Source organism: Dermacentor andersoni, chromosome 3 (assembly GCF_023375885.2).
Source record: "Dermacentor andersoni chromosome 3, qqDerAnde1_hic_scaffold, whole genome shotgun sequence".
Taxonomy (NCBI): Eukaryota; Metazoa; Arthropoda; class Arachnida; order Ixodida; family Ixodidae; genus Dermacentor; species Dermacentor andersoni.
The window spans coordinates 16965604-17098856 of record NC_092816.1 but is presented as its reverse complement, the minus strand read 5'-3'; the positions used below and the strand labels follow the sequence as shown (position 1 = coordinate 17098856).

Genomic DNA, 133253 nt, shown 5'->3' with positions numbered 1-133253 from the left:
ACAGCTTGATGTCAGTTATCGGCCAATAGTGGCCATCTAAGGGCATGACGAAATAGTACGTCTGGAAGAGAATGAAGACAGGGCCTTCTGTTGAAAAGAGAGCATTTGAGAGAAAGGTGACTTCGTGATCAGCTTGTGAGCTCCACACACAGTCTATGACACTAAAATTTGGCTGAGATGTTCACAGCAGCGTATGCTTCCCGCAGATTATCTTATTTCACCAAGCCCGAGGGGTGGTTCAGGGTCCCTTTAATGTCAATTAGAATATTGTCTATCTCCGTTTGCTCTGTGATCCATGCCGCTCTCATCCTGTCTCTTATTGTTACGTCTATCATTCTTTGTTCCGTGACTCTTTGCGCAGTCCTTAACTTGTTCTCGAGCTTCTTTGTCAATCTCCAAGTTTCCGCCCCATACTTTAGCATAGGTAGAATGCATTGAATGTACACTTTTCTTTTCAATGATAGTGGCAAGCTCCCAGCCAGGATCTGACAATGTCTGCCGTATGCACTCCAACCCATTTTTATTCTTCTGTAAATTTCCTTCTCATGATCAGGGCCACCTGTGAGTAATTGACCTAGGTAAACATACTCCTTCACAGACTCTAGAGGCTGACTGGTGATCCTGAACTCTTGTTCCTTTGCCCGGCTGCTCATCGTTATCTTTGTCTTTTGCATATTAATCTTCAACCCCCCTCTTACACTCTCTCTGTTAAGGTCCTCAATCATTTGTCGTATTTCGTCTGCATTGTTGCTGAATAGAACAATGTCATCGGCAAACCGAAGGTTGCCGAGGTATTCACCGTCGATCTTTACTCCTAAGCCTTCTCAGTTTAATTACTTGAATACTTCTTCCAAGCACGCAGTGAATAGCATTGGAGAGATTGTGTCTCCCTGTCTGACCCCTTTCTTTATAGGTATCTTCCTGCTTTTCTTGTGTAGAGTTAAGGTAGCTGTAGAACCTCTGTAGATATTTTCCAAGGTGCTTACGTAAGCATTCTGTACTCCTTGATTGCATAATGCCTTTATGACTGCTGGTATCTCTACTGAGTCAAATGCCTCTTCGTAATCTATGAAAGCCATATAGAGAGGGTTATTATACTCTGCGGATTTCTCGATAACCTGATTAATGGCATGGATGTGATCCATTGTAGAGTATCCCTTCCTGAAGCCAGCCTGTTCCCTTGGTTGACTAAAGTCCAGTGTTGCCCTTATTCTATTCGAGATTATTTTGGTAAATATTTTGTGTGATACTGGGAGTAAGCTAACGGGCCTATAATATTTCCATTCTTTTAACGTCTCCCTTTTTGTGGATTAGTATAATGTCTGCATTCTTCCAGTTTTCTGGGACCCTTGCAGTCAATAGACATTTCATATAAAGAGACGCCAGTTTTCCAAGCATTATGCCTCCTCCATCTTCTCCTGCCGCTCTTTCTCGTTTCATGTTTTGCAAGGCCCTTCTGACCTCATCGCTAGTTATAGGAGTTTCTGTATCTTGTTCATTACTATTTCTAATTGAATTATCCCGACTCCTCTCGGTACTGTACAGGTCAGTATATAATTCTTTCGCTGCTTTTACTGTATCTTCGAGATTGCTGATGATATTACCCTGCTTATCTTTTAGTGCATACATCTTGGTTTGTCCTATGCCAAGCTTCTTTCTCAATGATTTCAGGCTGCGTCTATTTTTTACGGCTCCTTCAGTCTTTCTCATGTTATAGTTTCAAATATTACTTATTTTCGCCTTGTTGATAAGTTTTGACAGTTCTGCGAATTCTATCTTATCTCTTGAGTTGGACATTTTCAATCTTTGTCGTTTTTTATTAGGTCCTTAGTCACTTAGGAGAGCTTGCCTACTGGTTGCCTTGGTGCCTTGCCTCCCACTTCAATTGCTGCCTCTGAAGCCAGCCTAGTTACGGTTTCATTCATTACCTCTATGTCATCTTCACCTCTCTGTTCTGAGGCTGCACATTTGTTTGCAAGTACCAGCCTGAATTTGTCTGCTTTTACCCTTATGTTGACCTGTTTCTTCTCGACTAATTTTATTCTTTCTCTCTTCAAATTGAGGTGGAGCCTAGCCCTCACTAACCTATGATCACTGCACTTTACCCTACCTGTCACATTTACATCCTGCACTATGCTGGGATCAGCAGAAAGTATGAAGTCAACTTCATTTCTTGTTTCACCTTCAGGGCTTTTCCAAGTCGACTTTCTGTTGCTATGCTTCCTGAAAAAGGTGTTCATTATTCGAAGCTTATTTCTTTCTGCAAGCACCTCTCCTCTAGCGTTTCTAGAATTGACGCTGTAGTTGCCCATTGCTTGTTCATCAGCCTGCTTTTCCCCCACTTTTGTATTGGAAGTCGCCCATTACTACAGTATACTGAGCTTGCACTTTTCGCATCGCTAATTCAACATCTTCATAAAACTGATCTAGTTCCTCATCATCGTGACTGGATGTTGGAGCTTAGGCTTCTACTACCTTTAATCTATACCTCTTAAGTTTGATTACGACTACAGCTACCCTCTCATTAATGCTGTAGAATTCGTCAAAGTTGCCCGCTATGTCGTTATGGATTAGGAATCCTACCCCGTATTGCTTCTTATCTAGGAGACCTCTATAGCAGGACATGTCCGTTATTCAGCAATGTATAAGCCTCACAAGTTGTTCTAATCTCACTAAGGTCGATGATATCCCAGTCGCAACCGTACGACGCCAAAGAAATGCACACGTAATGTGCAGTTTGTGGGTTCAGCTCCCAAGTTGTTTTTTTGTCCACTTTCATTTCCCCTATGCTTTCCTTGGCTTCACATGGTTGTGACTGCTTGTGGATATTATATGTGGGCACAGGGCCTTTGCCTGGGGACAAACTAGAATTATTTCTGCAGCGTAATTATATCACTGGAATGACTAGATGAAACCTGGTCATTTCCTCATTTGTAACCTTTCATACCATTCACGTCATCTGCACATGGGTAAAAGAAAATTCAAAATTAACGAGTCTTGGTAAACGAGCTGGCAGCTGTGTAAAACAATAGCAGCTTATTTAAGAATATGGCTTTGCCCATGTCATTATTCTGTACTTTAAGTAACTTGACGTTTTTAGAGACTTCCTTCAAACAGCAATGAAACATGCACTGATCACCAGTCTTCAGCTTTTATTCAATGGAGGAAATGAGCAATGGGCAAAAGATTGTGGCCACTTAAAATGAGAAACACTTCAGGAGACGGCCTTGAGCTCCACATCAAAGTACAGGGTGCTGTTAGGTGGAATGACCCCCATACGGGTGCTGCCATATGCTTGACTGGCTGGAATAACCAGACGGCGCCTTCCACCTACTTTCATGCCTGCAAAGAAATTTTTTAGCATTTGAGGTTTCAAATACAACCAGGAGTGCAAGACTGTAATGAAATGAGCATGCAAGTTCAGTGCAGCAAGAACATTTAAGAGGTCCATTCAATTTCCTTACATTTTACTATTCGCCGCACGCTATGCCACCACTCACTCTATGATGTGAACTAGGCTTTCACTTGTGTAGCGGCAGCTTTGGGAAATGTAGTGCAGGCTTTCCTATTCAAGTAGTCCTGAATCTTTGCCATGGGCTATGTCGTGCGGAATGCGTTGGTTTTTGTTACATTTTTAAACACTCAACATCACTGATTCACCTGTGCTTGGAAGCTAAGCAACCAGTGAAAATCGAGTGCAACTGTTCCCTTTTTGTTGTGGAACAGTCTGCCTTCAATGAGTCAATTGCAACAATGTCCACAGCGAAAAAGTCCCACCTATCTTGCTAAACGAGAAAGGGTACAGCATGCTCCAGGTGTGATCTTGTTCTCATTGTGCAGGATAAACTGAATGGACCTCTTATTCAAGCTATCTTGGTACTTCTTAAGCAGCAAATAGTTCTTTTTTTTTGCGATAATGACTTGCCTTAAGGCGTAATTCTTGGTGCGTATATGTGTATTATATGTGTGCTGTGAGGCCTGTGTTGTGTATGAATTGAAGCAGTGTTTTGTGGTATCTGTTGTCATGTATCCAGCGGTCATAGATGGTTGTCACACTGTAGCGGAGGCCGGCTTGCAGTAGGAGACGCGAGTGTTCCGATTTTAAACCAGTACATGTTCATATTAGGTGGTATGCATCTGCTTCCATCACAGGAATGGAGCAGTATGGACACATAGCACCCAGTGGTAAATGCGACCAGTTCCACCTTGAGATAACAGCCGGTGTAAGGGCCACCCCGGCCTGAAGCCTCCTAAGCACAACTTCCTCTGCCCTAGTAAGGTGAAGGGGGAGGGAGCAGACACACGGTGGGATAAGAGCGCGTGTGTCCTGCCGGAGAAAATCTTTACGGGCTCGGAGCGAGTTAAGGGGTTGAGGTGGGAGGGGAATAGGCGGAAGATCAGGATTAGGAGGGCAGTGTGCCTGCTGGTCAACAGCAATGTTGTGAGGGTTCGCTGAATGGCCTTGAATCCAGTGTACCTTGACGCAAGTAGCTGTTTTACTATTCATAGTGTGTATTGTCTCGCAGATTTCCATCGCCTCATCAACCTTCTTGAGTTCCTGAATAGCCGCTAAAGAATCAGTGAAGACATCTAGTTGCCTGATGGTAGGCAGCTTAGATGTCGCATCTTGCACAGCGTCGTGGATGGCTTGAAGTTCCATTACTAGAGCGCTGGTGGCCGGTGATGAAATTATGCGTAGTACTCAGGAATGATGTCCTTCCGCCGTCTGGGAGAATGGCAGCAACCGTATAGACTTTGCAGGTGTTAGTGCGTGATGCATCGACGATATTGTGTTCGTCAATAATGCCTGTTGTATCGCTGCGTCGTAACTTCGTAGGCTTATTAGTTGTGATGCTGGTGAATTCCCAGGGAGGCATTGGATAGGGCTGATTGTCAATCCGAGAGCCGCGTTGAAAATGAGCATGCAACGCAGTGACAGCCGGAATAAGTTGCTTTATTTCACATGCTTTTTCACATTGCAAAATTAGCTCTGCAATTGTGTTGAGCTGGGCATGTTCCTGTAAGGTTGGTATAGGAGTGATGTGGGGCAGTGCTGTGATTGTGCGGATAGCATCGCGATTAATCGTCTCCAACTGTGCCAGCTGTGCCAAAGTCAGCCGTTGAAATTGTGCCCGATATAAAATTCGTGGCTGCAAGAATGCACGCACCAACCGTCGAGCTACGTCAGTACGAGCTCCAGCTGCTTTTGCTGCAATGCAACGAATAAGGTGAAGTGTTTTTGTCGAACTCTGTCTGGTTTTATGGAGCCAGTGTGCACCACTGCAGGAGTGGTGAATATCGAGACCCAGTATGCGGACCTCAGAAGCCTCGGGGATTGTCACTGCGCCGAGTCTAAATGTAAAGGGGTGCTGCGTGATTCTTATGCGTCCTTTTTTGTTGGCCACCACAACATAGCTTGATTTTTGAGCGGAAATGTCCAACCCTGCTTTCCGAGCGTAGTTGTTCAGAACGTCAAGGGCTTCTTGAAGCTGTTGAGTTTGTCTAGATATATCTTCATGCACGGACCACAAGGTGACGTCATCCGTATAGATTAAGAACCTCACGTCTGGAACCTGATGTAGTTGCCAGGCTAGAGGTATTAGAGCAACATTGAAGAGAAGAGGAGCTAAAACCGAACCTTGTGGGACTCCTCTGTTCGATGTGAAGTATCTTTCTTGCCTTCCATCTACTCTAATCGCAAATGTGCGATTCTGAAGGAATGAGTAGATGAATCTTATCACCCGCGGTGGAAGTCCCAGGTCGATGAGGTTGGCTATAATGATTTCATGGTCTATATTGTCATAAGCTTTCGTTCTGTCTGTTGCTACTACCGTGCGCACAGCGTGACTGTGTGGTGAAACCAGTAAAACATTGTCTGATAAGACAGAAAGTCCGTCTTCAGTTCCCAAGTAAGAACGGAATACAATTTGAGCAGGATGATATTTATTGTGGCATTCAAGCCACCAGGAAACACGTGTGGCCAGCATCTTTTCAGTGAGCTTGCAGATAGTTGAGGTTAGTGAAATTAAGTGTAAAGACTGCAGGCTATTTGGAGAATTTCCTGGTTTCGGAATCGCGACAACAATTGAATGCTTCCAATAAGGTGGAACGTTTCCAGTCTCCCATACTTTATTAATAGCTGCTCCTTCCATGTTCTTGAACACTTCATAAGGAATACCATCGGGACCAGGTGTTGTTCGTTGCTTCGAAGTTTCAATCGCCGCTATTAATTCGGCCATGCTGAAAGGGCTGGATATTTTGGATTTGGAGGTTGTGTCAGACTCATCAATTTCGGGGCAGTTTATAGGTGACGCGTGATCGTATTTGAGGAAAAACGCTCTAGCAGCGTGATCTGCAAATTGATGTGGCGAACTCTGCATCGCTAACCTAACGCTCGCTGCAGGGTCAGGTTGCTTATGACCGCGTTCCATTGACCCAAACGTACGCCAAAGTGCTCTGTTTCCAATGCCCGATCCAAGATTCTCACACCACTCATACCATCGTCGTTGAGAAAGTTGTTTTTCGTGCCGACGCGCCTTCACCGCTATTTGATTAGCACGTGCACGGCTACCTGGTGCATCGGGATTCCTCGATGCATACACTTCTGCCTGACGTCGCTTTGCCCAAAGTTGCAAAAGGGCGAGGTCCGGTTGAGGTTGTTCCTCGTCAACTGTGGTTACAGTGGTGTTCCTCCGTAGCAGTTCTTTCAAAGTGGGAAGAATTTCTGAGGGCTCTGAGGGTACTTTATCAATTGATGATTCCCGAAACTTATCCCAATGCGTTACTGCCACTCGTCGTCGAATTTTCTTTATGCACATTCTGTGCAAACCAATCATTATTGGCATATGATCACTGCCCCATGTATCTGGTTCCACCCGCCACTGCGGCATTCCAGGACCCACGTGAGGTCTGGAGCGTTTGTTCTAGATAATGCGGGTACAGCACAGGTAGCCACAGCGTGATGGTTCAACAGTGTAAAAGTGGCATCGCTCATGATGTTTTTAACTTGGTATCCTCTTTGGGAGTTACACTTGTACCCCCATTCGGTATGTGGGGCATTGAAGTCTCCACCCACGAGAATAGGAATTCGTGGGTACGTAGACCGGAGATGGGCTATCCACCCCAAGTTCAAACGTGTGCGCTGTGGTCTGGCGTAGAAAGCAAATACAGTTAAACCTCAACATAATGAAGTCAGCAAAATCCATAGTATAGTATAGCAGCATAGTATTAAAATTTCGTTACATTGAAATTCGACCTTTCATACAAATGAATACAGTTGTTGACCAAATTCTTTTATATGGAAGGGGCCATAAAATTTTCTGAATTATCGGCCAAGTGGAAAAAAACTAATTTCAATAAGAAAAAAAGAATAGTTTTGCTGAATTTCCGAGTCAGCGACTAAAGAGTAAAAAAGGCAAAAAGTGATCGCTCCGATATTCTCAAGAATGCTCTCAGCGGTCTCAAAGGTTGCAGACACATCTGGCCAGTGAAGTACTGCCATCACACAACACATTCATTATGTTTGACTAAGTGGAAACTACGCCAGACAAATCAGTGATTTGTAGTGTTTCACAAGGCGACCTTATATACTTGATATTGTTATTTACCACAAGGTGAGCATGGCTACACACTACATAAGGAAACTGTAGAAAATCCATGCGCATATTGCAGAAGGTGCCACTTGCCTTGAATACCAGTTTCCCAGCCCTTGATGACCTCATGCTTGCCTAGGCGGAAGGAAAAGGCTTTACCGGTACGGCATGAGTCAAATACGTGGCTGTTTGCCAAGCGACCCGTATAGTACACGTGTACCTGAAAAGTGTGAGAACCAAAAGGCTTCTTCACAACAGGATCTGTGGCTATCCTTGATAGACACACTCCAAAGAGCACTTGTGAATGTTTTAGTGACAGTACCTATGCACAGGCCAGGGCTATAAGCAGCTAAGTAGTCGTAACTACAAGTGACCATTTTATGGAAGCTATGGTTTCAGGATTTCTTTACAGATGCGCAAATGGGAACAAAAATAACTAAGTGCCCTTCCACTCTGATGATGAGCAATTGAATTTCCATCTCCCGCATTCCCCGTCTTTTCTCTGGACTTCCACTCTGATGAAGGATGACCAATGAAGCTGTGTATGTGGGCCCCTTAATGGCAAACTGCACCTCCGCCACGGGTTGGCCTGTTAATGCACTATCTTCGGGATCGGCCCACGTATGGGGAGTACTTAACGGCTGCTTCACCTCTGCCGCAGGTCGGCTCGGCATCGCGCTATGTTCGGGATCGGCCCATGTATGGGAAGTGCTTGATGCCTGCTTCACCTCTGCCACGGCTAAGCCCGGTATTGCACTATCTGTAGGATCGGCCCACATATGAAAAATTGTTGGTCTATGTGCAGCCTGCTAACACTTTTTACATTTCATGTAATTGTAAATGCAACAAGCTCTCTTAATTAAATAAAACATGTTTATTATTACACATAAAGCTAAAAGAAATTCTTATGGACCGTTTTAGTAGAGAATGAATCATTGTGGCAGACGGAACGGTGCTTGTCAGGCGCGTCTTCAACGTGTCCTGGCTCTCTGAGAACAATGCCACTCCGAAGTCGCAATATACTGGCATTCTCATGCATACCACAGCGTAACAGCGCCAGATTTCCCTCTAGGTAATATAGTGAAACTATGTTTGAGCACTCCACCGCGCAACCATTGTTCTTCGACAGAAAACTGCGGTGCACGGCTGCCTCCTTTTCCAAGTGCACTTAGCAAGGCTGCCACCAGTGTCGGGTCCTTCAACGCGTGCTATGCGCATAGTGCAGGATTAAATATCATGCAGTCTTTTCTGACTTCCATTTATCTTGCCATAGAAAGAACTCAATGTAGGTGCATACTGCTTATGGTGTAGCCGTGTGAGACGAAATATGTGTTATAATGCAGTTGTGAAATCCCGCAGACAAGCTAGAGCAGTGAGCATGCTTCTCATTGAGGTGTGCACCGAGGAGAGAGCAACAAGGTTAAAGCAGAAGAGGATACGTGGAGGGATGAACAAACAAGGAAAGGAGGGGGGGAAGTGGGGAGGGGTTGTTGCCTAGGTGATGGAGAAGCGTTATGCTTCGGCCACTTGTGAGCACATGTGGTCCGTATTGTGTGTTCTTCAGTTCTTCAGTTTGTGTGTGGAGAGTAAATACAGTCGCCGATTAATATTTTCGGACACGGACGGACCGGAAAAGCGTATTTTGACCATAAAATTAACTGGTTTTTTACAGCACCACGGAAAAATCTATTGAGGTTGTGAAGATATTGAGTGTCTGACCTTGACTCTGCAATACTGTCGGTTTAAACTGTGCTCCACATATTCATCAGTTCGTAACGTTATCCACACACGAGCTTTTGCCTTTCCTACCACATGCATATACCAACTTTTGCTGTACAGTAATCCCTCGTTATAATGAGGTAATTCGATATAAGCAACCAGTCACGCTTGAATTGCATTACAGCTGCAAGGAAGTCAAAATACAATGTATTCAGTGAAGTAAATAAGGCAGTGAGCTTTGGCTGTTTCTCAAGTTCTTACCGGTCACGAGCAACCCCTGCTCTAATGTGACCAAGCACTGCACAAGGCCGTGGTTGCCACAGGCGTAGGTGCTCCCGCATGTGCACCATAACTGGCACTTCACGTGGTTCTTCGTCCTCGTCGGGGCCACCAACAGTGTCAATTAGTATCTCTGCATCCATTGCTGGCGCTACCATGGGAGCAGCAGTGTCAGCCAACCAAATGTCTCGAAGTCTCTTTCTACATCTTGGCCAGCAATTTTATGAACCTCGTACAGATTGCTGCAAGTCCGGTCATCATCAGGGTCGCTGACGACGGTGCGGGAAAAGCTGGTGTGCGCAATGCAGTTGACGACCTTTGAAGGTACGAGTTCAGCAAATAGATCGCGCCAAGCGAACCAATGTTGTACCTCTTGCTGGCGTCATAAGCTGTGTGCATGCGCTACAAAAGAGCCCTGCGGTACAGCTGCCGGGTGGTCTCAATGATGCCCTGATCCATGGGTTGCAGTACCGCGATTATGTCTACACGCAAAAGTTCCAAAGCGATTGCCTTGACGTTGTCGATCTTCCCGTCGCTTGGACAATTGTTAATTATGAAAAGCACTTGCTGATTCTTTGCACTGAACTGTCTATCCAGAAGGTGCACATAGTCTTCAAAAATAGCAGCAGTTGTCCATGCTCACTTGTTACTTCTGTAGATGCATTCCTTGGGGATAGTTGCATTTCAGAAGCAATGCAGTTTCTCTGCTTTCCCCAGTATCAACAAGAGAAGCTTGTCCTTGCCTGTTGCACTGGCACCGAACATCACCGTGACATGCTCCTTCCTTTGTTCTCCTCCGGATGAGGATTTACCAGCAGTAGTGAATGTGCGATTTGGTAGTGTCTTGTAGATGTCTTTGTCTGTATACTTTTCAAGTAGAGCTTGGAGCCGATGTTGGTGCCATACGTCTGCAGTGTCACGGTTCACAGCTGTGCTTTCGCCAACAATCGACTTTGAGGTCACGCTGTGTCGTTTCTTGAACCGCTCAAGCCAGCCATTGCTCCACTTGAAATCTTTATGCCTCATTTGGAGGGCGACAGCTTTGGCTTTTGCAGTAAGTGCAGGTCCATGTACGGGAAGGTTTGCACTCCTGGCACTTTTCAGCAACTGCAGAAGTGCGCCTTCCACTTCGAGGTACAGTCGCCGACCGTTTATTCAGACCTCACGGGGACTGCGGAAATGTCCGAATAAACAGGTGTCCGAAAAAGCAGATTAAGAAAAAAAAAAAAAAAAATCCTTTATTTCCATGCACTTATTCGGGCTCGGCAGTAGGCTTTAAGAAATCGTGAATGCGCCGTTGCACGCTGTTCCATTTACGCGCAATCAGATAAGCCTGAATCTCGGAGAGGGTCGTACGGTCGCTATAGGCGGCTGAAAGCACAGTCACTGCTTGTGCACGCTCCGCATGCGACGGCAGCGTAGCACATGGTGCGTCATCTTCCGACTTGGAGTCATCGTCCGGCGGTGCAGCAGAAACCTGACGAATGATCTCGCCGTCATCGAGTTCTGCGCATGTCAGTACAGCAGCGTGAGCACCTGTGAAGCTGTCAAATGAGATGGTGTCCGGAACCACTGCACAGGTCTCGGCAGAACACTTTCGGCGTCAGTAGGGTGCACATTGGAAGGCGACAAATCCTAGGCTCCCGGCACCCCCATGCAGGCATTCCCCAGCACAGTCTGCACAGGCACTGTTGGTGCCACTAGACACTTGACGCTATGTTTCCGTATGCCATGTTGCATCACTGCAACCTTGACACAGCACAAAAAGCGAACGTCACCATGCCGTCTCGCCGATACCAGTCGCACAAACAAAAAACGTGGCCTACTCGCAGCGTCGTGCATGAAGAAACAAACAAATCAGCTGCTGGATTGTCCTGACATGGCTAAGCTGAGACCGGAACTGCTGTAGCCACGAACCAGGCAGAAACGATGATGATGAGTGGGGATTTGCAGTAGCGCCACTTCCTGGGGCAGTAAGGAGGGTCCGTTCAAAACAAAAATGGCGTTCAGCAAGTTGAACCAAGCACCGGTCAGAGTTGGTGCATGGTGCTTTCAATTGAGTTGGCTCAAGGAGTGTCCGAAAAATCCGACGAGAGGTTGCAAGGTGTCCGAACTTTCGGCAGTTGTTATACATTATGATCTATGGGGAGAATGGCGGTGCAGCGAAGCAGACCGAATAATCGAGCATGTCTGAATTTTTGGAGTCCCAAGAAATCAGTCAGTGACTGTATTTCGAATCGCGATTCCTCTTTCTCTTTGCCGAGAAGCTCTTTTCGAAGCCATCCAGCACAGCTTCCTTGTTTTTCAATACAGATGATAAAGTAGACGGCGGTATCCCAAATTCCCTTGTGATGTCAGTTTTCTGCCAGCCGCCTTTTTCCAGTTCTTTTATCAGCAGAACTTTCTGCTCCAAAGTCACACTTTTGCCTGGAGACTGACAGAGCATTTATCACTGTGAACTGCAAAAGCACACACAAGGCATTTCTAAGGAAGCGCTCTGAATAACACTCAATCACATGGCCTACAGCACGGATCCTAATGCACATGTTGTCGGCGCCAAAGTGACTGAACGCGGCAGCGACGCATAAGGAGGACAAGCTTCAATATGTTGTCAGGGCATCTTGCTTTCCTCGTCAGTGCGCACTGGTGATGGCGACGCTTGCAATAGCAGGCTTGGCATCGGCTTTACATGTAGTGGAAGAAAGGCGATCGGAGTTGTGGAGACCAACAAGCAGGAACGGCTTTAGGGCACTTGTTGGTGGAAGATTGTGCTCGGGAGGACAGGTCGGAAGAGGGCAGCTTTGGAAAAGCAGCGCCGTTGAAACTGGCAGCAAGGAGGCCAGTGAGAGGAGTGACTGGGGTCCAAATTGCATGCAGACTGAAGTGATATAGGTGGGGTGTGGGGATGCGGAGGTCACAGAAGGCTACGAGAGTATTGTGCTGGAAAGCGCCGCAAATGCTGTGGCTCGAGTCTGAAGTTGTGTTTGTTGTGCTCAAAAAACAATTAGCCGCTCATTGTGGGTACACAGTGTGATCCTGAAAGCTGAACGGTTTTGCAGTAGAGGCTTCGCATGATCATTGGGCAATTTCTTCCTGAGGTGTGCAGCCGTGAAGTTTGCAAAACAAGTTTCTGGCGTACCAATGTTGACGTCAGTATGCTAATTCTATGGTTCGAGTGCCGGTGTTCGCACCATTGACAAACGTCTAGGAACAAAATTCAATGACCCTACCAGGCATTTAGACTGTTTGTCTAAAGTTGGATGGTGTGAATCAAGCATGACCAGCTCGAGAAAATCGCCTGGGAAATACCAGCTTCCGTTGACCTGCCATGTTGACAGCCTGACTTGCCGCTAGCGATGCTCGGACTTCTCGTTTTCGCCAAGTTATCAGTCGATTTGCCCCGTCAAAAGTGCAATAAAGCAAGGGGGGGCATTTTATTGTGATGCAGGCCAATTATGGTGAGCGACAAGCAAATTTCGAGACCCGTTTCCCCAAAGTTGGCTTTCCAATTTGTTAATGTAGCTCCTCGCATTGTACATGGCACTTATAATTGATTGGACACTTGTGCTTTTCGGCACGTTTCAGCGACAGAAGTCCGCTTCGGAGCAGTAAAACTTTGTTCCCCGTGGAATGCTACGGCGCAAGTCTGCCCACGGTGTTTTGGCCACTTTTCGGCATTCAAGAGACCGCAGTTTTCTGGCATCGCAAAGCGTCAGGAAAACTTTATTTTCATGTGGATTCTATCACAGGGGACACCAGCGATGTGATTGCGACCGCAATTAACAGTTCGGGCACGCTGCACCATGCAATTTGACAGCTTCCATTCGCTCTGCAGTAAACAGTTGGGAGCACTTGGCACTCGCTTGGTACCCGTTACTAGGTGGTCATCGGTCGTGGGTTCGGTACTTTTGAGGCCTGTTTTGTGCCTGCATGAGAATAATTTGACGCTGAGTTTGGGTCGGAACCGGAAGAAATTTTGAATACAGCAATATTTCGAGTAAAGTGATTTCGTTATAATGAAGGATTACTGCATGTATTTGCGGTAGCTGCCAGCCGCTGCCGCTTATGCACCCTGTAGACGTAACCTTCCGCCAGACCAATCAATGTATACGTGTATTTGTACGAACACATATCGTGAGCTTTCCGGGATGGCATGCTGCCAGAGATCATGCCTGCTGGTTAGCAGTGCTTTCTCGTTGAGAGTCTGCGGCAGTTTGGTGCAGCATCAATGGAATGCCTCACAGTGGCTGTATGGCACTTGGAAAACAGAGGAAACACCTCGCTAACGGAAGTGAGGGCACATTCCGGTCAGGCCCCTTGATTCCCGGACACACGTAACTGCTTGGTCTACACTTGAACCTCACAATAATGAAATTGGCGAGCAATGCGAAAAAATTCGCTTTCAAGATCATTTTGTTGTTGCGAAACGAGACAGCACAGATAAGGCAATGCATTGCAAAATGAAACTTTACTGTCAAAATTCTGTTAGCCTATACTTTGGCAAGCTTGCGCGAGGATATAGAACTGCATTGCCAACAGTACAAAGTGCCTCGCATCTGTCGATCAGCAGTGGCAGCACTGCCGTATAGCAGCATTGTCGGTTAATTGCTTTCGGAGATACAATCACTTTCACAAGATTTTGTGTAACTCGGCACCGGATGCAGAGCAACAGCGCTCCACGCATGCAGCAGCATTTCTCTAGTGAACGCTGTCGCCCATAGGCGCCGATGAGTTCAGTGCCAAGCGCAAAAATGATCATGTCTCGTACACCTGAAGGCAGTCGATCGAGACTACAGCCCCTTAATACAAATCTATATCTGCCATCGTAACTGCATGCAATGCCTGTTGGGTGACACCAAAACCAGCGTTCTTGAAGCAAGGGATGCATATTGCCAGACGATCGCTCAATTGCGGCTTGATGCATGGCAGTCTATGCTGCAACAGCCATCTCAAGCACCATAAACGATTCCATGTCGGTGGGATGTGGATTTCCTTGTTTTTGCTGTATTTTTCTCACCAAGGCGTACATTATGCACTGCACTAGGTGTGCAAAAACCGTCTTGTCAGTAGCAACATGCGTGCTGCGTCAAATGGGCAATCAACAAACAAGATGGCGGCCGCAACAAGTTTCCAGCACACGCGATTGATTCCGGTGCTTGGTTGTTTTCGTAAACAAAAATAGCGGCACTCACGCAAGTGTAATGTGGTGGTACTTTAGGCAATTTTACTGCAAAGCAATCACATTTGAGCACATTTTGGGGCCTGCTAGCCTTGCGTGAGTAGCTACAATGCGGGGTTACATTCCAGCAAATTTTGTTGATGTGAGATTGTAGTGCAGCGACATTTCATAGTCAAGAGGTACGAAATGCATTGAATCCTCTGCGCGTTCGCCGGGGATACGAAAATATTTCATTGTTGAGGGATTTCATTATCGCAGGTTTTGACTGTACATGTTTTGCACACATTTGCTTTTGAAGAATGTTTTTGGTTATACTGTGGTACTACCGTATTTATTCGAATGTAGTCAGATTTTTTTTTTTTTTTTTCATATAATCATATACCAAACTTTAGGGTCGGCTCAGATTGAGGATTTTAAAAAACGTGCCAGTTTTAAACTGAAATTGATAAATAGGGTCTAGCGCCACCTAGAAAAGTTAGTATTGCATGCACTACTAGCTGTGCCAGTAGTCAACTCAAGTACACGAGCGATGTTGCCATTTTGACCCGTGCAATGTCGGTGAGCAGTGTGGCGTTCTCGTCATGGCACCAAACAGGTGATGCCAATATGCTGGCACTTTTAAACGAAAAATTGTGCTAGCCGAGCGTGACTTTGGCATCTATGAGAAAAATGTCAGTCGATGGAGAGGGCAATGGGAGACTCCTTTTGCGTGCGGCGGCGGCAACGCGATGATAGCAACGTAGAATGAGCTTGGCACATTCATATTCAATAAATGCTGTTTTCACCTCTTGTTCAGCCTACATTCGAGGTAATGCCCCCCCCCCCCCCCCCCCCCCCCACCCCCACCCCTCCCGACTTCGGACTTTCCGGGGTCGGCTGAGAATTGGGGCCGCCCTAGATTCTAGTAAATACGGTATTTATAGTGCAGAAATTCAAGACACTGACAACTTATGCCACAAGTAGTCTTTGCCGTGCAGGCTTTCGCTACCCATGCAAGGTTATGTGCCGTCACACAGAGATTTGCACAAGCACACCTTACACACAGGAAAAGACCGATAAGACATACATTTTTTCCAGGTTTCGCTACAGGACCACTCCCAACACGCAGGTCAGTGCTGATGACACCTCCTGGGAGTGTTCTGCCGTCTTCACCTGCTCCTCCTCCCAGCGGTGACTGCTGGATCTTGGGACCCTCAGAACCCTGTGGGAAATATGTGCACCACCATCAGCATTAAAGAAAAGCTATGCTCAGAGCAACCGCCTTTTAGCTTACAGGCACAAGCACAGCAGTTTGACATTACAAACTGTTTTGCAGCATGCTTCATAGCCGAGTTGCCCCTCATCCAAGCAGCTCAGGCTTACTCTGGCTGAATTAGCACGATTTTTGCAAAGGGTAGCGCAGAAGTGTTACGGAAAAGAAGACGTGGACAGGAAAGACGCTCACCTGCAACTAAGTATATCTTCAAGGACAGACCACCAGGAACATTATTGCGCATATGCTGCTACAGAGAATTATGAAAAAAGTTGACATTTTTTTTTATATATAAAGATTGCCTAACAACAGGGCATGCATCATTACATCAATAATGGCAGCTAGTGCAGGTGATAGCAACAACGGCACGTGCAAATGGCCTGACAGAAATCATTCCAAAAACCACGGAGGCTTCGTTTTATGTCAAGACGGGCTGACACCATGTTGCCCGATGCTGTCACTCTCTAGTAAGCATGTTGAAAATAAAAAATGATTTAATCCAGTTTGAATAGTCAGGAGTTACATCTATTTTATTCAAAAAGAAAACAGAAAGAAGGTGATAGTAAAATGCCCAGCGGAAAAAATGGTAAAACCCATTCCGAATCGAGTCGAACATTCCAAATACGAATGAAAAGGAAATGCATACAGAAGTAAATATTTCTGAATATGAGCTATTTCTATGAACTGATAGCAAGCTCATCGGTATGAGGCCTGAACTTTGTCACAACTAAGATTCTCTCCCAGCAGCTGGGAAGTCAACCTCAACTGTCCTGACATACTCTCAGCCCCTGAACAATGTCTCAGTGTTGGGTTTCACTGCTTTAAAGAGTTCATTTTGGTTTGGATGAGGGACATCTGCATCTCGGCGTCAGCCAACACTTTGTTTTTTTGAGCTCAAGCTCCTTCAAAGAGGCGGCGGCACACTTCCTTTCTTGTTAATTCCTCAGTGCGTCGGTGCTTTCTGATCTCATTCTCCTTCCGCCACGTGTTTGCCCCCATGGATCATTTGAAGCATCTTCTTGGGCAGTTGTACAGTCAACGTAAAATTTTTCGGACTCCCTAGGGGCTGCGAAAGCATCCAAAAAATCTGGCAGTCCGAAAAAAATGAATGCATGTCTTTAACTGCCCTTAACTCTTTTGTTACCACGTATATTAAAATCGATCACCGGGGATTGACACTTTAGATCGCCAATTTCGACATGATGATGATGATATGTGGTGTTTAATGGCGCAAGGGCCAGGTGTGGCCAAAGAGCGCCATGACAAGTGGTGATGTTGACGATGTATTATGGAGATGTGACTTGGCTGTAAAGTGGCCTAAAAATAGTTGCTGTAAAGTGCATAAAATCTACGCGATATAAAATTATGGCGATGACTAATGACGAATACTATGAACATTAAAATCCATCGTAAAAGATGACATAGAATTGAAAATATATGAGATGGTAAAAATAGCTGGAGCACTGTTGCCTCGCCGGAGCCCTTGAAACACAAGGGCCTAGAGGCACGTGCTATACGAAAGAACTATCACAGCGCCATCCTCTGAAGAGAGGAGACGCTACGAACATGTGGGGCTAACAACATGCAATACAACATCTTTCAGATAACTTAGGACTGCATTGGTGTCAAATAGCGGTTCTGGGCCGAGTAACATTAATGGGTGAAGGGGAATGTGCTGCCGGTATGCTAAGGGAAAATGTTTCTTTCTTTCAGATTCGGCTTTCCGGCACTCCAGGAGGACGTGGAGGACGGTAAGCCTCTCCTCTCATCTACCGCAGGTTGGAGGGTCATTTCCGGTGAGTAGAAAATTATGGGTGCCGAATGTGTGTCCTATTCTGAGACGACAGAATAGGACATCTGTTCGGCGTGATTTTGTTACAGAGGGCCAGAATCCTAACTGTGGCTTTATCACGTGGAGCTTATTATTTGTTTCCGCGTCCCATAGGCGCTGCCAGTGGTTCCGTAGTTTCCTCCGTAAGAAGGGCTTCAGGTCTGTGACAGGAACTGCAGCGGTGGGATTAGCATAATGCGATGCAACTGACGTGGCCATCTGGTCCGCCAGATCATTTCGACATGGAGCCATTTCATATCCACTTAATGCCTTGCAGTAGTTAGTACAGGCACTGAATTTTGAGAACCAGTTAAAATTTTCGCACTCCGGTGATATTGTGATTTTTTATGGACCCTTTTGAGAACGAATGCTCGTATGTTGTAGCGAAAAGAGGCCTGGCTGTCACCTTCTGCCGTGCTTGAGAAGAAATCATGTTGCTCACGATTACACTGCACTAGCATCAAAATTTTGCAATCAAATGATTCCCAGTAAATCAAGAATTAAATTATATCGCTGGCTTTGCCGTCCGACAATGCTGAGCGGTGATAATTAACCGAAAATGACGCCAGCTGTTCACTATTGAGCTTTGGCTTGGAGTCCGAGTCATTTTATTCTGCCAAAGTGTATTTCTGAAGGTCTGCCGTATGTCTAGCATTATAGAAAACTATAATGGTGGGAGGCCTGTGCCCCTCCCCACCACTTTCCTCCGTCCGGCTGCTGATTGTGTTCACCCGTTAACTGTTTAACTCTGCTTTCTCCGCGCTTCGATTGCATGTAACAAGTTGTGGCTGTCGGTGTTCGAGAATGGCACTGCTATAGCCACTGCAAAGAGGGGTCACAGATGGCAATTGACATGCGAGCTCCACCAAGGCATCGTGTTGGTGGCCCCAAAAGGGGCCTTTTAAAAAATGTGAGAAGGTTGTGCGGCAGCCTGTCAGCTTGAGAAATCTAGAAGAAACGCTGGGGTGAGATTGCCACAAGCATCTCGCCACATACTTTTCACTGGCTTGCGCAAGAAAAGCCCATGCCCGTCAGCCTTGCTTGCTTTACATGAAGCTTGCTGACATCCTTCTCCAAGGCATCCAGGTGCTCCACGTAGGGCAGCAGAAGATCCTTTGCGAAAAGGAACCCCCATAGAGACTGAATTATCTGCAAAGCCTCCTGCGAGGATAACATGAGGCAGCCTGCCCTATTGCGTCGTCGCCACATTTGCTATCCAATGCAAGCACGTTTGCGATGATTGCTTCATCGGTTACAAGCACTTTGGCAAGGTCGTGCATTGCTGATGATCAACAAGCGGATCAGCCATCTTCCATTTCAGCAGCAAGTCAAACGAGGCTGAGAAACCATGTGGCCAGGAACAACTTCCATGCAACCACTAGTGACTTAATCCATTGGCAGAACTGTGCAGAATGAGGGGCCAGCGAGCAATTTGGGAGCAGCACAGCGCAGTTGGCACCGTCCACTAGCGTTTTGGAGGATGATGTGGCATAGAGCTATGGGCACAGCCTATTCGTGTTCAGAGGGGTGGAAGGGCGACGGGAGAGAGGCGCGCGAGGCTGGCGATGTGGAGAAGGCTGGAAAACGAGCGCGCAAAGACCGTTTGTGCTGCGGCTCGAATTTTTTTCTTTTGGATTTCGCATTTTATTACCTTTTGGCACGGACACCCAGCAGCCAGACTTCATCGTTATAACCGATAATGCGACATGGGGGCATTGTAGTAAGCTGGTTATTTTAACACAGAAAACATAAATACAAAAGTTGACGGTATCGTAAGTGGGTTCAACTGTACTTATTGCTGCATAATGTTTCATTTCATGTTCATGTGATCATAGTTAAGAATATTAATTCGATTCTTTTTTTTAACAACTGGAGATAAGTTCCTTTCAGCTTCCCAACAACCTTGAACTTGACTACAGTATTTTTGTCACACTGTGGACTCCACACTCTTTGTTGCGCCAAAAGAAGCTTTTCCTTCTCCAAGGTAAGCAATTGTGATTTGCCTTCTTTGAATGTTTCATTAACATCAAATACACTATACAAAATGTTGTAGGACCTTAGAATTGCTCACCACATCACCGATTCGACTGACTGTTGCCTTGTTGGCTTGCTGAAGATGACATTGCAATAGCATCCCACTAACACATGGGACAGTAGCACAGTTTAAAGGCTTTTGAACTCTGCACATCCAACGAAAAGCTTTGAAGGCTGCATTGTTTATTAGGCTGATGTTTGCAAAACAGGTTGCAGAAAATACAAGGAAAAGAAACAGCAAAACATAGCCTATCCAAAATGGCAGTGTAAGCTGGTGGTATGGTTTCAACTGTACACATTTGAGACTACTTGTTCTGTGCAGTCGTAGGGTAAAGTCAATGCCTTGAGCCCAGCTACACAATATGAAATTTGTTTCTTATTAATGGCGCAGCACCACGGCCAGCAGTTCTACATACCGCAGTAGCACCATCAGTGCGCTGCTTCTTAATTTTCTTGCGCTTCTTTTTCGGCACTCCATCTTGAGGATCTGTTGAGGGCTGCAGGCAAATAAAAGGCTGTTAAAAATAGTTGTGAGCACACCTTTTCAGACACCTATAATAATAAATTTAACTCAGCACATCCACACTAACAGTATTGCTTATTAAAGGTACAGGCATTTCGTTTTCAGAGAACTTTAGCATGTACACTGGTAGTCACAAACAGAATCTAAGAATAAGAGGGGTTTTAAATCAGCTTCAGGATAATAATTATACACGAGGTGCATGTAACAAACTGCAGGAACCATGTGTGAATCGCAGCACAAATGTCTGCTGCTTCAAGATAGCAAGTTTTTAGCAGCTAAGGGTGTGTTTTGTGTATGGCAGGGATGAATTTCTGATGTTTCTGTGCTGCTACACGACATTCAAGATATTAATAGCCTTTTAAGAATTTCTGTGCCATTCTTGCATGCTTGAAGCTCACCTATAATAGTGAAAGTGTTATGCTTAAAATCAGGTGAAGTGAACTCACACCTTCATATTTGCATGCACGACATATATCTTCAAAGAAAATATTAACTTGACTAACAAGGATTAGAAACGCAAGCACCCAATATATTATTAACATTACTGTAGACTTCTATACTTACAGGCATATTCCAACTACTTTATTGCATCTGCAGCAAAATAAGCTGTCGGATGATATAGTGTACAAGAGATTAGAATTCATAGGAATGCAATAAAACCATGTTTTTGTCATTGTACACAACATAAAACAAAGTACCTAAGTTTCCTAAAAATGAATTGCAGTTTCGTAAAAGAGAAGAACGAATTCCTTACAGTGGCTACAAGACATATATACATATTTTTTTCATATTTTGGAATGATGGTAATGGTTTCAATCTACAGCAGCAGCCATGATTCAACCATGGCTCAAAAGCCCTGTATGGTGCCACTGAAGTGGCCCTACATAAGATGCAATTCAGACATGATTGGAGGGAAAGTATTGTGCTACATCAAGTGAATGAAATGACATCACCTGTAAACCTGCAAAGCTAGCCACGGATGACAATGGCAGATAGTAAGGAAGTAAACAAGAGCTAAGAGGGAAATGGTGCTGCCTTCTATCACACGAAAAACCAAAGAAAGCACTCCATTTAGAATATGCAATAACAATGACCAGCTGAGTATCAGACATACGAAGCAAGGAGTTGCTGACAATCCACTATGCACTGTTACAGTCGGCGTCTAGCACCACGTGCAGAAAGGAATTTCACCCGACCTTCTCTCACCATGCCTCGTCAGAATGAAGCGTGACTTCCTAATTCGCCATGACCATTTCGAGCGTCTGCCAGTCTGGCGGCAGCCCCACAGTGTTTACAGGCCTCTTTTTTGTGTGTGTGTGTGGCGACATTAGAGGGACCCCTTCCTCGAATGGCTAAGTTCTACCGGAGAACTTCCATGAACCAGCTGCACGCAAGAGAGACGGACAAGCGTCTACAATTCCAGGAGGCGGGATGCCCTCCTTCTTGCCACTGGCTCGGTATAACCAGAGGAGGAGGGGCCCTCTTTCTGTGCCGGTCACGTGACGTCGACGGAAGCAAGATCCCTCCTACAATTGTAGAGAGCCTATTTAAGGGGCTCCGAAATGTACTTTTGAACACTTCATTCTCTTCTCATCATCCCTCATCAACATTTCAATAAACCGTGCAAGTTTCACACTAAATATTGTCTCGTCCTTGCCCGGTCGCCATGGTCTACCGGATGCCTGCAGCCCGCCGACAACGCCACGCTACCCAATAGTAACGTCGGTCGAGCTTCGATAGGCAGGCGTCGCTACTACTCGGCAGCAGTACGATACGCTACCCTGGAGTATGCAACAGCACACACCCAGCTCGTAAGTCCTGCTTTTTTAGCTCTGGATGTACGTACCGCTGATGTTGTACCTTGCTCTTTTAATGGAGAGGTGTTGCTCATCGGCTTGCCAGGAACCCGCTTCTGGGCAGGGCGCTTGTGTGGCAAGGCTGGTGCTGGCTTAGGCTCTTCATCTGTGCAAAAATGTAATTGTCACTAGATAAAAAAGACTAGACCAATTATATTGGTGACCAAAACCTAAGACATTGTGTGCTGCAGTGCTTACATACCTCTTTGAAGGTGGCGACCAATGACACACAAAGAATAAGAATGTTACTCAAGAGTCTTTAAAGTTTGGCTGCACACCTAAGCTGTAAATAGCATTGAACACTTTTGTTTTTCAACGGACCTGACAACTGACAAATTCAGAGAGCGGCTACATTGTGAACACCTGATGAATCTGCTGTAACAGACTTGGGATTTATGGCCCCGCGACTGTTGAACACACGCATACAGAATAAGATGATACATTCAAAATACTTCGGGAACACATTCAAATATGCTAACCAAGTTATTCACAAAGATTACATTTGATCAACCTACTGCTCAGTCATGGAGAGCAGCATTGCCTTTACCTGAAACTTCGTCTTCTTCTTCATCATCATCATCTTCTTCTTCATCATCATCATCATCCTCTGTCCCATCCTCCACCTTGCTGACATCAAAGTCAGAGTCGTCGTCTTCACTCTCACCATTAACTGCTTGTAGGAGTGATTGTTTGAGCTTCTTGCTGCGCTTAGATGGCCTTCTCCGAGCTGGACATATATATATATATATATATTAAAAAAAAAAAGAAAGAACAAAGTCACTAAGACCAGTATGCCTGCATTTTGAGTAGACTCTACATTTACGTATTTTAGGATTAATCACAGCTAACTATAAACAATAATGTGTATCAAACATGGATGCATATGCACGGAAGGGGACAAAAACAAATTGGGCTGTAGGGATATGGTCGGAATTTCATCCACTAATGATACAGCACCACATCTGTCCTTTTTACCAGTGCCACATAATTAGGTGTCCTCTGCAAGCATATTTCATCTACTTCCATAGCGTGTTTGATTCAAGGGACAGTGTTGTCCAAGAACACTTTGTTGCATGCCCCCTTGTGCACGAAAAAACCATGTTGTGCTGGAAAGCAACTGTACAACTTAAGCTGCCAGAAGCCAGTTCATAGGGAGGAGAAAAGGAAAAAGAACAGCTAGCCACAGCAATTACCTGTAAGATTTTTCATTTACATCCACATGTGATTTCTACCAACACAGCTGTTCTTAGAAAGAATGGCATTGCAGCTATATTACATGCGTTACAGTGCTTTAAAAAAGATATACCAATTTTATTTATGCTTGTAGTAAGTGTGCCTACTTTCTGCAGGCAGCATAATGAGTCACTGTCCATTTTAGGTACAAATAAACGCTTAAGGTTGAAACTAAACATACTGCACTAAATATTTATCTTTTACTGGTGTTTGTTATGTGAACGGTGGTACAGAAGGATTACTTCTCGTTTTCAAGAAATTAATGAAAACGGAAAGAAAAATATTTATAAATATTGATCGATACAATAACAAAGTGCTTTGAACAAGACTTGTTGCCTAGTCTGATGAGGACTAGAACTGCTGACATACCTTACAGCAGCAGTGGTAGTGCAGAGAAAGTTGTGGTGGGATCTGCCTATTAAGCAGTTGTGCTTTACTGTATGGGCTATTTCAAATAACTTGCATGCAAGCTTTTAAGAAAAAGGAGGTGGGGAGTGGGGCACGTACAGGCGACTTGAAGGGAACTAATGCAGTATTATTCCCTGTGCTCTTGGACAAACACCAAACAAAATTCCCTGACTAAACAAGGTAGCAATGATAATGCAATCGACTTACATCAGTTATTTTGACTAGTGCAGGCAGTTCAGCAAACTGATCTTGCAGGTTGCTTACCTAGTAATGTGACAGATTACTTTTGGCGAGTGTGCAATAGTTTACCTAACACTGCACAAAAGTTCTTTTGTGCGAGAGAGAGAAAAAAGTGTGGCCAAGCTCCAAGAGACAACCATGCAATGTGCTAACAGCTACTAAACAATGGCAGCAGCTGGCTCGCTCACCCATGGTTGGCTGATTGTCTTCCTCTTCTTCCTCCTCCTCATCTGGTAAAGAGGCCTCTTCCTCCTCCTCGTCATCAGAAGAGACATCATCATCTTGTAGGCCGTCGGTCAGGTACCCTGTCAAATGCACAGTTCCTCTGCCATTGAGAAAAAAGGTCACCTCCTCTCCTTCAACAAAGTTGAGGTCCAGTGCCACCTGGCGTGCATGTGCTTGGTCCAGTGTACACAGCAGAAACTCTGCCTTGGCATGTTCGAGCATAACCATGACGGGCTCTCCTGCAAAGAGATACCAAAGCTCAAACGTATGCTCTCGCACAAATAAAAGAAATGAGGTCAAACACAAATTACACTTAATTACGTGATGTAGTAGGTGACAATTTTTCTACAATGAGGACATAAACATTGATTCGATTAATTGATGTGTGATAGTGGCACAACTAGGTGCTAAATGCGCTGAAGCCCAATGCCTGTGCATTTGTGAAAATATTGTGAAAGCGTTGCACGCTAGTTGCAAATTAGAAAAGAAAACCGTCTCTTCTAGTCTGTTTTCTGATGTTCGCACTTAATTCCTTCATGACAATATCATGTGTTGTCAAATCTTGTAGGCCAAACAAGTGCTGTTGCAGGAATTTAGTTGATTTACACTAATGCGACATTTAAGCTTCTACGGACATTTACGTCCAAAAAGCAGATACAGTGCTAGTTAGTATAGTGCTAGATGTATCATGTGGCTTTTTTTTTTTCTGCTGCATGTCACACTTTCAAACTATTATGAAAGCTGGTACATACTATGAACTGCAGCACATAAGCTGCTTCTGCTCTTAGAAGGGGAAAATGACTATGTAATACTAAACCCCTAAGGATTACAGGGCACCAGTAATACAAGGTCTGTTAGAAAAGTATCTGACCTTATTTCTTTTTTTTTTTCGAACACCTGATGGATATGAAACAAGAATGCTTGCATCAGCCGACTTTGATCCTTCGTGCGGATGCGCGAATTTTTTCCCGCCTGCCGATAGCGTCAGTCGCTGGGACGCAGCATTTGAGTGAGGTAGTGTGCAGTGCTCTCATTGGTTTTTTATTACAAGGAAAATGGCGGAGCAACTGGAGCAGCACTAATGCATCACATTTTGCCAGAAACTTGGCAACAGCCAAGTGGAGACCATTCCGAAGATTCAGACGGCTTTCGGTGACGATGCTATGAGCAGCACACAGATTAAGGAGTGGTACAACCGGTTTAAAGACGGACGCACATCGGTGGAGAGCAAGCCATGCTCCAGTCGGCCATCAACACGCCGAAATGAACAAGTCATTGCCGAAGTGAATGCTGTGGTGATGCGGGACCGTCGTGCGACTATCCGAGAAATTGCAGAAGAGGTGAGCATCAGCAGTTTTTCTGCACATTTCATTATGACCAAAGATTTGGCCATGAAGAGAGTTGTGGCAAAATTCGTGCCGAAGCTGCTCACGGTGGAGCAAAAGCAACTTCGTGTTGAAGTCTCACAGGACATGCTGAATTCCACAAATAGAGACTCCGACTTCATGAACACCATAATCACTGGTGACGGGTCTTGGGTGAACAGGTACGACCCAGAAACCAAATCCCAGTCGTCACAGTGGAAGCATTCCACGTCACCAAGACCAAAGAAGGCCCGCCAAGTGCGCAGCAACGTCAAAGTGATGCTGACTGCTTTCTTTTACTCCCACGGTGTGGTACACCATGAGTACGCACCACAGGGTCAAACAATCACCAAAGAGTACTACACGGGTTGTCCTCCGTCGCCTATGTGATGCTGTGCGGCGCAAGAGACCGGAGTTGTGGTCAACAGGAAATTGACGCATCCATCACGACAATGCTCCTGCACATTACTCGCACTTGATTCAGACTTTTTTGAAAAACCAGACTCCTGTAGTTCAACAGGCTCCTTACTCTCCTGATATGGCCCCCTGCGATTTCTGGTTGTTTCCCAAAATCAAGAGGCTATTGAAAGGAGCACGATTTCAGACGAAAGGACACTATGGCTGCAATGACAGCTGAGCTAAACTCCATTCCGAAAGAGGCCTTCTCGGAATGCTTCCAACAATGGCAGCACCGCTGGGAGACGTGTGTGGAGTCCCAAGGAGATTACTATGAGGGTGATTAGGTTTCGAACGGTCCAGTTATGCCATTTTTTTTTCTTCAGCCAAAGGTCGGATACTTTTCTAACAGACCTCGTATATGGTGATAGCACCAGCATGTCACCATTCATTTCGCTCACTGCAAGCTTTGTGCAGGAGGTACCGTGCGGGCTCCGCATGAGCAAGAACTGGTGCTGAACTTGCGGGGAGTCCCAAAGTACAGGGCAAATCAAATGGCCCGATGGATTCTGTCAGCAGATTCAGTGCTACAAGACCAGCAGGACTGTTTCCAGGGCAGAATGTTTATAAGGCCAAACAAGTTTGCTTCTTCATTTTAACCCTTTCTCTGTCACTGATGTACCTGTAGCGTTCCGTGTTTCTGCCCCACCTTGTCACCGACGTTCTCCACTCTCTAGTGAGGACCATACTGAAAGTGCATTTGCCATTATCAGGGTATTTTTTCTTTTCTGAATAACCTAAAATAAAGTGTTGTCTTAATTTGATATTTGAGGAAAAAAAAGAAGACACTGAAGTGTATCCCCTTCGGAAAAAAAAAAAAAAAAAAGAACCAACACTGAAAGGGTTCAATGTCCTCAGTGGATGGTAGGCACATGGAATGGGCACCCTGCAATTAAGTATGCCTGTACATGTCGCGCCACCTAGCAGTGGCAATGAGCACCCGCATGTAGGCCTCACCGTCATTTCACCATGTTCGTGGTGCGTTCAGGCCCGCCTGAAAGCCTGCTTTTCTTATTTTCCAATGGTTTTACCAGGGCCTCTTGGCAGCTCCTCCGTGAGAAGTCTGAACAAAAAGAACAAGCGCAGGTACTGCTGCGTTAAGGATTGTAAGAACTGCGAAGGGTATGTTGGCATCAAATTGTACCGCTTCCCTTCAAAACCAGGGGAAGCAACCTGGTGGCTCCCGTTTCACATGATACGATGAAAATCGCATGATGTGTTTAAGTGGATCGTCGCGGTTCGTGTCAGTCTTGCGAATTTCTGTTAAACGTACTGAGACGTAAATACAAAACAAACAAACAAACAAACAAAAAAGAACCAGCAGCGGCATATGTAAAAAAACACAACAAAGCGTCAACTGCATAAAAACGCGTGAACTGATTCCCGCTGTTGTAAATTAGAGTTGCTTAGCTCGTATTGCTCCAAGACAAACGCGCAGTGGTTGTTACTTGTCAAACCTAGCTTCGTTAGCGCTCCGCGCTGGAGCTTTGTACGCATTGTACTTGTTCCTACGCCAAGATCAAGACGCGACTGCTGGAACCGGGCTCATTCGTGCCGATGTTTTCTCGAGCTTAGAACAACAGAACCAAGGTTGGAGTACACCGCAGCACACATCGAGTATTCGAAAATTTGCATTTCTCTCGTGTACGCTAGTGTATATTTATTCAGTCTTCACATTGTTTAGTCTCAGCTGATTACTCTCTATTATGCTTCAGCGGTAATGACCTCTCACATTCAAGCCCGAATGACAATACTAAAATGTGCTCGAAGCACTTTGTCAATGGAGAAAAAAGCATTACCTGCCATTTTGCCAAAACCTCTACAATTGTGCTACAAATGAGTTAAAAAATGTCCACGGTCGTATTTGTTCACTTAAGTGGCATAAAATGATGATTTGTTAACTTACTTTGAGTTCGACTTAGTAAGCATGCTTGCTTTGTTGTAACAAACACTTTGCAACCTGCGGTGGTTGCTTAGTGGCTATGGTGTTGGGCTGCTAAGTACGAGGTCGCGGTATCAAATCCTACCCACGGCGCCGAATTTCGATGGGGGCAAAATGTGAACACACTCGTGTACTTAGATTTAGGTCCACGTTAGAGAACCCCAGGTGGTCCAAATTATTCCGGAGTCACCCACTACGGTGTGCCTTATAATCAGATTGTGGTTCTGGCACCTAAAACCCCATAATTTAATTTAAGCACCTCGCTGCAATGTCCGTGCTGTTTACTTCTTTGGCGCAATATACATGGTTGTAGTCGTAAATTTGACGTCGTTTCTCAAGCATCAGTGGTCCAAAATGAGCCTCGATGTTTTCGATTGCCTTAAAACCGCAATTTAGATGACCAGCACGTTTCAAACGTGCACCGCAAAAGCATGCCTCTGTAGCAGTAGCCGCATCGGTGTTTCGCGGAACTGACACGGTGGCGCTGACGGCTGAGCCGATCGCTGCGCCGCCTAACCATTCAAGGTAGCCGATAGAGAAATGACAGATAATCTCACGATCTCAGTTTCAGGTTTCACCATTGTTTTGCAAGAAAAAAAGCTAACAATATTATGCAGCGTTCCTTTTCTTGTCCCTCCTTGTTCTTTGCTTTGCGTTACCTACACAATTCTTGAGCTTACCACACAACGCAAGACTCCGGGATGAGGATCTGTTTGCTCCTGCGCGTGCAGAAACCAAATTTCAGCGGCGATTCTGGACTCTTAGGCAAAGTTACACCCATTTGATTGCCCCTTCTGCCACACAACGATAATCGTCATCTGCCTTGATGCGTTTCCTTTCTTGAAAACGCCGCGCCCGCTACTTTCCTGTCGGGAATGCTATCATGCTGATAACGCGCATGTCGTTCGTTACTGGAAAGTACCGGACCGGCAGCATTAAAGAAAGGAAACGCATCAAGACAGATGACGATTATCGTTGTGTGGCAGAAGGGGCACTCCAAAGGGTGTAACTTTGCCTAAGAGTGCGATATTGAGCATGGATGTTAAATAATTTAATGCGCATTTTCGTCAATTATGGAGTGTTCAGCATGTTATATTTACTACGATTTACAATAGGCCCTTGCAAATTATTGTAGTCGCCGCGGTATGGCTTTTTGTTGACCAGCTCCGGATCAATTGTGCGCACGATTGCCGCTATAGTGACCAGAAATGTAGAAAGCGTGTACTGTGATGTCGCTTCGCGAGAGCTGTCAGCTATCGCATACCTTACAACTACCGTGTAACTTTGTGATCCCTAGAACTACTTTGCACATTTTCTTACAAATCACTGCGAATTATGTACTCGGAGTCCTAGACGCATGCGCGATCTTCGGCGATGCCGAATCTTCGCTCTGTAAAGACGGATGCCTGCCACTTACCTCCTGATTTCGGCTCCAGCGCAGCCATGGAAAGGTGGTACGACATATCGACCACCTGGGAATAGCGCTTCCCGCTTTCAAGAGTGACGCCTGCAAAAGAGTACACAATGTGTTCATTCGAGCTATCAATTGCAGGTCAAGGGACAGCTTGACCATTTAAATGACGCTCCTCTCAAGAGTTCCTTCTTATTGTGTTCAACACAAATGAACTGCTTTAAACACGGCACTCGGCTGCCTCGCAGGAATCGGCAACAGTGCGAACCATAGTCGTAGTAGCTGGTGCAATTTCGCCAATGCAGTGAAACGACGCGGCTACTCACCCCAAAACATTTTGACGTTACTTCCGAACTAAGCACTCAGAAGAAAGAAATAGACCTCTCCGCGTGTTTAGTTCCTTGCTGGCTTTTGCCGCCTCACGCAAGCATAGCAAAAACTACAAAGCGCACACCACGCCGCGCACACACACGCGCACGGGAACCGGCAACCGCGGCACTCGTGTAGCCGCCAGAAAGCTTGTCATTTAAAGTTGAAACAACTAGGCCGTTTAGAGGAGAACTGTGGTGAATCCCGCAAGCGATTTGCGCGCAGCCTGTGGCCAATCAAATATCACTATGCCATGAAATGCGTTAAAAACTGTAAACAAAATTGAACATATTTAACTGTTGGCGCAACCGCAATTGTATAAAAAAGCATCAAATATTGGTGTAGACGCAATACAAAGAATATTTGAATTACCTTGAAATAAATGTATTCCAATGTATTCGTCGACGCTACCACAAGATGGCGTTAAGAGCATAAGCGACCCTTACTTGCATTTAAGTTTGTAGCACGGACGAGAAGTGGAGTGGTGCCACTTGTTGTCAAAAAAAGCTAACCTCCATTCTTTTATTTTTTTTAAGAAACAATTAACAATATTGCATCAATGTGTCTTCATAAATAACATTTGTAAAAGTTGTGTTACATAAAAACATACTATTATTGTGTTTTTTCCGCTTGTCTACGCGCTATTTGTCACTGAGAAACGCTTTTACGACAGTTGGGCTTGTTGCACGGCTCAGCTCAGCGCCATTTTGTTTAGTATAATGGCGTACGAACACGGAGTCTTTGGCAAGTTTCTGTGTGACGTGTGATTGTCACTTGTGCTTTAATATACCGGTGAAGCCAATGACCTGGCATGTGTTGTGCGACGGTTAAGAGCATGTTGTAGCGGACCCAACTCTTTTCATCGCTCCTGGTTACTCACCGGTGAGTAGCCGTGCTGGAGCAGCTGTGGCTGCGATTTTATTGAGCATCAGCAAATTTACAAGCTTTGTCTTCTTCTTTAGCAACAACCGGTGTCAAACGTACATTCCAGCGTTAACTGACATGAGGTTTTTCTGAGCTACTTTATTACTTGCAAATGTTGCTGAAAATGAAATTTAAGTTCAGCTCGCGGCAGTTTAGTAACAGCGGTCCAGACGTATTGCCCAACGATAATGTTTTGCCAAGCTTTGACCTGACGTGCTGCAAAGTAGAGCACGAGCATGCTGCTAGTGGACGTTCGTTTCGTATTGATACCACACGCGATTAATCATTTTGTGGGTCGCAGATTATATTTATCATCGCCTACGTGTCCGGCAGTTTAGGCTGCGGTCATTGACGACTTGGGCCTAACTCATTAGGGAGCGTATCAACGCCCACTTAGTTGTTTTGCCGTTGCATTCGACAGAGCGAACGTTAGTGAAAACTTGCTGCTTGCATTCAGTCGGCGTTGAGCCGCGAACGCGCTTGCTGCAGTATGTGTGTTGTATGCATCGTGTACACCCAACTGACGCACCTCCATTTGGCGTTAATTTGAGATTAGCAGTCGCAGGACGTTAGAAACTGCCACAGAAACTTTGTGGCAGTGTGTTGGGACGGTGTTTGGCAAATGTGTCGTAGGTGTTGTCGTGTCAGCGCTGATGATGAATCCTTGTAGGCTACACGATGTGGAGTTGACAGTGGTTCCCGTGCTCGAGTATCGTCCGCCGTAGTCGCGGTATTTGGCCACCGAAACGGGGTCAGCCGTGTGGAAGCGACACCTGCATTCCGCATCCATTCCCACGGCCCGTCAAAGCAACTTGTTCGAAGAGTGATCCGGTACCGTCTATTTGCCTTTCTTTTATTTATTCTTTTCTTTGTGTGTCAGTTCCGACTTCCACTTTCCCCGGCGGAGTCAATATGGATTATTAAGGTAGACTAGACGTCTTAAGTCCCGATACTTTCGATGCTGTACGCGCGATAGGAAAGTTTGCAGTCACGTGGCTCGTGTGTGCTGGGCAGTATTAGTCAACGTCCGCTGCCTGTCCTAGACTGCTGAAATTTTCCGCATGGCGTTCGCAGCCGTTCACGCCAAGTGAAAGTCGGCACAGAAACAGTGTTGTCCACTGCGAAATGTGCTTTTTTTAATGGTTATCTACGCATTCGATTCTCGATGTTTATTCTGTGGCCTTGTTCGTAAACATCTGCTCACCGTTAAACCACTTGTACTGATACACTTGTCACTCGTTATAGCCAGCCACTCTCCGTTCGTTTCTTCTGTACAAGTTGTCAATCTCGAAAGTTGGAAATTGGTAGGATTAGGTAGGGACAGAGGCGCGCTGTAGAATAAATGGTGGTGGCGAAAAACTATCGTTAAACAATTTATGAAAGCAAGAAGACGTCGCTACTAATGCTTGTGTGCACTTTGCATGGACTGTAGCTGCGTTGGAAGAGCGCGACTGATAAAGACCGTAAAATTGGCTGTGTCATAGACACGTGCTGTGATGCCCGTGGCGCAGTTGTGATAGTGCCGTCTCTTACGGCGCGGCTTGTTGTGATAGGTGTTACACGATGAACTTTAGCCATCGAGAAAGGAAAACGAAAACAAAACAAGGTTACTGCTTATCTGCTTATTGCAGGTCTAGAGAGTTTAATGAGAGTGTGGACCAGGCATGGTGGTTGTGCTCCGAGATTGAGCAGGAATCAGATACCTGTCGAATAAATGGCTGGTCATGCTAGCTCAACTGTAAAATCTTCAGCATTTGTTTTTAAATGTTGTACAACAAGTTTACATATGCCTGCATCCCCTGTAATTATGTAGAGATATGTGAAATAATGAGGAGGTAATCCAGGGACATTAAAGAGGAAGATTGCTTTAGCTGTATCAGTAGATTACTTTTCTACAATGCCGCAAAAGTATCTCTTACCTTGAGAATAGTTAGGTCAGAAAAGGTGCAAAATCCAAACACAGGTGGCAACGCTGTCTTGACGTTCCCGTGCCAACTCGCCGTGGTGTCACATGTTTGCGTGTCTGCTCGGGCCTAGTCAATTTTTTTATTGGTAAAGTTGGACTGAATTGTATTGTAAATGAGCCAAACACTCAACTTGGAACAATTTAAAAACTTTTATTGTGCCACAGATAGTGGCGTAGTAAATAAATAAATAAAAAAGGATCTTTAACCTTCAGTTTCTCCTCCAGTAATCAGTCTCTTACACTCTTAAAAGAAGCTTGCACCCTTTGGGGCTTACCTTGTCACATAGCGATAATTGTCATTTATCTTGCGTGCCTTTCTTTAACCACTGGGCACCCGGTAGTTCTAGGTCACGAACGGCATGTGCATTATGAGCATGACATAGCATTCTAGACGGTAAAGTAGCGAGGGCAGAGTTTTCAAGAAAGGAAATGTAAGCTAGGTAGATGATGGTTATTGTTGTGGGACAAGGTAAGCCACAAAGGGTGCAAACTTTTTTGAGAGTGTACGACGAAATTAACGAAAATAGAGGTTTTAAAAAAATTTTTGTCTAAAATGATGTACAGTTTATGTTAGTGTCATTTTAACGTGCCTGAAAGAGGCTGGCTGATCTTTGTGACAGGCAGCATTGTCATCCTTGACTTACTTTTACGTGATTTGTGGAACGACGTCATCAACCTGCGGAAGCTGCTGAAAAATAAGTACGGCCGTATTCACACCGCCGATTCACATCACTAAAGCTCACCATGGACGGCAATGTTATTATTTCAGCGCAAAAGGGAACACACAAAGAAAACGCACAATCCTCTCCCACATATGTTCCTTTTTGTATGGAAACAATGTTTAGCATATAACACCAACTCGCCCAGCAACACGTCTTTTCAAAGTATGACGAAGCCAACTTTGACAGCGATAACGTGCACCTCTCGGTACGTTGTCAAATTGTGAGGCATCTTACCCATCTGTCAGCATCTACTTCTTGACTGTGGATATATGCATTTAGTAGAATTTTGTCTCCGTCTTACTGTACAAGCTTTCTGTGCACAACCATTACCGGTATTAAACAAAGACAGATGTTGCTGCCTGGAATGACATACGCTGTTGGAGAACACAACTAACCTAAAGTTCTGTGCCAGAAGCAGTTCTTGAAAATCAAGTCAACAATTACATGTTACAATGATGTAATGATCTGCTGTTACCTGTGGAGCTGGATAAAATAAATGTATGGGGTGTATGAAAGCAAACAAACGCAAGGAGACCCACTACTGTGCAAACGTATCTGATAAGCAGAGGTGTAGAGGTATGAAATTCAAACAGTTATGGGGGCAATGTGAAAAGGCACAACAATGGCCAGTTGGCAGGGCTGAAGTCAACTTGTTTGCTGCCACTAAAACGGAACTACTGGAGAGCGAATGTTATCTCCTGCATCAGTGAATTCCTGCTTCTTAGTTTGCTCTGGCAGCAGCATACCTTGGAACACTGATGAGTGACTCTGGGTGCTGAACTTTGTGCTGGAAAGATCTTTGTACGTCGTGAAGTTTTTAGTGCATCGACATGCCACAGTTCTTCCTCTCTCACGTGTGCTCAGGTTGTAGCAGTAGTATTTTAGTCCACAATAAGAAGAGCTCCAAGAGGGCTATGCACAGCGGCGCTTTTGCCCGTAACCTAAGTTTTAGCAAAACACATGTAGATGACCCGCATTTTGGTTTATTCATATCGGTGGCGGGTTAATTGATTTCGCTTTTTAGGCTCTTTGTAGTTGTTGATAATCGCTCGAGATTTGTTTCAAAATCATTTGCAATTTCTTTTTTTGAAATTTTATCACCAGTCCGAAACTTCTAGTGGCATTTGTAAAGTTGCAGACTGAATCTGCAAGTAGTTTATTAATTATGCAAAAGCTTTTATTCACACATCTATGCTATATATTTCTAAGCAGGACAGGAAGAAGCAGACTTTCTAGCTGGTTTCTTGGTATTCTCTATGTGAGCGCACATGTACAATAAAGATTGTACATGTGCCAATTGTCAGGATTGCTTTAGTTGTATATACATATATTTATTACCAATATAGCCAAAGTGAAATATTGTTGCAGTTGGACTTAAACGTGGTCCAATTTGATGATTATGTCATTGATTGACACCTTGCATGTCGTGTTGCTCTAACCCATGTCCTAACTACCTGTCTACTTCTTTATCTTCGCGATAATGTCGATGATGTCGAGTTCGGCATGTTGAGCCTAACTCTCCTATCGGTTCAAAGATCTTATCAGTGCAATAAAACACGTTGCTGGGCTAGTTGACAACACAGACGGCTAGTGCGCCTGTCTATGTTGCTTCTGTCGTGCCTCGTCTTTTGTTGCGCCACAATTCTGGCAATTAATCTTATCCGTGTTTTCCAACCTTCATACGTGCTAATCCTTTTATGCGAGATAATCGTCAGGCAGTTTCTGTACTACTTCGAAGAATAGTGCCAGCGTTCTCCTCCTTTAGAGGGAATCAAAATATTAAAGGGGTCCTGAACCACTTTTTATCTAAGTGGAGAAAGACATTTGAAGTGAAGATAGGCTATTTCATAACCACTTTGCCGCAAAAAGTACTTCAATGCATTCAGCAGAAGCGGAGTTATCGGCAATCAAACACGGCCTCAGCTGTGCTCCCCTTCCTGCTCCAATGCCTTGCACTGCGAAGGCTACGGCGGAGACGTCACCGTAGCGCGCAGTTCAAATTTCTGATTTGGTGCCTATGCCGCGCTAAACGTAAGCCAAACGCGGCTGTCCTTAGAGAGCCGCAGTGCGCTTAGCCACTGGACTCGTGGCGGCACCTCGCGGCGGCTGCGGTGTAGCCGAGCGCAGCGACCAATAGCAGCCGCGTATTTGAGTGTTCCTTATGACGAAATAAAGCACACAGAAAAGAGCGAGGAGCATGGGGTTTTTGAAACGAGAGCGTTTGAGAAAAAGGTGACTTCGCGCTCCGCTTGCGAGGTCCACGGACTGCGTACGACAGCAGAACTTGGCTGAGATGTTCACAACAGCGTATGCTACCCGCGGATTATGTTATTTCACCAAGCCCGAGGAGGTGATTCAGGGCCCCTTTAAGTCGATCTAGATCGGTAAATTATTCCTCTGGAAGTCTCTAATCTTTTTACGTGTGCCAATATATCACTTTGTTGGGTAGAAAATGGCCCCCGAAGGTTCCGCTGCTGCTCATCAATTCGAACCGCTCGCGCCACGGTCACGAATTGATGTAGTCTCCACGTGACCTCCCTCGTGCCGTTCTTTGTGAATCAGCCAGTGCTGATGTCTCAAAGTAAGCAAGTACACTCTTAGAAAAATTTACACCCTTGGGGCTTATCTTGTCCCACAACAATAATCGTCATCTGTCTTGCCCGTGTTTCCTTTAACGCTGCGAGCCTGGTACTTCCCAATCACGAACGGCATGCGCGTTATCAGTGTGACGCAGCATTCTCGACAGGAAAGTAGCGAGCGCCGAGTTTTCAGGAAAGGAAACGCAAGCAGGGCAGATGACGATTATTGTTGTGGGACAAATATACACCCTAAAGGGTGCAACCGTTTTAAGAGTGTAAGTGGTCCTGATCTTTTTTGACTCAAGGCAGGCGTTTGTCAACGCCACATCAGATGTTGAAAGCAAGAAAAGGAAAGACAGTAAGGAGAGAAAGAACATAAAACACTGTTTTGTCACAGGCACAGTCTGTGAGGCTGTGGTTGGTCTGGTTCGTTGTACTCTAGGTATAGAGAACACCATACTCTAGGCTCCAGTCGCCTGGGATTTCATCAAAGCCACGACGATCCAATCCGCCAGCCATGCCAGTTCAAGTCAGCGCGTCGCTGCCTGGTCGGTGTAAGAGTTGAGGAGGACTTTGGGATGAAAACTTGGAGGTTTATTTACATTATTTACAGTGAGACGACCGAGAAATTAACAGTCATAGAAGTCATTACGGGCCGGCAGCAACTCGGACGCTGCGGCCCGTGGCAAGAAGCTCGAAAGAGATGAATCAAGGAATGCTCCCTTGCTGCTCCCGGTCTGTGTCTTTTACAACCTTCGGTGTCTCGAAGACACGTCACGTTCGGCCAATCGGCGAGCCCGCTCAGGTGTCGTCATTTTCGGCCAATGGTAGGCGCCCGTGCGATTGTGTCACAGTGAATACAGTGTCACAGTGTGATTGTGTCACAGTGAATACAGGGCCTAAGTGTGAAGGACAGATCACGTGGGAAGTGGGAAACCGGCAATCGACCATTGATTACTGTCTGATGACAGAAGGAATTCATGATAAGTTGAGAGAAATGGTCATCGATGAGGAAGGGTTTAGCAGCATAGGGAGTGACCATAAACGCATCATTTTGAAAATGGGATATGTAGTTGGGAAAGAGAGCAACGAAAGCAAAATGGCCAGTCCAAATTTGAACGCTGAACAAATAGCAAATATAGTCACTAGAGTGGAGGAAGAAATTGGCAAGTCGCCAAGTAAGGGGTGGGAATATGGTGAGCTTCTAAGTGTAGTAACGACAGAAATACGGAAAGAGAAACAACATGTTCATTGGAAAGGAAAAAAGAAACCGAAAAGCTGGTGGAACAAGGAGATACGAGAAGCCATCGCCGAACGACAGAAAGCATCTCGAGAGCACAGGCAGGCAAAGAAGGCGCAGTTGCCACAGGATGAAGTAACCAGTAAATGGGAAATATACCAGGAGAAAAAGTCTATGGTTCAAATACTGGTGCAAGCAAAATTAAAAGGTGAAAGTGAACGTTGGTTGTCAGAAATACGTGAGAAAAAGAAGGCCGCACCTAGAATATTTTGGAATCACATAAAATTATTAGGCAGGAAGGTAACAACAATACAACAACATATCCTAGACGAAGATGAAAACAGACTGGAAGGAGAAGCAGCAATAAATTACATCCAAAAAGTAACAGCCGAATCTTTCCAAGGCAAGGACAAGGTTGTATTTGAAGAAAAAAAGAGCATGAAAGAGACCCAAAGGGGAAAGGAGCTAGTGCTTACAAATTTAAACTGGAAGAAAGCGGAAGAGAAAATTCCTAAGCGCACAGCCACAGGGCTAGACGAGGTTCCCGTTAGGCTGATAAATGAACTGGGACCAAAAAGTAAGGAAGCTCTCGTGAAAGCAGTTGAAAAAACTTTAAAAGATAGACGAATACCAGACAGTTGGCGACAAAGTAGAATGAATTTAATTTATAAAGGTAAGGGGGAGAAAGACAGAATTCACTCGTATAGACCGTTGGCCATTACATCGGTAATATACAGGCTAGCAATGCAGGCAATCAAATTAAAGCTTCAAGCATGGGCAGAAAATAATGGCATTTTGGGAGAGCTTCAGAATGGCTTTAGAATAGGTAGGCATTTGGATGATAACTTGTTTGTTCTTACACAGTGTATTGAAATATCAAAAGCAGAAAGCAGACCGTTGTATGTGGCCTTTTTGGACATTACAGGAGCATACGACAACGTAGACCGCAGCATTTTGTGGGATATTCTGGAAGGGGAAGGCTTAGGTAACGATTGTATACAGCTTTTGAGAGAGATTTACCTAGAAAATACTGTTTGCGTTGAATGGGAAGGGATGAGGAGCGCGGAGAAAGTTCATATTAACAAGGGACTGAGGCAGGGGTGCCCTTTATCCCCGCTGCTGTTTATGATGTACATGGTGAGGATGGAGAGGGCGCTAGAAGGAAGTAATATCGGGTTTAATCTCTCATACAAACAGGCAGGTACAGTAATAGAGCAGCAACTCCCAGGTTTATTTTATGCGGACGACATTGTGTTGCTCGCAAACAAGCAAAGTGATTTGCAACGTCTGGCTAATATCTGTGGACAGGAAGGCAACAATTTAGGTTTGAAATTTAGTGTTAGAAAATCAGGTGTTATTGTATTCAATGAAAACAGTGAACAGACAGTGGAGATACAGGGCCAAGTAATACCTCGGGTAACAGAATATAAATACCTTGGTATATGGATAAACGAAGGCAACGGATATATGGAAACACAGGAAAAAACCATAACAGTCAAGGGGAAGAGAAATGCAGCCATAATGAAGCACAGAGCGCTATGGGGATACAATAGGTACGAGGTCCTCCGAGGTATGTGGAAAGGGGTAATGGTTCCAGGACTTACTTTTGGAAATGCGGTTGTTTGCTTTAAATCAGGGGTACAATCAGGACTCGACGGGAACCAAAGGTCAGTGGGTCGCCTCGCATTGGGCGCGCACGGGAAGACTACAAATGAAGCTGTGCAAGGGGATATGGGCTGGACTAGTTTTGAAGTGAGGGAAGCTCGCAGTAAAATTGAGTATGAAGAACGGCTGAGGATAATGGAGGAAAGTAAATGGGCTGGGAGAGTGTTCAGGTGTCTGTACAGGCAAAACATTGATTCACAGTGGAGGAAAAGAACTAGGAAGCTTACCAGCAAGTATGTGGCCTGTGGGGTGGGCAACACAGCAACAAAGGTCAAGTGGAAAGTCAGAGGCTGAATTAATCTCATGGGTGGCGGCAATGGAAAAGAAACCTGCCATGAGTAACTACTTAAGGGGAAAAAACGAAATTAGGAAAGAAACCATTTATGATAACTCAAAGGGAAGCTCATTACTTTTCGAAGCGAGATCGGGATGCCTTAGAACACGCACCTATAAAGCGAGATATAAGAAGGAAGAAGAAGCATGTGCTTGCTGCGGTAAAGCTAGGGAAACGACGGAGCATATTTTATTAGAATGTGAAGACGTCTACCCAGCGGTCGATTTAGGCACTGGCCTCCTTGAAGCCCTTGGGTTCAGCGGGAGCGGTGGTAAAGCAAACAGGTCCGCAATAGACATCAGTAAGAGGCGATTGGAGGATTGGTGGAAGAAAAGTAGGGAAACGACAAAAGACGAAGACGTACAAAAGCACAGTTCGCAATAGGGTATCAGAAAATTTGGACGTGGTAGTTCATAGTGGGGTTTTTTTGTTTTTTCATTGGTTAACCTAGGTAGGATATTAAGCAGCATAGTAGCAAGAGCTTGGTGGCACAAGCCACCGCCCCGTTCCAAAGGGGACGCTCATAACATCCATCCATCCATCCACACCCGGCGGAGAGGGTCGCTCCTTGATCCCCAATTGTCCGAGTGCTTACTTCTCTCTGCGGTCTTGCCGTCCCGGTCTGCAACTACCGTCACCAAGGCGGAGAGGGTCGCTCCTTGGGCCCCAATTGTCCGAGGGCTTTCTTCCTGCGGTATTGCCTTGCTGACTTGCAAGCGCCGTCACAAATAGGCGGAAGGGGGCGACGCTGCCAGGGTTTCACGGTGCATTACAGCCGTCTTGCTTCGGGACCCACTTTACCTGGAACAGTGCCAGGCTCTCGCTACACTTTCGGGAAGAGTCAAGCAGTGAATAGCTCCAGATGTGGCATACGAGGTGGGGGCCGCCAACTTGCTTGCACGTGCCGCGCCTCAGGAATGTGGTATTGGCGACGAGGAGTTACGGAGTCGCCATCTATCGGAAGCGCCTCGCTGGCGTAGTATGAGGGATCACGTGGCGCGCTCCTCGTAGGTTTTGCTGTCAGCGCTTAGTGAAAACACCACGCACGAGCTCTCCCGGACATTTCTGTACGTACTTTCGAAACGAGGGAAGCTTTTATTGTCTAAATAATAATCTTGGGCAAACTGAAAGCACACAATCGTTTACAGACGCCATCTCTTTACCGAATACGTACAGTGAACGCCACTGCGCGCGGTCGCCGCGATGGAGTCTCCCGTACCGGCTTCTTGCGTGAAAGGTAGGTAAACGCGCTGGAAGCAAACTATGTGAAATATGTTCTTATAGTGTTTGTATAACTAAATGGAGTGTAATAGAACGAAGCCTCAATGCAGCGATCGCGCAGATTCGCAGCGACCGACTGCGCGTCTGCATGCTTGTCCGCGCACTGTTTCGCTTTCCCCGCGCGCGCGTTTTCGCACCGTGCCATGAACTTTAGGCCGCAGAATATGATCATTTGACAGTATACAAGCAACCATTGTTGCGTGGGCGCTATCACAGCTGTTCAAAAATAATTTCATTGTAGAGACTTCGATGCCTACGGGGACTGTGATGTGCCGTCGCGACGATTCAATCTTTTTTTTTCTTCTAAATTCTTTGACCTTTCAATACTATTTCTCGAGTTGCGTCGCACTGTATGTTTATCGGTGTTCTCAGCGTGCAATTTCCCGCTGCTCCTTTTTTGTAATCCAGTGCATTAATTCATAACTCAAACATGACCATATGCCATGCTTTTTTTAAATGTGCTTCTTACCGCTGCGTTTCCACTCCACTGAACTTACCAGTATCTATAGCATCGACAAGTTCATAGACCAAACCGTCACGACATTAGTCGGGCAGCGGACTCGGGCGAGCGTCTCAGTGCGCGTTTTCAGAACATCGCAGACTGGGCGCCGTAGCAGAAATCTTCCTCGCGTCTGTGCTTGCTGCGTACCCGAGTTGTAGCCGATGACTGTTTGCCGGTTTTATGTTTCGCGAGCCAAGCTTCACGCAGCTTCTTGTCCTGCGGCTACGTGTGAATAAGGCTGACACCGGCCTCCGTTACGTGCGTCCGGCCCTGCGGCACCGAGCAGTAGCCTACCATGTTGCGCGCCTTCAAAGGCAGCCACTACCTATTGTAGTGCTTTCAAGCGTAGTAAAGGAGACACTCGAAGCGGGAAAATTTCGCCACTAAATGAGGACTGCAGCGTACGAGGGAATTTAAACTCGTTTTCAGCTTGCTTCGGCGCGCCCGAAGCAGCCGACGCGGCCGCTATGTCCACGTGATCCCTCCTAGCACGTCACGCCGACGGTGGCGCCAGCTTTTCCAGTGGTGGAGCTCGAGGCCAATACGTGCTTCTGCGCTTCTTAATTAGCTGTGGCACGATTCGATGTGGTCTGGTGAACTCGAAGGAGGCTCAGAAAACGGTCCCGTATCTAACATCGGCCGTGATCTGTCGTAGTAGCTCGTGTAGCTGAGGTGGTCGGCGGCCGCTCTCTGTCGGAGTTCGCGTTACTGTGATGGGGTGCCTCTAGCCGGGCGATGTCTGTCTGCGGTTTTCCTCCAGATTTTCGGCTCCCCTGCCCCACTGTTCTCGCCGGCTCTTCGTAGTCTCGGCGCGTGCAATTCGGTCGTCCTCGGTGAGACCAGTCAGCGGTGGCTACAGGAGTGATCGGTGGCTACAGGAGTGATGGCAGAATTACCGAGCTGTGAATGATGGAATTTATGAGAAATGCAAAGGCGGGATATATTACGTAGGTCGAAAAGTTGGCACGTGCTTTGAGTTGGGTAACGCCGGAATGATAAGAAAAATAAGAACAAGAACTGAGCCTAGCCGCGCGGGTCTAAACGCCTTCAAGGGTTTTAGATAGGCCAGATTGGTAGGTATCCCATATTGAGCATGCGTACTGTAGTTTTGGACGCATTAGAGTAAAATAAGCTAATGATTTGACTGAGGGTGCAGCTAGGCGCATGAAGGGTTGTTTATTAGGGCGAAAAATGAAGGGCCAAGTTTCTCTTTGTTAATTTCACGCCGAAACCGCAACGCTGGACTGATAGCACGATGTCGTGAATACCGAAGTATTTTCGCATGTTCTGGCCGTGTTCTTAAAACTGAAAGCTCGCCATTTCAAGCTTTTGGCTCCTTTGTAATGAAATGTAATATTGCTTATCGATACCCGCCGCGGTTGCTTAGCCGGTATGGTGTTGCGCTGCTAAGTACGAGGCCGCGGGATCGAATCCCGGCTGCGGCGGCCGTAGTTCGATGGAGGGCGAGATTCCAAAAACGTCTCTGTCCCTAGCATTGGAGGCATGTTAAAGAACCCCAGGTGGTCAATATTGGTGGTCCCCCACTACGGCGTGCCTCATAATTATATATGAGGCGCTATATATATATATATATATATATATATATATATATATATATATATATATATATATATATATATATATATAGTGTAAATAGAAAAATAAGGCGCTCAACACAAGACTTAATTCGAAATTTCACCTTCAAATCATTGCCTCTCCCACCTATAGGAAGGCAATCTTGGCATGGCTTGTGGCGACGTCAAAAAATGCGGGGCCACCGTTGTCATCTGCTTCGAAACATTCCAAAACCACATGCCTACCGAGAAGATACACGTCCACCGCTGCGCACACGGAAAAGCGAAACCGCGGTCATTGTTGCCGGACTGCTGCTATGTATGGTGACTGAATATTTAAATGGGTCTTGAAGGCCTTGAAGAAGACAAGTCCACTTGTCGAAACGTTGGCTCCTGCTTTCACCTTGTTCTCGTTTTGCTCATCGTCAAGGGTATTTAGAAAGATGAGGAGCAGAACTTCGCCATTATCTTTAGTTGCCCAACAGTTTCTATGTGTGTTTCTAGGCACGCACGCACACAGACACACGCACAAGCGCTTATGGGGCCTGGCAAATATACACAGTGAAGTAGACGCACGTATGAAGCGTTTTATTGGCGTTTCGCCTGGGCTCCGACCGAAACGTCAATAAATCGCTTCATACGCGCGTCTACTTCACTCTGTATATATGCGCGATTCTAATTTATGCCTGCAAGTTTAATAATTTCATCACACCACCTAATTCTCTGGCGCCCTCGACTGCGCTTACGTTCCCTTGACACCCATTCTGCAACTCTAATGGACCACCTGTTATCTGCGCTACGCATTACATGGCTTGCCTAGCTCCATTTTTTCCCTCTTCATGTTGACTTGTATATCAGCTACCCCCGTTTGCTCTAATCCACATCGCTGTCTTCTTATCTCTTAGCGTTACACTCTTAAAAATAAAGTTAGTAAATAAGTAAATTCACGCGTTGACTAGATTACTATCTAGTACTATCTAGCGGCTAGTAAATCTAATAAGGGTTGCCTTTGCTAGCCAGAAAGGCTTCTTAGTAGTTTTTACGAAGTAACCAGTTAGCCACTACTACCTCGTCTGGCCATGGCCTATTATGCTCTGATTGTGACAGTCTTATGCAAAATTGAGGTAAACTGTAGTGCTGTTCATTATGTTGGACTAACGGTTATGTGCGACGTCGTAGCACACATATGTACAGACAGTAGGCTTGAGTAATTTGGGCACAAAGCTTTGATTATTTATACAGATACATAGGTGCTGACCGGTGTAACACATGCTCCCTCAAACTAGGGCTATACATACTCTTGAAGTTGCTCTTGAGCAAGTGTCGCGTAGCACCTTTGTCGTTCTGTATGTGTCGCGCAGGGTGTCTACCAACCGGGAAAACCGGCAATTCTCTGGGATATTGAATAGTGTGGAAATATTCAGAGAAAACTCAGGGAATTTGTGCTTCTATGAGGGAAAATTCGCTGTCGTTTTATTGAAAGGGAACGAAAGTCGCCCTAATGCTGGCTCGAGTAAAAGAGAGGAATCGTAACGAACTGTCTTTGACGCCGTTTCGTCGGCTGGAGAAGTTGCTAGTGCATAGTCAACGACCGATTTTCCGGACGCCCGATTTTTGGGACGTGCCCGTTAGTGCGGACGGCTTCGCGGCACCACCACGTACTCTATGGAGTCAACGTGTAAGAACGCCTGAAATTTCGGACGCAAGAACCTTTCGCCGTCCGATTTTCCAGATTTTTTTGCCACGACCGCAGGTCCGAAACGGCATTTATCAAAGCTAACACCGCCGTTTTGATGATTTCGCCGCCTCGAACCGGTGCTGTGGCACGCAGATCCGCTGGCAGCCGTAACCACCACCAACGTTACTAGACAGTCTGGTAACGTTGGCCACCACCGCGGCAACGCGAGGCCTAGCTGCATCGACGTTCGCTATTAAGGTTCTTGCCGACCGGTGCCGTGATATTGATTTAAAGAATTCGCCGCTGTCAGCAATGGTACCAACTCCTCCTGTGTAATTCTCGCGATTGGCTTCGAAGCTTAGGATACGGTGCGTTGCATAGTGCTGGTTTCCGAAAGGCAGCTTCGTCTCAGCACAGCAATGTTACGCGGTGAAGCGTACGTGAAGTATTGCGGTGAAGGCTTAACAAGCGTTGAAAGGGACAATTGTCACGGGACACAGTAAGTATTCCCTAATTATACACGCGTGCACCCGCCGTCTTCTGTCACAGTACGAGCACCGGTATGGCTAATAAGTGTACTGGCAGACCTTCAGAGCTTTTTCGGACGTTCTCGCGGCCCCTAGGGAGTGAGAAAAATTGGACGTTGACTGTACAACTGACCAAGAGGATGCATCAAATGGTCTGTGAGGCGAACGCGCGGCGTAACGAGGTCTAGAACAGAAAGGACCGACGCATTGAAGAATGATCGGGAAAGGGACTGTGCCGCCTCTTCTTTGAAGGAGCTTGAGCTCAAAAAGCAAAATGTTGGCTGACGCCGAGATGCAGGTGACCCCCATCCAAACCGAAACAAACTCTCTAAAGCAGTGAAACGCTACACTGAGGTATTGTGCGCAGGCTGAGATTATGACAGGACAGTTGAGGTTTACTTACCAACTGCTGAGAGAATCTCATTTGCGACAAATTTCAGGCCTAATAGCAATGTGCTTGCTATCAGTCGATAGAAATAGCTCATTTTCGAAAATATTTGCTTCTGTATGCATCTCTCTTTATTCGTATTTGAAGATGTTCCCCTTGATTTGCAATGGGCGTTATCATCTTCTTTTTTTCGAATATATAATTTTCTCTGTGCATTTTACTAACCCATCCCTTCAGTTTTCTATTTTGAATAAATTAAATACTACTCTTTACTATTCAAACAAGATTAAGTCGTTTTTTTTTTATTTTTTAACGTCCTTACTAGAGAGTGACAGCATCGGGCGACTTGGTGTCAGCCCGTCTTGACATCACTCATCAGCACTGACATCAGCTCGTCTTCCGCGTCACTCAGGAAATTTTGCGAAGGGACTCAGGGAAAACCTGGAAAGCTCAGGGAAGTTGAAAATGTCAACTTGGTAGACACCCTGGTGTGTTCTTGCGTATCGTTGCTTGTTGGCGATATGTAGTACATTTTGGCGATATGTAGTACATGCTTACCCTGCGTCAGTGCGCGTAATGTTCCTGGTATACATTACCTATATATATAACCCTTAATTAATGCCTTAATATGTAGCGAAAGGACGTGGTTCTTTTTTGTCATATATATTTGTTATTTTACTTATGCTTTTACAATAACATCAACTTCATGTGACAATGCAAGCGGCACGTATAAATCGAATAGGCACCATTGTATTGTTGCTAATTATGTTTCATTTGCGATAGTAACTGCACTACCGAGGTTCTATTTAGTTAGTATGTTAGTGCTTTTTTCTAGCTTCAGCAGGTAGTGAAAAGTAATAATCATCGTTTTACTACCTGCACTTAATAAGAAGGCAGTGCTTTATGCGACAAGTAGCGTGTTAGTATTTAGTTAGTGAATATGACTACCTTTTTTTTTTAAGTGTGTACTCCTAACATTTTTCGTTCCATCGCTCGTCGCGCCGTCCTTAACTCCTGAAACTTCGTTAACCTCCAAGTTTCTGCCTCATATCGTAGTGCCGGTAGAATGCAATGATCAGTCATTGATCCCGGCTACGGCGGCCCATTTTAATGGGGCGAAATGCGAAAACACCCGTGTACTTTTAGATTTAGGTGCACGTTAAAGAACTCCAGGAGGTCCAGATTTCCGACGTCCCTCACTACGGGGTGCCTCATAATCAGATCGTGGTTTTGGCACGTAAAACCCCATAATTTAAATTTAATCAGTGATTGTACACTTCTAAAGGATAGTGGGAAGCACCCGGTCACGATTTGGTGATGCCTGCCATTGTGTCGCAACCCATTTTTATTCTTTTGTAAATTTCCGTCTCGTGATCAGGGTCTTCTGCGAGTAATTGACCTAGATAAACGTACATCTGCACTGACTCTAGAGGCTGACTGCCAATCACAAATTCTTGTTCTTTTACCAGGCTGTATAACGTTAACATTTTCTGTCATATTAATCTTCAACCTAGTCCTACACTCTCTCGGCTAACGTCCCCACCCATTTCTTGCACTTCATCCCCAGTGTTGCTCAACAGAACAATGTCATCTACAAACCATAGATTTCTGAGATATTCGCCGTTGAACCTCATAATTTTCCCCAGTCTAGTAGCTTGACTACTTCTAAGCATGCATTGGAGAGGTTGTGTCTCCTTGCCTGAGCCCTTTCTCGATAGGTATTTTTCCGCTTGTGGAGAATGAAGGTAGCAGTGAATTCCCTATAGATATTTGCTACGATATTCACGCATACTTCTTGCACCCCTTCGTTACGCAGTGCCTCCATGACTGCTGAAGCAACACAGAACAGTCTTAAGAACTTTGCCCTGAGCGCACACTTTTTGTGTCATACGTACGCACATTAGAAGCAGCACACAAGCAGCAGCAAAACTTGGAACAGCTTAGGTTGAAAAAACAACACATGCATTGTCTTTAGATGCACGGGCTTTACCGTGCATGTTAGCTATGTTAATTAAACATGCTCGAAACAAGCACTTCACTGGTATACGGTGTCGTGCACTGCCGCAAGAAGGCAGCGGAAGGACCGTCACAATTTTTTCCCGTGCATTTTTTTCCAATCTCGCTTCACGGCATCTTTCAGCACTGTTAAAACTTTTTCGCAAGCATTTCTTTTTTCGTAGAACATGACGCAACATTCGTAAAATCGTAGAACGAGCTTAAATGAGCAAGCTTTACGAAAAAGAGTTGGCAAGTATGCTGACGTGAAAGCAACGAATTCACAACGGCTTGTCTCATTGTTTCTGTTGCATGTTAGTGTGTTGGGCTGCACTTGCATTTCCTTTTCTTGAATGAGTGCTTGTGCTCTGTTTTGTGTTCTCAGCCTTGCTGCTCAAAATTCAAGTTCACGCGGCGTACCTGTTCGGTGCACGAGGCTCGGTAACATATTATGTACGTTATTTAGAAGGCGCGTTGCATTTGCAAGTGAAAAAGACGGGAGTATATTGTCCGTTATCTGCATGGCGGCGCGAATGCCCCCGCAAAGAGCCATTGAAATCACGTGTGCTGGCCTGACCTTACGAGCCCAGGGCGCGCCTCTTGAGTGGCGGGGACAGCTCGCCCGATAGAAGGCTGGCAAGTATTTGCTGCCTCTACCGAATGCACTCTGAAAAGAAAAAAAAGAAGGAAATTGCCTGTGGGCTGGTTTGTGCCATGGGTGACATTCTACCCTTTAGGCTTTAAGTTTTTTTTTTTTTTACACCCCATGAGAGAAGTCGTAGCTGAAAACTGTTTATTAATTCTGACCACCTGTTCTGCACACGGAAATATTTCACACCACGATGGTTTGACAGCGATATCTATTAAAGTTTATTTCATGCACTTCTCGTGTCGTCTGTCGCGGCTGTGTATTTGGCACAAAAAGTCTACCCCTCCCCCCCTCCCAGGAAAAGAAAGAAACGATTTGTTCCGATACTATCTTTTAAAGGGGAGGGTGCTAATATTACGAACAAATTAAGCACACTTCATACACCCACAAGGGTTTTGAAACGCAAACTGTTTACATAGCACCGCGCAATGAAGCCACCATGAAAAGCAAAGCGGTGCCAGTGCACGACTTGGGCTCGAGAAAGTGCGCCGTGTTCATCGTTGTTTATGAGAAACGACTCTATTGTGCCGGATTAATCCGCACCGTTGGGATATTGCGGCTGTTATATGCGGTTATAGATATTAAAAAAATCAAGGTCACATAAGGCTGTGGTCCCGTATTTTTACACCGCTAAAGTAGAAATTATATAGATGAGTGGGCAGGGATAGCAAAATGACATTGTTCGCAAGCGCACACTTAACGCGCACGGTGTGTCAATGCCTGATAACCTTAACATTAGTGAAAGAAACATGCTGCTCCCCTACTAGCACTCACTGCGACATGTTTTGCACATATCACTTATATGCAACGGCCCCATGTGATAACCCGTGGCGATGCCAAAGCGTCTTAGTTGACTTGTTCAGCGGCCGTAATTTCACGTTTCACTAAAATGTGGCTAGTTTTACCGCTGTTTGACTGAACGGACCGGTTTTAGTCAGTGCTTAGTATTTCATTAGCGCATGTAGATGTATAGTAATAAGCCCACTATACTTATAATGTGCGACAGGTTACGTTAGAGCAGCAGAATGATAGTTGGTATTGCTTAGCCGAAATTTACTATCGGATATATCTGCGTGGGGAAGCAAGTTGTCCGTGTCACTGGCGCCGCATGTATACGTGCGCTGTAGTACGTTCAGACAGCGTGAGCGTTCACCTTTGAACTCTTGCCTTGCTCCAGCGGTTGTGACATTGCGGTTGTCGCATTGTGCGTCACGTGTTGCGCTGCTAAGCACGAGGTCGCGGATCAAACCCCGCCCGCGGCGGCCGCATTGGGATGGGGGCGAAATGCAAAAGCACCCGTGTAGTTCGATTTAGGTGCACATTAATGGGCCCTTCACCAGGCACCATAGCAAATTTTGGTTATAAGCTGGAAGTTGTTACGCGTCCTCTCGGGAACGCTCTGCCGCAAAAATTTTTCAAATCGGCTCATTAATAGCTGAGATGGAAATATTTCAGTGCCACGAACCCATGATTTCAGCAGGCGGGCTTCACTGCACAGCAAGGCACTCTCTCCACTCGCCCCGTCTAGCCTTCGCAAGCGAAATCCCTTCCCTGCGTTCTTCCATACGAGACCTCGAGGAACGCGTGACGCATACGTCACAGGCCGCGCCTTCATTTTTTTCTCCTCGTTTATTTTCGGCCTTACGCGTTTTCGCTGACTTCACGCAGTGCACGATTTTGCGCGCTGTGCATAAGGAAACATGACTAGCGGTATCATTCAGTGCTACACGAATACTTAGGCAGAACAAGCGGATCGCAGAGCATGATCACGCGCTGGAGCACGGTAGAAAATGGCATAGTTTCGGTACCTGCGCACGTGACCGCACGACCGTGGGAACAAGCAGACGAAGAGGAAGTACATCAGTTCCTTCGCTTCGAAGTAAAACAAAAAAACACGCAGACATTCCGTTTGTGTGTTTTATTACTTCTCTAAACTTAAATTCTGCAATTCAAGCAGCAGATCGCACAGATAACAGATGTTATCTTGAATAATTCTAGAAGTCACGTGTCACGAGTGACGTCACACTGCAGACACGACTACGTATAGGCGCAAGGTCACGACTACGTCGCCGTCCGGCTTGGAGCGCGGCGGCCGCGAGAAGGAAAAGCGGCGTTCGGTTTGAAATTGCAGGCCTTTCCGCGGCGCGTAGCGATGTAATACTTTGTAGACACGATCGTTATCGCTCATTGTGCGCTCTGCGCTTATCAGCTCAAAATGGCCAGACGTGGTGAGGGGCCCTTTAAATAACCCCAGGTGGTCAAAATTAGTCCGTAGTCCCGCACAACGGCGTGCCTCATAATAAGATCGTGGTTTTAGCACGTAAAACCCCACAATTTAACATTGTGCGTGACGCCCTCGCCACATAAACTACAGGCTGCAGTATATATATATATATATATATATATATATATATATATATATATATATATATATATATATATATATATATATATATATATAATATACGCTGCAGCCTGTAGTTCATGTAATGTAATAAAGGTAATCTTGTTTGCCGTCGCTTGAAGATGCTCAAATTATTTGTTGTTCATTCCGCTTAATTATATAATTAGTCTCAATTAATTAATCAACTTCTCAAATATAAGTAGATTAAAAGTGTCAATTAGCAAATTGTAGAGCAACATGAAAAGCTCCCGATACAGCTATCTATTGCTCAATACGTGCTACGTAAAAGTGTTTTTCTGAGCGTGAAAGAAGCCGGCAAATGCACGTAGAACCGCCGCGCGACTGGCCGCTCGAGGCACTTTGCGTGTATTCGCGGGCTTCTTTCACGCTCGAAAGAACACGGTTATGTAGCACATATTGCGCAACAGAAAGCTGTATTGGGGGCGAGCTCTACCACTGAAAAAGCTGGCGCCACCGTCGGCGTGACGTGGCATGAGGGATCACGTGGACAAAGGGGCCGCGTCGGCTGCTTCGGAAGCGCCGAAGCGAGCTGGAAACGAAAGCTTAGTTTCACCTGCGCTGCGGTTCTGATTAAGTGGCGATGCTTTCCCGCCTTGGGTGTCTGCTTGACAACATTTGAAATCACTAAATAGGTAGGGGCTGCCTTTGGAGGCGTGCAGCATGGTAGGCTACTGCTCGGTGCCGCAGTGCCGGACGTACGCAACGGAGCCCGGCGTAAGCCTTATTCACACGTAGCCGCAGGACAAGAAGCTGCGTGAAGCTTGGCTCGCGAAACTTAGAACCGGCAAACAGCCATTGGCTACAACTCGGGTATGCAGCAAGCACAGACGCGAGGAATGTTTCTGCTACGGCGCCGGGACTGCGATGTTCGGTGAGTATACAGAAAACGCGCACTGAGACGTTCGCCTGCGCTCCCTGCCCGGCCAATGTCACAACTGTTTGGTCTATGAACTTGTTGATGCTAGACACTGGCAAGTTCACTGGAATGGAAACGGAGTGGTAAGAAGTACATTAAATAAAGGCACGGCATATGGTCATGTTTGTGTTATGAATTAACGCACTGGATTACGAAAAAGCAGCAGCGCGAAATCGCCCGCTGACTGCATACAGTGCGACGCAAGTTCAGAAATAATATTGAAACGGCCAAGAATTTCGAAGAAAAAAAGATTGAATCGTCGCGACGGCACATCACCGTCGTCGTAGGCATCGAAGTCCCTTGTTAAAACGAAATTGTCTTTGAACAGTTCTGATAACGTCCACGCAGCAATGGTTACTTGAGGACTGTCAAATGCTCATATGTTGCGGCCTAAAGCCCACAGCGCGGTGCAAAAACGCTCCGAGTGAAGGCGAAACAATGTGCGCGGACATGCATGCAGACGCGCAGTCGGTCGCCGCGAACCCGTGCGATCGCTGCAGGCATTGAGGCTTCATTCTGTTATGCGCCATTTGGTTATACAGACCGCCCACTATAAGAACATATTTCACATAGTTTGCGCTCAGCGATTGCCGACCTTTCAAGCAAGAAGCCGGTTCGGGAGACTCCGTCGCGGTGACCGTGCGCAGTGGCTTTCACTGTATGTATTCGGTAAAGAGATAGCGTAGGTAAATGATTCTGTGCTTTCAGTCTGCCCAAGATTATTATTTCGACAGTAATAAAGTTCCCTAGTTTTGAGAGTACTTACAGAAATGTACGGGAGGGCTGCCGCGTGATCCCTCATACTATACGCAAGGGAGGCGCTTCCGACAGATGGCGACTCCGTAAGTCCTCGCCCCAATAGGGAATTTTTCTTGTTGCTCGACAATTTTCTCATTGACACTTTTCATCGAAGTATAATATTGGAAAAGTGAATTAATTAGGACTATATAATTAGGTAGAATGAAAAAGAATGAGTATCTCCAAGCGACGGCAAACAACATTACCTTGGTTGTGTCCAGCTACGTGGCATTCGCATATTTTTAAACTGTGGCTAAAGTTAGCTGGGGCAACCTGTATACTCGCACTGCGTTGTTTTTTTTTATTATTTATTTATTTATTTATTTGTTTATTTATTTATTTATTTATTTTGGAACGCGGGAGATGAAACGCCCCTATAAACAAGAATGCGGAGGTCCCAAGTACCGTTGAAATCAATTCTGTGCGAATCAATTTGTAGGTAGCTGGCTGTCAAGCCTCGCTTAGTGTTCCGCAGAGTGGTACTAGATGGCGAACCGTGTGTGGAAGGCGATTATATGGTCATATTATGACAACGGCAACACGATGACCGCGTGACGGCGAAGGCCTGTTGCCTGCCGATGTACACCGTGCACCTTGACGACGATGGCATAACGACAGTGCCTTGACGGATCGCCTGGTGACGGGCCTATTGCCTATACCGCGGCGCCGCTCAGCTTGGTAAGACAGATAGGCGTATGCCGAGCTATCTGCCGAGACGTGGCGGGAGGAGTCGATTAATTATTCGCATTATAGAAGTTCCACAGCATCTCCTGCTGTGACTGAGTGCCTGTGACGTCGCAGCAGCATGCTGCTGCGACATAACTCGCGGGTCCGGCTTCTGGCTGCAGCGGGTGCAGTTCCACATGGCCGCGATTCTCAGGCGATTACATTGATCAGTCGTCTTGGTGTCACACACTGTTATGGAACGCATGTGATCACGAGTGTGCGACTATACCTGGATTGGCTGTTTTAAAAATAGCTCGAAAGAAATTAGTAATATATTTCGTTTTGATCAGTGAATAAACGCTCCCCGAGTTGGCCCCGAGCTTAAGCTCGGGGCCAACTCCGACGCGGCCTATTCAAATACATGTAAAACGCAAAAACGTTTTTGCGAGATAACCCCTGGACTGATTTTAATGAAATTTGTTGTATTTGAGAGGGAAAGTTAAATTCTAGTGACTGTTGGAAGTGGAATTTCGATTTAGGGCTTAAATTTCGTTAGGGACTTTCAAATATCCGACAGTTTGAAAAATATAGAAGCACGAAGTTTACAAATTCATAGCTCTGCATCAAGAACAGATATCGCGGTTCTGTAAACGGCATACATTAGATCGTTCAAAGCGGACAAATTCGATATGTCATTTTACATCTTACGTGAATTTGTTACGTTGGCTACAAGGGTTCTGCAAAGGCTGTATTTCCATACTACTAATTTTTTTTTTATATTCATGTGTAACATATCAATTTTGTCCGCTTTAGATGTACTATTAGATGCAAATCACAGAATTGTGATATCGTTTTTCGTTGTTGAGTTACAGAGTCGTAAACTTGATAGTTGCGTTTATTGAAAATTTTCGAATTTTGCTAATTCTTAATAAAAAATTGGAGACCTAACTCAAAAATTCGAAACCAACAGTCACTAGATTTTAAGTTTTTCTTTTAAATTCATCAAACCTCGTCAAATTTGGTGCAGTGGTTGCCGAAAAAAACGAATTCTGCTTTTACATGTATTTAGATAGGAGCACCCGAGCTAAAGCTTCCTCTTAAGCCGCGTCGCTTAATATTACACTACGCCATACCGACTTTAATCACAGCACTTTCAGAATTTTCAGCTTTGCAAATTGCCGAATGCTTGGTGCCGTCGACGGCGCTACGACGTCTTATCAAGTGCGTAAGCGTTGCGCAGCGGGAAAATGCTGCACAGAGCGTAAACATACGCGCAATCAAGTCAACTGTTTCCGTTTCTCAGACAGACATTACAGAAAGCTAGGTCCGACTGATTACCATTGGGAATATCTTTCAACACTCGCACATTGAAAAGAAGAGCGAGAAAATAAGAGGAAATTGATTTTGACAGCGTGCAAAAAGAGAAAATTGACTGCGCGCAAACCACGAACCTTTCAAATTACAACTATGAGGGAATTTTATGTCTACACAATTAAAAAAGTGTACACCCTATGGGGCGTGTCTTGTCCCACAGCAATAATCTGCCTTGCTTGCGTTTCACTCTAAAAACAGTTGCACCCTTGGGGGTGTATATTTGCCCCACAACGATAATCATCATGTCTTGCTTGCGTTTCTTTCCTTGAAAACGCTGTGCTCGCTACTTTCCTGTCGAGAATGCTCTGTCATGCTGAAAACGGGCATGCCGTTCGTGACTTGGAAGTACCGGGCTCGCCGCGTTAAAGAATGGAAATGCGGACAAGACAGACGGCGATTATTGTTGTGTGGCGAAAGGGTGTAATTTTGCTTAAGAGTACCGGGCTCGCAGAGTTAAAGAAAGGAAACACGGGCAAGACAGATTGTTGCGTGGCAAATATACACCCTAAAGGGTGCAACTGTATTTAGTGTTCACTCTTAGAAAAATTTACACCCTTTGGGGCGTATCTTGTCCCACAATAATAATCGTCATCTGTCTTGCCCGCGTTTCCTTTCTTTAACGCTGCGAGCCCGGTACTTCCCAGTCACGAACGGCATGCGCGTTATCAGTGTGACGCATCATTTTCGACAGGAAAGTAGCGAGCGCCGAGTTTCAAGAAAGGAAACGCAAGCAAGGCAGATGACGATTATTGTTGTGGGACAAATATACACCCCGAAGGGTGCAACCGTTTTAAGAGTGTTCCTCTCTTTAACACTCCTTTAAAAGAATTAACCCTTTGAGGCTTATCTTCTCCCACAACAATAACCGTTATCTGTCTTGGCCGCATTTCCTTTGTTTAACGCTGTGCACCCGGTACTTCCAGGTCACGAACGACATGCGCGTTATCAGCATGACAGAGCATTCTGCACAAAAAAGTAGCGAGCGCTGAGTATTCAAGAAAGGAAACGCAAGCAAGGCAGATTGTTATTGTGCGACAAGGTAAGCCTCAAAGGGTGCAGGCTTTAAGAGTGTGTAAATCATATTTAGTGAAGGTATCAATGTTTTGCGTGGAGAAACATTTGGGGTTCATTTCACATTACACCCTTGGCAACGTCGTACACCTCTGAATGTAACTACAAAATTAGGCCCTTCATACAGGAATAAAATTAGATTTAGCAAAAATATCCCTTCACCTATTGTAACGAACACCACGAATCTGTGACTCACTTTTTGCTAAATAAACAAAGTCAATGAAAAACATTTTTTTTTTTTTTGTGACCGCGCGTGTATCAACACCATGACGCAAACACGGAACCAACCATTATTCACTAATTATCGCCGATTTATTAATGGAGTAACAGTGTTAACTTGGTACGCCGCGCGGTAAATATAAGGCAAACTGCGCAGTTTACAGCCCACCTCTTGAGACATCGTAGAAGCTACTTAGCTCTTTCCCTAGCGCGGCTATTGGGCATCGTAAGCCCGCCATCGATGGTTTGAAACGCCGCTTTCGAGATCTTCCCCACGCTCACGGACGCACTGTGGCATCGGACTTGAAGGAGGAGAACTCTGTTAAGCAGATCGTTTTTAAGGCGAAAGCCTTTCTAGGCCCATGGTGAAGTTTGTCTCAGCAGACCTGACCGACGGAGTGCCCGCTGAAGCGTCATCACGCCATAGGAAGACAGATTAAAGAATGAAAAATGATTGATAGTGGCAGTTAATGAATGATAACGCTATAATAGAGATTGGTAGAGGGTAATAATGACTAGTAATTACTACTAATGACTCCGAAATGACCAATATGCCTAACAACTTGTAACGACTACAATTCATTAGAAATGACTAAACATGTTTAGTAATGAACAGTACTGACTAATAATGACTGAAATGACTTGTAATGACTACTAATGACTATGCATGATATGACGAACATGTCTAACGACTGCTTGTAATGACCACAATTGATTACAAATGACTAAAAATGCTTAGTAGTTAACACTAATGACTAAAAGAGAAGAGGCAAAGAGAAAGAGGCGAATGATAGGAGGAAGTGTAGGCTGTCGCCGTTCACGTCTTAAAAGAGATTTTAAGAGACCCTGTAATTTTTTTACCGTTTGGCGGTGATTTTTGAACGCGCTCCGAAGATTCGCGATCGTCAAAGTAGAATGCAAAAGTGGCCGCCTCCGGAAGGTGCGCGCGTGCGCTTCGAAAGAGATCTCGTGGTTCCGCTGCAAGTGATTTTGTCGATGGATCGAGCAGCAGCGATGACGAAGCAAACCAGCACCGAAGATCGGCGGCCGCAGCCCGGTTAGTTCCGCCTCTTGCTTTAGGCACGTTTATAGTCCGACGTTATCGGCGCGCGGGCGAGCGTCGTTCGCGGTCAGTCACGGTGCGTCGGTTGCGCTGCGCCAGCCGAGATGCCATCCCCTCTAGGGGCGTCTTGCGCTGGAGCTTGAGGTATAGTAGCGGCGCCTGGTGGCGGCGCAGGAAACGACATCTGGGTCGTACCAGCTTGGGTCGTATTGAGCCCTGGCTGTGGCGAAGCGCGTTTCTAGGCCGAATTTTGCGTCGATTCGCACTTTTTTCTGCCCTGTTGCGAGTGTGAAAAGGCTCGTCACTTCTCACAGACCACGCTGCGAGCTCGTCGCAGCCTAGAGTTTAACGAAAACGGACACTCCGTGAGACGTAATGCTGGAAGCAGAAGGAATCGGCGACGCCGATCCGGAGAGACCTAGCTCAGCCTCGAAAAAGCGTCGCCGTCGTTACTTCTGCGTCGTCGGCTGCCATGAACAAGAAGGCCTGAATCCCAACATCAGATTCTACCGTTTTATTTCAAGGCCTCACGAAGCAGAGCATCGGGCGCGCTGGTTAGCAGCAGTTCGTCGCGCTGGCTAAACGAAACTTCGCGCCATGCTGACTGATTCGCCTGTCTTGAAACTTGCTTATCTGCGTTCAAAAATTCGGTATTTTGCACCTACAGTCCCGGCGGCAGACAGACATAGCAGCAGGCATGGCTGGTGATTCACGATTCAAGACCTGGCCACAGCGACGATTAACAATTCGACCCGTGCGGAGTGGTGCGTGCAAATGATCACAAATGGTCGGGCTGATTCGGTGACAATTCACTACCCCACTACGAGCAGCACAGGTTAGAGAGTTAAATGTGCTTATCCTTGACCTCAAGCCAGCACGTTGAGGCAGCGCAGCAAGGTAGTATTGATTGCAGCACATCGATGTTCAAGCGCTGTCATTAAAAGCTACATCAAGCGATCAGCGCACGAGCTCGCGCGATTCGCACGTACGTTACTGCGAGCTCATAGCATTGCATCAGTTATTTATCAATTGCTAAAGGGACAGATGGCCGCTACTACAGTGCAGCAGGCATAACTACTTGTCTAGCGGCATGCAGTCAACAATGATTGCAGGATGCCCGCCGTTTTACACCGAGGGGCTGCTTCGCCGTATGACACGCCCAACTGTAGGGCTTGCAGTTGAATTTTTGTAGGGGAAGGCCTGTTCAATAAAAAAAAAAAGTTTTTTTTTTTTTTTTTTACGGAGGTAGTGCCTATTAGATGGCAATGCGTTTTGTATATGTTATAGTTCTTGTTACATTTTGTTCTTAGTAGATACAAACGTGTCTTTACAAACGTCGTTCGATTTTATCCCACAATCTTGATTCTGGGAGAAAAGGGGTTAATCGAGGGGCTCGATTTTTATTAATCGTATCATGAGAAGCCAACAAACAGACTCCAAGGAAAACATACGGGAAGTTACTTGTACTTGCTAATTGAATTAAGGAAATTAAAGTGGGGGGAAAAACTTGCCGCAGGCGGAGAACGATCCCACGTCTTCGCAATGCACGCACGCGTAATGCGTGTACATGATTCATCGTGTGCAGAGAAGAAAAATGGTGGAAATATATTTGTTGAGCCGCGTACGTTGGCGCTTGAGCGAGCCTCGACCGGTAGCGGTCATAAAAGCGAAGTAAGACGAAACAGGCCGGCTGGAGAGCGCAGCGATGTTGTCTCCGAGATCGCACCGACGCCATCTCACAGGACACGCCATCGACGAGCGTAAATCCTACTAATCTTGCTGACAATGTGACAATGGAGGTTCACGACAAAAAAAAAAAAAAAAAAAAAAAAGAATGCATGCGTCTAGGTGTTGTCCATCCGTACCGAGTAGCCGGCGGCGGGTGTGTTGCCACCCGGGCTCAGTCAGAACCACCTAGCCTTACCTAGCCTGGCTCAGTACACGGGCTGCGGTGACATCACTCTGTGACGTCGCCGGTACTGTGTGACGTGCCCCGTGAGAGGTCTATTTCTACGGCTGCGTCGCCATCGTTCTGTTACTTGTGCTTGCTCTGACTCAAATTTAGGCGAAGTGTCGCTTATTTGGTATTCGGCTTAAGTAGTCAGACAATGTAGCCTAAGTTTTGCCGTTGACTTTAACACTATTGCTGTCAACGTCATACTTGCCACCCCTATCACCTCGTGTTACATTGGGCGCCTCGGAACAGAAAGCGCTCAGGAAAATTTTTATTTGCAATTAGCTGACATTTAAGTGGTTTCAAGCAGGAAAATAGTGAGGGGCAGTTGACATGTTTAGAAGCAGTTCGTTTGAACGACGTCGATCGATTCGACCCGGCTTTTAACTTGGCACGGTTCAAAGGTCCGAAAAAGTATAGATGCTTTTTATTATAACTTTCGAATAGTTCACTTCTACTGACTCGCTGTGGTTGAATTTAGAGATTCGACTGTGCTCGACCTGCTTCGATGAAACAAAGACTGTGGCGCGAGTCGGAGTTTACAGAAGTCTGCGCGTGTCTGGTTTCGTTCTCTCTGGAAGACGTTTTATGCAACGATGTATTCAGAGAAAGCCGCCTCGGCGCGCATCTTTATGTTGAAGCGTGTAAACGGGTGAAGCATGTAGAGTAGTTACCTTTATGCATGATTCATTCATGTAGTAGTGAATACGTTTCGTTGTTGCTATGACGGATAAGCAAAGCGTTGCCCTAAAATTTTTGTCTTGGAAAAATACGTCCAACTTCGTCGCGTAGCAACGGATTTGTACAGTCGCATCACTCCACCAGGAACACTAGCTCCTCGTGTGTAATTTGTGTGTGAAATGTCCCACGGTTATGAGGCACCGAGGTATACAGGGGTTGGCCAGGGCTATGCTACTGGGGTCGACGTTTTATAACACTATGAGCCTGCTAGTCACCGGCGTTGGGTAAAATCGATGTCAGAGCGAACGAATAGCGTATCAGCGCACGAAATCTCAAATGAGTCCTCGTCATGTTTTTTTTTTTTTTTTTCGACCCGCAGAATGCAGGAGCTTCGACCTGTATACTTTTCTTGTAGCGTCTATCACCTTATCATAGTTTACCCCTGCCGCATGCGATTTTAGATGTGCTTTTCTCGATTAGTCTGGCGGGATCCTCCCTCTTTAGTTTCGCTTCGACTGTGTTCTACCATTGAACACTTGAGACCCCATAAGCGCCATAGAAATTTGAGAGCAATTATTACTTCTTTAATATCTTTAGCTCTGGTCGATACCGCTTGCACGAACTTGCGGCGACCGAGCTTGGTGTGAACGGACACTTCGGGTTCCGCTCTAACCGCTTCTTCTTTGGGGCGGAGCCTGCAGTTCGCTGGAAATGGCCACCATTACCCACGGACAAGAGGGAATTGAGCGCAGCGCTTGCAACGTTATATAAGGTTGCGTTGTGGCGACCGTTTTGCGACTCTGAAATGTCTCTGAACTGAAAGAAGTGCGACGCTCACTGCGGTACCGCAGGCAAGAATTCGTGGTTGCGCTGTAGTTACGTGTCGCGCGATGTGTGCCACGTCCTTTAATTGTCTTCGTGCATAAAGTCTACCAACTCTGCCAAATTACCAACGGCTCATGCCGGGTATACGGAGTTGCGAAAGTGGCCGTTTGGAGCTGCTTACAAGAACACGCGAAACTTGAGGGCGGGGAGGGGGTAGGGCTTACGAAAACACTACTCCGGCCTACGAAGGTTCATCACTCCGCGCGGCGGAAGTCCTCGTACTAAATTGCTCTTTCTTTTCTCACCCCCCCTTCCCCTCTCTTTTTTTATTCTTCGTCGGATTGCCTTACTTCACTGTCTCCCGAGTTCGCTCAAGTGCATGCCCGGCCGGTGTAACGAAACCGAACCAGCGCGACGAACGCGCGTCGGCAGGGCTACGCAGAGATTTGCGGCTACGTTGTGGAAACGTGTGGTACACATGGTATCGTCAAGAAGCCGGTGCGCGAAAGAAGCCTCCGGGGGTCTGGAAGTCTCCGTCGAAAAACTGGCGCCGGGACCCGGCAGCAGCGCGGGGAGGAACGCGGGCCCGTTTTGGCAGTGCGTGTGCGGCATCGATCGCGGCGCCGCTTGCAGTAGAGGAGACGGTCCCCCGCGCTCGCTACTCGCGCCCCGTGAGCAGCTGCCGAGCAAGCAGCAGCGTCGTCGTGCCACTAGCAGTCGCGTTGGCTCTGGTGGTCGCGTAGTGCGCCTATGCTGCCGGCGTTAGTGCGCTGCTCGCCGTGGTCGCGCCGCTTGCCGAATCGTGGTCGGCGCAGCAGCTAGAGATAGGCTTTACGTGGTGCGCGATGATGCCTCCGTGTTCTGGGAGGCCGCCGCCACCGCTGCCGCCGCCCCTGGCCCTGGTTTCGCCTCTTGGGCCGTGGCTACTGCATGCGGGCCTGGGCTACGTACCGCTCAGGCGAGAACCGCACTTCCGGTGAGAACTCTGCTGCTGCCTTGCGCGCGCCTCCGATTGAAGCGTGCGCGGTTGGCGCTATCTGGCGCTCAATCTCTGCCGATAACTGGCCGGCCAATCGGGCCAGATTGCGTCGTATTCGCGCATGCGCACGAGTGCCCCGAACGCCGTCACGCGGAGCTTAAACCTCGTTGCGTGGACCTACACCGCAATCATTGTGGTTCGCTGCTGCGCATAGACTTGATTGGGCATTATCGTCGAAACGGCCCTGCTTTTGTGCGCATTTGACAAATACTAACCAGTGGTGACGCTGTGGATACTGCTGATCGCGCGCTCCCGTTCTTAATCTCACCTTAGCCCCCGGCGTTTTCTCTGGTTTCTCTCTGCAGGCGGCCGGCGTTACCGTAAATATAGTGAGAAAGGGGGCGGAACCGCGTGCGCTGTCTCCGCCCCCCCCTTTCCTCCTCCTGTCCCCTGCCGCGCTCAACATTCTATTAAACGATGCGCTCTAGCTCGATTCGCCCAAATGGCATGTGTTCTCGTTCATAATCTAACGCGCACATGTCGGTCGGCACGTCTCGGAGTAAGGGGTCGATGTTGTCGTGACAGCTGCAACGTTCTTGCAACAGCATAGGTGTTTACCGTCGCGATACAATATACTTGTGGGTCTGACTCCCAAAGCATGTAAGATGGGAGCGGTATGTAAAACTGCTCGTCTACAAAAGCTTTTTGAAGCGCACCTACGAAGGTATAATCAGCGTTTATAGAACTACGTTGGACATGCTATAGAGCATGACACTAAAGCAAGACGGATGTTTATGTATTACTTATTATTTACTACTACTACTATTACTACTACTACGCACTTGACTGCCAATTTCTGATTATATGATTCGGCGCATTCTTCTGAAATGACCAACGGTTCGCGACATCCAGCTTTTGGGTTCGTGGGATCAAATCACGGCCGCGGTGGCCGCATTTTTATGGAAGCAAAATATAGTTCCGAGGACCCTAGTAGGACGTTTTTTTTTTTTAATTTGTTACTGTGTTTGTGTGTTCGTATGAATTCTAATACTGTCCTTGTAGCATTGCATACTACATTTTGAGGCAGAAGTTCCAGAACTCGTGGACCTCTTTCTCTTTGTATTACTTATCGATTTCTCCATTTGCAATAATAATACTTGCATGGCGTTGCAGGTTCACTGTAATAAATAAATAAATAAATAAATAAATAAATAAATAAATAAATAAATAAATATTTCAAGAGGCAACCCTTGATTTGCGCACACATGCGGTTGTAAGGCCTGGTAAATAGAGGTGGCCTAAGTACTAGAACTGCCTGGCAGCAAGATGACCATTCTGGCAAGTTCGTCGATGTTCTAAACCTGCTACCTTCGTAGTTGAAAATTCAGCATTGACCAGCTAGACACACTACGGTGCAGTTCAAAGCCCAGATGTGGCCACATTATTACACTGTAGGCGTAGCTCTAAGACGTGGAAACTCCGATCATTTATACCTGTCGTGCGCTGAAGCAGCCGATCCTCGTCCCATTTCGTTGAAAGCTCTGTGGCGTTCCACGGTAGAATACTAGTGAAACTTGATATGCACTGCCAATGCCCAGTACGATTGTGACGGACGTAACGACCGCTTTTCAGAGACAACGTGTATCAAATCAAGAGACGACCGTATGTCAATGGCTCGCCGTCGAGGTCCAGCCAAAGTGCATCATCTCTTATCGCGCTGGCCGATGGCAGTTTGCAGCACCAGCGCGAAGCCGTTGTTTGCTTGCACCTTTGCTTTCTTTTTTTCTTTCTCTTGTTAATGCGTGCACTTAGCAGGTGACTTATCGCGTAACTTTCTTACAAGTACATCAGATGAAAATCTTTCGTGCCCGCGTTCGACATCGCAGATAGTACCATGACCACGTAACCCGGCTGTTACCACACTCCGCGCTGACCGCCGCCTCATTCTTTGCTGGGGATACTCTCTACACTCGGCATCAGATACATTTGTGGCGATATGCCGCGGAAATCTCGGTGAGAATTGAAAAACTGGGTAAGGTAGCGCTTACAAATTAGGTTCGGTATTGCCTTCTGGAGAGGCCGTGAAAGTTTGCGCGGTGACCGCTGTGGGAACACTTCTTTAGGCGGGGCCCCCGCGAACGAGGTCAATGGCACTCTAGGGAACCACAGCAAAGGTGGGGGGAGGGGGGAGGCCGTGCGTTCCGCTGTTGGCGTTCGATGTTTCGCGTAACGTACCCCCCCCCCCCTCTCTCTCTCTCTGCGTCGATTTGAGCGCTGGTGAATAGCGAGTGGGGAGCTTGTAGGAAGGGGGGCCTGGTGCACCCCTCGCGTCTGGAGAACGCGCGTCGGGGCGGACAGCAGCTGTTTCCGTGCCGCCGACAGCTGGCCGCTCGGCCGACCGGAAGAGTGTGCGCGCTGCCTGCCTGCCGTGTAGCCTGCCGCCGCTACTCACCGCCGCTGCTCCGAGCACGGGGGGCCCAGGCCTCCGGCCACATAAGGTCTTCAGCTAACGGCCGGGAGGCGCACAGCGTTGAAAAGTACACGCGGCCATCGTTTAGAGCGCCGCTGTTACGACGCGTCGTGCATCTGTGGCGGTTGGGCTGCTGTGCTGTGTCGGACTACAGCGGCGGCGCGTCCTCTAGCACCTTAGTGCGCGACTTCGGTGTTCCTGTGGCGAGCGGTCGGCACGGGAGCGTTCGCCCATCGGAGCTCGCGGCTTTCGCCGCGCCCCATCTTGGGTGCAGCTCAAACAGTTCCCGCCGTGGTTTTGTGCAGGCTTCCAAGATGACATTGCCGCTGTAAGTTACGTAGCAACCTTTCAAGCGCTCGGTGGCCCTGGCGCTATCAACGCTATTGCGGTCAAGTGGCAGGCCCAACACGTTGCCACGAAGCATGCATTCCGTATTATTATTATTATTTACTATTATTATTATTATTATTATTATTATTATTATTATTATTATTATTATTACAGCGAAGCTGTTTACCTCTAGCTCATGTATGCATCACCCGCATGCATTCCCAGTGGGCTACCCTGGCTGACTTACGTCTGTATAGGTGACATTAATGTGTGCGCCGATCCCGGAGATTGTGCAGTACCGGGCATGCGTCCCCAGGGGGTGTATCCTGGCCAGCTTATGTCCGTATCATTGTGCGTGGACAAATGCGTGGGCCGATCCCGGAGATTGTACGATACCGGGCCGACCCGCGGTGGAGGTGAAGCAGGCTTGGAGCACTCCTCCAACTTCGCAAAATAAGTTTAATATTTTGGGTCCAATCCAAATAGAACTACATAAATTCGGCGTTGTAAGAGAAACGCTACGCGCGCCCACACACGCACACACACACACACACACACGCGCACGCACGCACACACACACACACACACACACACACACACACACACACACACACACACACACACACACACACACTCACACACACAATCAGAAAGTGCATTTATTGTAGCAAGTTGGCCTTCGTGCGCTTTATTTGTTTTAAATCCTGTTTGACAAATAATGAAAGTGGGAAAGCGTGTATCGACGGCGCCTCTGCACGTTGCCTGAGCTTCTGTGGTTTTAACGTCGCACGCGTCGGAGGTGCCGGCGCGGCTTCAGCTGTGGTTGCGGCATATGCATGGGAAGTGCACTGACCGTGGCGGCGCTTGGGTCGGCGTAGTGTGGTGCCGTATTTCAAAAGTGTATGATTTCATAGTGTATGTAGCCTAAACAGCTTCGCTGGTAATCCGTCCCCATATTTAATGTTGCAGCCCCACGAATTATTATTATTATTTATTATTATTATTATTATTACATGCCTGCTAATCCTTACGTGCACTCCTCTTTCTTTTCAGGGAATGCATACTTTGTTCTTGTGCATAAACAAATAGCGTCACTTGTATTCCTGACTTTCCATCCTTAACGGACTGTAATCACATGTAGTACATTCACTCTCAGAACACCATTAGACTGGCTGCAAATGCTATCCTGATTTATGGTTCTTAAGATATATCTCCTTACTTTCAAAAGCCAAAGGTATCAAGCTTGGCGCATATATATATATATATATATATATATATATATATATATATGTTACGTGTGGAAAGAGACGGAAGATGCTATTTACGCGCTATTTACACTGGAGCCAGGCTGACACTCGCTCGTGCCAAGGGCGCCGACCAACTTCTTCGTCGTTCTCGCGGCGGCTTGCCCCTTGAGAATCGTTCGATGATATCGTAATATTACCCCCCCCCCCCCGGCGGCAAAAGCACTGCACGGTGCTGTTAAATATCCAAGGCGCGTGGAGAGTTGTAGGGCTTGAGTCGGGCAACGTGGACAATGTCACTGGTTGTCACAGCGGAGGACGTAGTGGGCGTGTCTAGAACGATTTCATAGGTGACATCTGTCACTTTGCGTATCACGCGATATGGGCCTGTGTAACAGGAAAGCAGTTTTTCACTAAGGTCGACTTTACGCGATGGTGACCAAAGCAACACGAGGGCGCCGGGCACAAAAGGGACATCACGGTGACGGAGGTCGTAGCGTTGTTTCTGCTTGTCTTGAGACACTTGTAGACGAGCACGCGCAAGTTGGCGAGCATGGTCAGCATGGGCGATTGCATCACGGGCATAATCGCTAGCTGAAGCTGTGGCGGACGGAAGCACAGTGTCCAGTGGTAGCGTCGGTTCGCGGCCATACAAGAGGTAAAACGGGGGAAAGCCAGCAGTTTCGAGACGGGAAGAGTTGTATGCAAAGGTAATGTAAGGTAGAGCCAGGTCCCAGTCACGGTGGTCGTCTGAAACGTATTTGGATAGCATGTCTGTAAGAGTGCGGTTCAAACGCTCAGTGAGGCCATTCGTTTGGGGGTGGTAGGAGGTGGTAAATTTATGCTGTATTGAGTAGGCATGCATGATGTCGTCAATGACTTTGGCCAAAAAGGTGCGGCTGTGGTCTGTAAGCAACTGACGCGGAGCACCATGCATCAAAATGATATCATGTAGGAGGAAGTCCGCAACATCAGTTGCGCAACTGGTCGGAAGAGCACGGGTTACGGCGTAGCGGGTTGCGTAGTCCGCCGCGACTGCAACCCACTTGTTTCCTGATGTGGATTCCGGAAATGGGCCGAGAAGGTCCAAGCCGACACGATGGAAGGGCTCGGCAGGGATGTTGAGCGGCTGCAGGTAACCAGCAGGGAGCTGGGAAGGCTTCTTGCTTCGTTGGCAAAGTTCGCAAGCGGCAACGTAACGTCATACGGAACGGGCAAGGCCCGGCCAGAAAAAACGGCGACGTGCACGGTCATAGGTTCGAGATACGCCGAGGTGTCCTGCCGTTGGTGCGTCGTGAAGCTCTTCTAGAACGGTGGAGCGGAGGTGTTTAGGTATTACAAGCAGGAACTCAGAGTCGTTCGGATGAAGGTTATGATGGTACAGAGTACCGTCACGGAGGATGAACAGGCGTAGAGCAGCATCGGCCGGAGAATGTTCAAAACGGTCGATGAGTGCTCTGATGTAGGCGTCACGTCGTTGCTCGTCGGCGAAATGGAGCAGCTGGGATACAGAGAACACGCAAGAAGCACTGGCGGTATTGGAGGAGTCAGAGTCGTCAACAGGGTAACGCGACAAACTGTCAGCGTCTTGGCGCAGGTGGCCAGACTTGTACACCACGGAATATGAAAATTCCTGTAGACTCAAAGCCCATCGACCAAGCCGGCCTGTAGGATCTTTTAGCGATGGGAGCCAGCAGAGAGCATGATGGTCAGTGACTACGGAAAAAGGGCGACCGTAAAGGTAAGGACGGAACTTCGCAACCGCCCAGACAACAGCAAGGCATTCACGTTCCGTAATGGAATAGTTGCGCTCCGATGGTGCTAGGAGGCGGCTCGCATAAGCAATAACGCGATCCTTGCCACGCTGACGCTGGGCTAAGACGGCACCTACGCCATGACCGCTGGCATCTGTACGTAATTCTGTAGGTGCATCAGGGTCGAAGTGGGCGAGAATGGGTGGTGAGGTTAGAAGAGTGACGATACGAGAGAAGGCGGCGGCTTTTGCAGTACCCCGCACCTCCACCAGAAATGTTACGTGTGGAAAGACACAGAAGGAAGATGCTATTTACACGCTATTTACACTGGAACCAGGCAGCCAGGCTGACACTCTCTCGTGCCAAGGGCACCGACCAACTTCTTCGTCGTTCTCGCGGTGGCTCGTCTCTTGAGCATCGTTCGATGATATCGTAATAATATATATATATATATATATATATATTTGTGAGAGGCAGTAATGCTTTGGGAGGCCCACATTGTGCTAAAGTATCCTCGAATTTTTCGGCAGTGCGATTTGTTGTTTTGCTTTTATTTAATGTTCTTGGACTGGGACACAATGGTAATTCTTTATGTGGTCCATTTCCACAAACTAAGCCAAATGTGCCCTTTGCAGATGGGCGTAGCTTCTAGAGTCATAACATTCTTCCATGGCAGTACATTCCACTGACACTCTCTATATGAATTATCATTAGAAAAAAAAATGTAATGAAAGCGACTATAAGAGTGAGCAAGGGAGCCATGCTCACTTACAGCATACCATATTTGCCATTTCTGCAACAGAACATTTCTGCACTTAACTGCTTATCAAAAGCGGTTAATGTTTCTTTTCAGTGTGATTAGATATTCAGTGTTACCACTGACATGTTGCTGTTATGTTCATTGGCTGAAGCCAGAAATGGAAGCATTGAATTGAAACATGAATAAGACAGGTGTGCTTGCACTTACCTTGTTATCTATTTGTGCCGTTAGCCTCGTTGAATATAAATCAACTAGTTCAGCCTTAAACTGTCGTGCTGAAAGGACGCTGTCATGCTCTTGATGACTAGGTGGAGAGTGAAGAGTTCTGGTTCATGTTTCAGGTGCCTAGCTGCGGCAGTGCCCCCGCCGCGCCTGCTCCTGTGCTGCGAGGGCCGGCTAGGCCGAGTGGTGCCGTGGCCACAGCAGCATGGCCCTGCCTGCCCAGCCAAGTCCCTGAGGCTCGCTCCCAGTGCGCTCTGGAGGAGACAGCAGCGCAGGCACCGACACCACCACAGGAGTGCCACCATGGGGCAGAAGGTCACTACCGGCCTCAAGGTCAGGCTTTGCGCACCCACGGGCGGTGCTTCCTGAAGAGGGCTTCACTAGTGCAGTAAAACTTAAATTTAACAAACTTCTTGGAAATACAAAAAAAAAAAAAAATAGTTTTTGCTGAGGTATGTGTACAACAGCCTTTCATCAAGAACCAAAGCATGTGTGCAACACTCAAATGAAATCTCAAGCGTTTGTGGACTGTCTTTCTACACTTGCTGGGAATTTCGGTGTGTTACCAAGACAAGCAAATACTTTGCACTTGTTACCAAAACAGCTACCACTACAGGCTCAATTAGGTTGCATCTCAAAACGGAAAAATGAGGCAGCATAATTGTTCAGCTAGGTGTTTCTAGGTTAAGAAATACTATAACCGTTTTGAAGCAGAGCACCACTGTAAGAGTTGATGTCATTGAGCTGTATTGGCACCAGGAAGATGGGCTGGATAACTAATTCAGGTAATACTGTTTTGCAAGAAAGTTCATAGAACTGAAAGTTGCCTTTTACTGAAGGAGTTGAACTGAAACTGTTTTGCATAGAGCTCAGTGTAACACTCCTGGGGCGAGCTTAGATTGTTCAAGTGAAAATTTTATTAAAGCTTTATTGTATATTGAATTATGAGCAGTTCTGCTTTCATACAGAAATACGCTGAGCCATGTAGGAACAAAGAAGGCAATAAATTCAAAGTGCAGATCATGTTAAGGAGGTACGTAATCGAGACCGTAAAGCTCAACCCCCACAGGGCATCTTTTTCACGTGTCAAATCAATGTAGAATATTGCTTGGGGTCACTTTCTGGCGTCGCCTTTGGCTGCCAGATTGTTTGCTGGATTTGGGTGCCAATGTGCTATAGGTGCTGTTTGTCAGCTCATAGGCTTGATTTGGCAATGCTATTAAAACACAGCCCTTTAAAAGTAAATACGCTAGTAAATGCATTCTATAAAATCTAAATGGTGCTTTTGTTTGACAAAACAGCAAAAAAATTTTCTTTCATAATGACTCTTTTTTGTTTTGTTTTGTTTAGTACTGATGAATTTGATTACAAATCATGTTTCTTCATAATGCACAGTATAACAACAGTGTGAAGGCACAGTGCTATTCGGAGCCTGTGCTACTGTTAATAATTTACTCTGGTAAGTTCCAGCTGCGCAAAAGTGTGACGAGACAGGCCTGTCTTGAATTATATTGTGATTTGTGGATGGTTTATCTTTGACTTAATAAATCATTGAGATGGTTTATATAGCCGAGTTGTTTGAGCTATATAAGTAGTAATGCTTTAGGGAAGAGGTTGTTGTGGGCCCAGTGGGTATATAATAAACTAAATGTAATCAAAGCGTAAGTACAGGTACTATAGAAATTTGTCACCCTTGTTTTGTGCATCTGTTTGTGTTGGTACCTCCTTTAGACTTATTTTATATAGTCATGGTGAATATCGAAGTGTGGCAGATTGTAGGGGTGTGTGAATATTCAAAACTTTCGAATAACGAATGGAATATTATTCTATCCAATTTGAAGACTGAATCGAATAGTCACTATTCGTAAATGGGAATATTTTTTTAATACTTCTAGAATATTTCGAAATGTGAACTGTGCCGAAATAAATGTATAATTAGAACAAAAGTACCGTAAATTTTCACTCTACAGGCATGGTATAGACATGAAGCATAACTTGTGCAGTGGCCAAGGCAATGTCACTTAGGCAGCTATACTTTACAGGCTGTATAGCGATTATTCGGACTCTCTGGGTGAACAGCAACAGCTTCGGTGGTGCAAGTTGTCCTGTGTGTCGCCGAGGGGTCGCCGCGTTTCAGCAGAGCCCTGTGCATGCAAAGAAGCTACTTGTTTGTTTCTAATGCTCCATTGGTGCTTTTGATAAGCATCTTCATAACATTTTATAATGACATGAACTTGCTAACTTTAAGAATACTAGGATGTGAACATTCTTTTATGTTAATTGTGATAACGCTTGTTGATTATTTGAAAACCATTTGAAAATATTCAATTTGATTTGCTTATAGCACTATTCGATTCATATTCAATTCGGTCTCTAAAATCACTATTCACACACCCCTAGTACGTTGCCCGCCCCCCAGTGTCCCTGTACATTGTTCAGATAGGACATTGTTCTGCCAAAATTATGTTATGATAGTTAGTACAAAGATTGATGGGCACTCCTCAATATTGCTAGATCAGTAGACTGCAAGGAAAACAAATTGGCCTACCAATAAATTAGTCTAGGTGACAGTGCAAAAACAGATGCTTACTGTGCTAATGTATGAAACATGAAGTAGGGTTTTTGTCTAAATACTAAGTCTCTGCCACCCATTTTCTATGAAAGGTGACCTTTTAACTTTGTAGCTTCATTTATCTTGAACATCTGCTTATGTGAAAGTCAGTTCATGAACACAGTGTTGTAAAATCTAGTTAAGTAACATTGCAGTGCACATGTATGTGCAGATGTTGCTGAAGTCTACGTAAGAAATTCATGCTTGTCCTTAAATTAGCCTTTAACTTCGAAAATAATGTTTATGTGAAGTGCAAAGTTGCAACATACCCATACAATATTGAACAGCGTGCTTGAATTTTTTCTTTTGGTTTGATTCTTGTTTTCTTGGTTTGGACATGATTTTAAAGTATGCACAGATGGGGTTCTCCAGCAGAGTTCTGTGTCATGCAGGTGGTTCAGCCAATGGAGGAAGAGAGCCTGGTGGGTCAGCCGTCAGTTGCCCACCCAAGCCGGCCTGGCTGGATCCATGAGGTCCGGGAGCCTCAAAGGCCATTGCGACTCGAACTGCTACTGGACATGCCACCAGCTAGTCCAGAGCTACAGTGCCGGCACGCCTGGAACCCCGAGGATCGGTCACTAAACATTTTCGTCAAGGAAGATGATCGACTCACCTTCCATCGGCATCCTGTTGCCCAGAGCACAGACTGCATTCGTGGCAAGGTGTGCACTTGCCTTTGTTCAGTGCACAGGGCATGCCAACACATGTGCATGGTGTTGTGTGACACGCTTCTCTCTATGCGTCAGCATTAGAATGGTCATGCAAACGAAAACCTGTCTGTCGTATTGTGTACAGCAAAAGAGGGGAGAGGGGTTGAGAGTATGTGAATGCAGGTGGAAGTGGAGGAGGCACCTGATGGAGTTGGCAAGCGCAATGCACTGCAGTGCAGTCCAGCACAGCACAGTTGGTGCTTGGCTTTCAGCAGGTGCACCTCACTCTTGGGCAAGTTTGGACACGTGTTGTGCGATCCGATGGTCCCATTAGTGGCTCCGTTTCTGTTCCGTGTGCTCTATAGTTAATGCTCTATAGTTAAAAGTAACAACAGACGGTTGTGTCATCTACGGGGTAAAAGCAATGCTAACGACTTACTGTTGCATGAATTCCATTGGTTGCCCTAAATTTTTTTTTTTTTTTGATTTGCCTACACTCAACAACTCAGCTTCTGCTAATAATTATTCAAACCTGCCTGCTTATTAGGTATACCTTTCGGCAGAGCTGCAAAAGAGCCATATTCTGACATTTTTTTCCCACCTGTTGTCAAAACAGTTTCATATATGTTAACAAACTCTGGCTTCTTTCTTGTTCCATCACTGTGATGGTGTATTTAGGCCATGCCATAACTGCACAGGATGTATGGCAGTAAAGTAACAGGAATGGGAAGAAAAATGGGACAGTTCTTTGCACAGCTGCCCAGTGTGCTGCTGCATGGGTTTTCTGGTCTTCTGTAACAAGGCCGAGCTATATCTGCAGCCATTATTCCTTTCTCATTGGCGATTCATTTGGCAAACGACCTTCTTCCAGATAAATTGTTCATGTGCTGTGATCCGCGGTCCTGTGAATGAGCATGCTTCCTTTTTAATGCCATTTTGAACATCATGAACATTGTTACTTTGTTCCAGCATTCACTGTAGTAGTGCTTTTGGTTTGACATGTATGCTTCAGCATGCAAGTTCTTAAAAACAATATAAGAAAATTTGGTGTGCAGTCTATACAGAATGAAGTCTCAATGTCAAGGACTGCTAGGGTGAGACCCCCTCTTAGTACTAAGAGAAAAATAATAAATTATTCAACAGCAAACAAACTGTTAGATACACATAAAAGAGTGAAGATAGCTAACATAACTATTAGAACACAATTATGCAAGCACGAAAGCTACTTAAGAATTCTGAGTCAAACTTGTGCATATTGTAAGAAAGCATGCAACTGAAATTTTAACGATATAGTGGTAAAATATTCCTTAAGGTCTGTGAGTGAGGAATTCCATAATGATGTAGAGGCAAAACTGGTGCTGAATTTTCTATAATTAGTTCTGCTGTCTTCCTTCCAGCACTTGCTTAGCTGCCTTTTTTTACACGGCAGAGCTTTCAGCTTATTGTGCGAGGAAGAAATGAAACATACACATAGGTGCTAACCTGGTGCCTCAGTACTTGCTCATTGCCTTGAGGATTGTTGTGCTTTGTTGTGCAGGTGGGCTATACACGAGGGCTGCATGTGTGGGAAGTTCGTTGGAGCACGCGGCAGCGGGGAACACATGCTGTGGTGGGCGTAGCCACACGGGACGCCCCACTTCACTCGGTTGGCTACCAGTCCTTGGTGGGTAGCAACCGTGAGTCCTGGGGATGGGACCTGGGTCGTAACAAGCTCTACCATGATGTTAAGAACAACCCTGCTGTCACCTACCCCGGTGATTGGTGAGTGTACCTTGTTTGCTTCATTGATGTCACTGGAATGCAAATGGGCAAATCGATTAGAATATAATGGCACAGAGGGCAGATTACAATAGAAAAGAAATGTAGCACAGGCACTGAGGCTGCCACAGTGCCTCTGGTGTGGCAGTGGTTGTTCTCTCTTTGCTTCAATCCTGTTCTGCTCTTCATGCTGTCAAACATTTTTGAAGCCTTGAGCCAACTTGTGCAGGTCTAACTCCTTACGCACGTTTTGACTAGTGAACATGAGTAAATGGATTTAGCATTTAACACAAGCTTAAGGATTCATTATTGTTCATTACTGATGCAATTGCAGGTGTAGTTCTGGAGGGAATAATGAAAATGGGTGCATTAGTCATTGTTCTTTCGGGAGTGCTTTTAGCTTCAAAGCAGGATACATTCTAGACAGGAGCACCATAGAAGCACTCTTTAGCACAACAAATGTTTGAGCAGATTTGCAGTGTTTTGTAGTGATACACAGCTGTGTGTATTAATATTGCATAGTGCAGTTTTCAAATATTTGTTAATAGTACTATATTGTAGGGGTTAACAAGTATATTTGCAAAATTAAATTCTGTGCAGCAACTGTCCAGAATACCATTTTACAGGTACTACCTGCATGCCACAGGAATTCTACCCTCCTGCAACAATATGACCAACCAGTAAATGCACGGTGACCTACAGTGATATCAGGCTGTTGTAACTGGAACTCGTGAAGCTTGATAGAATTGCTGCTCAAGGCAGGAGGTTTAGCTACAGCTCTAGGCAGCCATTCACAAACCACAAGGCTAACCGATAACCAAAAAGTTGACGTATTTGAAGCGTTTTTGTCACCAGGACAGCTGTGTCAGTCATTTGAGGACTTCATATCACAGAGGAGCAGTGCAAGCACACTGTTGAAATCTCAGAGATGCTTTGGCAACAAGCAACTCATACAAGATTGCCTTTGGATTCTGCAGCACTAAAGGCTGTCTCAGAGTTATCAGGCTTGTGCTAGCTGTGTGAACTTTATGACAAGTCATGTACTATTGTGTTTACAGTGAGATGCCACGTGCAAGCTGTAGTTGGAGTGCTCTCCAGCCAGACTGGTGGCACTAGCATTCAATGCTCTCAATAAAAAAAGGGGAGAAGGTTTTGCCATTCCTGCAATGCACATACCCCCCGTGCTTTCCGCTTTCTGCTTTCCTTGCAGAGGGGTAATAAACTGCCAGAAGCACATTCTGTCGCATCTGGCCATTGTGATCACTGCCATTTCTCAAACAAAGCTGTTGATTCAGTGCAAAAGATTTAGAATATGAAGCTAGGGTAACAGTGCGCCATGGTGAAGCACATTGCACTGAAGGCTAACTAGTGACATCACACTGCTCTGCAGGCCAGTGTGTTGCTCAGTTAGGGAAGCAGATGATGGAAAGCATTGTGGTAAGCATGCATTGGTTGACTGGCAACACTCTTTCCACTTTTTTATCTGTAGTGTCACATTTTAGCACCACCAGCTTGACCAGGTGAGTGCTCCAGTCATGGCTTACGTGTTGTAACTCATAGTGAATGCAATAGTACAAGTGAAAAGTCCATGCACTCTTGGTGCATGTCCTACAATACATTGCTGCATGCTGCAGCAAAGCCTTTGGGAACTATCACTTGGCATAGGCCTTCACTTCCACTGCAGTTGTGGGGCATCATGACTACTGAGCAATGTGAAGGGTGATCCAACAAAAATGACAGCTACTCTCTTCATGAATTCTTCATGGACAGCATGAGGGTCAGATGTCAATGGTAGAGAACAATACACAATATATTCATAACAGTGCTTGGAGGTCTTCGGTGTCATGGGAGCATCGACTTCACCACTAAACGTCACCACCGCTAGCCTTGCAGGGTTTAATCACCAGAGAGAACTGCTTGTTTTGCTGCTCCCTCAAGCACAGCTCTAAACATTGCAAATCTGCTCAAATGCAGTATAACACAGTTGATGCATTTGTCATTGGTCTGTGCAAACACATTAGGGCAAGGTGCAAGAGCACTAAGGGGAGCCAAGGGGTTCAATTATTTGTTTACCACAACCACATTAAGCAAACACACAAAGAACCCAGAGAAATTACAGAGAGAATTAACTCTTGTTTTTTATTCTATTCTAGAAATAAGATGAACTAGCTGCAGGTGGGAGCCAAATCATCTTCTGCATATATATATGTGCATGATGCTTTACCACTGAGCTACTGTGGAGAAGAGAGCAAGGAAGCTTCCCAGCCCCAGGCTTTGGGATAGGACCATGTAAATGTATGCATGATCTTGTAAATGTACTGGGAATCTATCAAAGGATACCTATTGCAAACAAAAAAATATAGCTGTCTACCTGGTAGAAGATGTCGTGACATGCATTAAATGGCCTGAAAATGGTGTTGCCTAATATTTACAATGCCCAACTGTGCAATAAAGGGATCTAATGACGTTGAGCCTAGTATTTAACCTGGCCATGTCTTATGCCCAGTTTGGTCATAAAATATGGCATTGATGTGTACTTGTGACTTTACACTTGCATATTGTGTCAGACAATTCTATCAGTGAGGTGCTGCTCGTTTAGTCATTTTAATAGACTTTTTCTAGTATGCAAGTGCACTTTGCTACATTGCACATTTGTACAGCTAAGGGCAACACTGTTGATTGTTCAGATTAAGATGACGTGGGAATTGTTCATGCTGACATTTGCCTGTTGCACATGGTTTCCTCATTGGAGCCTCATCAACATTTTCCATTTCATAAACTGGACAGACTAGGTCAGTATAGACTGATTAAAAGATTGACTATGCCATCATCAACTTGGCAAGATGTCTTGCAGGAAAGCTAGCTTTAATATTATTTGCTTTTCAAGGCACTGCTGTGTATCATGGGCAGCAGGTCAACAGAATCGCCGAAGCAAATCAAAACGCTCTCGCAGAGACACTCGTCAAGATAGGTTCAACAAAAATTTTTCAGCTTTGGTCGCAGGACCAAAGGTAAAAAAGGTAACAACATCTAGAAAGATACGGAAACCTTGGTTAACAAATGAGTGTTTAAAGCTGATTCGTGCAGTCTAGAAGCCCGAATGATGTTTTTGCATTTAAGAAATACAGAAACTTTGTAACTAAGTTTCTTCGAGATACAAAAAAAGAGTATCTGGAAAAGCTATTTGGGGATGCGGATACCAAAGGCGACCTAATTTGGCATGCACTTAGTAAGCTCCTAAATCATGACAGAAGTCATGATGAAGAGCACGAGATTACAGAGAATGGGAAGCAGCTAAAGGGTATAGAATTAGCAAATCGTCTCAATGAACACTTTGCAAATTTAGTGATTAGCGCTCACAATATAGATGCTCTCAATTTTTTGGGTACGCCTAGTGTAAATACAGCGTTTTTTGAGCTTACGCCACCTGACGAGGTTTACTTCGCTTTTATATCCTTGAAGAACAGTAAGGCATGTGACATCGATGATCTCCAGATTAAACCATTCAAAAAGACTTGTTAGTGTTCGCTTTCACCCAGGTATTCAATGTTTGCTTGTCTACTGGAATTTCCCCTACAAAAATGCAACAGGCAAAGGTTACTGCTCGGTTCAAATCAAGGGACAGAAATGACATGTCATTTTATCGGGCGGTGTCAGTGCTTCCTGTCGGATCAAAATGCTTAGAGAAGGTTATCTGTAAAAGGGTTATGTCGTTTTGTGAAACATATTGATGTGTGCGTCTATTCTTCTATGCAGACGACAACGAAGATAGGGACATTAACGGACTTCGTCTAGTGGGTCAGGGGGATTCAGCAAGGACGAAGAAGACTTGTCTCTGGCCTGTTTTGTATTTGAACAAGTTGTCCTGCGGCTCTTGAACGTCTCCCTGTCTACTGTCCGCGTTGTACTGCGACACTGGTGGAGGTGCGGGGTACTGACTGCGCCTGATGCTCGGGAGTCCTTCTGGGAGTCGTTCCTCTAGCCCGGACGCGTTATCACCAGTTTCAACACCCGTGCATCGCTTTAGTGGTCGACTGCTAGGCCTTGCCCCGGAGTTCTCCCCTCTTCAACCACCTCTCTCTAGGAGCTCCACACATCTCGCAATGGCCGAAACGAGCCCAACGCAAGCACCCCAAAGCAGCCGGTTTTCCAGTCCACAGCAAGTAACTGTTCTGCATCCTCTGGTTCCCGATCGCTATCGCAGAGCAGTCTTCGAAGACATTGAAGACTGGCTTGACAAATATGAACGCGTCACACAAAGCAAAAGCTCTCCCACATCTATTTCTCCCTTGACGACAGCGGCCGCACTTGGTACGAAAACCGCGAAGCTAGCCTAACGACATGGAATGACTTTCGTCAGAAAATCAGATACATTTACGAGTGCCGACCGACGCGACCGTGCCCAGGAGATGATGGAGCTACGCGTACGACAACCTAATGAGTCGGTAACAATGTTCGCCGAGGACATGGCCCGCCTCTTTCGTAGAGCCGACCCGAACATGACTGAAGAAAGAAAGTTGCACTACCTCATGCGAGGTGTAAAAGAGCAGTTGTTCGCGGGACTTGTGCGAAATCCACCAGTCACCGTCGCTGACTTTATCAAAGAGGCTACGGCTATTGAGCGGGCCCTTTATCAGAGATGCAGACAGTACGATCGACTGTCCACCAGCACCACAGTCAATGCCGCCGCAGTGACTGGCGAGTATCAGAACCCCTTGCGGGAATAGAAGAGAGAATTCGTCAGAGAAGAAATTCAAAAGATTCCGACACCGACAGTGGATAGACCCGTAGCGTCAATCGCCGGAGTGGTGCGTGACGAAATCAGGCAGGTGTTACCGGCAGCCGATCTGCAAGATCACCAGCGTCCCATGACCTACGCAGCCGCTGTCTGATGTCCACCACCCGTTACAACCACACCGCCGTACCACCAGCCTCCGACAGTCGCTCCTTGGTCGCCGCCGCAAGAGGAGGCTTTGAGGCGCGCACCCGTCGCGCAGCTACAGTCATACCACCAGCCACCGTTCACAGCGCCTTGTTCAACACTGCAAAACGACACTACGGGACGGCCGCAATTTCGGAGAACCGACGCATGGTGCACCGTCGATAGGCGCCCACTCTGTTTTCACTGCGGAGGCGTCGGCCACATTTCGCGTCATTGCTGGCATCGCGACACATCATTTCGACCTTGTTGTCCGTGGTCCTATGGTCGACGTGCAAATGACGACTCCATGCTAGGCCGCGACGAAACTGCTTTTCAGGGACCTCCAATAGCGCACCCGAATGACGAATCTGTGCCGAATGTTCAGTCCTATTTCGGCCGTCGGTCGCGCTCTCCAACCCCTCCACGTCAGATGCCTTCCCCTACTGGATGTACTTTTGCTGACCTCCGAGGACGAAGGTCGCCCAGCCCACGCCGGGGAAACTGAAGGCGGTGACCTCTTGGGGTAAGGTTGCAGGCCCACCGCAAGACAATAAAAAGCCCCTGACACTCTCGCCGCAGAATGACGTGAAGCCGATAAATCCCGACACCGAAGAAATTGTGAGCGCCGACATTGATGTTTTGGTGCATGGACAGCCCGTGACAGCGTTAGTCAACACTGGTGCCAACTTCTCTATAATGAGTCAGGAACTCGTCCTCCGTCTGAAGAAAGTAAAGACGCCATGGACGGGACCCCACATAAGGACGGCAGGCGGGCAATTACTGATGCCTATTGGAAGATGTACTGCTAGAATTAGCATCCGGGATTCTTCTTTCGTGGCCACTTTCATCATTCTTCCTGTGTGCTGTAAGGATTCGATTATTGGAATGGATTTCCTAAAAGAATACGGCGCCGTAATTAACATTCCGGACCGCATGATGACGTTTTATAAGAGCCATGGTTTAGTCCATTGCTTCTCGCCGCAACGCAACTCCTTTCGTCTAGCAGAAGACGACGTCGTCATCCCACCTCGATCATGCACCCTTGTTACGGTAGCATGTGACGCACCGTTTCATTGCGAGGGAGTTGCCGACCAAATAGCCACGTTGTTGCTTACTCACGGTATCTCGGTCGCACGAGGAATCGTAAATGTCACCGACAGGCGCACTAACTTGTTACTAACCAATTTTAGTACAGAGCGACGGTACCTTCCAAAGGGCACGGCTGTGGCTTATTTTGATGGTGTTGCGGATGTTCGAGGCTGCTGTTCGCTACTCGAAGAAGCACCTATGCAAGGCCCAGCTTTTGCACTCGACGTCAGCACTGCTTTGTCACAGCACGAACGAGAGCGGCTTCTCACGCTATTGTCGAAGTTCAATGACTGCTTTGTGTCGACGTCCAGCGTCGAACGGACGCCTCTAACGAAGCATCGGATAATTACAGAGGATACGGCAAGACCAATTCACCAAAATCCTTATCGTGTGGCTGCCAGAGAACGTGAAGCCATAAGTGACAAAAATGCTGGAAGATGATGTGATTCAACCATCAACGAGTCCCTGGGCATCTCCTGTAGTTCTAGTTAAGAAAAAAGACGGCAGCTTGCGTTTCTGCGTGGTCTGCCAAAAACTAAATCAAGTGACAAAGAAAGACGTGTACCCGCTTCCCCGTATAGATGATTCACTCGACAGGCTGTGTCACGCGCGTTACTTCTCTTCAATAGACTTAAAAAGCGGATATTGGCAAATCGAGGTAGATCCGAGAGACCGTGAAAAAACTGCTTTTGTGACGGGAGACGGCCTATACGAATTTAAAGTCTTGCCTTTCGGCTTGTGCTCTGCCCCTGCTACATTCCAACGCCTCATGGATACTTTGCTTTCGGGTCTGAAGTGGAAAACCTGCTTCGTGTACCTGGACGACGTCATCGTGTTCTCCGCAATGGCTCGAAGCGGTTCTGCAGTCCATCCGGTTCGCCGGCCTCACCCTGAAGCCGGAGAAGTGCCACTTTGGCTTCGGGGAACTACAGTTTCTCGGTCACGTCGTCAGCCACGCAGGTGTTCGCCCAGATCCTGAGAAAATTGCGGCCGTAGCACAGTTTCCAGTACCAACCGATAAAAAGGCTGTCAGGCGCTTTCTGGGCCTCTCTGCCTATTACCGGCAGTTTATTGTGGACTTTGCTCGCATTGCGTCGCCGTTAACTCGCCTGACGAGAGATGACGTTGCTTTTGTATGGGGCGACGAAGAGCAAGGTGCATTCACTGACTTGCGGGAACGTCTCCAGACACGTCCAGTGCTTGCTCACTTTGATGAGACCGCTCCTACATTGCTCCACACTGATGCCAGCAATGTTGGCTTGGGAGCTGTTCTTGTGCAGTGGCAGGAGGGCACAGAAAGAGTACCGTATTTACACGATTGTAAGTCGACTCGAATGTAAGTCGACCCCCCCATATCGCGTGACCGAAAAAAAAAAAAAAATAAGAGAGCATACCCGAGGGCGCATTCGATAACGAAAATTTATTAGTAGCTGACATGGTCACTGGGCTACTCGTCTTCACTAGTGCTGCCATCGTCATCGTTGCTGCGGTCCCACAGCGCGTCGTGGTCCAGCGAAATTTCAAATTTGGCAAACGACCGCACCAGGACATCTTGCAGAACAGCAGCCCACGCCAAATGCACCCAACCACACGCAGCCGTCAGGGAGGCTCTTTTGACAGGTCCGGTTGGCGTAATTTCGCAGTCTTCTGCCGCCAGCCACTCGTTATACTCACAGCGGTGCAGAACCTTAAAATTAAGGCGCAGGTCCGGGCTTGTTTCACGACCACGTCGCACTTCACTGGCAGGGACCGATCACGGATTTCAGCGACGTACGCCGCAAGCTTAGCCTACAGCTCCGGAGAGCGTCCAGACTTTGGCACGTGGGAAATTTCTCACTTGTCGTCACAGGTGAAAATTTCGCTTCGCTGCAGTCGCCACTCTCGCACCACCCGTTTAGAAACATCGAAATTGCGGCCCGCTGTGCAGTGATTTGTTTCTTCAGCGTAAAGGATGGCAGCCCTCTTGAACGCTGCTGTGAATGAGTGCCGAACGATTAGTGGGCCTGGAGCACTCATGACGACTGGGGAAGCATAGAAGTAGCACGTAGCCGGCAGTCAAGTGGAACGCGTCAAACCAATACCTTGCCAATACCAATGCCTTCAAACAGAGAAAGAGAAACCAGCGAGCGGTGTCTGCTCTTCCATGAACTACCGATACTCCCCGCAAGCGCCGCCGTTCTGAGGGTGCCGCCGCAAATGGGAACAGCGGCGCTTCCATCAACTATCGACACCCCCCCATGAGTGTTGCATGCACTGTAAAACTCTCAAAAATGTTGAAAAACTCTTCCGAAAAGCTAACAAACACGCGGGATAGCGAAAAAATACGGCTAGGGCCATAGAGCAAACATAAAATTCTAACTACGTTGTAGCTGCCGTTGGTATCGCTTATTTTGGCGGGGCCATGTTTCGGTTTCGATTGTAAGTCGACCCCCCAACTTCAGACTTCCAAATTTAAAAAAAGGGGTCGACTTACAATCGTGTAAATACGGTACTTGCCTATGCAAGCAGAACACACTCCCGCACAGAGGCTAATTATTCCACAACTGAGAAGGAATGCCTCGCCGTAGTATGGGCTGTTATGAAATTTTGCCCATGTTTGTATGGCCGCTACTTCACAGTTATCAGCGACCACCATTCACTGTGTTGGTTGACAAACCTTAAAGACCATTCGGGACGACTGGTGCGTTGGAGCCTACGGCTGCAAGAGTTTGACATGACTGTCAAGTACAGTACAAGTCGGGGAAGCGACATACGGATGCTGACTGCCTGTCTCGATTGCCGATAGAGTCGTCTGCTCCACCCGAAGAAGACTCGGTATTTCTTTATGTTCTGGACACATCCACCATCGCCCAGCAACAACGGGACGACCCTGAGTTGCTTGAGCTCATCAGTTACTTAGAGGGCAGATCTGCGAAACCGCCTAGAGTTTTCGCAAGAGGCCTGTTGTCGTTTTGTTTGCGGGCCAAAGTCCTCTACAAAAGAAACTTTTCTTCGACCGGGTCCCCCTATCTGCTCGTCATTCCTGCAGCTCTTCGTACGGAAGTACTTCAAGCCTGTCACAACGAGGTGACTTCTGGTCACTTAGGCTACACGAAAACGTTGGCCAGAGTGAAGCAGAGGTACTACTGGCCGAGTCTTAATACCACCGTGAAACATCACGTCCGCACTTGCCTCGACTGCCAGAGGCGCAAGTCGCCTCCGTTGAAACCAGCCGGCAAGTCGCGCACTTGCGGATCTGCCAGCAGCAAGACTACGACACAGGGCGCTATGACTTTCACCGTCGAATAGTAATCTATCACGTCGGCGACAGAGTGTGGGTTTGGACACCCATACAAAAACAAGGCCTCTCCGAGAAGCTGTTAAGGTGATACTTTGGACCATATCGAGTGTTGCGCCGACTCAGTGACGTCACGTACGGGGTCGTCCATGATAGTCCCAATTGTATGCGGCGCCGCACGCACCGTACTGAACTTGTGCACGTTGTCCGCATGAAGCCGTATGTGAGCGAATAACTATGCGAGAGACCCTTAATTCCGCAAGTGACACTTCTGGTCTAGCATCGGGACGATGCTCTCTTAGGGAGGCACAAATGACGCGTGCGTCTATTCTTCTATGCAGACGACAACGAAGATAGGGACATTAACGGACGAAGAAGACGTGTCTCTGGCCTGTTTTGTATTTGAACAAGTTGTCCTGCTGCTCTTGAACGTCTCCCTGTCTACTGTCTGCGTTATACTGCGACAATATCAATTATTATTTCAGCATCAATTTGGATTTCGTAAGGACCGATCGACTGAATTAGCTCTGTTAACACAGAAGGATTTAATCTTGAACGGCTATGAAGAAAGAAAGTAACATTAGGCGTATTTATCGATTTTTCCAAAGCCTTCGACAGGATCAATCATATTACTCTACTAAAAAAACTCGAACGTTATGGATTCCATGGATTACCCCTGGATATTCTAAAGTCATACTTAACCCATAGAAAACAATGCGTTTACATCTCAGGAAAATACTCAGACCCCCTGAATTTAGAAGCTGGTGTTCCCCAAGGGAGCATATTGGGACCTATACTGTTCAACATCTATATGCAGTAGAATCTTGGTGATACGAACCCGGCTGATACGAATTTCGGTGTGATACGAATTCGTAAAATTTCCCCGCCAAAATGCATTGTGTACAATGGGCCAAAATTCGAATGTTCCGAACACTTTTCCACATCGCGCCGGGTGATACGAACTTCGGTACCGTGACCGTCGAGCCGGTCAGTCAGTGCGACCAAATTATGCAGAATGTGCAGCACTTTGGCGTAAACTCCAAAGAAGTGAAGACTGCTCACCATGTAGAGTTAGAAGAAGTTCTCCTACATGGTTTAAAGAGGTCACCGCGGCCGGCGTCAACATTGACGGAAAAGTTCTGCGTGAGAAGGCTGCGGACATTGCACTCATGCTTGGAATTGAAAATTCTCAGGCCTCTGGTGGCTGGATTCACCGATTTAAGGCATGGCATGACCTCTCCTACAAAACCGTTTGCGGCGAAGGGAAAAAGGTTGACGCCTCCACCGAAGATTGGATGGCAACCACGCTGCAGTCTTTCCTCGCGGGATATGATGCTCGCGATGTTTTTAACATTGACGAGGCAGGGCTGTTTTACAATCTTCAGCCTTAAAAGAGTCTCTGCTTCAAGGGCGAAGCCTGCCAGGGAGGACAAAAAAGTAAGCAGTGTGTGATGGTTTTGTTTTGCTGCAACGCTGACGGGTCAGAAAAAATGAACCTGACCGTCATAAGAAAATACGAAAAGCCCCGATGCTTTAAGGCAGCCGGTCGTTTTCCCTGCACATATAGAGCCAATAAGAAGGCGTGGATGATGTCAGCTCTGTTCGTGGAGTTCGTCACATACTTGGACCATAGGATGTCATGCAAGAACAGAAAGATTGTTTTGCTGCTGGACCAGTGTGCGGTGCATCCAAAGCACATGACGCTACAGAGCATCCTGCCTGTATTCCTGCCCCCGAACGCTACTAGTCATTTGCAGCCACTGGATGCTGGCATTATCAGAAACGTAAAGTACCACTTCAAAGGTATGTTGGTGCGCCGCCTCCTTGCGAAGATTGACCGTAAGGACGCAAATATGCAGATTAGTCTTTTGGACGCTATGCGTTTTATTGCAGTGGCCTGGGAGCGCGTCTCCCCTCCAACCATTGCGAATTGTTTTGCAAAGTGTGGGATTTTTAAATCCACAGTGGCCACCACCTCGCAAGTGCCACATCCAATTCCGGTTGATGTCTGGAACAAGCTTGGAGTTGACTAGAGTGCCAACCATTTCGTCACCGTGGACGACGATCTCGTCGCCTGTGGTCTGAGCACAGTGGAAGACATTGTGGAGGATGTATCGTCGCAGCCTGGAATTTCGACCAGTAACGAAGAAGAAGACAAGTGCCAAAATGGTGATGACCAACCACCGTGGGCAGCCGATACTATGCACGCTCTCGATATTCTGCGGCGTGCTGTGACATCAGAGACTGTGCGTGAGAACACTACAGCCCAGTTCTTCAGCTTCGAAAATTCTCTGCTGGCCAACCTCACGGAGAAGACTCAGAAGGACATACTTGACTTCCTTCCACATAAATAAATGTTTTTTTTTTTTTTTTGTGCGTGTCTCATGGTTTCGGGACGGATCTCACTTGTTTTTTGGTGATATGAAATTTTGGGCGGTACGAATATTTTCGCCTCCACTTGAGATTCGTATCACCGAGATTCTACTGTAAATTATTTAACAAACATCAGTAACTTACCACACTATATAATATACGCAGATGACACCAGTCTTTTCTTCCAGTTATGTAATGCTGATAACTTATCACAACTAGCAAACACCGTCCTTGATAAACTATATTTGTGGAGCAAAGCAAATTCTTTACAGATTAACTCTAAAGAAACCAAAGCTGTTCTTCTTGCACTCGCCCAAAAACATGTAAATCGTAATCTAAACATATTCTATCGATCAGAACGAATTGACATCACCGCGGACATGAAAACACTGGGAGCGATTTATGATCAGCATTTAAGGTGGGACAAACACGTAGAACGCGTGGCAACAACTGTGGCAAAAGCATGCGGTGCACTTTGTAGGCTTCGACATGTTCTTCTGTTAAAACTACGGCTATTGTTGTATAACACCATATTTATTTCTCATGCAAATTATTGTAGTCTTGTATGGGGGACAACGTCACAAAAAAATATTCAGACGTTATCTCTCTTACAAAAGAAAGCATTGTGCCATGTTGCTTGTACTTACGGCAGTCATACATGTACATTCTTTTTTAAGTTTCATGTTCTCCCATGCAATCGTCAGTTTAATCTTGCTATGAAATATAAAGAAAGCATAAAACGAGGCCACACGGGATTTACTGATCTTTGCAATCTAAGCAAACCTCATCACCTCAAGTATGACATACGGGAGCGAGAAACTTGGGCCGTGCATTTTTCACAACCTAATCGTGGAAAGGACAGACTACCGTGCTGAATATCGGTATTACTGAACAGTCTTGAAAAAGAAAACGTGGATGTTAAGACTGCTTCATGTCGAATTCTGAAGGAACATTTCATTAGCCAGGCGACTGCATGTGATTAGTGTATGTTGTATTTGCATTTCCGTTTCTTGTTTGTAACTTAAGTATAGAATTATTTTGTATTTGTCTTGTATGAAATTGCTCTTATATATTGTTATGTGCCTGGAAAAATGTATTGTCTCACCACGTTACATTAATCTAATTTTCCGTTAAAAGAAGGCGTGTATTGCTGGTAAAAAAAAATGTTTGTTATAGTGTATGTTTTCAAAAACGCATTTATCATGCCCTTCGAAATGTTTTTCAAAATACATTTTATGTATTGGTGTATTGTTGCGTGAAAAGTGTTCACAAGCTGTCTGCTGCCAAATACAGTCGGGGCAGGGGCCTTTGTCAAGCTGCTTAAAATAGCGACTTTTTGCTGCTGTCCTAGCATTTGTACATTTAAAGATGAGTGCTGAAATAAAGGAATGGAATGGAATGGACAGTCCCCTAAGGACCCAATCAGCTGCATCCATATCTTACAGTGTAGGGCTTGCCAGTTAAGCTTTTGTCATTATACTCTTCACTTGGCCTAAAAAAATGTGAAGGCCATTGAACAGTGCCCATCTTCTGAAAGGTTTGTGCATGGTAAAGAGTCAGGTCAGCTGAAAATAATCCCTAGCCTTCCACCACAGCATCCCTCAAATCAAAGGTGTAGCTTTGAGATGTAAAAAATCAATTAATCTGATTGTCTTTGCCTGAGCTGATGCTTCTGCTCATCTTTTTTATGAATACAGCCGTCCAGCTGATGAGATATTCTTGGTACCGGATGCATTCTTGGTTGTTCTGGACATGGACGAAGGCACATTGGCCTTTGTGGTTGAAGGCCGATACCTGGGCGTGGCATTTCGAGGCCTGCGAGGGAAAAAGCTCTACCCTGTAGTCAGTGCTGTCTGGGGCCACTGTGAGATCACCATGAAGTACATCGGTGGACTCGATCGTGAGCGCTCATTTTCATGTCTGGTTTATGGGTAGCCATGACAGCAAACCTTGTTACTTTTTTTTTTTTTTTTACCTTAGGTCCATTGAACAGTATGTATTCCTGCAATTTGGTGCATTAATATTGTTCCGCAGTTTTGATACGAAGTCGGTGTGCATAGCATTCATGCACCTGGAGCCTTTGTGGCAAACGAACTACGAGAAAAAGCATTGTCCAACCATGAATTAATAATTTTCAGGTGCCTGTGAGATTGCAAATGCGCTGGAAAGTGGCGGCAAAAACCAACCATTGAGCAGAGGCTGAAATGCATTTTTTCACTAATTCATGATCCTATGGGAGCTGCACTGAGCTGCACTGGATGCACCTCACTCATGGTCACAACCTTGCATAAGTTTATCGAACACGCCAGTGGCCCGTCAGAATAGGAAAATGCCACCTGGAAGTGAGCTTATTAGCAGCTTAGCATTGATGAAGAGAATGCATCATCTGGGTGCCATCATGCAGTGTGTTTGTTATTGCAAACAAATTCCAGAAAAAAACATTACGGCAATTTCGGCCTTTAAAGTAACTGCACTTTTTTTAAATAACATAGCAGCCTAGGGTAAGGGCACAAGAGGAAGACAATGCACATGTACATCAATGAGCAAAAGTATACGAACCAGAGGCTTGCTGAAAAAAAAAACTTAATGTCTTCGTAATTCAATTTGAAACTGTCGAGCACACTAGAAAATTTGCTATGTCCAGTTTGGACTGCAGTCCTCTGTTTCATAAGCGAAGATCTGCTTTATCACAGAATACCTCTGTCTGTATACTTTTGCTGAGGACAGTACATATGGCACCACGTGTTAGGCTGTCGCTTGCAGTGGGCGTGGTCTGTGCAAAACAAGGTAATGGTTTTGAGCGAATTACCGTATTTACTCGCATAATGACCGCACTCTTCTGTCAAAAAAATTGACGCAAATTCAGGGGCGCGATCATTACGCTGGTTAAATTTCACACGAAAAGAAAAAAAAGTGACTATAGACTATACCAACCATAGTTTCTGCCCCATATGCTACATAGCACCAATAGAGTGCAGTGATCGTACACCTCTCTTTTGAATGATAGTGGTAAGCTCCCACTCAGGATCTGGCAGTGCCTGCCGTGTGCATTCCAAACCATTTTTATTCTTCTGTGAATTTCCTTCTCATGATCAGGGTTCCCTGTGATTAATTGACCTACATAAAGGTACTCCTTCACAGACTCTAGAGGCTGACTGGCGATCCTGAACTCTTGTGGCCTTGCCAGGCTATTTAACATTATCTTTGTCTTCTGCATATTGATCTTCAAACTGGCTTTTACACTTTCTCTGTTAAGGTCCTCAGTCACTTGTTGTAGTTAGTCTCCAGTGTTGCTAAACGGACAATGTCTGCAGACTGAAGGTTGCTGAAATATTCGCCATTGATACTCACTACTAAGCCTTCCCAAGTTATTAGCTTGAACATCCCTTTAAATTTCAGCATCTTAATATTTTTGTCGAGTACGGGTGTCATTTGGAACATACGTTGTATAACATAGTGCAGTCTTCTCAGGCTCACGTTATGAATAGAATAAAGGTGAAAGCATGTTGTGCACTTATAAGACGATGCATTGAGCCTTGGCCCTCTGGAATTCTCTGGTGGCTTGACTCTGGCCTTTGTGTCCTTGCAGCGGAGCCGCTTCCCCTCAAGGATATCTGCCGGCGGGTGATACGGCAGCGTGTCGGCAAGACCCGTTTATCGCGGGTGCATGAACTGAACCTTCCAACAGCTCTCAAGGCATACTTGCTGTATCAGGACCGGACCAGTTAATGACCGCCAGCCCTGTGCCACGCGGGCTGCCTAGAGTCCAACTGCCGAGCCCAAGCCTCACGCCTGTCTCACATCACGGGTCTGCCTCAGGAGCCCTCCTTATGAGCAATGCACAGGGTGGATTTGTGCCATATTTACACTGATGTAAGGCAGGTGCATTGCCCCTTTTACTACATTGCTTGCTTGAAAAAACTGACAGTCCGCATTTCTGACGTTACAATAAGTGGTGAGATAAGAATCATGCATTACTCTTGCTGTGCTTACTGGCTGACCTCATTGCTTTTAAAATAGTTTGTCTGCAAAGAAAGCTTTTTAGTTATTTGTATATTTAAAGTTTACTCTAATCATCATTCTGGTCGCCCGACAAAATTCTGGTAGCTACCACTCAGATTTTCTGATCAGCATACTAGAGAAGATTCCAGAAAGTGTCCAAAGGATTAGCATCATTCTGGTCTCTTTAAAGAGGGTTCAAGCTGAAGCTAGGCCTCGTGGGAATTGCTGAAATTAAGTGCTCTTTTCAACACACACAAAGAGGAATTTTGATAACATACCATTTTAAGCGATTTCGCAGTTTCACGAACATTACTATGTGCTTCCGCTTTGAAGATCTGTTCATGCGCCTTAGTAACAAATTCCTCCTCTTGTTGTTTTTGCATTCCATTCCTTAAAGTTTGAGGATCACTTGAAGCTGTTTGAGTTGGGACAGGCAGTTGCTTGGTGCTTCATAAAGAGCAAGCAGTGATTTAATTCGTGCCAAGCATGACATTTGAGGCATCTCTAAGAGAGCTTGTGGGATGCTGAATTGTAAATAAATTAAAATATATCTATGTATGCCATTATTTATTTAGTATACTGTTTTCATATTTACTTTTTTGAAACACCAATTTGCTGCAGTGTAATGTAGACTGTCTTTTTTCTTATCCAAGTTGTTCTACCTTGATTTTTAAATTCCGCTGTTTAATGTCCTTCAATTACTTGTTTAGTGACTATTCCTGCCTTATATTTGGATAAATATGGTAACTGGCACATGTAAAATGCACCTTGCAGATGGTTGGCGCATGTTGTTTCAGTTATTGTTCACAAATGCTGCATGATTATGATGTTCATTTGTGGCATCTTTCTTGGCAGACTCGCAGAGCACTGCAATGTGCATGATGTAGTATTTTATTTGCAGTTGCTTAGAATTGCGATCTCACTAAACATCATTATGGTATTGATCGTTACATTAGATGATATACGATTCTATATAAAATATTGCACTGTGTGTTCACCAAAGTATAATTGTGCTTCAGTGCAGTCATGTGAGTGGCTGGCGACATTTAGTGACAAGTAGTATTATTGCGCATTGTAGTGAGCTGCAAGTCAGCGTTTTAAACGAGGTGATAGGCAAATTATCTGCCATATTCTGTTTGATGCATTGCTGCTGTTGCACCTGTTACGAATCCACCCTGTGGTACAAGTTCAGTATGTCAAAGTAGTTTATTATGTGAAGTATTGAACTGTCACGGTAGAGAGTACATTCTGTAATAGTGGGAATTGGCGGATGGGACATTGCAGAGTTTTGGCACCTTTTGTTGCTGAGGAATGCGTGAATTGTTTGGGACGTGGCTCTGTGGCACTTAAAGGCATTTGTGCAGCATGCTGTGACATTGCAAATAATCTTGGCACCTGTCGCATTGCTGCTGGTTTTTTTTTTCCCCGAGTGCGTGGGCATAGCTTAGTCACACCTGCCGGTGCAATGTTTTGCGCACAGTTTCGTCGCCTCTTTCATGGGCTTTGCTCGGAGCCATTCTGCTGTGAACACTCTGAGGGACACCAATTGTAGGCCCTGTAGACCAACCGCACCAATGAAGAGTGCATCTGTTTCGGCGACCACTTTCTTCGTGAGAAAAACAAGTGGGTTATTTTTGTGTTTGCGACACTTCATGTGTGGCTGGACATTTCTGACCACGGACCGGACCATGGTTTGTTCAGTGTACATAGATGCTGAGTATTTGGCTGTAATGGGCTGGCCGAAGTTTGCAAAAGGAGTGCTTGGACAGGACGTTTACAGGCATCGGGCAGCAACATCTTCGGCTGGAGTCACGTGCGGAGTGAGCTGCTGCTAAGGCTTGTCCTGCAGTGAATAGGGAAGGCTGCTGTGAACCGTAGCGAAACTTTTCGCTTGGGCAGGTTGCTTTCTCAAGAGACTGCAGAACTGTCCAATTACTGCTGATCTAATATGTTACCACGTGTGCAGTGCGACATGTAGAAATGGCTTTTGTTACTGGCAACTTGCAATATAAAATTTTTCAATGGAACAGTGTGATGCAGAGAAACCAGTTAAGACTTGCCTGTGCAGTGGCTGTTGCTGTAATCAGTGTTGCCAGTGGAAGCAGCAGCTGACATGTGCTTTTGCTTATCCACTTGCTGCTTTTCTCTCTCAAGCATCAGTTCGCATCGAGCTGGATGCAATAAGTGTGCTGCATAGTGCCTCCCAGCAATATAGTGCCGTTTCAGTAAAGTCCGTTGCGAATTCCACTGAAGGTTAGGCAGATGCATCCATTTTCTATATCAGAAGCAACACCCAAGATTAGCTTTTATTTTTTTTTGTTCATATCAGTATTTTCTGGCCAGAATGAGCGTTTCGCAATGGTGAGCACATTTTTGTTCAGGTGAATGCCATTAGGTGATCAGATGATCTGAATGTGGTAGTGTGGTGCAGGACATTTTATCTCTTCGTGTTATTGCCGTGGAAATTCACGGGGCTAGCAGTATGTGTGTCTGCACTCCGGTGTGGTGAGCACGTTTAGGAGTGGTTGAGTGGTTAATGCAGTCATTGTGTAAATCCTGCAGTTCTGTTCACTTGCTCGCCATTGCTCCTTGTCTAGGTTGCAACTGTTTAGGTTAATGAATTCGACAAATATTGCACATCTGAACAGAGTATCTTACGTTTGCAGCCAGAAAGCAGAAGAGATTGCAGTTCTTTCTGTTCATTGGTGCCTGATTGGTGCTTGTATTTATTGTCGTCCCTGTGTTAATAGAGAGTGTTTAGGGTTGTCATGCCATGGCATTCGCAGTAATTTGAATTTAACCAGAATATTATGTTCCGATGAGCAACTATTGAGTTTGTGGGGCCTTTCTTTTTGTTTCTCACTTCAGCAAAGAATAGTTCTGAGGAACATCTTGCCAATGTATATTTAGCTTTGTAAATTGAAAACACATTGCTGTGTTTGCTGAAGTATCCTTGTAATATAAATTTCAGGGCCATCTCTCTGCATTGATATGGCGCAAGACTTTTTATTTATTTCAGAATGTCTGTGCACTCTTTGATGCTACAATCTTCTGCTACATTTTTGAACTGGTTACTTGGGAAGTGAACAAAAAAAAAAGAAGAGCTGGAATGTTGGCGTCAGCTGGCGGTGATGGGCCTGTGCATGTGGAAGTTTTTAGCTGCGATATCTGAGCCTTGTGGCAAACCAGATTACTTCCATGCCAGTGGTATTTAGCATATCTCACGAAAGAAGCCACAGATGCACAAGCCAAGCTACTTTTGGCTGAATCATGAATTTGTGGCTAGGTTTATTCTGAACGAACTATGTACATGCAGATTTAGGTTACTTCATGGAAATTTGTCAACAGGCTTTTCAGAAGAACCTTTGGCATAGCGTGATAAATTTAACTTATTGCATATGTTGGCAAAAGCTCACCAGAAGGAGGCAGTGGCATGCATCAGAGCATTACAAATTTGCTGACTATTCATGGATGCTGTGAGATGGGAGAGAGCCATTGCAAGCCTCTTGCACTTTGTTGCAGGAGCAGTGTTTGCTGTAGGGTTTCAGATCTTTGCTACCACTACCTTGCAAAAGATGCTTCAAAGGCCACAGCTTTTAACCGGGAGGAATCAGCTGAATGTTCAGTCGCTGTGGACGCTACGGAATTTTGTGCCGAGTTAATGTATATTGTCGATTATAAATCAACTCCGATTATAAGTCTACCCCCAACTTGAAACCCCTTCTAGGAAAAAAAACAAAAAAAAAAACAGCGACACAAATTGCACACACCACTGTTTGCAAGCAAAGTGATATGCAGAAATGGCGAACAGGCATGCAAAGAGTGCAAAAACTTGCAAAGACACTTGTGGGTGCATGTGACCGGTCACGTGGTTTAGTTCCCCGCGAAGTGTTGTCAGCCCACATGGCACTGCCAGCTTTTCCTTGGAGCACCCACGGTTTGTCAACAAAGCATTTCTATCTATCGTATGAAAACAAAACTTTAAGGCGTATCTCAAGATAAATTCCTCTTTTTTTTAAGCAGCCCGCTTTCACACAGTGTCTGATAGCTATTGCGGAATTATGCGTGCATGGCGTGCGATATTACCTGCAGCTCGATCAAAACTACTTTCTACTCCATAGATAAGTCGACTTTATGATTCCGCGTATAGGGCAACTCCGATTATAGGTCGACCCTTGAACTTTGGAAGGTCATTTCATGAAAAGAACATAGACTTATAACTGGCAGTATACGGTAGCTTTGTGCTTGGATATTGATGTATGGCCAAAGAAAGCTGTAGCAAAGCATCTGTTCGTGCTCACTGGCTACAGGGAAACTATTCAGGCGCACTGGCGTAGAAACTATTCACTGGACATGCGTAGCATTATCTTTTTTTTTTAAAGTGTACTGACAACAAATTCTTGTCTTGTTTTTATTACTTCATTGAATAGCTTTCGACCCTGTAATTACCGAATGGAGCCTCAATTTCCCATGAGCGCAACAAATGATTTACATTGTCTTTGAATACGACCATTTCAAGATGCCCACGCAGAGCAGCATGGCTTTGAATGTCGAAAAAGAGGTTCTTTACGTCACTGAAACCTGTTGTGGCGGCCTCATGGTACCAAATACTATTGACACGTACGCACACACACTTTGCTGCCAAGAGCTAGAGTCCATTCAGTAATGATGGGACAAAAGTAGAGAGGGCCATTTCCAAGAGAAGCACACAATTGGAAGGGCCAGTGTGGTACCTTTTGGTGACGGGATCATTGTATGGCTTCCAACCACCAGACCTTGTCACCTCCGCTTTTGGTGGTGGGACAAGCCACAATTTGAACATCCGAAACTGCACTTGTGTGATTTGGATGGGTTGTACGAGAGGTGCTGTAATTATTCATTTGTGTTGCTCTCAAGGAATTGAGTCTTCGTACCATAACTGTGGAGTTGACAGCTACCTAAAAGGGGCAAGAAAAGCTTGACACAAAATTTTCTTGTCGGTACTCCTTGAAGTTCTCTCATTACCAAGTGTGAAAGCTTCTATTGTTCAGTGTGACAATCTTCATGTCAAGAAAACAGTTGTGCAAGTTGTGTGGCTTTCACCCTGCTTGCAGCCAGCAAATGTAACAAAATTACATTTGTTGCCAATTTATGATGCCATATCGTTATTCAGTTGGTGCTTTGCTACGAGGACTTCCGGACATACATAAACTAGCCTTACAGGGCACCTAAATATTTCATTTCTTCATTGCTGCAGTTACAGTGGTACCAAAGCACAAGTGTCTTTTTGTTTTGCATGAGTTCAGTAAAAAAGACAGTTGAAAAGTCTGTCCATTTTCTTGTTGGTAGCACTTGATGGGCTAAATTAGGTGCAGGCCGCTGTTACATTCGCTCTTGTCCGGGTAGGAAAAATTCATAGTTCATTCACAAGTGTCAAATTAAAGTCTGAATCGGAGTTTTGTGTTTGGTGTAAAAGACTAGTGTAACGCGAGCTGTTCGCAAGTCTACTGGCATGGTAGTTTACCACTGATTAGTCACTCTGCCCACTAGCAGGACTGTCACTGTTAAGCTGAGGCTTTCAAGAACATCTGTTAGCACTCCCCAAGTTGCATATCGTACCACTGGAAAGGTTTCTTCACCATCTGACGACTTTCCAGGCCTAGCATGGGTCTTGCCCAACACTTCGTACTGTGTTCGCAAAAAAAAGTGCAGTTTCGCTTTTCGACCATGCTGCGTTGATCATCTGAATGGAAGGCCGCCTTCCCATGTGGGCTGCCATGGACAGCTGTCACCTTCAATGCTGGATGTCTGTGTCAGTGTTGTGGTGTAGATGCCTCGTGATTTCGTGTATTAGCGAATAAAACGCCGAGGTTTGTATGTGCGCGACTGGATTATTGCGGCGTTGCGTGATGCCTAACTGTCGTTGCCTGGAGTGCCACTTGAGAAGTATGGCTTGGCACACCTAGGAAATGGTCATCGTGGCAGCCGTTTGGTACAGAATTGGTCATGTTTTGTCTAGAGGGCGGCAGCAGCGTGCTCAGCTGTGCATCTAGGTCGTTTGCTGAGGACCACTGGCTTTAGGCGAAGCTGCTTGTAAGACAGGCATTACGGTACTGGGTGAATGCTGAGGCTTCTCCCACCGTGACAAGGGGCCCTCATGTCTTGATACCATAGACTGATACCGTGTCTGATACCGTAGGAGAGACAACTCTTGACAGTGAAGTGACGGCAGTGGCAGCGGTGTGATCAAGCAAATTGCCACAGTACCAAAGATTTTGTTTCTAAAAGCCAGACATTTTCTTCCTACCATTGTAAGGACTCGAACACTACTTTTTCTGTAGCTCATTCGCAATGGAATTGGAAGGATCTGAGGCACCAGGGGCACCACTGTGGCAACTGCCGTCGCTGCATTAGCTGCGCATGGCACAGATGCCTGTGTGATGCAGAGCATTGTGTGCACTGGCGGATCCAGGCAGGAATGGTGGGCAATGTTGCGCTGGAAGTATTGAGCGTGCAGTGAGGGGTGCGCTAGTTGCTATGATATCAGAACTAATCATTGTGAGCCGTAATGTCTTCCCTCCGTCTCCCTCCACAAAAACACCGACTCGGCCGCATGCGCTGCATAGTGTTTTCCCACGACTGCAAAAACACTTCGAGCCGCTGGTTGGTACACGGTCAGTCATTTTTATATTGTTTCGCACTGTGCAACTATTGGTTCCGCAGAGTACGAGCACCCATGCCAGCTCTGAACCAAACTACTCCAGGCTGCTTGCCAAAGGAACCGACCAGCGGGTAAGATGTTTTGCTTCACCGTGGTTTGCACATGTCTGAGCCGGCAATTGCTAGATGGTCATCTGCTGCTGACGACATGTAATTACAAGCCTTGATTATACTTCAGACAACGGAAGTTTTCATGCTGACTGCATTGATCAGTGGCAGTGATGTTTGAACTCTTCGGCGCAGGAGCCCCGCGAATAAGTCGAACCTCGATTTGACGAAGTTGTACATGCAGCGGAAAATTTCTTTACATCGCGAATTTCGTTAATTCAAGGTTTTAAAGTTGCAGCATTAAAAACAACTTCACAGGTTCCCAGAGCACTCCAGGTGGATAATATCTTCACGGTAAGCATTTATAAACAAATCTCAAGGTCTGGTCGTAATAGCGAGGTCATGAGCGCCAGCGCGTGCGGTGAACATCGCATCGAGAGGAATGCATCGACGCGGCTCGTGGCGTCCGAGATATGAGTGTTTGCTCCGCTGCTGCAATGAAGGCGCGGCGCTGGACTCGCGCAGCACAGAAGGCCTGCCACGCTTTTCTGCTGACGTCGTCCGGTTTCAGTGGCGCATAGCTAAGAGTGCCAGACTGGGCACGTTCCCCCCGGAAATTTCGGTATTAGTATGCTGCCAGCCCAGGCCCCATTCCCTCATCCGCCCCGTTTCAAGTCACGTGCACCCCCCCCCCCCCCAAAAAAAAAAATGGAAAAAAAATGGCTATGCCACTGGGTCGCTTGCCATATTTGTGGGCGCGGGGACGCGGCGCTCAGGCTTGCCAACTATGCTTCATGTTTGCGATAGCATTCGGCTCAACTAAAATTTGCATTTTGTTACTAGTGCGACCGTAGGCGTAGAGTTCACATTTTTCATTTTCCCAGTGGGGGCAAGAGCCCAGCGAGCTTTTCCAAACGCCCTCAAATATGTATTGTCTTTTTAGACAATACATATTTTTCATTAAAAAGCTATGAGCGTGACACATCTATCGTCTCCGCATACGAGCTCTACGGCGAGGCGGAAATAATTTACTGCTGCTTAGGTTACTCTGAAAAGATTAATTTTACAATAATTTGTTAATCTTTCTATGATGAGCTTGACGGCAGTTTAATGGCAAATTTAAGGCAGTCATATTTTAATGCACCCTCATTTTCTAACGATATTTAAAATCCCACCTACTTCGAGAGATTTGTCATCGAAATTCAACGGGAAGTCCAGGCAATAGAGACTTTTAGCGTGTCCGCTATTCCGGCAAACCGGGGCGTTTGGGCGGATTACCGGATGGTTAGGGGCGTAAATATGAACGGCCGGAGCGGTGCAGCCGCCTGGTGTTGTAGAGCTCAATCGGGCAAACACAGCTAAAATTGCAGTAACCTACTGTATTCTGCTTCGCTGCTGGTGTAAATTTTCGACAGCGGCGTAATCGTGTTCACCATTACGCCACTGCCGAAAATTTGTAAAAGCAGCGAAGCAGGATATGGTGGGTTACTGTAGTTTTGGCTCTGTGTTTGTCTGGCTGAACTCTACGCCACCAGGCGGCTGCACTGCTCTGGCCACTAACGTGTATGCCCCCGGCAACCCGCCCAAACTACCCAAACCGCCCCTGTTAGCCGGAATAGCGGACATGCTAAAAGTCTCTAATATCGAAACCGAGCGCCGCGGGAACGCAGGAAAGGCGGTCCCGCTATCGTAGCTGACCGACATACCCCTGACGCCAAGCGCGAGGAAGTTTGAAACCGAACGTCTCGGCCAGTCGCGGCAGTTACTGGTACGGCACGCTTTGCCTGTCAAGCGGCATGCCCCACACTTCTTTACGGAACCTTGGTGTTTGGCTCGCTTGGTCTCGATATTTCCTGGATTTGGCCTTAAATTTCGATTATTAATATCTCAATGTACGTGCGATTTCTGTATTTCTAAAAAATGGGTATACCGTAAATTGTGGCGCCCTGCAAGTTTTCTATGTGAACAACTGCCTTCAAGTTAAAAATTCGGCAGAGACACTTAACACTGCTTAAGTGTGGAAATGCGGAAGCACTGTAGTTCCTTTGGTGGAATTTGTTTCTTTTTCTCCGCTCACTTTTTACTATCTTATAGTCATGACGTGGCGCCACCTCCTCCCCTTTGGCTGCGCCGTCACGTGCCTAATGACGCACGCACTAGGACGCACCTTTAGTCAACCAGATGACCGCGACGGGACGTGTGCAATGACTCACGCACTAGGTACACCTTTATTCGACCAAACCGTGGAGCCACCGTGGCGTCGGTACACGTATTGCAGTAAACAGTTCTCTAAAATGGAAGCAAAAGGATACAGTGCATCAACAATAGATACCATGCGGTCTGGTTGGAAGCCTGATCATAAACGTCTTTCGGTTGTACTATGTAGTGTTTGTTTTGTGCCTGTAGACGCAGCTATGACTGTTTTGGCCGCTATGCAAATACCCTACCTAAGCGCATTTTATATTCGTAATAAATACGATGAAAGAAAAAAAAAACCGTGGCGTCGGGAAGCGTGCTCGTCTCCCACCCCTGAGGCCCGAATTCGATTCCCACCCAGACAGAACTATGCCAAATTTTCTTTTCAAAGCCATCAATTTAGATATAGTTTACAGGAACCTTCCTGAGAAATTTGACGTAAGTTCGAGCATTTTTTACTCGTTTTCACTCATTGCGCCGTAGGGCATTTTGGTAACAACGCTCGGTCACGCCACCGACGACGCCGGATCTTCGCGTAATGGGGTGTAATGCTTGCGCATTAATAAAGAATGTTCGTTAAGAAGCTCTTTACTTGTATTTTCAAAGTAACTTAAGCCGCGGCAAAATATTTTCACCTCGCCGTAGAGCTCGCATGCGAAGACGACAGGCGTCTCACGGTCACAGCTCTTTTATGGTACGGGAAAACTTCATTCTGGCACTTCGGAAAGCGCGTCTATCGCCTTCGTTTATCCATATACCAAGGTATTTATATTCTTTTATCCGATGTATTCCCTGGCCCTGAATTGGCAACGTCTGTTCACTGTTTTCATTTCGTCTCCAAATTGGTTGAGCGCCGTCACGTAGTATTTTTCGCGCCATTTTCTCAACTTTATTTATTTATTTATTTATTTATTTATTTTCCGCGTCTCGGCGCACTCGCCACCATCACAGTTGGCCGTAGAGTTTCCGGTGCGACGCTTTCGCAAGAGATTCCGGGTGTTTTGGCTAAGCTTCGTGGCTAACCGCGTCATTGAAGAACTCCATTTTTGGTTTGTTTTATGTTAGGGATTGATTTTAAGAGTACTGGAGAGAGGTATTTATTATGATAGAAAAGCTGAGAGGTCAGCCTGAATCAATGTTCTGACCTTACTCGGCGTTGGGGAAGGGGAAAGGGTGTAAACAAAGAATAGAGAAGACGTTGATTACGAGGATGAATATGGTGGGGAAATCCTTGCACGTGTATGAACGGAGCTTTTTTCTTCGTTGACTGGGTACGGAGCTCGGGAATGGTCGAGGTTACGCACGGGTGCTATTCTCGGTGCTCGTTCAGATCTGTTTTCCCGATTGCGCTATTGTAAACAGGTGTATGAAGCTATGGAGTGCGTAGGCTGTGTTCTGTCATATATCGGGCTAGAAACGTAACATGTGTTGTTGTTGTAGTGCTGAGAGTGCATAGCTTTGTCAGTCCATGCTTTTGTTAGGCGCTGCAATTAAATGTAGTGCGGCCACAGCTGCAAGGTGTGTGATAGACTGTGGTTTGATCACAACCTCACGCAACTGAAGAGTGTGTACAATTCGGAACAGAAGCTCGAATCTAGCAAAACGACGACAACGAGACAATTGTCAAGACTCGTGAAAATTGCGCTAAACACGAGTTCAAACTTGAGAAAACGACCACCAGCTTCGCTGTTTTGACAGCTTTCACTGCGTGGAACTGGTTTTACTTTTTTTTTTTTTTTAGATTACGTACAAGTAGGCCTGTCACCTCATTATTACGAGCCTGTATTTTACGCTACGCACCTTATTATCTTATGCGCATGATGGAAACGTATGAGAGCCTTGCCGATTTCGATGCAAAGCGTCGAATACAAAGATAAGTTATAATTATTATTAGGCATGTATGTGACAACGGCTCGCGACAGCTGAAAGACATGGATGCGCGTGTTCAAGAAACAGTGCTATCGCGTGAAGCATTCCTTGCGCGTAAAGTAAGGAAGCTAAATACGATTCAGGTGAATGACGCGAGGAATTGCATTTACTCACACATTATTTGCATTGACCCCGGCAATACTATGTTGATTCTAGCGATGACAGCATATCATTGTCGTGTTTTGCACTTCACGGACGAATTTAGCCGTGTTATGAGTCTCATGTAGCAGACACACACGCTGACTAAGGTTGCATGCCTTATGTGTTTATTATGAGAGTAAAGTTCACATGGGTCAATCAAATTGTGAAACTTTTGCAGCGCCGTGCTTAGATATTAAAAAAAAAAGATAGCTTTTTTTTTGCACCTCGTCATACTGCAAGAGCTGTCAGTGCGTCGTGTGACATTGATTGCGAAATTTAACCGAGATCATACCAGCGAACACCTATCTTCAGAGCAGCAGCATCGAGGAAAAAGCAACACGAATAACACGGAGGAAGGAAACTAAGGAGAGGCCCTGATGTCACTCTTTGTGAAGCTAAAGTGAAGCCGGAAGTTGGCGTTGCTCCGCCTATCGGGCCAGCTCTCCTCTCTTGTTTACATTTCTCGCGAAACCACGCCGCGCTGCGCGCAACCGTGCTGCTCGGACCCGTGCGCTCCGCAGCAATACTAAGCAATCGTTAGCACGTTAGCATGATTCCGCGAAAGAGGGCAACATTTCCCGCGGATATTCCTTCGTCCGTAGCCATCGCCGTGGCGCGGTACATAGCGTACAGCGTTGCATCGCGTTCATTTCACGAACTTTAGTTCCTCCTTTCCCATCTGGCCACCGCAACATCCGGTAGAGCACGGTCCAGATAACGCAGCGCAACAAAACTCGGAGACCAACGCAAACCCGCCCGCACGGCGCCTTTGCCACGGTACGAAACCTACGGAGCTACACGTGTGAGCGCACAGAACATGGAGGAAGGAAACTGAGGAGAGGCCCTACCCCCTCCGCGCGCTAGGAGAAAAGTGTGGAGGGAATGACGTAGTAGATTCTCCTTTGTTTTGCTGTTTTTTTATTTCTTTATTGTAGTGGCCCCGCCTTTCGGGCCACAATGGCGGCTTTGTTATTGTTATTCACTGATATATATATTGACACGTGTACTTGTCTTTATCGGGCGACACGTTTGGCCGCCTAACAAATGTTATCGCACAGCGCGGGACGCGCCTGCATGCATCCGAAGTTTCTGGAAAGTTATCGATGCTTCTACCCGGCTGTCTGTTGTCGCCTAACCTTGTGTTATCAGATTTCATCCCGTGACGCGAATGGTGTAGAACTTTGTGGAAGGCACGCGGGTCCCAATGATTAGTCTGGAACATTCGACGACTGCTGTATAAAAGCCGACGCGCTTGACCCACTGATCAGATTTCCGACGATCGCCGACTGTGTTCGCCGCTTTCGTTGTGCTATAAGTGTAGCCTGTTTTGTGGGCACAGGTTCGCCCAATAAAATCTAGTTTTGCCTTTCACAGTATTGCTACTGTGTTCTTAACGTCACCACCACGTGACATCTGGTGGAGGTGCTAGTGCGTTCATGTACCGAACGCCCCCGCAAAGCCGCGATCCAAGCCCGAAGCCTGAGGACAAAACCAACATCGTCCAAGACCAGCGTGCTAGCCGCAGACTGCAAGGACTGCCCCCAGAGCACGGACTTCTACCTGAGTCGACAAAGATCGTGGTCAAAACAACCCCAATGGCTGCCCCAGCGTCCCCCGTTATCCTACAACAGCCTCGGGACCCACCGACCTTCCATGGAGCAGCGACTGAAGACCCAGAATCCTGGCTGGAGACCTACGAGCGAATCGCGACCTTTAACAACTGGGACTCCGACGACAAGCTGCGGCATGTATACTTTGCCTTAGAAGATGCCGCCAGAACGTGGTTTGAGAACCGGGAGTCGACCTTGACGACATGGGACCTCTTCCGTAGCGGCTTCCTGCGCACCTTTACGAGCGTCGTGCGCAAGGAAAGGGCCGAAGCCATGCTGGCCGCCCGAGTACAGCTACCCAACGAGAACGTTGCCATCTTCACGGAAGAAATGAACCGTCTGTTCCGCCACGCCGACCCGGATATGCCCGAGGAGAAGAAAGTCCGCCTTCTCATGCGTGGTGTGAAGGAAGAACTTTTCGGCGCAATGATACGAAGCCCACCGAAGACCGTAGAAGAGTTCCTTCGCGAGGCCACCAGCATCGAGAAGACACTCGAAATGCGGAACCGGCAATTCAACCGCCGTACAAGCTCTACCCACTACGCAGGAATTCAATCACTGGAAACGGACGATCTGCGCGAGACCATCAGGGCCATAGTGCGCGAAGAACTGCGCAAGGTCTTGCCTTCGTCGCAGCCTCAAGTGGCCTCGATCGCCGACATCGTGAAAGAAGAGGTGCACCGATCGCTTGGAGTTCCTGAGGTGCAACCAGAATCACCACAGCCCCAGCCGGAAGCGATGACCTACGCCGCCGTCGCACGCCGTCAAGGCCCCCCTCCGCGACCGCGCCAGGGCCCTGTAACGCCGCAATTCCGTCGTCCGCCGCCACCAGCACGCCCACCCGTCGCCCACTGCACCTACGCGAGAAAGACGGACATTTGGCGAGCCCCCGACCACCGCCCGCTCTGCTATCACTGCGGAGAAGCCGGCCATGTGTACCGCCGATGCCCATACCGCGACTTGGGACTGAGAGGGTTCGCCGTCAACGCGCCGCGTCCACAGCTTGGCGAGCGCCCACGTGACATCGCCGATTACCTCGCCACTACTCAGTGGAGCCCTCGACGGCCATCCCGTTCGCCGTCACCAGGCCGCTACCTGTCCCCGCAGCGCCGACCATACACCGGCCCAGCCCGGGGCCGCTCTACGAGCCCATATCCGGAAAACTAAAAGCAGCAACCGATGGAGGTGCGGTTGCTGTTCGTCGAACTGACGAAGATCCTCCGCCGCCGACGAAAACGACGAAGAGACCACCTCGACGACATAATAAGGACCAGCCGCCTTCCCGACCAAGTCAGGAAGCCAAGACTATACCGGCGAAAGACGACTTGACGACGCGACGTTCCAGCTTCAGTTCAACACGACGCAGCCGTGATCCGACACCAAGGCCTAACTGCAACGCCAGACAAAGAACCACCGACCTCGACGTGCTTCTCGACGGCCACGCTGTTACCGCCTTAGTGGACACAGGTGCTGATTACTCCGTCATGAGTGGACACATCGCCGCCCAGTTGAAGAAGGTTAAGACTGCATGGGAAGGCCCTCAAATTCGCACCGCTGGAGGACACCTGATTACGCCGACTGGAATCTGCACGGCAAGAATAACCATTCATGACCGGACTTACCCTGCCACCTTCGTTATCCTCCAACAGTGTTCACGAGACGTCATTCTCGGTATGGACTTCCTGAACCAACACGGCGCAATCATCGACCTGAAGTTGAAGTCAATAACGCTGTCGGAAGATAAAGCGATACCGCCGGAGAGCCCTCGTAGTCACCACGCCTTGAGTGTGCTCGACGATCAAGTAAGCATCCCGCCTCGCTCCAGCATTGTTATTTCGGTCGGCACCGAAATACCCGCTGACGTAGAAGGTGTAATCGAAGGCGATCAGCGTCTACTGCTAGACCGTGAAATTTGCGTCGCAAGAGGGATCGCTCGAATGCATCGAGGGAAAACTGAAGTGTTGCTGACAAACTTCAGCCAGGAGTTCAAGCACATCAACAAGGGCACGACGATCGCGTACATCGAGGAAATTCTGGAAACCAGTAATGCGTTTGTCCTCTCGGATTCCGCCGCATCTACCCCGATGACCATAATTCCCGAACCAGACTACGACATTAATCCAAGTCTCCCCGTGATTAAGCAACAGCAGCTCAGAAGTCTGCTCCGACGATACAAAGGCTGCTTTTCGACGTCATCGAGGATTCGACAAACACCAGTCGCCAAGCATCGCATAATCACCGAGGAGTACGCTCGACCACTCCGCCAGAGCCCTTACCGAGCTTCGCCGCGAGAACGCGAAGCTATAAGAGAACAAGTCGACGAAATGCTGCGCGACGACATCATCCAGCCGTCGAAAAGCCCGTGGGCATTCCCTGTTGTCCTGGTGAAGAAAAAGGACGGAACCCTACGTTTCTGCGTCGATTATCGTCGTCTGAACAAGATCACGAAGAAGGACGTATACCCCCTCCCACGGATAGACGACGCATTGGATCGACTCTGCAACGCTAAATACTTCTCCTCGATGGACCTCAAGTCTGGCTATTGGCAAATAGAAGTCGACGAAAGAGATCGCGAAAAGACCGCCTTCATCACCCCAGACGGCCTCTACGAGTTCAAGGTTATGCCATTTGGACTGTGCTCGGCGCCTGCAACGTTCCAGCGCGTGATGGACACGGTTTTAGCAGGATTGAAGTGGCAGACCTGTCTCGTTTACTTGGATGACGTCGTTGTATTCGCCGGCAATTTCAACGATCACCTTAGGCGGCTTGCCACAGTACTAGAGGCCATCAAGTCATCAGGGCTCACTCTGAAACCAGAAAAGTGCCGCTTCGCTTACGATGAGCTTCTGTTCCTAGGTCACGTCATCAGCAAGTCTGGAGTCCGCCCTGACCCGCAGAAGACAGCTGCCATCGCGAAGTTCCCGCAGCCCACCGACAAGAAGGCAGTGCGTAGATTTCTTGGCATGTGTGCCTACTACAGGCGATTTGTCAAGGACTTTTCACGCATCGCTGAGCCGCTGACACAGCTAAGTGTGACGTCGAGTTCAAATGGGAAACGCCGCAGGCCGACGCATTTCAAGAACTAAAACGACGCATGCAGTCGCCGCCCGTACTTGCGCACTTCGACGAGCACGCCGATACCGAAATCCACACTGACGCCAGTAGCCTAGGCCTCGGTGCCGTCCTAGTCCAGAGAAAAGATGGACATGAACACGTGATAGCTTACGCTAGCCGGTCGTTGTCAAAAGCGGAAGGCAATTATTCTACAACTGAAAAGGAATGCCTCGCCATCGTTTGGGCTACAGCGAAATTTCACCCTTACCTATATGGCAGGCCATTCAAAGTGGTCAGCGACCATCACGCGTTGTGTTGGCTAGCTAACTTAAAGGACCCTTCAGGACGGCTGGCACGGTGGAGCCTCAGACTACAAGAATACGACATCACTGTAACATACAAGTCTGGACGAAAACACTCAGATGCTGATTGCCTATCACGCGCCCCCATTGACCCGCCGCCGCAAGATGACGGGGATGACGACGCCTTCCTTGGAATAATAAGCGCGGAAGACTTCGCCGAACAACAACGAGGAGACGCGGAGCTAAAAGCCCTAGTCGAGTATTTGGAAGGGCACACCGACGTTGTCCCTAGGGCATTTAAGCGTGGATTGTCTTCGTTCACGCTACAAAACAACCTACTCGTGAAGAAGAACTTCTCACCAGTCCGCGCCAGCTACCTTCTTGTTGTACCGTCAGCGCTGCGTCCAGAAATACTACACGCCCTACACGACGATCCAACCGCTGGGCACCTCGGATTCTCCCGGACGCTGTCGAGAATACAGGAAAGGTATTACTGGCCGCGTCTGACCGCCGACGTCGCCCATTACGTCAAGACATGCCGAGAGTGTCAGCGACGCAAGACACCACCGACAAGGCCAGCAGGATTACTACAGCCGATCGAACCTCCTCGCCGACCATTCCAGCAGGTTGGGATGGATTTGTTGGGACCGTTTCCGATGTCAACATCCGGGAATAAGTGGATCGTCATGGCGACGGACTATCTCACCCGCTTTGCTGAAACTAAAGCTCTACCAAAAGGCAGCGCAGCCGAAGTGGCGAAATTTTTCGTCGAAAACATCCTGCTGCGACATGGTGCCCCAGAAGTCCTCATCACCGACAGAGGAACGGCTTTTACAGCAGAGCTCGTCCAAGCCATTCTGCAGTACAGCCAGACAAGCCACAGGAGGACAACTGCCTACCATCCGCAGACCAATGGTCTCACGAAACGCCTGAATAAGGCGCTCGCCGACATGCTAGCGATGTACGTCGACGTCGAGCACAAGGCGTGGGACGCGGTCCTGCCGTATGTAACCTTCGCTTACAACACGGCAGTGCAAGAAACAACACAGATCACGCCGTTTAAGCTGGTTTACGGCAGGAACCCGACGACGACGCTTGACGCCATGCTGCCGCACGTAACTGACGAAGAGAATGTTGACGTCGCTAGCTATCTCCAGCGCGCCGAAGAAGCCCGACAGCTCGCCCGCCTGCGAATCAAGAGCCAGCAGAGGACCGACAGCCGACACTACAACCTCCGACGACGCTTCGTCGAGTACCAGCCCGGTGACCGTGTTTGGGTTTGGACCCCTATACGCCGACGAGGACTGAGCGAGAAGCTTTTGCGTCGCTATTTCGGACCGTACAAGATCATCCGACGTATTGGCGCACTGGACTATGAGGTCGTGCCAGACGGCATTTCGCTATCACAGCGGCGCCGCTCACGACCTGAAATAGTCCACGTTGTGCGACTCAAGCCGTACTACCAGCGTTAATGAACTTTGGGGCTTCGCCTAACTGACCTTTGGACTTTGTTTCTTTTCGTTGTTTTGTTACTCATGTTTAATAAGTGTCCTTTTGTGTTTCACTCTCTTATATGTGTAGCATCGGGACGATGCTTTTTAAGAGGGGGGTATTGACACGTGTACTTGTCTTTATCGGGCGACACGTTTGGCCGCCTAACAAATGTTATCGCACAGCGCGGGACGCGCCTGCATGCATCCGAAGTTTCTGGAAAGTTATCGATGCTTCTACCCGGCTGTCTGTTGTCGCCTAACCTTGTGTTATCAGATTTCATCCCGTGACGCGAATGGTGTAGAACTTTGTGGAAGGCACGCGGGTCCCAATGATTAGTCTGGAACATTCGACGACTGCTGTATAAAAGCCGACGCGCTTGACCCACTGATCAGATTTCCGACGATCGCCGACTGTGTTCGCCGCTTTCGTTGTGCTATAAGTGTAGCCTGTTTTGTGGGCACAGGTTCGCCCAATAAAATCTAGTTTTGCCTTTCACAGTATTGCTACTGTGTTCTTAACGTCACCACCACGTGACAATATATATATATATCAGTGAAGCCTTGAATCGCAAGATCTGGCAGTGAAACAGAGGTAAAAAAATAGAAGGATGTAGGAAAAATACCAGGACTTTATTGACATTTCGGCCGGGGACTGGCCGGAACATCCATAAAGTCCTGGGATTTTTCCTTCGTCCTTCTATTTGACCGTGTTACCATTTTTAAGTTTTATAGAATTTATAAAGAAATAGCCAATTGCGGATAACATAATTCACATTATGTTAATTGCCACATTATGGATTATTCACAAAGGCGGACATTACTTGCACGAGGAACCGAAACACATATTCAACCAATTAACAAACATCCACTAACTAACTCAGTCCACTAATTATCTTTTGAATTAATTAGTTTACGGCAGATATTGCAATTTACGAATTGTAGCGGGTGAGGTTGCAAAGCGTTCACCCCGCCATAAAATTTCAATGTGGACGTAAATGTGGCCATGCATGAACTCTGAAGAGCTGTCAGAATAAACTGAGATTTGGCGCTCGCGGAGAGAATGTCGGATAGGTTACGTTAGCGAAGCGACTTGAATACATGAAGTGTTGATCATGATGGTAATCATAATAAAGATAACGCTGCCGCATCGGCGAGGTCACTTGACGTTAAGAAATTACGGGGTTTTAAGTTTCTAATCCATGATCTGCTCATGAGGCACGCCGTAGTGTAGGACTCCGAAATTATTTGGACCACCGGGGTTCTTTAACGTGAACCTAAATCTAAGTACACGGGTGTTCTGTCATTTCGCCCCCATAGAAACGCGGCCGCCTTGGCCGGGATTTGATCCCTGCCGCGACCGCGCGCTTAGCGGCTCAACACCGTGCCACTAAGCAACCACGGCGGTTGTCGCTCAACGTCTAACGCCTGGCCGCGTCGGAGATTTTGAGCTACGGGATGGGTTCAGGTGACGCAGGGCATGGGGCAATCGGTGATCTCTGGAGAGTGCTTCATCTCTCGATGAACTTTTGTTACTAATGTTTCATTTTATTTGATTTGTTGCTTGACGATAATCAGGATTATTATCATCGGAAGATCGTGAGCTCGCGTCAGGTAAGTATCTGGCCGACCTTTAGAAGAAAACCGGGAGTGTTTGCACCCTCAACTTTTGTTCTGTCATCCTAAGGAACAACGAGACGGTGGTCTTCGTGCAGCCGATTTGCGCACAGTAAGGTGACGTCCGCACTGTCTGCAAGCTGGATGTCGTACTGTAAATACGCGAGCATCGTGTTCTCCACACACGCGCGGTGTTGGATAGAGCACGCGCGCAGCACTCATCCGGAGCAGGGTGCGCACGCATGCCGGGCAGCCGAATGTCCGGCGGCAGTAATTGGACGTATCGAAGTCCGGCGGCGGGCGTCATTTGCGGGCAGCTTTTTCCCACCGCGGGCATCGCCAATCCCTTTGAAGGCGCCGCCGCCCGAGAACGGAGCGCGTCGTCGCCGATGCCAAGGACCTCGCGGCCGCTTCGCAAACCGGCCGCCCCGAGGATGTGCCGCTGCTGTCAGGCGCCCGTTGTCCGAGTGTGCTTCGCTTCGTGCGTTGTGGCAGTTGCCGAATGTATAGCGTCGCCGCCGACTCTGCATAGTGTTGTGATTGCTGCCCATCTGCCTTCCGAGCGTACGGGGCCAGTGTGGAAGGGAAAGCAGGATTCACCGTCCTTGCTTTCACTCGGAAATAATAAACGAAGGTGCCACAAGGCAGCTAAAACTGCTCAGCAAGTATAAGCAAGCCAGGTTCGAACTTGCGCAGCGATTTGCAATCAGGGCTCGAATGCGCATTCCCTTTCAAATTGAACTTCATACGGGTAGTCCAGGCGCCAAGATCGCTTCTGTGAGTTTTTCTTTCATTCTTTCTACTTTTTTTTTTTTTCGTGTACTTCAAGACAAGACAGGTAACAGACTTTTGCCGTGTGCGCGCTTCATGCAGGATGGTTGCACATTTTGAGACAGTTGCTTGTTTGCTGATGCGCTCATCGCAAACAAACACAAAAGACAAGAGAAGAAGCACGCAGAACAATGCCATGCCAGGCGTGTTTACTCTATTGTATTTCGTTGTTGTTGGCACCAACTTCTTTTTTTCCATTTGTGTACTTACCCGCTTGATTCCCTGCATTGTTGTCGAGTTACCCGCAGTATATAACTTAGCTTTATAATCAGGGTGAGCGTGTGTGAGTGTCCTCCATGCAGCCCGTACTTTATATACACTTTGCTGCATTCAAGGAACTTCAAATTTGGTGGCGATCCGTCCCACATGTGTTGTAGCAATCGCAGTGCGTGATCATTTTCTTGGCGACCTCGCCTATTCTTGGTGGTTCAAGTGGGTGAGTCGTGAGTCGAACAACGAGCGTGAAGCGGTGAGTGAAAGGAATACGTTTGTTCTTTTTTTTTGTTTCAGCGGTACAGTGACAGCAGTACATGCAAATGGCGTCTGAAATACCGTTGCAGAAACTGTACCTCCGACGCATTTTGCAGAAGCCTGTGTATGTTTATTTCTATTAAAGAAAATAGCAAAGCGACAAAAGCAATTGTGTGCGTTAGCGTAGCGACCTAGATACCCGACCTTTTGTTCTATCACAGAAACGCAGCGAAGCGTGTTGCTGTCACAAATATCATCCGTCGCTCTCTCTCTCTCTCATTCACCCCTAATTTAGTAATAATTGATAAGCGCACGATAACTGGCCCCAGGCTTTGAACAGCAATTTTTGTCGTTATGTCGGCATCTGCGCACGAGAGAAGAGGGCCGTGCCTTCTGAGAATCGTATTGAAGAGCTTCTTGGTAAAGAAAGCGGCACCCGCTATGTCAAGCGTATGTCTCACTCTCACTGTAGCCTCGTGCACTAGACCGAGTGGAAAGGGCTGGGGCGGTGGGAACTCCATGCTGCGGGCACTGTCTCGCTGAACTGTTTAGCGGCAGGAAGCCTTTTCCTCCATAAAGCATTGTTCTTTACTGATCAATCTCACTTTCTCGGTTGTATGGGTAGCCACATACATGAAAACTATGGGGAACGTGCAATGAGCCGGTGGCGCCGCAGTGCTGCAGGAGCAAGCGAACGCGTCTCGCGTGCTCAGTGCATGCAGCAGCTGGCCCATATGAGTCGACCCTGTCAGGTTGTTAGCGGAGCATTGCAATGTCGAGCGTATGAATTGCTGCGTCGTAAACTGCTAATAACTACAAGAGCTGCCCACCTGCAACGAAGTTTTTCAATTTTCCGGCGCGACCATGCTTCAGAGACCAGCGGGAACGCTTCATTCGCAATGCACGCCGTGTGAAGTAAATGATCGCGGACGTCTACAGACTGCATGCTGTCGCTTGTCCGCTGTGAATTGACGCTCCACGCAAGTTAATCGATATTTTTACAGTGCAGAAGGAACCGAATGGAAGCCGGCAATGTGGTCACGAGACTGCAGTCTACATTTCGTAGGCGGAAATAAAACAATCGATGGATCCAACTTCTCCCTCGAGCGTACGGTCCTGCTGTTTTTCCGCCGACCTACCGCAAAACTGCACGTGTGTTGCTACGCATGGACCGATGACTACATGTGGGTACCCGAGTGCAAACTGACAAGTTGATAGGTATACATAAAAAGAAGTATCAGTCAGTTGGGCGCAATTCAGGAAAAAAAAATGTGCTACGCTCTACGTGTCAGGAGTCTGCACAGTTCGTAAACGCGAACAGTAAGGAGCCTCAGAAGCGTGGTAAGTGCATCAGGGACCGCGCGGATTTTAGCATTTACACCAGGCCCATTGACAGCTCTGCGCTTGCAAGCGAAGTCGCGCCACGCTTGTGTTGCGCTACGTGACGGCTTAGATACCACATGCAAAGCTGGCACGTAGCGTTAACGTAATGGCCGGTAGCCGTGTGCCAAAAAACATCGGCGTAACGTTACGGTTTCAGCTGCTACACAGCTAAACGCCCGTCGAATCCGTTCGGTAGCCACACAGATGACGCTTTACGGGGCCAGGCCAAGACCGAAACAGAAAATCGGAAACAGCATGCTTCACCTCTATTGCTCAAGCAGTCACGTCGCCCGAGCAACGCCCACAAACGGAACTAAACTACAGCACAGACAACTTCGCGCCACTGCTACGGCATCATTAATTGCAACCCCGTTAGGAGATCGTACGTTTTACTTGCACCTATCGCACTCAGATGCCAGATACCTTTAAAATCAGGCTACACCGCATGTCGGATCTAAGTGTCATTGTTTACTAGGTAATAAGCAGAAAAAATAGGAATGCATACTAACCTCGATTGTGACGGCGTATGTCTCCAAGTTTACACTGGCCTGTCGCACGCATCGCCCTTTCAAAACACTCAGTCGCACGTCCGCGCTTCCTTTTGTCACGTCGAAAACATGATTGCTTCGGTATAATTTATGTCCTTTTCTTCGTTTGAGGCCCTAAAAAATACTGCACTGTTAATTCTCTTGAAACCTATCCCTTTCGTCACACCTGTCGCCATCGCGCACACGCACTTCCATGCAATTCCGGCGTAGCAGACGGAGAGACGGCAGTTCGTGCACGCGGGTAGAAACTGAGGTGGCCGTTCGTGGCAGTGGCGCAGTGAATTGTTGCGCCACCTGTAGGCGTTGCATGTTTCCCATAGTTACCGGTGTGTCCCCGAGAGACGCCTTCATAGCGGCCTTGTCCTTGCTAACGGTCGATGTGCTTCTATACCAACTGTGTACGCGCCCGTTCCCGCGGCTAGCGGAACGAGCACAGCGAAAGATGAAAGCGAATTAAGAGCGCAGCGGGGGATGAAAGACGCGAGGAGGAAAGTGGAGAGGAAGGTATGGCGAAAGCGTGAGAATGAAAACGTAGTGCGGCGACGATAACTACGAGATGGCGCCAGAGCAGCGCACGTCGTCTGTTCACCGATGGAAAGCGGCGAACGCGTCCAACGATGCAATACCTGAAAACAAAGCGCCGCTTTAGCGGTGGTCTATTTGCAGTGGCTGCTGTGAATCTCGCCCACGTGTCACACACGCGCTGTCTCTCGCGATTTCCAGATTAGCGAGGCAGTCGCGCCTCACTTCGCCCCACTTGAATCGTGCCGCACGACACAGATTGTCGCGCCAGCCAATATACCACTCATTGAAAACACGGTTAGAGCTGCGCTCAAATTTCGCATTAGGAAATATCGTAATCGTCGATGATTTTTTTTTACCACTTTTCCGTGCGGGTCGCTGCTTTTGACGAGCTTCCCCCACATTGATTACGTTGTCCACTGGTTACTTAGCCCTTTGCCGTTGATACTTTCCTCAATGCTTACATCGCATAATAAGTGCCGGTAACCCCTTAGGCATGTACTCTATCCCTATCTTTTCATCCCTGTATCCTTACCCCCAATGCAGAGTAGCAAACCGGGCGTGCGTCCGGTTAACTTCCCTGCCTTTACGCTCTTCTGTTTCCCCTTTCGGGACAAAGGAGTCAGCCGCTATTCCCTTCTTCCCAGTATGGTTCCTCTAGTAATAGTACAAATGGTTAATTAGAAATTATTATCAATGAACGCAGTCTATTAGCAGCCTATGGTCATAACAGCATTTCTGCAATAGAGCCTCTCGCAGAGGTAGGAGTGGGTGGTCGGATGTTTCAATGGATACGGATCTATCTATCCATGCGATCCTTTTTTGTAAGCACCGAAGAAGGCCATACTTGTCTACATTATAGCTACTGCGGCGTCCCCCAGGGCGGCGTACTTAGCCCTGTTTTATTTAATCTAACAATAATTGCTCTCCTTGAGCACGTGCCAACTACAGTCAGGCTATCAATGTACGCGGATGACATCTGCATATGGACGTCTGCAGTAACACGCCTACAGTTGCGAGCGAGAATTCAGAGAGCCGCCACACAAACTGTTATCTACCTCCGTAATCGAGGCCTGGAAATTTTCTCCGAGAAATGCACACTAGTGGCATTTACGCGGAAACCCATGGCAAACTACAGTGTAATGATAAATGGCCAAATAATACGACGGGTCCGATCGCACAAGTTTCTTGGTGTCATAATCGACAGGGACTTGTCATGGAGCCCACAAGTATCATACGTGAAAAAACGGTTGACAGGCATCTGCCCCCTGATCAAGTTTTTCGCTGGCAAGACCTGGGGAATGTCGCCAAGTGCCATGTTGCAACTGTACAGGGTGCTTTTTCTAGGATTTCTGCGATACAGCTTGCCAGCAATAACCAACACAGGTAAAACGAATCTACGCACAATACAAAGTCTTCAGGGTCAAGTGCTCCGGATCTGTCTAGGCCTGCCTCAGAGTGCTTCAACAGTGGCTACGATAGCAATCGCTAGACCACCTTGCCAAGACCCACATTGAAATTGAAGTACTCAGGACCCATATAAGGCATCTAGCCAGGACTCCTCGTCACCATTTAGCCTCTCTACCAGCGGACAGAGCACACACATCTTTCAGCCAAACGATAACCGCATATGATGAATCATTGCCAGCTTGTTTCACTCCGGCTGCGAGACCTTCGATCCCTCCATGGTGCCTCGCTCAGCCAAAAATCAACCTTGTAATACCTGGTATCTCGAAAAAAGCTGATCTATCATCACCAGCCCTTAGACAGCTCACGCTACTACATTTGTACGAGAACTACCGTGACTCTACGCATATTTACACTGATGGATCTGTCCTTCCAAGCAGCTCCGCGGCAGCAATCGTCATACCAGCGAAAGCTACAACAATCAAATTTAAGACGACCCACGCGACAACATCGACGGCAGCAGAGCTCGCAGCGCTCTTTACTGCCCTTCATCACATTGGTGATGAACCGCCACACAAGTGGACAATATTCTGCGATTCGAAGGCGGCACTGCAGTCTCTACTGTCACCTTTACGACGCGCACCGCACAAACAACTAATATTCCAAATTACAGAGACGTTACACCATATAAGTGATGCAGGCCATGAAATAACCTTCCAGTGGCTTCCAAGTCACTGCGGGATTATCGGCAATGAACGGGCGGATCACGCTGCCCGCTCAGCCCATACTGAGGAGCGCCACGTCCCAATTCCTCTTTCTAGAACTGACGCAGCACGGAAGCTTCGCCTACTTGCTCGGCAGTGCACCGCGTCGCAATGGAATGAGCCACATTTCAGAAATACGCGACTGTACTCACTTGATCCCACACTAAGTCTACGAGCGCCATCACAGCTTCGCCGTAGAGACGCCACGCTTTTATATCGACTTTGGTTGGGCGTTGCCTTTACCGAAGCCTATGCATTCCGCATAGGGATGACCGACACCCCAACCTGTGACCACTGCGGCCATGAAGAATCAATTGACCATATTTTGTGCGCCTGCCTGCAGTACAGTCCACAGAGGGCATGCCTTCGCCACGAACTTGACCAATTGACGACCAACCGCAATCCGAAAAAAAGAATTCTACAACATCGAAGGGACCTACCGTCACAGAAAAAGGCCGTGCAAGCGCTATTGCGCTTTTTGCGATCTACCGGCCTGTGTGAACGACTTTAACTGGAAGGCCTTTTGTGTGTGTGTGTCTCCATGTGTGCGTGTTTCTTTTTTTTTCCTTTCTTTAGCGTTTTCCTCTCTGTCATCTTTCTAACCCCTATCCCCCATCCCCAGTGTAGGGTAGCAAACCGGAGACTCATATCTGGTTAACCTCCCTGCCTTTCCTCTTCATTCTCTCTCTCTCTCTCTGCAATAGAGCGTACAGTCACTGCCTTTGGAACCGCGTCGTGTACATCCAAGAACGATATAGTAAAGTCCTTTTTTTTTACTGGATTGCGATGTTCAAACGAGACAGTGGGTACACAGAAAGATAATGACTTGAACAGATAGTGTCCAAAACATGGCGGCCATGACGTGTTTATGGCTCCCACGATTGTTTCCAGCGCTTGCAGTGCATAAAAGCATGGGCTTGGAGAGTGGCATTACGACTATCCTCCTGATGCCCCTTTCATACGTTACATGGCCCATGTAATAGATGCCTACAACCCTATTCAAAATGAACTCAGAAATTATTATGTAAGTTATTTATCCTAGATATGATACCAGGTACATACACAACTGACATGATAGTTTAATAATGTTCTTCCCATCAGATTTCGAGAAGATCGGTACTACTTCCGAAACCGCCGTGTCGTAGACGACGAAAAGCAACCGTGAAATGCGTTTCGAATACTCCGAGAGGGTGTGAAAATCCGGAACGCACCATTAACATCTTTACCCACCCCACGGTGCCACAACTTCAGCTATGTGTTTAAGCAAAGAACAGCAGTGTTCACCGTCACAAGCATCAGAAGGTGGTTACTTTGTCCACGTACATTTAGACGCTGCTTTTGGCATTTAACCATGGGATTTAAACAGAAAACGTGTTTTATGTGTTCGTAACATACCAGGAGACAACAAGAACCGACATGAACAATCAACGAATGGAACTCCCTGCCGGGCGATGTATTTCTGTCCAACAATGTACCATATGACATAGAAAAACTGCATATATAGTAATCGGGCGTGCGTACATTCGTGCTTTAACGCGTGTTAGCCTTCGCGTAAAAATGATGTGTCTATCGTCGCTGCGTAAACTTGATAAGACAGGATTACTTGTGTTGCAACCCTTTCCCAGCTCTTCTTTTTTTTTTCACAAAAAATTCTCATTTATTTTATATTGTACCTTACACAATCGCTTGCATTGTACACCGATCTTTTTATTGTGACGACGTTTTCTTTTTCTATTATTATTTTGTTCTCCTTGAATGTTTCTATTTCGTATCAATACTGTAAAAAGAAATCCCTTCCTGTCTGAGCCACCTAACCCGCCGTGGTTGCTCAGTGGCTATGGTGTTAGTGCTGAGCACGAGGTCGCGGGATCGAATCCCGGCCATGGCGGCCGCATTTCGATGGAGGCGAAATGCGAAAACACCCGTGTACTTAGATTTAGGTGCACGTTAAAGATCCCCAGGTGGTCGAAATTTCCGGAGTCCTCCACTACGGCGTGCCTCATAATCAGAAAGTGGTTTTGGCACGTAAAATCCCATAATTTAATGTCTGGGCCACATGTTGGCCTGCAGTATTCTGTAAATAAAAAAATAAAAATGATAAGTGATTTTTTTCGTTCAGCTTTCTTCAGTTCTCAGCGGACTTGTTAAAGGGCCCCTCACCAGGCCCCATAGCAAATTTTTGTCATACGCTGGAAGTTGTTACATGTTGCCATGGCTTGTCACCCGTTCGCCGTCGGCGCGAAGTCGTCGACGGGGTATACAAGCCGCTTGGTCGTTCCGTACTCAAGCGAACACAGCGAAGGAGTCAGAGTCGGGACAAAGAGAGAAAAAAATATTTATAGACTGACAACGACACACAATTTAAACGAAACACAAAAAAACACAACACTAACACACATGCACTTAATCTAGATAAATGATGAATACAAAAGAAATAGAACGAACAGTAACAGTAAATATAGAGATTAACACTACACAAAACACACTTAACGGTGGTAAGCTAAACAGAGTTCAAAAGAAAGGAAAAGATTGCATACGCATGGCGGGGAAGCTGCAGCAAGTCCATAAAGCGTGGAGTCGACGGCAGAGCTTTCCCGAAGAACGCTGGCAAGCCGATCTCGATGCGGTGGATGCGATTGCTGGGCTGGGTTTCCCGGGAGTCTAGGTCTGACGTCTTCCCCCGAGCAGGTTGAGCTAACTAGAGAGGTACTACCGAGATCTTCGTTGCAAACGTTGGTTTGTCGTCTCTTACGCTAACTAGTAACTCTCAGTTCAGACGCGGCTAGGCGGCCCAGGCGATACTGGACGGCAGCTCGTTGACGCTTTTAAGCAGGTTGGCTTATCTGGTGGACTGCTCATGTATAGTGATTCGGAGGAAGAAGGAAATGATGCTATATTTTTCTGCCCGTGAGGGAGCACGGTTCAGCATCAGGGAGAGGGGGAGAGAGGGTCAAAAAAGAGAAGTAAGGTAGGGAAGAAAGTAGGTTGTGGGAAGGGTCAGCTGTCGCAACGTGTCGTGGCAGGACACCGCAAGGAGTAGGTGGCCGGGTGATCGGCTACAAGGCGGCAAGTCCGACCGCAGCAGAAAACTCGAGGAAGGCCTGCAGTGCTGCGACCGGGGATAGGCGGGGGAAGAGAAGGTCTTCTATACGGTGTTGGCTGGAAGGCCGAGGCGGCGGTATGCGGCTGTCGTCTCCTGTCGTTGAGAGGCTAGTCCTGGACAGTGGCATTGGATGTGCTCCAGGGTCTCAGGGGAGCCGCACCTCCTACAGGCAGGTGATGCGATTCTCCCTACGCTGAATTTCCGGGTGGTAGGCCAAACGCTGCCTGTCCAGAGGCGCAGGAGGAGTAACTGTTCTCCTCTCGTGAGTCCCTTCTCGGGGAGGGGCTGGGGTAGTTTACCGCTATAGCGGTAAACCACTCCAGCCCCTCCCCTATAGCCACCCGCGCGTCCGGGTGGGCTGTGGTCAGCAGCTTGAGCAGCCGGTGCCGTGTATAGTCCGATGCGGCTACCGCAGTGGTTACAGCAACGGGAGCATTGTGGGCTGCTTTGGCTGCAGCATCCGCCTCTTCATTTCCAGCTATCCCTACGTGTGAGGGTAGCCAGTGGAGCGAGAGAGGGATGCCACTCCTCTGAATAGCAAAGAGCTTAGTCGGAGCAGGGTGACGGTGACTCCAGCTCGATCGGGTTGGAGTAGTCCTTGAAGAGCCGGGCGAGTGTCTGAGAAGATGGCTACGGGCACCTGCGGTGGGGGCTCCGCAAGGAAGTCAGCTACCAGGTGGAGGCCGGCCAGCTGTGCTGCTGTGGAAATCTTGGGTCTGCAGGGATGGCTGTTGGAAGTCCAGCCAGTGCCGGGTTAAATAGGAATGGGCTCAGGACGGAGCCCTGGGGGACGTCCGTAGCCACCCTGCGGGAGGTACTCAAAGTCCGGCCGACTCTCACCCGAAGTGTCCGCCCCTTTAGGAATGAGCTGATGAGCTGCTGGAGGCAGCTCACGATGCCAAGTTCATCCAGTGCGTTCTCGATGACTTCGTGCGGCAGTCCATCGAATGCCCTCTGCACATCGAACAGGATGAGGAGGGCCACCTCCCCCTTGCTTCTTGCCTCCTCCATGGTGGAGATCACGTCTGCAATCGAGTCAGCAGTGCATCGGTGGCGACGGAAGCCTGTTTGTTGCTCCGGCAGGAACCCTCCTGCTCCTGCAATCCAGTTAAGCCGTCCGATCGAGTGCTATGGTCTCCATCAACTTGCAGGCTGCTCAAGTCAGTGACACTGGCCTGTAGGAGGTGATAGCCGTGGCTGGTCGCCCAGGCTTTCGGAGGGGTACCACCACTGCGGTCAGCCAAGTCTCCGGTAGCGAGCCGGTCTCCCAGATGTCGTTCAAGGCCCCCAGGAGCTGATATCTGACCCCCTTGCCCAGGTTTCGTAGCATCTGGAATGTGATGACATCAGCTCCAGGGGTGCTGCGGCGCTTGGATTTTGCCAGAGCTGATGCCAACTCGTGCTCCTGGAGTGGATCATGGCAGAGGGCATCAATCTGGCTGGATGTCCATGCTGGAATGAAGCCACCAGGCTGCCTTGGGGATGGGGAATGCAATGTAACCACTGGTTGACTGACTGGGTGGGCTGTGAATCGGTCCGCCAGGAGCTCTGCCAGGGATGCCTCGCTGATGCCCAGGCAGATGGCCGCTGAGAATACTGGTTGCCCTACCCCTGGGCCAGAGAGCAGAGACTGCAGGAGCCTCCATGCTCGAGGACCACCATTGGCCTGGTTGACAGAGTTACAGATTCCCTGCCGGCTCTGTCGTCGGCGGCGGCTGGCATGCCGCCGGCAGGCAGCATCGATGCGGTTGTACTCAGAGTGATGTTCTGGCAGCCTTGTTCTCATCGCTCGTCTTTCTGCTCGGCGTCTGGCGGCACGGAGGTTGAGATGTCGAAGGTCAGGAGCAGGATGGTCTTCGGGCATGAGCGAGGGGATTGTTGCAGCATGCGCCGCTTCTGCTACGCATAGGAAGACTTCCCTCTCCTCTGGTATGCAGGTGAGTTGGTAACTGAAGCCCCCCCCCCAATCAACTGTGCTGCATTGCCTGGTCCGGGGTCGCTTCCCTCCCGCCGGGGTGATGGAGATCAGGAGGTGGTCCGAGCCCCAGGAGTCTGGCTGAGTAGCCCAGCTATAGTTCGTTCCTTCAGTCGACAGGCTCACGTCGATGGCCGTACAGGTCGCGCGCCCTCCCCTTCGAATATAGGTGAAAGATCCAGCGTTCAGCACCTGTAGTCCCAGACTGCGGTACATCTCCACTAGGTCATTTCCACGTTTGCAGCATCTGTGGCTTCCCTGGGACGTGTGGTGTGCGTTCACGTCACCGCAAAGGAGGAAGTCGCGGCCGAGTCGTGTGGCTAGCTGCAGGAGGGTTGACGGGCCCCATCGTTGGCAGGGGCGCACGTAGATGGAAGCCACTGTTGCGTCCACCTCTCGGAGTCTGATGGTCACAGCACAGCACTCCATGGGCCCTGCCGTCAGGTCAGCCACGTTCACCTCAGCTTGTAGCAGCTCGCGACGTAGGTAGATGGCGCAGCGTGGAGAGCCCTGGGGATGGTCGTTCTCCAAGCAGGGGGCAGCCGTGCAAGTAGGCAGGGTACAGGATGTGGTGCTGAAGTACCCAATGTATCAAAGGAGGAGCAAGTCTCTAGCAGCCACGTAGACCTCCTGCAGAGCAAGTACATCGTAATCGCTCTGCAGGAGGTGCATTGATAGGTCTCCTTGCCGCCGCCGCAGCGAAAGAGCATTCCACTGGAGGACAGTGGGGCGGCGACGGCTGCTCCTGATGCTGTTAGCCATGGTGGCTACTTGCGTTTGGCTGTTCACCTGTCTGGAGGCAGAAAGCCCGCAGTGGATTGTCCGCCGGGAGTAACGCTGCAACCAACCACAGCAGAACCTTCGCCTGGTCCAGCTGTTGTGCCAGCACAGCTGTGGTAGGAGCAGAGGGTGGCTGGGAGGAGGGGACTGCCGTACTTGGGTCTGCAGCAGCGGTTTCCTGATGGGGGGGCGGCGATGCTGGGAGAGGGTGGTTTCTCGTTACCACCTCTGCATAGCTCATTTTGGGAGCTGTCTTGCGGCGTGGTGCAGGGATCGGCCTGGTAAGAGTGGTCTCCTTTGCAGCGGCGAAAGCCTGTTGACGCGATATTGGTCCTGCATTATTAGCCCTTATGGTGGCAACCCTTCGCTCCTCCTGCCAACGACGGCATCGGGGATCGTCCGCAGCATAGTTGGCACCACAGTTGGGGCAGCGAGCCCTCGAAGCAGTACAGGGACCTTCATGTTGTTGTCCGCAATGCAGGCAGCGGGTTGGTCACTGGCAGGCAGCGGTGACATGACCCAGCCTTCCGCACTTTGTACAAAGCGTAGGGCGCGGGCGTGCAGGGCGGATTGCGAACGGCAGCTCGAAGATCTCCAGGTGGGACGGAGGTTTGCTTGCTGCGAAGGCAACTGTTAGTGTGTTGCCATTCCTTGCCGCTGAGAGCACCCAGACAGTTGCGGTGATGGCGGCGAGCAGCTGCTCGTCCGTGTATTCTCCGTCGATGCCGTGGACGTAACCCCTGGACTGGCTTCGGTCCGCTGGGAGGCGCGCTCGAACAGCCACTCCGCAGATGGAGTCCATAGACAGCAGCTCCTGTTGTCGTTCCTGAGTGTCCGTGTCTGCCGCAACAACGTTCACCTTGGTGTTGACCCTTACACCAAGGACGCCAGGTCGAGCAGACAGGGCCTGTGCAATTGCGAGGCGTGATCGATGAGCGATTAAACGACACCGACTGCTCCGCTCGCCGGAACAGCACCGTGCCTGCAACTGGCTGCGATAGGGGTTTCTGTGGAGGAGGTGGTCCAGTCTTTGGGAGCACCGGGCGCTTCCTGCGGGGTCGCTTGCGCCTTTGGACGACTGCGAAGCCATCCTCAGGGGCTGTTACGAGAAGTCTCGAGGGCGAAAGTGCAGGAGCATTGCCTTCAGGGGTGTGCTGCTTAGTGGCCATCGCTCTGGCAAGCGCGGGCGAGGCTGCAACAACTTCGGAGGCTCCAGGTGGAGGGGGCGTCTGGTTGGGGTTAGGGGCACTGTGAATCTCCCTTCTAGAGGCACGAGGCAGACCTGCTTCCGCAGCAGCGTCGGCCGCCGCGGGAGATGCGGTGTCCGTAGTCTCGTCGTTTGCACCTTGTTTCTCTGGTGTGACACACGGTGGCGGCATCTTGCGCAGTGCTTCGTCGGGCGCACGTTTGCGGGTGCTTGTGGTGTCCATGCTTGCATCACAGGAATCGCCAGAGTCCTCGGGGAGGGGAATTGAGCATATCTCATCTGCACTGGGACCAGTTGCTCTCTGAGAAGTATGTGCGCAGTCTGTTCCGTCAGCGCTGGCGGCGCTGACTTGAGCGAGGGACGGCGAGCTCGGAAGTGCAGCCGCAGCGACTGCTAAAGGCTTGGACAGGCTGGGTAGCATGACAGGAGATTGTACAGCGCCGGGGTGGGTGGTTAGCTCGGTCTAAAACCTACGTTTACATAACTTCTCCTTTCCCTAGTTAGCTGTGTTGGGGAACGGCAGATATTGGTGACGATCCAATCAAGTTCACCTAATTGGATCCCGATTCCTCCCAAGGTCATGGCCACGCCCCTTTTAATTAGAGGCGAGGAAATGGGTGATTCCCCCCTGCATTTAGAGGTCGCGCACTCGCATTGCACCACACACGTACACCCTTGAGTCCGTGGCGGGCCTGTATTGTTCGTTGACAAACACAGGAGAAACGACGGCGGCCGGCCATACGGCTCTGTCGGCACCCGTACACTGTCAGCCATTCGTGGACACGGAATTGCACATAGGCACCACATACACCGCCAGCACTTCGTGGACACAGGATTGCACAGACACACCACATATTTCGGACTATTCGCACCCCCGCCTTCTTAGTAAGCTTCTCAATGCACGAGCGGGGCAGAGAATACACAGGGATCCCTACAAAAAGCTGTCGGGGCGTCATGGTCGCGCCTACGGCAAAAAGACAATAATCTCTAAACCTGCCTTCGACTTCTTTCGGTCGCTTGCCCGAGTGGCTGGCAATAACCGTCTTGCTCGCCGGTCCCTATATTTCCGCGACCTTTTGGCGCCTGTTGATCGGTGCTTCGCCGAATCGAATAATGCCGCACCGTGACAGATAGCGTGACAATACCGGCCACGGCGGCCGCATTCCGATGGGGGCGAAATGCGAAAACACCCGTGTACTTAGATGTAGGTGCACGTTAAAGTATATAGTATAGTGATTCGGAGGAAGGAGGAAATGATGCTATTTTCTGCTACCCGTGAGGTAGCACGGCTCAGCATCAGGGGGGAGGGAGGGGGAAAGAGGGCCAAAAATGAGAAGTAAGGAAGGGAAGAAAGTAAGATGTGGGAAGGGTCAGCTGTCGCAACGTGTTATCGCAGGACACCGCAAGGAGTAGGTGGCCAGGGGATCGGCTACAAGGCGGCAAGTCCGGCCGCAGCAGCAAATTGGAAGTTGTAACTGGAAGCTGGAAGTTGTTACGTGTCCTCTAGGGAGTGTTCTGCCGCAAAAGTTTTTCAAATCGGCTAATTAATAGCCGAGATAGCAATATTTCAATGCCGCGAACCCATGATTGTAGCAGGCGGGCTCCACTGCCAATCGACACACTCTCTCCACTCGCGCCGTCTAGCCTCCGCAAGGGAAATTCCTTCCCTGCGTTCTCCCATGGGCTCCCTGCAATGGTCAGGCGGCGCAGCGATGGATGGATGGACGGATGTTATGAGCGTCCCCTTCGGAACGGGGCGGTGGGTTGCGCCACCAAGCTCATGCTATTATATCTGCCTAATGTCCTACCTAAGTTAAGAAAAAAAAAATACACTATGAACTCCTACAACCAAATTTTCTGACCCCCTTTTGCGAACATTGCTTTTGTACGTCTCCGCTTTTTGTCGTTTCCCTACTTCCACCAATCTTCCAATCGCCTCTTAGACATGTTTACTTTTACCCTGCTCTCGCTGAACCCAAGGTCTTCAAGGAAGCCAGTGGTGCCTAAATCGACCGCTGGGCAGATGTCTTCACATTCTAATAAAACATGCTCCATCGTTTCCCTAGCTTTACCGCAGCAAGAACCATGCTTCTTCTTTCTTCTTATATCTCGCTTTATGGGTGCGGGTTCTAAGGCATCCTGATCTCGCTTCGAAAAGTAATGAGCTTCCCTTTGAGTTATCACAAATTGTTTCTTTCCTGATTTCGTTTTTTCCTCTTAAGTAGTCTGCTCAGCCGTCAGCGCCACCGTGTCAGTGTCGCGAAACACCGAGGCGGTCACTGCTACGGAGGCATGCTTTTGCAGCGCTCGTTCGAAACCTGTCGGAGGTTCTAAATTGCGGTTTTAAGGCAATCGAAAACATCGAGGCCCATTTTGGACCACCGACGCTTGAAAAAGTACGTCAAATTTACGACTACAACTATGTATATCGTGTCAAAGAAGTAAACAGCACGGACATCACAGCGAGGCGTTTAAATTAAATTATGGTGTTTTAGGTGCCAAAACCACGATCCGATTAGGAGGCACGCCGTGGTGGGGGACTCCGGAATAATTTGGGCCACCTGGGGTTCTTTAACGTGGACCTAAATCTAATTACACAGGTGTTTTGGTATATCGACCCCATCGAAATTTTGGTATTTCGACCCCACCGTCGTAGCCGTGATTTGATAATGCGACCTTGTGCTTAGCAGCCCAACACCATAGTCACTAAGCAGCCACCGCAGGTTGCGAAGTATTTGTCACGACAAAGCAAGCATGCTTACGACGTCGAACTCAAAGTGAGTTAACAAATCATTATTTTATGCTACTTCAGTGAGTAAATACGGCTGTGGACGTCTTTCAGCTGTCATTTGTCGCTTGATTACTTGGAGCGTGCCTTGCACCTCACAGTTGTAAAGGTTTTGGCGAATTGGAAGGCAAGTGCTTTTTTCTCCGTTGACAAAGTGCCTAGAGCATACTCTGGTATTGTCGTTCGGGCTCTAATGTGAGAGGGCATTATCGCTGAAACATATTAGAGAGCAATCAGCTGAGACTAAACGTGAAGACTGAACAAATATGCGCTAGCGTACACGAGAGAAATTCTAATTTTCGAATACTCGACGTGTGCTGCAGTGTACTCCCCCCTGCACATTAGTTTTGTTGTTCTAAGCGCGAGAAAACATCGGCACGAATGAGCTCGGTTCCAGCATTCGCGTCTTGATCTTGGCGCAGGAAGAAGCACAGCGCGTAGAACGCTCCAGCACGGAGCGCTTACGAAGCTTGATTTGACACGTAACAAGCACTGCGCGTTTGTTTTGGAGCAAGACGAACTAAACAACTATCTGAACTGATTTACAACAACGTGAGTCAGTTTACGCGTTTTTATGCAGCTGACGCTTTATTGTTTGCTTTTAGGGATGCCGCTGCTGGTTCTTATTTATTTTTTTTTCCTTGTCTTTGCATTTACGTCTTAGTTCGTTTAACAGAAATTCGCAAGACCGACACGAACCGCGACGATTCACTTCAGCCGCCGGGTTGCTTCCCCCGGTTTTGAAGGGAAGCGGTACAATTTGATGCCGACATCCCCTTCGCGTTTGTGACAATTCGTAACACAGCAGTGTCTGCGCTTGTTCTTTTTGTTCACACTTCTCACGAAGGAGCTGCCAAGAGGCCGCGGCGAGTCTATTGGAAAATTGGAAAAGCGTGCTTTCAGCCGGGCCTGAGCGCACCACGGACAAAGGTGAAACGACCGTGAGGGCCTACCCGCGGGTGCTCACCGCCGCTGCTAGGTGGCGCGACATGTACAGGCAAACTCCATTGCAGAGTGCCCATACCGAACCTCGAGGATCGCATGAAGCATACGTCATGCGTCATACGTCATTTTTTTTTTCTCCTCGCATTTTAAGTTTTTATTTATTAATATTACTATCATTTTTGCATCGCTGCGCACTTCCGCTGACGGTGTCGCGCGCGAGCTGTTTCGTTTCGCGCAGCGCACGGTTTAGCGTGCTGTGCCCAAGGACTAGCGGTATAATTCAGTGCGACGAATATATTCGCGTAGCATTGAATTGTTCTGCCTCAGTATACTGAGGCAGAACAAGCGGATCGCAGAGCATGATCACGCGCTGGAACACGGCAGAAAATGGCATAGTTTCGGTACCTGCGCACGGGACTGCACCACCTTGGGAACAAGCAGACAAAATGGAAGTACATCAGTCTTGCTGTAGTGCGAAGTAAAACAAACATGCAGACATTCGGTTTGTGTGTTTTATTATTTCTCGAAACTTGAATTCGTCAATTCAAGCAACAGATCACACAAATAACAGATGCTGCCTTGGATAATTCTCGAAGTCACGTGTCACCACGAGCCACGTCTCAGTGCGGACACGAGTACGTGCTCCCTGCGCCTCCATGTCTCGATCGCCGCGAGTGAAAGGGAAAACGACGTTCGGATTGAAATTTCAGACCTTTCCGCGGCGCGTAGCGATGTAATTCTTTGCAAACACGATCGTTAGCGAGCATTGTATGCTCTGCGCTTGTCAGCCCAACATGACCAGACTTGGTGAGGGGCCCTTTAAGTGGTCAAATACAACCCCCTCGTAGAAACATGTAAAAAACGTTCGCTCCAGGCTGAGGCTTCCGTTCTTCATCCTCTGTGGATTCGGCGTTTTTTTTATTAAACAGGGATATTGTTCCACACAGAGTGTTCCAGCTAACTTTAGCCAGAGTTTAAAAATATGCGAATGCCACGTAGCTGGACAGAACAAAGGTAATGTTGTTTGCCGTCGCTTGGAGATATTTTTTCATTCCGCCTAATTAGAGATCTAGTCTTAATTAACTCCTTAAGTCTCATAATTAGATGAAAAGTACCAACGAGAAAATTGTAGAATGACATGAAAAATTCCCGATACGCCTTCCTGTTGCTCAATACGTGCTACATAAAAGTGTTTTTCCGAGTGTGAAAGTTCGCGAATACAAGCAAAGTGCTTCGAGCAGCCAGTCGCACAGCAATTACTCTTACTTTTTCCTTACCCTATGAACTTTACATTTCAAAACATGTGAGCGCATGAGCACTTGTTACAATGTCCCGCTAAATGACTTCGATATTCATTCTTTAAGTTACAGCAGTGCGCACGGGCTCTGTTGAAACACTGTCCCGTTTGTAAAATATGTGTTTTAACACAGCTCATCGATATCTGATAGATAACCTTGCGCGTGCATTAAGTGAAACAAGTTTTATGACTGGTAGTGCACCGGGGCCGTTGCGATCGTATGCAATCATACGATTGCATGCCGAAGAAAGCAATTGGAGGGGGCACTGGAAAGTATATTGGAAACTTTCTTTAGATTGAGCGACAACTTGTGCAGCCACCACGTGCACTCTTATTTCATCCACTTTCATTGCCATTAGTTTATCATTTCTTTAATTCAATAAGTAAGTACATGTCATTTCCCCTGTTTTCCTTGGTGTCTTTGTTTGTTGGTTTCTCATGATATGATTAATAAAAGATCGGGCCCCTCAGTTAACCCCCTTTATTCTCGTTTACTACATAACGAGGGTCTTGAATCCGACAACATTGATGCCTTCAGGTAGCATGTGTGGGTTTATTGACCAGCTGCATTCACCCAAAAAGATCACGTTCTCGTGACGCCTGCGGCAGAAAGGATGCTCCACATCCGCTGCCAAGGTTTGTGAGTGGTGGCGCTGGCTAACGGTCTGAAGATTCTACTAGAAAACTTAAATACCCAAGAAAGTGGATGGGAAAACGGCGCCGTGGTAGCTCACTTGGTAGAGCATCGCACGCGTAATGCGAAGACGTGGGATCATTCCCCGCCTGCGACAAGTTGTTTTTTCATCCACTTTCATTGCCATTAATTTATCACTTCTTTAATTCAACTTGTGTCTATACATGTAATTTCCCCTATGTTTTCTTTGGGGTTTTTGTTGGCTTCTCGTTATATGATTAATAAAAAAATCGGGTACCTCGGTTAACCCCCTTCTCCTTTACCACGTGCACTGGTCTCTTGTCTTTATCCTTTTCTTTGTTTGCTGGCTCCAGATTTATTCCTTTTTCTTTCTGCAAAATGGCTTCGCATGATGAAGTGACGACAAAACGGAGAAACCCTGCGTTCTGTAATCGTGCTGTCTGATTTAATAAACTTCGCTCACGCTTGTGCTCACATGACCTTGATGCATGTGGGCGCTCTTAATCAACTTCGAGTGTGCGCTGTCGTGGGGCAGTAAGGTTTTCTTAGATCTGGGATGACGTACCCAGCACCACATGCTCATCAAAAAAAAAAAAAAAAAGACCCAGAATAATATTAAGGAACCGAATGCGGTTAATAAACGGCAATGCGTACGTGAACTGAAGTCATCCTGGCGAGTTGATGAACATGCCCAAAATTTCTTCGACTGCGTCCTGAAAATGCATCCACACACTTTTCTTCAAAACAATTAAGTAGCCGTCAATGTACCGAAACGCTCGCGTTACAGACAGGCGTGTCCATCAACTTCGCAGAAGTTACATTGTTAACAGAAGGTAAAAATATATCGCACAAAATGAGGGCTATGGCTGAGCCTGTATACATATGCAGGCTCAGCCATATGTATGCCAGTTCTACATGATGGCCATGTAGAACTGGCCATCATAATTGACGGTGGCCGCATGAAGATAAGAATCTCAAAGCGTTAAACAAGTGTCACTGGTAAGACCCACTAAATTCCGAAAGTTCAGTTCTCCCATATCTTCTATCCTTTCACGCACATGCTTATGTCAAACCATCACGCGGCACAGAATAATTTAAGTCCTCTACATCTCTTGAAAATGCGGTTAGTGCACTCCACTGTCTTCATTAATTGCCACAAAATCTTCTTCGGAACTTCTTACCAGAGAAGGGTCCTTTATCTGAAACTTCTTGAGATCGTTTTGTAGAACTTTCCGTATATGGCACTGCCACGACGTCTTCTCGGAAACAATAGCCCTAAAGGGTAATCGGGCATGTGGGTGTTGCAAATGAAGAAAGCTTGAAGAAACTGTGCATCGGTTTTGTTAACAGGCTGCCGTAACAAGTCTATAGATGCAAGTCGTTGATAAGCTTTAGGCCTTCTTTGGCTTTTTTGGTTCGAAAGAAACATCTTCCGGGGACGAAATTCCGGGGGAAATTCCGGGGAGGGAGGGGGGAAGCCCCCCTCTCCCCTGGCCCCTAAAGTGTACTTGCCGGCGTTCTGTTACACACATCATTTGAGGTTTCTTTTGAGTTGCCTCTACCTTTACAGTTAAAATTTTATTGTGCCTAAAAACTTACTGCATCATCGTTGGCAAGGTCCTGCATGTCTCTTAATTTATACTTTCGATTTTCTTTCTCCAAATCCTGACAATAGAACAAGCGCATAGAAGCACGAGCGACGGCTATAGATACCTCATCCTTACTTTTTCACCTCAGCATTTTATAACATTTCCGCTGTGAGCACCATGCACAGACAAAATATATTTAAATATATATACCGGACAATGTTTATTATATATTTAAAGAGAAGGAGGTAGCCAAATAACAATTCTTTTTAATGGTATGGATCGCCTATGCCTAGAGAATGAATATGTTGCTTTATGTTCTCTTCACTTCCAATTGCCTTACATGCTTTTTTTGACCCAGAAAAAGAAAAAAACTGAACACTTCACTGACCGCTTCGGCATCGTCTTTTATCAACGGCGTGTGAAATGAACGTGAATGATATTTGTCTCAGTATTGCTTTTCTTTCCAGTAAGCAATGTTAACGAGTCACGAAAAAGAAAAAGCTCCTCTAATAAGTTACAACATTTATTAGGGATGGAAACATCGCCACTTGCATGGAAAGGTCATACGAAGTTTCTTAAAGTGCAGTTGTTATCTAAAGTAATATGCACATATATGCGCGCCCCAGCCTACCTGCGAAATAAAGGAAACTTTACAAGTGACACCGCCAATATGCTTTACCTTTAGAATGCATTATGCTTGTAACAGACAGTATATCGGTCAGGCAGACACCGTTCAGGATACGATTTAATAACCACAGGTCGCACGCAAAATCTCTTTTGGACCTTCCCGGTCACCCTTTCAATGGCCTAAAAGCGGCAATATTGGAATCGGGCTTTCGCTCACACGACGACCGGGAAATTCGCGAGTCCTACCTTATTTATATGTTTAATACCGCCGCCTCGGCCCTAATGAAAGCACAGGAAAACTCGCGTGCTCGTCCTCCGATTACAAGAATGTGGTTATAGCCGTAAGGAAATTTCTTGCAATATAACCACGACGCATGTAAAACGATATTGCTTCATGCTGACAGGTCTGCATGTCCTCTCTCGTTTACTCTGGAGCTGCTATTATGTCGCATGCCCCATTCGCACGGCAGGTCTGTGGTAGAGTGGTATCTTCTGGTGTTCTACGAGACCAAAACGGGCTGCGATTTCAGGCGGCGCAATACGTCTTCATAGGTAGTAGCCCAAAGAATGCGACAGGCAAGTAGTTATGGCGATGAGGTTGGCACAACCGCATGCTGGTTCTTGCAAGGTTCGCGATGAAAGGAAGGAGCCTATTGTAGAAAAATTTTGCATTAGTAACATCGTGATGAGGGCTAGTTGGTTCATATTTAGAATTGATGTTTAACAGCGCGAATGAAACAACGCCCCAAGTTTCTTCGTGCCCCTTGTTTTACTCGCACTATTAAATCACAGTTCTAAATATGAACCAGCTAGCCCGCATCAAGGTGTTGCCGCTATAACGCTCGTATACGCCAGTTCAGATACTTCTTCCACAGCTTCAGCCCCTGAGGCGCCTCCACGACGCACTTTGTTTTGCCTGCGCAAGTGCTGCCTGCTTGCTTCATGTAACTGAAGAATTTGGTGTACGCAGCCGAACGAAACCATTTTGCTTGACTTGCGGTGTGACACGGGACGCGGCTAATCTTTCTTGGAAGATTGGTGAAAGAAATACTTGAGTCACGTTCTCACCTTCGCAGCTTAAGTAAAATATGGGGCGTAGAAAAAAAAAGAATTTGCTGTAATAAAGCCGCGATTTATTTGTTTACTGTATGTTTAATGCATAATTTGCTCCAGTACTTATTTGCGCGGCGACAACCTGAGACGTCGTATCGCAGTGGTGGAAAGTATATACACGAGGCCGATGCTTGAAGGAATTGGAACAAGCACTGACGATGACAACGGAGACTTTGACGTTGTCCCGGCAGGTGCCACGAGGCAAGGATTCTGGACCTTCTCGTGACCTCCTATAGATCACACGCGTGCTGCCCATCTCCAAGACAACGCTGATGTGTTTCTAGTTCCCTAAGCTACCACCACGTGCCGCATAAATGTAAAGTCGTGCTCTCACGCCTTTATTTTTCTTTCTTGCGGAAAGGCAATGGGGCCCAATTTGCCTATACCCATCTTGGTGGAAAAGCACCCCAGTGGAGCCGTAGAAATTTTCTACCTTGCGAAGTATTTCAAGTGTTCCTGATAAGAATTTAATAAAGTACTGAACCCAGAGCGCAATTTGACATGCTCTACCACAGCACATAAGCGAGTGGAGAAACATTGTTTACAAACTCATCTTGGAGACGACTAAGTGCCTCCAGTTGTCGCCGATTTTAATCTTGAAAAGTTAAAATACGCCACATCTATTTAGAATGATGATGCAACCAAAAAATTGCGCAGATCCTATGCACTACGTATATGGGAATCGATGTTGCGCAAAGCATTTTTCGGATAGCTGGCCATACAACATCGTTTGGGGTTCCGCAAAGCGTTACCAGGTGGGCCAACGTGTGTGTTCAACGTGCATGGTGGCTTCATGCACACACAATTGTGTGTGCGTGTGCGTGTGTGTGTGCGTGTGCGTGTGCGTGTGCGTGTGCGCGTGTGCGCGTGTGCGCGTGTGCGCGTGTGCGCGTGTGCGTGTGCGTGTGCGTGTGCGCGCGTGTGCGCGTGTGCGCGTGTGCGCGTGTGCGTGTGCGCGTGTGCGCGCGTGTGCGCGCGTGTGCGCGCGTGTGCGTGTGTGCGTGTGTGCGTGTGTGCGTGTGTGCGTGTGTGTGACGGTGACGGCAAGACGGCAATGACGATCATGTGACGGTGACGGCATGACGAAAGTTTTGTTTTTACTCCTGTAAAGGAAACGTTACAACCTGTTCCGTTACGACCTGGACCTATCCCGAAGGATGTACAGCGTCGAGCAGCGTCTCCGTATATATGACGTTGTCGGCCACGAGGGAAGAGCTGGGGAATGTGGGCCGGTCTCGAAGGCGACGCCGTCTGTACGCTCTCGGCGCAGCGGAAAGACAGAAAAATGGCGCACGCACATCGCTCGTGCTAAGTGTCATGGCGCACGCTCCCGTCGTCTCAAAGAGCGAGCGTTGGCACGAGAGACATGTTTTGACATGTCAAAACAATGTTTGTACCACCAGGCGTGAAGCCATTATTCTTCAAATTACATACTGGCACGTTACTTCTAAAAATGGGTGGAATCGCAGCATCTCTTTGTTCCCTGGAGTATGAACTGCGTATTATGTCAGAAACCAGGTACTATTGAGCATGTTTTTCTCGGCTATAGGGATGCGGTCTTCAAGATTGAGACATCTTTTAACGAACCTTGAAGATATACTTGTCATTAGACGCCCATGGAATAATGTTTGTAGCAGTAGAGAATGATTGTGGTGTACCGTTTGGAGTTTTAAAGTTGTACGGCCGTGGCTTACATTATATACCATACGGAGATCTCGGTTGCCTATTCGCCACAATCGTGTTGGTGCGAAACCTGTTTGCGAGCACTTTCGCGAGGTGCACAAGTGCTCACCTGTTCCCGAGTTGGTGCCACGTTTAGAAACTGTGCCGCATGTGAAAAATATCTAATTCAACAAGGTCATACCATGTTAGATTGGCACATGGCAATTCCGCTTATGTATACTTATGTGCGTTGAATTTTTTCGGCTAAACTTTGTGTGTATTGAGTTGCGCCGAGGAGAAGTTGTAGAGCGCAGCTCTGTCTGTGTATAGAAATCGTCTGTCACATACGTTCAACGTTGTTGAGGTTGTGCGCATTAGAGAAGGCGATTGGCATGTTCATCTTCTATGAGAAAAGGCGGGGATGTGCTGCAAAAAGAGGTAAAGTCATCCGTGCTGTGAACTTTGCCGAAAATGCATGGGTAATATTCAGCGCAGTTTTCACTTCAAGACTTCACAATACTTGGAACGATGCCTCCGAATGGGAAGCCAGGAGTGTTATTTACAGGCATCTGTAGTCTAAACTTTGAGGTTGCGTGATTTTATTCGACAGCGTGCCTGTCAGAAGGTTGAGTGCGATATAACATGGAGGTGTCTCTTGCCAGAAAGAGTCGGGGCGCACACACAAAACGGCGGGTTGTGTATCCGAGTAACCGTAAAACAGCGACCGCGGCATGCAACTAATAACCACGAAAAGGGCAATGTGTAGCCAAGAAAGGGGGGCATCCGTTGTCTTTTTGTCCCAACCCGCCTCTTCCTTGTTGAGAACCGCTCCCGGAGCTTCTGGACTTCCTCGTGTTCCTTGCGCGCCTTGCCGGCCCGACGCGCAGAGGAACGGTGTGACCAAGGAGGTTGATCTAATGCTAGGCCACCGGGCTGGCTGTGTTCGATCCCGTGTAAGGGGACGCCGCGCGCCAGCCGTGCCTCGTCGTGCGCGCGGTGCACACCGTGTTGGACCTGCCAGGGCACCACCGGCGGAGTCGCCCGGCGACAGGCTGCTATTTGGGACGCGCATGTCGCGCGCGCCGATTGTGGTGGCTCGGCGCGCAGACAGGTGCCAATGAGGCGGCCCGGTAATGACCGGGCCCCGCGGAGGTCCTCTCGCGTTTTGGCAAGTGGCCATTAGCGGGCGCGCGGCGGCGGTAGGTCGACGCGCGCCGTCGACGACAGTCCCGCCGCGGGCTTGTTTTGCGCGCCCGCGAAGATGCTCGGCCTGTCACGGCGCGGACCGGCCTCCTCGTCACGGGGGCACGCCGCTCCCGTTGCACGCCGCCGATGACGGGGCCCGCGTATCACTCTGCGTGATCGGCGCGAGCGAGGCGAGGGGCGGGAGATAGCCCCCGCATGGCTGCCACCCGCACCCACCGCCCTGCCGAACGACCCAAAACAACGCCCCGACAACAGCAGCAGCAAAAGGGATCGAGCTCGGCAGGGCGCGTGCTCCGCGGCTCGGTCCCTGCAGTCGGCGCAGTTCTGCATGCGAGGGTCAGTCTAGCGACACGCGGATGCGGCGGATCGTCGTTGCCTTTTGGTCCGCTCGCGGGTGGCAGGGCAGAAGAAGCGAAAGTGAGTTCTGATGCTGCCGCTTGCGTGGTGCTCGCCGTCCAGCCTGGGTGCAAATCTCCCCGCGCCTGACAGCGCGGCCGTGGCGAGGGGGGGGCGCACGCGCCGGTCTCGGCTGCGGCGGCGGCTGCTTTGAAGCGGCCGCCCGCGGGGCGGGGCGCCGTCGTCCGGCGTGTGATAATTGCGGGCCCCGTTGGCAGCCTTTGAGGCGCCGCCTGTCAGGTCCGTGACGGCCCCGTGGGTGGCCGAAACAGACCGCGCGCGCGCCGCCGATATTCGAAAATCCCGCGCGCGCTCGCCCACCTCCTCGCGCGCACTGCAGCCGCGGGCACGTCTTCCGCCACGATGCAGTGCGGATGGCGCGGATGCCAAGAACACCTCGATTATATTTGTGGCTTCTTGCGAACAACCATCCTAAGCAGGCTCTCCACGGTCCGTGCAGTTATAAGTGGTAGGCCGTCTGGTGAGCGGTACTTGCAAAGTGTCACTATGGTAAGGGCTGTGGGGTGTG

At 47.4% G+C, this 133253-nt stretch overlaps 2 protein-coding genes, 1 long non-coding RNA gene and 1 pseudogene across 5 annotated transcripts; 2 read left to right on the top strand and 2 right to left on the bottom strand.

The window, feature by feature from the left end:
* Positions 1-3135: 3135 nt before the first annotated feature.
* On the bottom strand, positions 3136-30061 carry LOC126520475 (46 kDa FK506-binding nuclear protein-like). The gene is made up of 9 exons (XM_050169352.2): positions 29871-30061; positions 29551-29640; positions 24335-24610; positions 22813-22992; positions 22256-22371; positions 20303-20383; positions 15836-15970; positions 7686-7812; positions 3136-3342 (listed from the first exon to the last, which is right to left on the bottom strand). The coding sequence occupies exons 1-9, from the start codon at positions 29878-29880 to the stop codon at positions 3215-3217; spliced, it is 1143 nt and encodes a 380-aa protein (XP_050025309.1). The 5' UTR covers positions 29881-30061; the 3' UTR covers positions 3136-3214.
* LOC129382138 (uncharacterized) lies at positions 15981-22049 on the top strand. The gene is made up of 2 exons (XR_008610218.2): positions 15981-19836; positions 21565-22049. It is a non-coding gene; the product is annotated as an uncharacterized lncRNA (long non-coding RNA).
* A 1449-nt stretch (positions 30062-31510) lies between the features above and the next one.
* gus (splA/ryanodine receptor domain and SOCS box containing gustavus) lies at positions 31511-94229 on the top strand. 3 transcript variants are annotated; one of them, XM_055065570.2, is made up of 6 exons: positions 31511-31668; positions 67808-68021; positions 70692-70961; positions 72487-72710; positions 86065-86267; positions 87957-94229. In XM_055065570.2, the coding sequence occupies exons 2-6, from the start codon at positions 67992-67994 to the stop codon at positions 88094-88096; spliced, it is 867 nt and encodes a 288-aa protein (XP_054921545.1). In that variant the 5' UTR covers positions 31511-31668; positions 67808-67991; the 3' UTR covers positions 88097-94229. The 3 variants fall into 3 exon arrangements, with proteins under 3 accessions (XP_054921545.1, XP_050025293.1, XP_054921544.1); XM_050169336.3 differs by lacking the exon at positions 31511-31668 and adding an exon at positions 60316-60905; XM_055065569.2 differs by lacking the exon at positions 31511-31668 and adding an exon at positions 63212-63706.
* On the bottom strand, positions 64071-64206 carry LOC126520968 (U2 spliceosomal RNA; annotated as a pseudogene).
* Positions 94230-133253: the final 39024 nt, after the last annotated feature.

Bases quoted from the DNA above. Each gene is read 5' to 3' on its own strand.
- LOC126520475 (XM_050169352.2), bottom strand. The intron at 22,372-22,812 runs GTAAAGGCAATG...ATTTTTGCACAG, and splicing joins AGAAGAAGACGAAGTTTCAG to ATGAAGAGCCTAAGCCAGCA. The intron at 7,813-15,835 runs GTATGTCTTATC...CACACTTTTCAG, and splicing joins TAGCGAAACCTGGAAAAAAT to GTACACGTGTACTATACGGG.
- gus (XM_050169336.3), top strand. From the start codon at position 60,775: ATGATGCCTCCGTGTTCTGGGAGGCCGCCGCCACCGCTGCCGCCGCCC. The intron at 68,022-70,691 runs GTCAGGCTTTGC...TGTGTCATGCAG, and splicing joins AGGTCACTACCGGCCTCAAG to GTGGTTCAGCCAATGGAGGA. The intron at 70,962-72,486 runs GTGTGCACTTGC...TTTGTTGTGCAG, and splicing joins CAGACTGCATTCGTGGCAAG to GTGGGCTATACACGAGGGCT.